Source organism: Haliaeetus leucocephalus, unplaced genomic scaffold (assembly GCF_000737465.1).
Source record: "Haliaeetus leucocephalus isolate CR32 unplaced genomic scaffold, Haliaeetus_leucocephalus-4.0 Scaffold495, whole genome shotgun sequence".
NCBI lineage: Eukaryota > Metazoa > Chordata > Aves > Accipitriformes > Accipitridae > Haliaeetus > Haliaeetus leucocephalus.
Window position 1 is genome coordinate 531,063 of NW_010972931.1, and position 144,179 is coordinate 675,241.

Sequence of the window (144,179 nt, forward strand, 5' to 3'; positions counted from 1 at the left end):
TAGTATTTAAATAGTAGGCTGTGATGATAATGAAACCATGCTGGTTTGGGAAGATCTGAGACTTAAAGGTAATGGTTTTTATAAAGCAGATAAGTAGCTATTAAGAACATTTAAACAGTACAGGTCACATTTCCCAAATGTTAATGTGAAACAGTGAGTGTATTCAGTTCATACAAAATATGTTGTCAAATTCACAATCATTTAGGTGATTCAGAATCATTAAAAATAGTATCAATACTTTTATGAAAGAATTTTGTATTAAAATAGGAGGTTTCTGTATTTCTCATTCACTGGGTTAGAGGCTTCCCTGACAAGACCAGCAAATACTACCAGAAAAACCTTGTAAATCTAAGACAAAAGAATTATAAATTAAAGATTAGAGAAGAATTATTTTATTGGCATTTATTGCTTTATTCACATTAACTAATCAATAAATGCAGGAACACACAGTATATGAAATTTACAGAATTCTTAGTACTTTGTCTAGCATTGGCTATTATTTGAAAAAAAATAATTTGAAATGGCTTAAAAGTTCTGGCATATGGATTTTAGATATGTTGAGATGTTGTAAGTGCAGGTTAAACTAATAATAAATGACTAATATATCAAAAGAGAATGAAGTGTCCTTTGGGTAGTTTCTGGATTAGTAGGAGGTGAAGCAGGCAACAGGTGGGTGGTGAGGGAACATTCATATATATTTAGTTGGTTTCAGACAGGGACAAAGCCTGACAGGAGCCTTGAAGTTTAGCCTGCAAAGCTTGACTACAGACGTGTGCCCTTGTCCAGGTTTGTTGTTGATTTGGCTTTGGTGAATTCAGACTTCAGGGAGAGAACACAAAAACTGTCCTACCTGAGGACAGATTTACCTAGCACACCACCAGTCCACCAGCAAGGGCCAACAGCAGATGCTTAAGAGCATTCATAGCCGGTTTCACTTTATCTCACAATTTTCTCCTCCCACCCAGCGACTTCAAAATACCATTGAAGGGGACACAGTGCAGAAACTGGCCAGTGGAGGAGAGCCACACAGTACCATCCAGAGACATCTGCATAGTTTCCAAAAGCTGTGCAGGTACATCGGCAGAGTACTGTGTTTAAGCCAAGCAGACTGTCTCTCAGTTCCAGTGGTGATGGTTGAAGCACTAGATCGCATGATCCAAACTGTGAATACGGTAGCGTAATACAGAATCATGCTAACTGATTAATTGGGGGTTTATAGGCTATGCTGACTTCCTCAGATAAAATAGAAACAAACTTTTCCAATCCCTGGAGCCAAATACAAACTTGGACTTAATAACTGAACATCTTTGGCTTATGGCTCACCATCCTACACAATACTATTCTTTCAGTGTCTTTTCTAGTGAGGAAACAACTGTCTGTCCCCCTCTGCAGACAAGTTTTCTCCCACACAAAATGCCTCCAAAGCTGTTTATTCTTGCTCTAAACCTTGTCCTCAAGACTGCTTATGCATTTTGCATTATACAGCCCGCTGCTAAAATGTACGTCAGGCTCTATCAAGTGAACGTCTTGAGATCTAACTGTACTTCTTCTGGCTTGCTCTGTCCCTTTCCCAGGGGCATGATGGGCACACCCTCAGTAACTGTGGTGGAGCATTTATGTACCTACGCCTTGTTCGCTGCTTCACGGTTAGGGCATCTCCCTAAGAAGCCAAAGGCAAAAGTCCTTTCTTCCAGTCCCTATCCCCTGGCCGCAGAGCTGTAAGAGGCAGGCACGACCAGCTAAGCTCCCCAGTGGGAGCAGCTGCTGTTCTTTCCACCAAAGCCATTTCACCTGGCATAGTTACTGTGATTCGGACCTCTCTGGTGATACAGGCAGGGGGTTGTGAATGAATTTCAGCCCGGCTTGCGCAGGACCCATTCAGCTGAGCTAATCCCTTAGGATGGCCACAAGAGCCAGACTTGAGACACAACTGCTGGCAAACGGAGCAGGTGCGGCGGGTGCGAAGGTAGCAGTCTGCACAAGTCTCTTAGCCCTGAGAGAGTAAATTCTGACCAACAGCTTACATCTAGGCTGTTGAATGCATCTGCCCCAGCACACGGTTGTACCTCTGAAAGGAGGGCTGCGGAGGCATGTACTGCCACGAGTGCAAGCGTGTCCTTTTGTGGAGCAGATTGCTGCGTTCTCGCTGCCCAGCGTGTGCCCTGGGTTGTCTCCTGTGCACTCTTGCTCCTAACACCCAGTGGTAGGAGCCTGAGGAAAACGTGAACAGAATCCAGCCGGGACTTTACTTGTGAGGGGAATGAGTTGGGTCTTTCCCGGACACAGACCACAGTGGGACTGGCATTTGTGCAGTGTGACGACCAAGCACCAGGGCATGGACTGAGCAGCTAAATTGCCTGATAACATAGACATGACCTCACATTAGGACTGTTTTTTCTTTGCTATGTCACGGCCATAAGCATTAGTGTTTAAAACCCAGATATTCGCAACACTTACTTAGGCAGGTGTCATTCCAGTAGGAAGTACCATAGCCTTTTCTGGATTAAATTTTATTGAGGTTGTCCAAAAGTGAGATGTTACCTACATGACATTCTGGTCACTCCCTTCAGCTGGGAAGGGTCAAAGTCCTCAAGGTCACTTTGAGAGCAACGTTGTCTCAACCACTTTTTTTGGCTGCTAAACAGAATGACTGCAAAAACTTCACAGAGGAAAAATGTCTTTGATATCAGATTGGTTTTAAGACAGATGTAACTACACTGACTTTTCTGGAATTTGTCCAGGGCTTCATCCTAGTCTGAGTTAAACCCAGTAACTCTGACATCATAAGTGGGTTTTTTTGGAAGAAGAGTCTAATCCTGGTTTTATTTACACTGGGGTCAACTGTGCAGATTCTACTCCAGAAGCTGTAAAAGACACTTAGTCCAATTACACAGTTTTTTAGATAGGAATTATTACTTTTGGATAATTTTCTTTTTTTAAAAAAATCTCTTTAGACAGGAGAGGTTTTTAAGGTTAGCATGAATTTGGCAAAGTTCTGCATCTATCTACACATTGCTTAGACATAACTGCACTGCACATTATAATTCTGGTGCAAAACTACCACAAGACAAAGCAGTGGGGTTGTGGTGTAGGTACTCTCCTATACAGTTAAAGGATTTCACCAAAGCTAATTTAGGGTGGGGCGATCAAACAGATCTAGTGTGTCTTCATCTGAAACAAAGCCAAGGTGTAGCTCTGGGCTGAAATATGGCAGTGTATAATTGATATTGTGCAATTACCTGTTTTCCTTGGTTTATCAGTAAAAAAAAGGTGTTGCCACCTTCTGATTTTCCAAATGCGTTCTGGGATGACTAAGTCAAATCTTGACATTTTGATCTTCCTATGTAATCACTCATAGAATTCCTATAGTGAAAATTTTAGTAAAACTCTTATACTGGAGTCTTTATTTGAGTCATAGAAGTTAGCTCCTGTAATACCAGATGTACAAGAAAATAGGTCCACTGAGTACAAAGGACTGTTCTAAGGCTTTAATTCAAAACAGAGCCAGCAGTAAAGGGGTTTTTAACTACAAGTTTTTAACTTTCACATACAAGCAGTAGAAATATGAAAGCTTGTTTGTTCTGTATTCTTCATCTACTCGCTCATATTACCAGACTATTTTTGCAATAGATACTGTAACTATAGCAACATTCTTTAATGGATAAATAGCATATTAGCAACTGGGCTGAGATGGCTTTTGCAGAAATAAGCTTAAGTAGAATAGTTTGTCAATTTACCATCTCCTTATATAAATATATATGCCTGTGTTGTAGTGGAAGAATTCAGGACTTGAAGTCATTATGTGTCATTTTATCTCCATAATAAGTACATTTTATTTGTTTTCAGTGTTCACAGCTATATTTCTCTGACATTATTAAAAAGCATATGGTCTACTACAAGGGAGGAAAAGAAGAAAAAAATTTGGTTTATTTATTGAGTCTTCATTTACAGAATGTTTTTGTCCTATATTTTGTCCTATTTGAAAGTCACTTTTTTACCAGCTTAAATAAATATGAACCAGTTTCACATGCACATTTTTATTAGCTACTTAAATATCACAGATAACAAGTGTTAAAATATTTACTTTCTGCAGATTATGCAAACTAAGTGGCTGCTTTTGTTGCCATTGAAGTTAATGGGAGTTTTGCCACAGACACCAGTGGGAACAGGATCTGGCCTTCAGGAACTTGAAAATGTAATCAAAGTAAATATGTGTTCTTCTTTTTCAAATAAAACTGTGATTAAGCTGTGGTTGTTTCTGTGCTGATAGGAGTCTTCAAAGGAAGTCAGAGCAGCAATTTTTCAAGTGATTGGTGTTACTTGACTCTAAAAGCATCTGAGGTGCAAATTCTGCAGCAGTTTTTAAATGCTGGATGAACTGAGACCACAACAGCAAAGGATTTCACTGAACGGCCACAGGACAGGAGTCTCAGATCAACCTGCTGCAGAATCTAAAAGAAGGAAGAGAACATGACTTTTCAGGAATCACAGACATCACATCACTTCTAACTGTAGCTAGATCCAAGACAATTAGCACAGAATAGTCTGCTTTAGTACTAAATTACTATTTCCTTGGGGAGGCATCCAAGTTACGAGGAGTTTAGTCTTTGTCACATCACCCATAGTTAGCTTTAGGAAATTGTCTTAATTAGGAAATGGTGCCTCTGGCAATCAGTGGTATGGCAGTAAATAAAATAATGGGTGAACCCATCCCTGATATCCTGACCTGGATAGTGGAAAGTGCATAAGTAGTATTTTGTCAAAACTTTTAAAAATATATTTTTATTTTCACTTAACTTCACCATCAGTGAAAATGGCATGCCAGATACTGAATCTAACCCACACGTTGCCATTTTCCAGTGGAGTTATTTTCAGATGTTACATGGGAAAACATGCCTGTGGACTTTTGGCTGTTATAAGATGTAAATATCAAAATCTTTGTTTTCAGCTAAAGGGATGTGATTTGGTTACAATGGAAAGCTTTCTTAATAAATATTGTATCCCACAGTTGTCAATGTGTTTTATGACCATCAAGTCTCCATGGAAGATGGATGAGGCTGCCCTGAAAGTGCCCATGTTTAATCCGGCTGGCTGTGACAAATTGTCTCTCAGATTTTTTTGCAGACATGTTACATATAGCATGAGTAAATATGAGCCAATTTCTGTCACTGTAGGCTGTGCCACAAACCCTCTAATTAGGAAATGCAGTGCTAACAGCTTTTAACTCAGTCCAGGAGGGAAGGAGTGGAGGAGTGGCTAGATGAGGATCATAGGCCAGGCAAGAAGTGAGAAGTGGCATGAGGTCGTGCTGAGTCAGTATATTCCCACAGCAAATTAAAACAGACGTTTTCCCTTTTCTCTTAGGGAGGTTCTGAGTCACAAAGAACCTACTCATCTATTTCATCTATTGTGTATCATATTGCTTGGAGGAGGATGAAAAGAAAAGAGGAAGATGAGAGGTAATTTGGAAGAGAGGAACCATATCAAAATATTTCCTCCACAAGCTTAACATCTAACCCATCTTTTTGTGCTACTCTAATTGACTTAATTTCTTACAAGATGTTAAGATAGAAGAAAATGTTCTTGTGCAGAACTACTTACTGGCAGTAGAGGTGGCAGGAGGCTGGTGTGGCAATCCTATAGCTCAAAAAACTCCATTTAGATCCGGAGTTGAGTTACCCATCCATCAACCTTACAGAGAGGGATTTGTCTTCAAGTATCCATGGTAGATATTGTGAAGAAGGAAAAAAAAAATCTGTTCTTTGTGTGTGTATGTTTGGGGAAAATCCTAAAATTAAAAGTCAAAGTTAGTATATGTGGTATTCATCACCATATGATATGCCTGTTATTGACAAGATATGATTCATTGACAGTTTAACTGGTACAGATAGATAACTGAATGGGCATAATATAATTTCTCTCTAGTTTCTCGTGAGTTCGACTTAGTTTGACTTAGTATTACACAATATTCTGATTAAAAATTAGCACTTCATAAAATATGTATGTATGAAATTAATTAAAAACCAGCTGAGACATCACAGAACATAGGGAGAAAATATTAATGAGCAGAATTGCTTATCTCTTGCTGGTCAAGTTTCAGCCTAGTTTCTCTTTTAATATTTTTGTGAATGACTTGGAATCAGACATTAAATTGCATCCCGTGAAAAAAAATGCAGGTGGAATAATGGTGGATTACATACTAATTGACATGAGGTTACAGTTACAGAACAACCTGGTTTGCCTATAAGGTGGAGACAAACAAACAGTGAGGACACTCGTCAAAGACTGCAGAACAACAGAGGGGCTAATACCTTCCTCCTTCTTTGCACTTACATTCGTAAAGTTAGAAGGAACTCCAAGGAAACATCCAGTCATTATTCCCAATCCCAACACTAGGAAAATATCCAGTCATTATTCCCAGTCCCTTGGTGGGAAGAATGATACATGTAGGTACCCTGCAGGTGTAGTGGAGCAACAGAGTCTTCCCTAGGCTCCTGCCCAGCTCCCAGGGCCCCCGGAGTTGCGCCCCCTCTAGTCTCTTCCCCAGCCTTTATCATTTCAGGAGACTTGTCCTTCCCAGGGGCACAACCTGTCCTTGCTGAATTGCACAAGGGCCCTGTTGGTCCATCCTTCCAGTCTGTCTAGGTCCCTCTGGATGGCAGCCCTACCATTGGGCATATTGAACAGTCACCTCCATTTCATGTAATCTGCAGACTTAACGAGGGTGCCCTTTGTCACCGCCTTCGGGTCATTGATAATGATGTTAAGCAGCACAGGTCCAAGGGCAGACCCCTGTGGTACCTACCCTGTTGCATCCTCCAGGCAGAGCACGACCCGGCAGCCGTAACCCTCTGTGCCCAGACCATTACTGCTGGGGGTTTTCCTGCCAGCGGAGCGGTCTTGGTGCCGGGTCAGAGAACCTGCAGAGCCAGCCTGAGTGAGGGCACGTTGGAATGCAGCCGGGATGGAGGAGAAGGGGAGCCCAGGCTCTGTGAGCCAGCCGGCCCTGTCAGCTTAACAGTGTGAATCTGCCCTTATGCAGCATAACAGTGTGTTACATTGACTACGACATTCGGCTTCCGAGCATCAATTTGACTGGTTTTTCGAAAGGCTTCCCATTTTGCCTCCCTGCTGAAGGTGATGGAGGTGGGATAAATATTGAGATAATCGGCTCAGCTGGAGCAACTCACTGCACATGGCGCAAAGAAACCAAATGAAGCAGGAGGTGCAATCTGAAATGTCATGAAGGGCCAAATTCAGAGAGTTGCCAAGTATCATTGTATATCCAGGGAAGCTAACAGTGGGTTAAGGTATCAATCACAAAAAATGAAAAGCCTTTATATATAAATGTCTATATAAACTTCTATCTGTGCATGTATAGATGCATCTCTGTATGAATGCATATAAATTTGTATGCATGTATTTAGCATATATATTATTTAGTAGGATTACTTTCTCAGGTTGGTTTGGTTTGCCAAGCATTTTGGTACTCTTCTTTCTGCAAAGCTTTTATTGTGATTGTATATGTAGGGTAATAATGGTTAGTGAGTCTTAAAGATTATAGAAGGTGAAAGCTTTTAAAGACTAAGAAACCCATCATAAAGATGTTTTAAACTATTGTTGATCACAGGAAATTTAAGCTGATCTCTTTGTTTACATTAACCAAAAGTGAGAATACAGTGCTCTATAAAATGTGGAATAAAATAATAAAGGAGAGAACACTGTTGGGATGACAGGAAAATCATGAATAGCAGAGTGTGAGGGGGTGCAGAGAAACAGGGGAATAGTGACTGTTTTCCAGACTGGAATACCACTAAAATAATCCAAATTAGAATTAAGGAGCCAATTCTTATATACATGATTTTTCATGATGATAAAAAATCTCTTTCCCTTGTTGAAAAAATGATGTGCTTTTTCAGGGGACGTGATACGAGGGTGGTTACTAGCCATTCCTATTCCCCTTCAGCATGCAGATATATACATTGATTATTCCCGCTGGTTTTACTAGCAGTGATGTGCATAAAACCCCATACATCACCCTGCAACGCTATCCTGAAAAATGTTTTTATTACTGACACACTGGAGAATATTCAGTGAATTTACTTACACCTGCTGTCTTTGGTGTTGTCCTCATTTATATGAATTCTAAAATCTGTTAAAATGAATTCTTTGGTCAAAGAAGCAGAAGTGCAATTGTGGTCTTCATAAACAGTATGGAGAAACAGTTACAAAAGGCCTGAAAAAAGAGAAAGGCACTCAGAGACACAGTCAGACAGGGAACCTTGCACATGCTCAGTGAATTTATTTACATATTTATTTAGCAAAAGATTTTGAACATTCTCTAAAGCAAAATAATAAACAACATTTTTATCACTTTACAAAATAACTTGGGAAAAAGACTGATTTGCTGCCTCATCTTTTTTACTCATGATGCATTCTGAAGTTTTGAAATACTGCCTTATGTAGTCCTAACTCTTCTTTATCTTTTTTCTTTTCTTCTTTCTTTGTCTTTTCTTTCTCTCTTTTTCTTCTTCCTCTCTCTTTTCTCTCTTTCTCTGTCTTTTCTCTCTTTCTCCCTTTCTTCCTTCAGGACCGGCAAGCAAAGCCAATCTGTATCACGCTAATTGTCACGCGGGCACTACAGTTGTTTCCCTGGTTTTGCTCCCCGTCCCTGCCATTGCTTGGTACTCCCAGCAGTCCTGTGCCACATGAATAGCTTGGCCTACGGGGACCTTTCTGTCTGGGACAGTACCATTCCATCCAGACAGGGAGAGACAGGGTTTTTTTGTTCTTTAGGAAAAAAGGGAAGGAAAAAAATAAGACAGACCTTGCTGCAGCCCTTTGCTTAGGATTCCTCCTCAGGAATTCTAATTCCAGCTGCACGCTCCAAAGGGGCTCATGGCAGCGATTATTCCAGGCATAAATCATCATTCAATAGCTTTGTGTTCACACACCAGTTCTGCAGGGATTTTTCTTTTTTTTTTTTTTACTTTCATGTATGGTACTGTACTGTTTGCTTGCAAATCATAATCTAACACAGCAATTGTGAGGGGAGATCAGAATTAGTAAATACTTTGTTTTAAAATAGTTGCTGATTTGTGAAGTACCTTTGAGAAATTATGAACAGCACAGCTGTCAGTAATAGCAATTATTTATATATTGAATGAATGCATTTGTGTTTTACCTATATAGAAGGGCATTTTATTTACTTACCTACTCTTCCACTTCTCCAGGAACATTCCCATCTGCAGTTTTACAGGTATGTTGGGACCATTTCTGTAAGAACAATTTTGTTTTACAAGAAGCTTGTTTCTTAAAAATAATTGTCAAAATATGTCCCCTAATTTCTGAAAGGCAAGACCAAAAGGTGGGCTAGAACTCATTGGCTTGCCTGATAAGAGGTTAACATAGAGCATGCCCTAAACTCTCTGCTTTGTTGCAGGGCTGGATCCAGATTTCTCAGCTCAGAGTCTTCACAGTTACTATTTCTTAAGCACCTACACTTTGTTCCATCTATATAAAATGGACACCAAGAGCTTCATCATGGAGATGTTTTGCCTAATCAGAATGTTAAAGATGCATTTTTTTGTAACCAAAGATTATTTTCTTGAATTAAAATCTTTCATCTCCATATTATCATACATATGTCCTTGATGTACTTCATGGTCTTAATTTGCCTATAATCAAATAACCATAAAACTAAAAATAAAATCCTGTGCTAAGCACTTCTGCCAACTGTGTTTCACAGATAAAAACCCAAAGAGCAGATATTCTTGTGTTGCTGTTTATTAAACTGAAAAAGATCATCGCACATTGAAGAGTCCACTGGTGTGTATGTATATATATTGTAACAGAAGCAGTAGGTATTTCTGAACAGCAATGCAATGTACCACATGTCTGACAGAAGAATGTGACCAATAAACCTAGTTAGCTCACTATAAACTAAGAGCATGCTCAGGAAGGCAAATATTTTTCTCATCCTCATGTGGACAATTTTTTAAAGCCTATTAAACTGCTCTAGGCATTCCCGGAGAAGGAAGCGGATGCGGTCTATCCCCTGTGCCTCTCCCCCTCTCCTCCCCATTACCACTGCCCGCTTTGCGTTCTGCACTCCAGCAGAGCTGCCCCACAGTCCATCCCTGCCCGTCCCTCCTGCTCAAGGCTGCACCAGCTCTGTATTAAAGTGCTGCCTCTTTAGACAGTGACAGACAACCTCTGCTTCCCTATTGACTGGCCAAGATCTTTTATTAGAGCTAAGACTACACATGCAAGCTGCCAGGCTTCCAAAATACCAACTCTGTTTACCTGATGGGCCAGCCAGAACTGGAGTTCAGTGAAGGTAAAGTGTATAAAAAACTTGGAGGGTTTTGGCCTTACATGACACACCACAGGTCACAGAGGCAGTCTGTGGCAGAACAAGTATGGGCATGTAGATCTCCAAAGTGCGGGGCTCCCTAATTACTGGGGCGTCCTGCTTCCTACAGGGGATAGTAAGTTTATTTTACCCAAAAGTCTGATGGCTTTTTGCACCAAAGAAAGAGGATTGTCTGCACAAGTGCCTCATTACAGTCTGTCCTTTCTTCACTCTTTGTCACAGCAGATACCGTTATGCCTTTGAGTTGTTTTTACAACTTGTGTACAGGAAACCATGAGCCTTGGGAGCCCGACTTTGAGAGAAAGTCCCCAGGCACGAGGTATTCCCTGGGGAGTCCTCTGGCTAGTCTACGGTCACTTACCTGGCTTATGCATTGCTTTATGCAGCAGAAGAAAAGCTTCACAGACCAGAGAAACCTGCAGTCTAGTTTTATTTCTAGTACAACAACGTGTGTGTAAAAATAAAATATTGCCTAGGAGAAGGCAGCATTGGGAAAGCAACCAAAGATCTGGGTGTACAGTACCTGACACCTGCTGCTGACAATGCCAGCATTCACTGGTTGATAATACTAGTTTACATCGCTACTTACTTTTCCACTTGACAGACAATTATAATGACTTTTTCAGGTAGTAGCTACCCTTTCTAGGAGAGCACTTATGTCTCCAGGTGCCTATTACAGTTCCTTAAAATTTTGTGTGCTAACAATAGCTTTCCAGATTCCAAAGTGAGATATTACAGTATAGTAATCCCAGAGAATTGCAGACATCATTATTTTAGCTGTTTTTCCATACACAGAAATGCCAGGAGAAAAAAAAAATCCTAGCATGCCCTTCTAACACTCCAATCCATTCCCCACACTCTGGCTAGATCATTATTTATACTTCAGACAGGGGCATAGGCCCAAACTTGTCATGCAGTGATGCTATTTGGTGGCAAACCCAACCAGGTCTTGAGGCAATGTTCAGGTCATCCCAGCTAAGGAATCTCAGGACTTTGTTGCCTTTAAGGATGAACCTACTTGGCACATGGACCAGCAGGACCTTCCAGTGCTTTCCTAGTATTCCTCCATGCTCCTCCTGCTTTTGGGAGCTGTCACAATTTCAGAGTCTGTTGGACAATGCAGGTCTCTGGCACTGCATCTGGGAGCATGCTGAACTCAAATTGGTTTTCTAGCCCCGCAGCCTATTAGCTGTAAGTGGAAGTGACATGGTAACTGTCTCTGGTATTTCTATTTTCCATACTTTATAGAGAGACAAAACATGAGAAAAAGGAAGGTGATTGCTGCTGCTCTTGACCACCTCTCCCCACCAACTACCGACTCCATGCACACTCACTATGGTCTGCAATGGACTGTGTCACACACCGGTGCCAGCTATGAGGTGAAGTCCTCACCCACACTGCCACAGTTCTATTAATGAGATGACCAGTAAACAGAGTGGCTCATTTTTTCCATGTCTGCATTCAAAGAGAGTGATGTGGTATGCAGAGAGTGAAATTTAGGATGGACAGGCAGCATGCAGTCCAGCAGCTCCCCATGGGAAGAGAGTGGAAAAATAAGGCAGGGTTTAGAAAAGAAAGCATGCGCGCTACTACATACACAAATGATACCTCAGAAATATAAAGCTGGTAATAGCATCGGAAAAAGTGTCCTGTTACTCACCTCTATCCCCTCTTTCCTGAGTAAATCCAGCCTTTGAGTGATTCTTGTAACTTCCGAGTTTCATGAAGACAGTCAGTTGATGGGATGCTGACCACGATCCCCATAGGCATAAAGAAAACCAGCTGAAGCAGCTGAGTTAGGAAGAGCTCTTGGCTGATTCAGTAAGACAATCACAGAATCACAGAATGGTTGATGCTGGAAGGGACCTCTTGAGGTCATCTTGTCCAACCCCCCTGCTCAGGCAGGGCCACCTAGAGCCTCTTGCCCAGGACCATGTCCACACCGGTTCTGATTATCTCAAAGCATGGAGACTTCACAACCTCTCTGGGCAACCTGTGCCAGTGCTTGGTCACCTTCACAGTGAAAAAGTGTTTCCTGATGTTCAGAGGGAACGTCCTGAATTTCAGGTGATGCCCATCGCCTCTGGTCCTGTCACTGGGCACCACTGGAAAGAGCCTGGCTCCGTCCTCTTTGCATTTGTGTACATTGATAAGCTTCCCCTGAGCCTTCTCTTCTCCAGGCTGAACAGTCCCAGCTCTCTCAGCCTTTCCTCATAGGAGAGATGCTCGTCCCTTAATCATCTTCATGGCCCTTCATTGGACTGTCTCCAGTATGTTTGAGTCTCTCTTGTACTGGGGAGCCCAGCACTGGACACAGCACTCCAGGTGTGGCCTCACCAGTGCTGAGCAGAAGGGGAGGATCACTGTCCTCCACCTGCTGACAGTATTTTGTCTAATGCAGCCCATGAGACCATTTGCCTTCTTTGCAGCAAGGGCACATTGCTGGTTCAAGTTTAACCTGATGTCCGCTGGGACCCCCAGGGCCTTTTCTGCCAAGCTGCTTTACAGCTGGGTGGGCCCCAGCATGTGCTGGTGCCTGGGGTTGTTCCTCCCCAGGTGCAGGACTTTGCCCCTCCCCTTGTTGAACTTCATGAGGTATCCGTCAGCCCATTTCTCCAGCCTGTCAAGGTCCCTCTGGATGTCAGCATGAGCCTCTGGCATATCAGCCACTCCTCCCATTTTTGTGCAATCTGCAAACTTGCTGAGGGTGCACTCTGCCCCATCATCCAGATAATTAATGGAGATATTAAACAGGACAAGACCCAGTATTGACCACTGGAGTACATTGCTAGTTACCGGTCTCCAGATATCGCTGTTGTGAGTGCACTGTTGACTCCTGACCTATACACTCTGCAACAGTTGTGCAAATTCCTATGTGAACAGAGTCCACCTGAATTCTGAAGAACTCCACGCACACCACCACGGTGTACACAGTTGTGAGGATGCGGTGCAAAATGGACCTAAAGTTCACTATGCTCCAGACCCCTCCCATTCCCTTATCCCCCTTTCCACAACAAGCCCAGGCACCCTCACTTTATGTTGGGAGTTGGCTACAATGAATTCCAGCTGGCCGTTTTCCTTCTGTGCCTCTGGCACTGGGCCCCCCCTGCCCCCCCTTCCCTTTCTTTCTCTAATAGGAGGTCTTTCACCCAGCCCTGCAAAGCAGCTAGACTTTTTTCTGTCATTTCCTGCCCTATCCTCTTCTGGCTGGAGAAAACAGCACAAAACTAATTAAAAAAGGTTGGCGGTAAGAAAAGATCACATAGATCTTTGCAAGTAGTTGAAAGGGAATGAAAATCTTCGAGGAAATGGCCTGGATGCTGGTTTGTCCTCTTTTTTTCTTTTCCTTCTACTGGCTCAGGAAAAATGCACCAGTGAAGATGACAATAACAATAAAAGCAATAATAACAAGAATAACCTACCTTTTACCTACAAGAGAGTATTCTTTGCATATTTGTCAAATTACTATCTGTAACCCTTTCCCCAGTCAGGTCTACTATTTCTTGTGTTGTTCATGGTTACAGTAACATTCTGCTGGTACAAATGTAAAGTTGGTTTTCAGAAATAGCCAGAAAGGATAATAAATTTCATGGCCAGCATTAGGAACTTCTTTTTCTCAGGCTGCTAAACCTGTCTGGATCATACTTTTCCCATGAGAGCTCCTAGAAATTCTAAACAAGGGAAATTCAGCATGTTGTTCTAATTGCATATTGAATAACTGTCCTAGGTCTAATAATTGCAAGTTTCTTTTGGCATCCTGAAAATTCATTTATCATCTGTCTTTTAAAAGAAAAAGTAAATAACCATGATCTGTGAGGAAGGTGTGAGTTCAGAGCAATTCTGGGTCAACTCTTTTGAAATCAACACGTCTTGTTTCAATTTTGCTTTAAATGACAAGTTTAAAAACTCATTTTACAGCAGCTACAAATGGATATTTTATTACAAGTCTGTTTGTAAACTAGCCCTGAGCCATGAATTCTCATACAGAGCTGCAATGCAGACCCAGTAACTGTTTTGCATTCAAAAGTCCTATCTACTGGAGTAGAGGTATTCACGCCTGTAAGCTTTGTTGTCAACTGCAGCAGCTCTTCATAATGTCTGTCAAAAATGACCAGTAACACAAGAGGTTACTGACTAGTCCTACTGCATTCTGCAAAGTATTCTTTGATGGCCATAGGCCAGTTTCAGTGCAAGGCATGCAGATGTTGCGTTGCTTCCCCACTGTAATGCACTCATCTAATACTGCTGCATGGCAGTTTGAAGACTCTCAAAGTCTTGAATTTTAGCTGACATACCCCCATCCACTGGAGTCACATAGTGTCACAACAGTGTTTTCTTCCAGCAAATAAAAATGCCTGTTACATGCCTGCTTCCAGCTGAAGTTATCCAGTATTTAACAATGAATTATGGAACAGTATTTAAGAGCTTAAGCGGCATTCCAATCATGTGTTCACAAAGGAGAATCCACCTTTCTATTTATTGCTGTGAAATAAACTCCCAAATCTAGACATTTCAACCACGAGTGTCAAAATACTTGCAATAAATAATGGAGGAAAATAGCAAATTGTAATAAAACACAGAACAACATTCCTACTACCCTGTAATTCCATAAAGGTGTTGCTAATCACATTTATTACTGTAACCTTCTTGCTAGAAATTAGAGCCTGATCACTACAGCTATGTAAATCTTTATTTTATTTTGATAAACACAATACTGGGCTGGTACAATATGAGAAATTATCATTCTTGGGTTTTATTTTGATATAAGGAAAGATCTTAATAATACCACTTCAGTTTTTCCTGTGGGAAGCAAAATGTTAAAGCTAAAGAAGCCATGGACATGATGGACTGCTTTAAGAAGAGGGCAGTTTTCTGGTTTTAATTAAAAAAAGAAATGTCTTTTACCCTACCCCAAGGAAATCTGCATATTAAAAAGCTACATGAGGTTTATATTTATTCTTTACAGCTATGAGGTGGAGGAGAGGGCAGTTATTGTTCAGCATTGACATCAGCCTTAAAACTGCAGACTGCAGACCTTTACAATAGAATTAGACTTTCGTGTTGCATAATGAGATTCATTATAATTGACATGCATAATTCCAATCATGTTCTGTGTTGATTCAGCCTTTTGTTGTCAAGACAGCCTGTTATTACATACTGAATTAACCTTACTCACATAAAACGATTAAAACAAAACATCTTCAAAGGTTGTTGGTTTGGGGTTTTCTTTTTCTTAGATGAATGCAAGGTACCCCTTCTCTCCCCACACTTACCTCCCCTGCAGCATTTTCTCAGTGAAGCCAGAAAATCCAATGTGTAGCACAGAACAGTCTTTCCTCAGCGAGAAAAACTATTCTCAAAAGATGATCCCACAGGACAGTTTCGTGAATGTTCTCTCTACATTATAGTGTAGGAAACAACACTATAATAAATATATAAATTAATAAAGGTGGAAATGGGTCTCCAGTATTCCCAGAGTTGAGAGGCATGGCAATTAGTAAAGACTATCAAGGCTGTTATTGTTCATAAAGTGCCAATCAAGGTCACTCGGGTACTAATTCACTAAAATATGGCAAGATCAGAAGGCTTGACCTTTTCAGCTGCCCTGCTTTTTTTTTTTTTTGAGGGGAAATAATGAAAAGTTGGCCACACAATAACACAAAACTTTGCTACTAATTTATTTGAAATTATATTGGTGGTTTTACATTAGTTTTTCTTGGACAGTTTCTCACCAGTAGAACTGAGAACAATTGATACTAGATTTACAAAGGGAACTGAGATGCCTAAGCAAACAGTTCACAGAATCACAGAATGGTTGATGTTGGAAGGGACCTCCTGACGTCATCTTGTCCAACTCCCTGCTCAAGGAAAGCCACCTAGAGCCCATTGCCCAGGACCATGTCCAGATGGCTTTTCAATATTTCCAAGGATGGACACTCCACAACCTCCCTGGGCAACCTGTGCCAGTGCTTGGTCACCCTCACAGTGAAAAAGTGTTTCCTGATGTTCAGAGGGAACGTCCTGAATTCCAGGTGGAGCCCATTGCCTCTTGTCCTGTCCCATATTTCAGTACCTACCAGGACACTCACAAAAAACTCACTCACCTCACCTGTAAAACCAGTGGAGGGGGCATTCATCTGGCCAAAGACATCTGTGATGGAGACATCAACATCTGAGTTGGTCAGCACCCTTCACTGTTAGTAGAGAAAAATAGGTATTTCTAGGGAGCCACTCATCTCATTTTAAAAAAGACATCTAAAATAAGTCAGATGAATCACATCTGCAGAACGCCCATTAGCTCCACTGACTTTCAGGGAAGTCTAAACTGACTTCTAGCTGTAGACATCTGTATGGGAGCACCGTCTAGTGTTCTTTCAAGACCATATGTACACCGGCAAGGTCATGGGGACACATGAACAACGAGGGATGTTCAAATATTGCAAGACAAGTGACCTAATTTTCCCTTGTATTTAGCAAATTAGATGTTCCCTCATTTGTCCCATGTCCTACATATGCAGACTGCTCTGGTCATAGCAAAGCACACACCTTGGAATTACAGTCTGTCTCAAAAGCATAAATGTCCACATAACTGTCACTGTGCCTGTCACTTAGGAGACACTAATGAAGGGAAATAAGGCTGGAAGCAGAAGGGTAATGTGCCAGTACTTACTTTTCCCACAAAACAGTTGAAACAATTTCCTTTTGCTGAGCTACAAATGAAAATTGGCTTGAAGGGAAATGCCAGTGTCGCATAAAGTTCAATCAGCAGCTCTGGAGAGGCATACTAGAGAGATTTCAGTGAGACCCATATTGACCATTACTACGAAATGAAAATGTAGCTGCCAGTAAGGCAGTCCATTTGATTGCCAGTTAAGCAAATTAATCACCTGCCGCTTACCCCTGCTGTGGATGAACTACCAAGAAATAATCTCCAGGTATGAGGGAACAGCTGTGAGGAGGCAGATCAGGGGCAAGGCTTTCAGCTCAAAGCCCAGGTGAGACTTGCTTCCATAAGGAGGAGGAGAAGGATGAAGTGAAGGCAAGCCTTCATCAACCTTTAGCAAAAGGCAGAGGATGGCACTTGCTAGTGGCCAGTTCAACTTAAGTGAGGCAGACGGCCTCCTGCACAGCTCCGGTGCTTGCTGAAGTGACTTCTCAAGAGTTGCTAAAAGACCAACCCCTTAGCTGTTTGCTAGGGGTTGGGGCCATCTGCCGAAGGGTAAATTCAAACGGAAAGTCCTAGCCCAGAATAATGTCATTGCCCCATACATGTTGATTGCTCTGACTGAATAGTCTGAACATGCAGTTTATCCAGTGAGTTTGGGGGAAATTTCAAAACTAAGGCTCAAATAAATAAAGCCTGAAGACAGGGTGATGGCCAAGACTATAAAGAAGTCTGCTCGTGGTGCCTAACCACCAATGTACTCTTTGCCTTCTTATTTTGCTCCCATTTTATTTATTTAAAAAGGGGTCACTTGGGGGATGCTGTGGCTTTCTGCAGTGGCTTTGCTCTGGCTCCAGAATCTTGGATTTCATGAGAGAAGCTGCTTGGTGAGCTCTGGGATTGGCAAATCCCAGCATCCTCTGCACAGGGGCCTCGCTGTTGGTTGAGAACTTTTATGGGCACTTTCTTCAGAGTTGGGACATTTATAATACTTCTTTTAGTCATGGATTTCAAAGCCTATGAAATTACATTGCAGCTTTCCTTCAGCCAAGAAGCCAAATGAAAGGGAACAGGACCAGCAGACAGGATTTACAGGACCTACAGCCTTCTAGAGCAGCAGTGAGGAGACAGTATCTACAAGGGCACTGACAGGAGGTAACTGAATCCCCCACTTGGGCTGGGATTTAGTACAAATTCAGACAGTCAGACTTAGCCATCTAAGTGCCCACTATAGTCAGTGGAGATCCAGAGCTTGATTTAGTTGCCCTTTGTAATTCATAAGGTATTTGAACCATCCTTGTGGTATGATAAGGGCCTTGTGCATGGTCTTCTGAAGTGGCAGCTGGAGGCTAGGAGAAATACATTAGGGCATCTCATGTGGCACTAGATGCCTATATTTAGATAGGTGACTACCACTTCAGATTGTCATTGACTGTAGTCTGAGATGGTGACTGGTGGACAAACACAAAACATATATTGCAAGCTCCTAAATGAAGGTGTCTGCAATTAATCTGAACTCACATTTAGGGCACGTATCTTCAGATTGTCTTTTCTTGTTTTTTAATGAGACTTCTAGAAAAACATTTCTCTTTGAGATCTTCATTTCTGTGCCAAATCTGATAAATTCAGCCAATGGATGCTAAAGTTAACACAGCGTGAATAGGGCATTTCCCTGGTATTACAGTAACTCCCCACAGAGAGCACACAGGTTGTAATCATCTAGTTTTCAATCTTTCCACAAAGTTCAAGATGTCCTGCCCCTTTCTGACTATGGCAGACTGTTCAAAAAGCTGGAAACCCATGTAACTTGTGACCGACTCTGTCTGAGTAATGCCACACATAAAAATTACTGTCTCAAGAACACAGCTACTGCTGCCACAAAGATGTTTGGAAGCCTGGAAGAAAATAAATAGCAAGAGAAATAATAAAAATAACTGTAAATTCATGGTCAGCACTGAAAAAAGGAAAAAATATTTTCATGAGCTTGACAATCCATTGGCGATCAAACGATGTCATCCAATTATTAGATACCACGACCAACCATATTAATTTGTGGAGCTCTAGGATTAGGGAAGGTTGTGTTACTACAGGTAAACAAGGAGGTCCTTCTTCTAGTTTTGTCTGACACAAGATTTCCTGTGTAGCAAAGAAGGTAGTCCAGATAGTCACTTTTCTTCACAAACAGCACCACTCACTTCTGCATCAGACTAGATAAAACTTCTTGGCTACCATTTAAGATATATAAAAATGTTTCCCTTTAAGCTTTCTCGTATATACATGTGTGTGTCAAATGAGACACGTAAGTACAATTTTTCATTGTCACTTACTTTAAAAAAAGGAAAAACTTTCCCCCCCCAGTATACAAATTAATCAAAAACTGACGTGAATAAGAAACATTAAAGGGGTTAAAATTGCTGTGATAATTTCACCTTCAGTAAATTAGCCATACCTCAGAGACACCCAGATTTGTAATATGAAGTGCTACATACAGAAAATTCATATGCCTCTGAAGGTTTATAGAAAAAGAAATGAGTAAAAAGGTAGTCTTATTTAGAACAAAGCCATCAGAAAATTCACTGTCATTAGGTAAGTTTGATAAGACTAGAGAAATTTACTTGGGGAAAAAAAAAGATAAAGGCAACTAATATTACCTAGACTCTGTATTAGCAAACAGCTGCAAGTATTTACATCTATATTTTTATCTATTAGATTAACAACTCAAGGTTTTAAGCACCTTTGTTGATCGATTATTTTTCAGTTTCAACTCTGAGTAAAACAATTTTAAACCTCCATGTTCAACTTGTCATCACAAATCCATCCCTGTGTTTATATTTTTTGCTTTAATACAGATCTTGAAATTCACAGTTTGCTTCCTTATTCTAATTAGATCTTCTCAAATGCTAGAGAAGAGTTTGAGCTAACGTGAAAACCTGCTAGCAGATTAATAGCAGAAAAGTGTGAACAAATGCCTTGATTGATGAAAGTCGTTTTCTTCTGCTGACTATGATGTATATCTGTGTGCATATGTGTGAGTAGTGTTCTCTATTGACAATGTTTTCTCCCTTGCTTCCAGTGCTACTCCTATCAATCAATGGCAGTTCTTCAGAGAGAATCCAAGTTAGACTCATTAGCTGAATTATACATATAATCATGCATATGCAATAAAGCTTTCTAAATCATTCTCATAAGCTTACATTTCCAGTATACTGGTGAATTCTTATGCTATGGAGTCCCCTGTTACAGTAGAATAAATGCTGTGAGACACACTGAAACAAGCAAGAGTCCCTTACATAGTGAAGTATTGAAAAAATGCTGTGTGGGTTTTGGTTTTTTTTTTCTATTTGGTTTTGAGATATCAGAGCTTTCCACAGGGACAGCTCACATTAATAAATGAGTCCTGCACCGTATTTTTGTTTGAGGACTCCTTTACACCAGCTTGTCAGTGCAACAAAATCTTCCAGTGGGAGTAAAGTACAGGTACATTCACTTTAAGACCTCTCTGTATTCCTAGATGGGACAATTCCGAATCTGGCTTTCAGTGAACAAACACCTCAGTTCTGCAAGGTTATGGATACCTTTAAAAGGTGGTAATGGAAACTGAGGCCATATAGTACCTTACAGGTTTTGTCTTCATTTAAATGCATGCCATTTATGAAGATGTAGTTTAGGAACCCAACAAATTTTGTCTGGCTGACAAGGAGCTTTCTGCAAGAGGTAGTATGCATGACTTTGAGTCTTCAAACCAAACATGTCTGTCTATGAACACATAAAACCATATAAACACAAAAAAAAGTACTATACATTCCTTTTCTGCTGAACACACAAATGGGTTTTAAGGCCTTAGGATTGTCCTTTCCCTAATGACTCTCTAAAATATGAACAGCATTCATTGCTGCTTGATGATAATAGTGACCTTATAATAGTTTCCATGGAAAGAATTCTGAGATCATAAACAGTGACAAAGTGAGTTTGTTAGTTACCAAACATACACATTCCAAAGGTACATGACATTTAATTCTAATCTATTTTTAGAAATCGTAGGAAAATGAAGACAAATTAACTTTTTCCAGCAGAAGCACTTACATTGCATTTCCAAATACAATTACAGAGGAGAACTTCTAATTGACTATTATTAGAAATCAAGTCATTTCTATTACACACTCTAAGCTCTTCTCCAAAACAGGGTGTTTAAAAGGCAGCATTTATGATGGATTCAGTGAACTGAGTGTCTGAGTCAGATGACCTAAATTCCTTTAAGCTCCTGTGCCTAATATTTTGTGTTAAGATGACACTAGGCTGATACTTGTTCAGCACCTTACTTAGGCTTTCTGAACTCCATATTACAGTGCAATGTGTCCTCATGTACAGAGGCCAGAAAGCATAGCACTGAGTCTGGGACTCTCATCTTTGACATTAAAGGGATATTTACCATTTATTGCAGGGTCTCTGATCCCTATATTGTGACCTTGTAGAGCAGTCTGCTCTGCTCCACAGAAAGTACCTGGAGCAAAAGAACTGCTTCTATTTAAGATGAAACCTTGGCACAAGCGAGAACAATTTTTTTTCATGCACCTGTCCTTACAGGCAGTGGGAACATATTGAATACAAGTGTGATTCTCCCCTTTCCCTTCACCATGCAGTTCTCCAGCTATTTCTCCAGGAAATTCTCACATCTCCCAAGATCCTGTCAGTAGCATCTGATAAAAGCTGACAGCAACAACTGAACTGATCCAGTGCTTTTCTTTAGAACACAAAGCAAATACCTTTTGTATCCAAAGAAACAGTCCTCTGTTTTGTCATGCCCTTTCTTTACATCCACAGACAAATCTCTCTGACTTACTTTGTTGTTTGTACACTTAGCAGTTTTGCCAGTTTAATTCTCCTGGTTAGAAGCATGGGGTGAAAAAACCAGTCCTTTACTGACATGGCCATAGGGTGAAATACTCTTATACAGAAGCAATTACAGCAGCAAAATTTCCTTTAGCAAAGACAGGTTATTCCATTTGGAGGGGACTGTTAAAACTACCTCTGCAGAAGAATCCTTTTGCCTCTGTGAACAGTTTCCTCTGGGAGTGGGAGAGGAAGGTAATGGTTAGGAGAGTTATGTCATGTAAACCTTAGGAAGTACTGACAAGCCTGCCATGGCTTCCCTGCTGGGTGGAAGGTAATAATTTTCAGCCTGATAGGCTGTTGTAAGGCTAAATAAAAATAAGGGGAACACGTTAAATAATGAGACACTCATAAACCACAGTGAAAAGGGCCATATAAGTATCTAGAGAGCAGGAACTATCATGGAGAGGAATATTTAGTGGGTAAAAGCTAAAAACAGCTTTTATGGAGACAAAACTGCATGGGGTACGTATGTATTTCAATAACAGTATACAATCTGCAGCCGCTATGTAATGCACAAAAGCACTGACAATCCAGCAAAACCAGTACTTGTTTTGAATCACAAAGAGTAAGTTTAAGAGGGAAGGCACATCCCCCGTGAATTCTAGAATTGTGCACAGCTGGGGAAACTACCAAAATTTACATTATGATACAGTGGCAGAGAATCAAGAGCTGCTAAGTAAGGTCAGAACAGTGGTAGAGGAAAAGAAAGACACAGGGTTTGAACCTCCCCTGAGAGAAAGCTGGAGACCTTCTCTGCCACCTTTCCTTTGCTTCCACCTGTATGTGGGATATGGAAACTCCTCCCGCATCCTCCCAGTGGTTCCCAGGAATACTGTGTACGTCTCCCCCAACACACTCAGAAAATTCGACCTGTGCTACTGAATCCAGGCACTGCTTCTTTCAGGCTCAAATCCTACTTCAGACAATGTTTAGTGGTGGAGACTTCACAGGAAAGCTCTAGCACTCCATTAATGGAAAGATGGGAATAAAGTGCTTCCTCCTAGTTTTTGCCAGATAGAGGCTGGTTTCTGTAGATTAGTGTTTTGGTGTAGTCATATTTGTATAAAGGACAATGAAGACAGATGTCTTTGTGTTTCAGAGGGTATTCAGCTCACACAATGACAGCTATTGTAGTGTAACCTAAAATGCTTTATGGTAGGATGACACACTATGATTGCAGAATGTTTTGTTGCTAGTATTAATAAACACATCATATTGAATTTCCAAAACAAACACTGTAAATCAGCTGTTTGAATTGACTCCTGGATTTTTCCAAGAGTGGGATTATTCGTCATCTGTGGATGCCTCTTTTACTATGATGTTCTTGATACCTTCAAATGAGCTTAAAGTGCACAGCGGAAGAGCTCATAAAAGGAAGGAAAGTTGTTTTTTTGAAGCAGTGGAAGCCCTACAATGTTTGGCTGTTAGCTTGTTTTATAAATAGTGCAGTAAACCCTGATGCTCACTCTTCTCTGAAACATCTATAATTAAAGGGTGATGGGCCAGATCATGAATGCCTTATTCAAAGTGAGACTGCTCGTGGTACAAAGTACTCTCCAGAGTGAGTAAGTGCATCATAATTCGGGCTGCTGTTGTCAGACTTTAGTAATAGACTGCTGTATAAATAGGTCCTTGGAAAGTACCAAAGTGTTCAAGCCATTGTAATTGCATTAATATAGCTGACAGTAATCAGTGGGGAATATTCTGGTGTCTTCTGGTAAATTCTGATTGTAGCTACTCCAAGGTAACTCTTGTAAGTCTGTGTTGGCATTGAGAAATGTGTGTGGCATGCATTAGTGTTTCTACTCAGAGGCAGTCGTGCAGATACAAAAAGCCCTTTGTACTGCTCACAAGCCTGAGGATCCAAAGTCTTAATTTATTGACATCCTTCTGATGAAGAGGAGGGACAGTGACTTTTAGAGCCTGTTGTTGCTGTTGGACTTCTTTGTTGCATTTATGTTTACTAGGCATCTCATTTTCAACGTATTTATACTCCTCAGGATGTAGAGAGATGCCTTACAAGATTTTCAATAGACTTTATTTCTATTGAATCTGTGGGATTTGATCTAAACAGAAACTGAAAATTATGTCTTTCTGTGTAAATCTTGAGAATTTGACTCTACAAAGCTCTTTATCTCGAATAGGTTTATCTCTTCTAGCTTAATTTCCTCATTAAACAAAAAAAGAATATTGATACTTTCTTTGCACATTGCAAATATTTGCAATATTTCAAGGTTATTGCAATAAATGATAGACCTTCATAATAAAAAATTAACTTTCAAAAAATCCTAATAAAAGTATGATCCATTGGATACATTCATGCTAAATCTCTGTCCTTCTCTGCCTTTGAATTATGTGCTCTGAAGCCTCCTTTGGCTGCACATCTCTCCGATCCATCAGTCTCTCTGGCACGTATTCTGGTACTCTTTCTTTTTTTTAGCCTTTCACATAAATGGAATGCCACAGCACAGTTGCCCTAGATCATCACAATAGTTTTGAGTGGCTGATTTACAAGTAGCTTAAGCCCATCCACTCCCATACCTGGGGGATCCTGTAAGATCAGGATCATGTGGCAGCAGATGCAGACAGTCGTTAAATATGCAAAGATCCCAAAATCTACCTTTAGCTAAGTCTTTACTTAAGCTAGTACAAGAAATACACAATGCAGTAAATACTTGCATGCATTTGCTTATCCCAGTTTCGTCAGTATTCTTAAAAATAATTTACACAAATTCTGTGCTCAGCCAGGAATTTATAATCCCTCTTCCTTTCTGTGACTCCTTTCCTTAATTATGGTGTGTATCTGCCTCCACTTTGCAATCTGTTTCCTTCCTCCTTAGCTAGTGTAAAAAGTTTCCCCCTGATACAAACATATCCCTTCCATTTTTATGAATCTTTTCTTCACTTCTCTACTCCTGATCTTTCTTGCTCTCAGTCCGTCAGGTGGCTATTTTGTATGTCCCAGTGCTAGTATCTTGCATGTTTGTTCTTCTGGCTGAACTGTCCACGTCGCTAAATCACAGAGCTCTTGTCTGTAGAGCCAAGGCTAACTGAAATGGACAGGCTCACTTCTCTACTGGTTATGATTATCTCATCCAGAGAGAATGGCCACATCTTCAGTGTATGGCTTATCCCATGGACTGCTTTTGCCCCTCTGACCTGCCATACAATTGTTATCTTTTGCCATAAGAGGGAGTAGGTTCTGTTCAAGCTCACTAAAATAATGTGAGGTCTATGCTGTAGACCACTGGAACAGTGTTTTTATAGCATGAAACCAAGAGTATGTGCTCCAGCTTTGGGTTGCATGAGAACATGTGAGAAGACACAAAGCCCAACAGTGTTAGAAGATGATGTAAGGTCAGGAAGACAAACCTGTGGCAGTAGTGTCCACACTCATTTGTAGGAGCAGTCTTGCAAATCAAGGGAGCTGAAGACCATGTCCATGATCTGAGCAGCTGGTTGGAGCCATTGGGAGCAGAGCAGAGCTAGGGAAAAAGCCAACAGATTGACCATGTGGAAGATTAGTGGTCCAATACTTGCATTCACCCTCAGACATTTTGTTTAGTGACATAAGTGTACCCAAACAACCTAAATCCTCACATCCTGCTTTCACAATTGTGTAACTTCATTAGCTTCAAACGAGGCATTCTTCGTTTAAATTCACATAGAGATTAAGATATAGAGGTTTCAGTCATAAGAGTTTAATATTTATGTATTATTTTAGCAGTAATAGTTGTCAAATGACCATCCACCCAGTAGCCAAAATAAAAAAAATTCCTTTCTACGTACTGTATTGGATAAACTAAATTGCACTTAGTGAAGTTTTATATGCTCAAGTGTAACTAATAGCTGAATTTCACTTCTGTCAGTAGCAGTGACTATTTTTGTTTTTTTCTTTTAAGGAAAGTTTTCTGAGATCCCACCTCTGAGTTCTTAATACTATGCAGCAGAGCAACCCCATGGCTTACGTCTCTACTAGTACATTTAGCATGCCTAACAACGACCAAACTGCCTCCTGGTAATTGTTCCAGGCCCAAACTAACACCCAGGTGTTCCCAGAAACTTTTTGGAAGAATATTAGTTGGCTTACACAAAAACAATGCCAAGGGCTGTTCAAGCAATTTAACACTATAGGGGATTGCATTTCAGTGCCCGGCAAAATTTGCTGATACTGTTTAATTTCTTGGTATAGATGTAGTTGTGGTGGAACTGGATGAGTGAGATGCAGTTGTATTACATGTACACATTAAAAAAAAAATTTAGAATTACAAGTGTAAAAAAGACTTTTCAAATCCATAAAGCTTCTATACTATACAAATAGTGTATGAACAATGCTATCTACCTGTGGACTCTGAATACCTGATTGTATAGAGTGTCTCCTGGCCCCCCATTAGTTGATGGATATTATTAATGCAAAGGAGCTGCCTGCTACCTAACTAGCTTATCTCCCATAATGAAAAAGACATCCATGCTGCTTGTATTTAGGTTTTCATAATTATTTCCATTCTAATCCCCCATTATAAACTATTTCTATCACTCCAGAAGTTATGTCTTTTGGAAGCTGTGTCTTCCAGGCTTGTTGTCTCCTTGAGGATCACTTCACTTTAATTTATCTTTCAAGAAAGAAAAAGAGTTTGCATATTGTGCAGGTAAGAAAGAAGTGTGGTCTATTCTAATTAAACAAATAAAATCAAGCAAATCTACAAAATAAAAGGCTATGGAGCATTTTGAGTTCAAGCTTTTCATACTGAAGACTTTTGATGAATCGGTCTTTTTAATGTTATAAGAAATTGATTAAGTAGATTCTGAAAATAACATACCTGGCATGCACAGTAGGGTCTCCATTTTGTCTCACTCAGTTGCAATTGTACCAGAAGCCTCTTCTTGGGCATTTCCTGACTTTTGACTGCACAAAAGTGTAGCCATCCCATCCCCATCTCAAGAGCCTTCTTGAGATTCCAGGAAGGTCTAATGGGTTGCATAACTCAGCAGCCTCTTCAGTGTGTTAATTATGCGCTCTGCTATGAATACAGACATATATTCAGCCTATAACATATATTCATGACATACAACTACATCATTTGGTAAATGGGAATTGTTCAACACATGATCCATTTCAAAGTGGAACAGTGGCATTTGTGTCAGTTCTTGTATAAAATAGTGCTGGGTGGCTTGTGAAATGAAAAACACACAAGCAAAAAGGACTAAACATTCCTCTAGGGGTTTATAGTTTTCCTTTCCTTCCTTCTTTCCTTCCTTCCTTTTGTTCTTTCCAATTTTCACTTGAAAGCTGTAAAGATGACACTTAAAATAACCAATAGCAGACGTCTGATGAATCATCATTGTAGAAAGTCCGTATTTGATTTTCTTCCAGACATAGCTTCTAAGCTAGTCATGTAAGCCTGTACAAACATAAAATAAAATTGGACCATTTTTATGTGGATTACATGTTAATTACCATCTCCACTAACACAAGGTCTTTTTTTGCCTGTTTTGAAAGATGAGTTGATATTGGATTACTACTTAAAACATCCTACATCCAGTGAGGCAAACCTATTCCAAAATAAAAATAGCTGGGAGAAAATCTTGCCCTCTTTTCAGGCTTGCTAAAATTGCAATAAGCTTGGTTCATGCTTTGACTAGCTGGCAAACATAGGTTATGAATTAGTAGGAGGACATGTGTATGCACTGTTCAATGATAATGAGAACAGCTGAGAAACTCTTTCACTGTGAATCCATGAATGAATGTAGAAATTCAAAGCTCCGGCAGTAGCTAGCTCAGTTATTCTGGTCATCAAGCTATTAAAAAGTTTTAGCAAGTGGGGTTCAGCCCTTATTATATCACTTTTATTCTGTTACCTCTTTGCATTATTTGAAACAAGTCAGAGATGCAGGAGAGAAAAGAAAAACAGCTTACTGGAGAAACTGTAAAAAAACATGGGTACAGAGTCCTCTGAGAAAAAAAGTCTCTGTTCTTACAGGTGGGTTTTCTGTTGAGATAAAGACTGAATTAGCACAAAAATGAACTCCTCTTACAAGTGGTGAACAGATCCCTACTGTCTGCAGATCAGAAGCAAACTGGAACAGTGAGGAAGTCAGAACCATTGCTGCAAAGAACAACTTTCCCACCGGGGTTTTGATTGTTGTTGGGTTTGGGTTTTTGGTTTTTTTTTCAGATTTTCAGGAAAGAGTGATGAATTTGTCAGCCTGTTCATTATGCTGCAGTAATTAAAAACAAACAAACAAAAAGCCAAGAAAACCTTTAAACTAAACTGCTTTTTTTTAGCATCTAGGTCACAGTCCTTTTTCCTTTTTTTTTCCAGGACCTGATTTCATGGGCCACTTTTATATCTTGGTGTGATTATATATGAATGAAGTCCCTGTCACATAGAAGGGACAAGGTCAATACAGATGAAAAATAGACACAACAATAATCTTTTTAGAAAGGAATAATGGCATTCATATTCATAATGGTAATTTTTAATCAAATAGCATAAAAAGGTCCAGGAATACAAAGGCTAGATAGCTAGTGGAGAACTCCTTACTCAGTTATTCTTGGTAATAATAATGACAGCATTCATCAGTTGATTTTAAATGTCAGAATGAAACAAGTTCACACAACCATTTTCACGGAAAAAAAAAAAAAAAGAAATGCAGAGTTTCATTTGAGGCCCTTAAAAACTGGAGGGGGAAGAAGGGAAGGGGACAAAGCCCTTTGGAAAGAGACAAGTCAGAGAATAGGAATGCATTGCCATGAAAAACGTTCTTAGGGACATTTGGAGTGAAAGTCTGACATCCCCTGAAATACGCTGCATGTTTTGCAATGGTGAAAGCCTCTGTTACATCCACGTGGTGTCACTGGGTTTTCAGGTGGTTGCATGGTGAAAAGCAAAAGCAGATTTTAACCATCATGTAGCAGACTGCATTTCTTAACATTCATTTTCTCTGGGGCTAGTGTTCTTTCCCATAGTATTTATAGTGACCAGAAGAGAGTTTCAATGCGAGCTGAGCTTTTACTATTGTTTTGGTTTTAGCTGCCAGGAAAAAACTGACCTCCTACAGCTTTCAGCAAGTCTGGCTTGTGTTTAGATGATCAACTACATTTCAATTTAAGTGAAAATAGCTTTATGCAGAAATAAGTTGAGGGCCAGGGTCCTGGACATACAGGGAAGGAAGAACTAAACAGTCCCTTCTTCATCCTATTACATGGTCAGCATAAAAGGGGATACCAAGAACAGTCCTTGCCTTCAAGAGAGGAAAGGTTGTTTCCCCTGTGGAGTGCCTCACCAGAAAATGGTGTGGGGAGGGAGTGCAATAGGAAAAGCAATTGCACTTTTGCTTCTGCCTCTCAGCAGGCACTGTGCCTGGTTTGCTGAGGAGGGGAGTTTCACTAGGAAACTGTAGGAAAGAAATGCCCAGCACATACGGGATATCTGAAGGGGCATTGTGCTTCCCTCATGAGCAACATCTCCTGATGATCCCTCAAGGATCCATTCTGCACCTCCTAACCAGGTGGCATCCTCCTGAAAGGCAGCTGAGTTTGTTGTGAAGTGCTAAATACATAAAACAACACATAAACTCAAGGTAATTTTATATAAGCCTGGGCAGAAGACTTGATTTGCCTTTCTTAATGCATGTTGCCTATTAATTTACTATAAGAGACGCAAGTGTCTGTGCAAGAAACAAACCAAAAATGACAAAATATTTCACAGACAACCTGGAAAAGAAAAATAAATATACCCTGTCAATACATTAGCTCAGACTGAGATATAAGGAAATGTTAGGAGACAAAGGAATGAAGTGTATTCTCTTCAAAAATGAAAGAGAATATTAAACCAATACACTGACAGATTGCTATTAGTATTCTGGAGTGTCTAATCAGAGCACTTGCCCAGGGCATAACAGTCCCATCCACAGTTGAAACATCTTTGGCGTAGCCTGTTAGCTCATGATCACATTTTTGTGGACAACAAGGTACACCTGAATGTAAGACAGTGTGGTGAATACATTCATGCACAAACATATGAGCAGTGCTGAGACACAGGAAAATTATTTCCATAACTGCATGTCAACTAGTCTCACAAACTCTTTCATGAGGAACCAAAACGGATTCTTCAGGCAGGCAAATTTTCTTGCAAACAATCATCTCATTTCTCTTAAGACATTTGAAAGCAAAATGGTGCTACAGGCTTGCAGGGTTAAAATCTAAGAAAACCTCTTGGTTCAGATTCAAACAAAGGAGAAAATGGAAAAATAAAATAAGAACTCACCAAAACCCACTGTTTATTTTGTTGCAGCTTTAAACTTAACAAATAGTCACACATTATTTTTTTGTATTTTGCAAAAAACAAAGAACAAGTGAATGCTCACCAAGGCCATGTGCTTTGCTGCCAAGCTTTAGTCTCCAGTCAAACTTTATGGCAAATTTATAAGCCATGTAGTGTGTTAGGTTTTAGCAGCTCTGCTGACACAGCCTTTTGCTACGGTGCTCACAACAGCAATAAATAATCCCTGCACTTTTGATTTATGGTAGCATAAGAGCTTGATCTACATTCGATCAAACTCAATGGGAGTCTTTCCATTGAATTCAATGGAAGCTGAATCAGGCATATAAATAAGATGGGAGACAGTCCTGGAGACCTTAATTCAGAGCTGAGACCAACAAGGATACAAATAGATGGGAAAGTGTTTTACTTATTCTTTCCCCTTCTCACCCTCCAACAGGTCATCTGTGAACTGAGAATGAAAATTTGACATAGGTTTGAGGCTCAGGTTTGTGTGCATGGTGCATGAATCAGCTCTGGCCTCTGCCTTTGTTCAGAAGTGCTTACCAGGATTTTTTAGGTGGGAAGCCATTCCATTGTAAAAACTGGCATCAAAGGATTCCTACCATCCTCTAAAGCATACAGCGACCAGGAAGGAAGGGTAAAATTGTGGCAGTTTAGGTCATGAATGAATCACAATTGCCAACACAGTCCTTCAGCAGCTCAGCTTCTCTGTGAAGTCTGGTTCAAGGCCAAGAAGGATGTCAAGATAATTGATGCCACTGTCATCACAGGATGTAGAGGAAAATAAGTAGAAACTGAGTCATCAAACAGCAGACTTCTCTTGTCATATTAGATGCTAAAACCCAACTGCCAGATGTGAAGGAGACCTGTTCTCATAGAAATAATGAAGAGGCCAAGAGGTACAAGTGGTTGACCAGCTACTTCCACGCAGCCAAATTCCGGTTGGGAATTTGTAAAGCTAAGGTTGCTGGTCACTGAAACTTCAAAACTGAGTTGACTGGTAAAAATCACAGAGTAAATTATTTCCTCCTTCTCCTAACTTTTACACCCCAAGCTAGACAAGCACAGTGGTTATATGATCGATGCCCTAGGGTAAAAGTATCACCCCTCTGTTAAGTTGACCAGGAACTTCAAAGCACTTCAAAAAGCCTATAAATTCTATACATTCTTCACACCAAATGTTACAATGGAATACGTTTATTACCTTTTGCAGTTAGGCTCTTACAGCTAGGTTTAATCTCATACTCTTTCTGTGTCATCAAATACAAGTTTCCTTGCTATTATTCACTATACTTTTGTCAGAGAACTCTGACATTCTCTTGCTGCATTTGATTTTAAAATTATTATGGTGGTTCAGGCTTTGTGGTTAAAAACCCACTTGGGCTAAAATTTGTATCATAAAGCTGCAGCCATTTAAAAGGTCATACAATGACTGTGACAGCATGGATTTCTTTACTTTCTGACAAATAGGTTTCCCATTAAATTCACATCAATGGCAGATGAGTTGTGCAAATGCAAAGTGATGGAATGCATGTGATAGGTGAGTAATTAAGATGGGCACAATGAAAGCCAATCCTGTATTTCATACCTAACTTCATAGAATCACAGAAAGGTTTGGGTTGGAAAGGACCTTCAAAGATCATCTAGTTCAACCACCCTGCCATGGGCAGGGACATCTTTCACCAAATTAAGTTGCTCAAAGCCCTGTCCATTTCAGCACAAGCAAATACTATGCAAAATTGGATCAGAATGGATCTAACCCTTCGACTGAAAAAAAAGGCTCATTTCCAACTCTCAAAGTCTATAACAAGGTCACTGGCTGTCTAGTTTTATTTGCCAAAGAAATTCACCTAAAATTACAACTGGGTGGAAGTCTGCCACAGAAGGGTCCATACAATAACTGAAAACAAAAGATGTCATGCTAGGAAAATAGTTGTTTAAAGATTTTACACAAATGGAATTTTTTTTTCCAAGGAAAACATCCACTTCAGTTTGCTAATTGCATAAATTTTTTTTGCATGCATTTGGAGGCTATGATTTTAACAGCTTTCCACTAATCTACCTTTTTTATGACCAGATGAAAGGTATGTTTTTTCTGTTCTATGAAACGAGCACCCAGTTGCTGGCCAAAAGCTACATATCTATTAAATTTAACTAATAACAGCATGTGCTTTGGTAGATAAAGTATCCTGGGAATAACTCCAGGAATGCAGAGCTTCACTCTCACCTTTTTTTTTCTTTTGAAGCAACTGTATTTACTTGTAAGATTCTCACAGGAATGCAAATGACTGTTCCATCACTTTGCCTCCACTATTACTTTTCTTCAATCTGATGAATGCCTAATAAAATATTAACTTAGTTTGTGCCTAGGGTAAAATATACAACAGGGACATGACAGTGATCTGTGTAATCAACCTAAGGTTCCTATTCTTATGCCAAGAAGAGTGCAGACAGCAATTCTTTAGGCTTTTCTTCAGCTGACTAGTGAAGAACCATCTTTCCTTTTAATTCAGTCATGAATGTTGTCCACTACTATTGGTATTGGATTGTTTTCAAATACAAAGAAAAGCAAAAAAGTACATGCCATCTTAATCCAGATTACAATTAGATATCCATATTTCCATGATTAATATTAAGAAGCTATTTCTTTATATGTTTGACTGATTTCCAGTTGTGTTCAACAACCCAATCTCCTGCTGGAGAGAACAGAAGCTGAGAGTTCTCTGCACCTCTGGAAATATTAAGCCACTTTTGCTTGAGAGTCTGAAAGTGCGTGTATTTAACTGCCTCCTTGAAAAAATGTGAACACCATGCCTAGCAACTACAAGAAGCTTTCCAGTTGCAAAGCACCTATGTATTTTTACTAATCAATACCTTTGACTACCCTTTCCCACACTCATTACCTTGTGGCAAAACCAAGATGCTCTCAGGCATTTGGTAGATACCATAGGTGGCAAAAATAGAACTAGAATTTGGGCATCCTTGGTTTCTGGTCCTGCACTGAGACTAGTAGGAAATATCTTTCTAGAGGAGAAGAATATCAACTGTAGACTTTCGAACTCAGTTAGAAGGCTATTCTGAATTAAGGTACAGATGTCTTCACTTCCATCACTTGATCACATTCTGCAGGTAGGCATCTACTCAGAACTAACTCAGAATTTGCTGTTATTGTTGGTTTCACTCCCATCCATACACAAAATTCCCTCAACTTCCAGGACACTTCTATTCCAATTTTCATTGTGTGTTCAGTATATGAATCAAAGCTGGGGTATGGCTTTCACTCAGCCCAATCAGTCCCTGTCCCTCTAACCCTTACAGTCCTCTCATGCTTCTTATAGCTTCATTCACACCCTTAGGGAGACAGTGAGATCCACAGGCAAAAGACCACAGGGAGGGTGAGTGTATGCCCAGAAGTCCAGCAAGATGTGACCTCCACTGTCCCAGGGGACCACTGCACCAATGAGACAGCAACAACTTCACAGGTACTCCTTCCCCTGGGCTGGGCTCAAGTAGGTGCCACTCTTCAGCTGCCTCTGAAGGACACGCTGCTGCCCAGGGGTCTAAACCTCATTCCTTCCTTGTTCTGATTCTGCCAGAGCCTTCAAGAACCGACTTGCTGTCTTCTCCCTCAGGTCTTCATGCTGTGATGACACTTTCTATCATCTACAGCTTTATGTGGACTATTGGAGAAAGGAGGGCATTTTCATTTACCTGTACAGGACAAGATGGCACGTAACTATGAACCTATCTATATTTATGTCTGAGAAGAAATTAATATAGAAGGCTGCAAAAGAGCCTTGGAATTTGGCCATATGTTCATCCATACAATTTTTGGCCCAGACTCAAATTCATCTCTTGCAGAGATGAAAACCAGTAGCTGCAGAGCAGTACCCAGGAACTCACTCCAACAGTTCAGTCCAGAAGTGTAGACAATTATCTCAAGTTATAACTGCAGAGGACATTTGAAGTAGCAATATATAATAATCTATTTGAATAGCTCTGAACTATAATTTGGCCATGATTAACAGGTCCTACTTCTGCAAAAGTATGAGTAGATCATGCAGCCAAGCCCTCAACTTTACATCACCTATCAAATATTGTTAACAGCGCTTTTTATCACATTTGGATTCTTTTCATACAAACCCGCCACCACTCTCTTCTGAATCTTTAGTAAGGCAATCAGCAGACTAGGTTTCTTTAGCTGCGAAAAACTTGTTAATATAAGCAATACTTTCTTTTTAATGAAGACAGACATGTTAATTTCCAATGACATGACTGTGTCATGGAACAAATTAAGTAAATGACTGAATTCAGATTTGCCCCCAAAAGAAGACGTCAGCTTTTGTCTAGGCAGAGGAGGAATGTGCCAGTCAGTCCCTCTAGGCCAGTAGTGAACTCTTTACTGTAATCATTGAGCAATTGTTCACCTTAGTAATCCTATTACTAAATAATCATTTAGTCCACCCACATCCGGACCACAGCAGTGGTCTTCTTAGGTGAAAAATTGTTCATGGGTGTGAGCAGGATTGTCACACTCTGGTCCTTTGACATCTATATTTCATGTATGGGGAAGGAATCTTTCCTGTTAAGCAGCCCACACATCTACCAGTGCCCAAGCATGCAAAGCCCATGGGTGAGTCAATCGCAGCTGCCATTAAAGTACAGTCATCATCTATTTCATGCAATTACCTTTCTTATGGATCATAAGACACCAAATATTTAGTTTAAAATGCTACAGCACAGTAGAAACCCTCAGTATTTCCTACCACCTACATTTTTAGATTTCTGGATGACTGTCAGAAACCTTATGGACAGAATATACCACTGAGTATATATTTAAATAGCCAGCAACAAAATTGACTGATCCTGTTTCCACCTGCATGCATTGCTAATATGTGTGTTGCTGGAAAGACAGATGCATAGAGTAATGACCAAGGGTGGAGTGGAGAGTGAGTCTTATATAGTTTTGTGTGGATCATCCACACCTGAAAATGTTTTCCATCTGTAAATATTACAACTATTCTTTTATTTATGAAACTTTCTGCCTACACAGTTCTGTTTTACACATGCATATGTCTGTGTTTATATGCAGAGCTGTAAGGAGATGTTATCGTGTTGGGTCTGTGCCCGTTGCCCCGTTCCTGATGTGGCCAGCTCCAATGCTTTCCTCCTCCACTCTCGGTATGGGTGTCCCCTTGCTGGGCCCATTTCAGCTGCTCCTCCACTATTTCCAGCTTATTTTGATACTGTGTCCCTTGCCACAGTCTCGCATGATCCTAGCTGAGCATTGTCACAACTGTGTGTGTGTAAGAAACAGAGATTTGGAGCTGCATACATCAACAGTAAGAGGATAACTTAGCTGGTGGTCGGGATCGGTGCTAGACCTCTGCAAAGGAGTGGCATTTTTCCACACAGATGTGCGGGGTTTGGTAACACTCCAAGTTTACCCAGGGAGTAATCCCAGCATGGATAAAAATGTTTATGGTTGTCCTTGGAAACAATTCCTTATAAAATAATGTTTCATATTATCTGTTTCATTGGTTTCATACTATCATTTCAGAAATTGTAAGTTCTTGAAGAAACAGAAAACAAAGAAACCGTGATAAAAGTAATAGACACATAAAGAATTGTTTTTGAAAATATACTGGTACATAATGGTGCTCGGCAGTGCTATTATTATTACCAGTTGCTCAGAGTTTCCACTCAGAATCACTTTTTACAGAATGCAATGTCCTGGACATTTCAAAACATAGTTTGGTCAGACTTGATATACAAGGCACTTACAATCTCAGCAAGGCACTTTTAATATATCTTATCTGCTTACACCCAAAACTTTTTTGACCCCAAGACCCTTTGTAAAGCAAAATACTCTTCTCACTGAAGAGAAGAGAGACCTGACACAAACAGGCACAGAGAAAATAAAGGCTTGGGGTTTTTTTCAGCTTTTACATTGATAGGTTTGCTTACCAGCGATGAAGAACAATTCACCGGGAGCTGCAGAAGCGGCAGTGAAAGGTTTGGGATCTGAAAGGCACTACTCAATATAATCAAATGGTTACTGTGTTGGAGGAGCTGCACCCTCCTACCAAGAAACAAGCAGCACCAGATCATTAGTCTGCCTGAAGGAGGTGTGTGGAAAGAATTAAGTAAAGCTGTTTGATTTTTGGCTGGTGGGAGGTTTGGGGTGGATTGCAGAATGAAGTAAATGAGACACATGAAGCTTTAGAAACCCACTCCGTAGAGGGAGACTGCAAGCCACATACTAATTGCCTGCCCACACAGCACTGGTGGCAAAGCAGAAACGTGGGTGCTGCAGGTGGTGGTGGCTGTGAATACTGAAAGATGCGAGATCTTCCCCAGGCTCTGCACACTGGCAAGAAGTGGTCAAAGCTGAGATGGTTTTTGGGACGGGTGAAAAGAATAGCCTGTGCTTAACATATTCTTTAATCATGAAGGCGTCCCATGAAAAGAGGTTCTGTGGCTTAATACACCAGTGCTAAAAAGGATCTCTATGGATTTAACCAAACAATATATGGTAAGCGGTAGTGCTCTTCATCTTTGCTTTACATACTGTGGATGATGCAGAAGCACTCTGTAATTCTACAGTCCTTTGCCATGAAATCTGTACTTAAAAAACATCATCATCTCAGCATGAGGTACAGGAACTGAGGAACCATAATAGGATCTCTGGATTTTAATCTAGGAATGTTTATTTTCAAGTGGCGTAAGATAAAAGAACAAGTTGAAGGAAACAATGCTGCAATCGGTGGCCCTTGAACCCTTGCATTAAGTTTTGGACTGATGGCCAAGATCCTGACATGTCTCAAGATTTCATTTAAAACATCATCTGGGCTTTCTGCTTCTCTAAGTTGTACAATTGCTTGTATTCTGCATCGTATCACTTTGCTGTCTTCTAAGAATCAGCATTATAAAGGAGTAGATTTTTTTCCCTGCAGCATTATTTTCAAGGTGGCAGAAGGGCAACTTGTGAGTGCACTGTTTTATCCACCACTGTCATAATTTCTGTTATTTAGGACTGGCCCACTGATGAACTTAAAGTCTTTATTTTTTGTCTTTTGAATTTTAGGTATCAGCAAACAATCTGACCTATTTTTGGCAAGATCTTTTGAACCTTGTGTATTCTCCACTACAGCAGAATTGAAGTAGTTCATAATCATTCTTGATTTTCATCCTCAAAAAATCTCTATCATGGTAATATAAAACCCCTCTGATTGACATATAGGGAACGGAGATACAACTAGATTAAACATAACATAATATCACATAGAAAGATGACAATAAATCCAGCTTTTTGGCTAACACCCTGGGACACCCCTCCAATTATGCAATTGTCTAGAATTCTCCTTTTCAGGACACACACATATTGAAACAAGCAATTATTTTTATCCTGCTTTGAGATGCACAACTGGTTTACTTAGCCATGCAAGAACACTTCAACAAAAAGCATCATATAGCAGTGATCTGAGCTTCTTTCTCATATCTTGATTATGATTTCTTCAGAGTGTGACAACTAGGGTTGTAGGCCACATCAGACGTCCTTGGTATCTTATGTCTACTAAAGAAAATATTTTCTGGAGAGCTGATCCTCCTTGTATTCAATGTTATTTCAGTAATGGTACTAGTATCCCCCATTTTGCTGAAGGCTGTTCTGAGCATTTGATGCCCTTGAGGGCTGGAGGAAAATTCTCATGTTTTTCCCTCAGATATTTGGGGCCTCATCCAAGTCCATTGCATCACACCCCAATCCACACTTTTGTGTATTCTCATAGAAAGCTTTTATCTGTTAATTGCTGCCACATCTGTCTCTCTTTAAAATTTATTGTAATAGTTGTTGAGTCCCTAATAAAATAAAGCACATATTGTATTTGTTTCTTTTTTTATTCAGCTCAAATGACTTACATATTGACAATTTTTTTGTTTTCTTTTGGGAATTTTGTTGGTTTGTTGGTTTTTCTTTAATTTCTACAGGAAATCCATCTCTTTGGAAAGGCATATGAAAAATCATCACATATTGAGTTGTTTGAATCTTTACAGCCACTTATACATCTTAAATATTAAAATCTGAATCCATAATGACCTCCTCCAGCTTTTGGCCAGGTTGACAGTGTCTGCTCCCCTCAGCTCTGTGTGAGACTGTTTCCTTTTTTTTTAGCTTTAGTTTTTGTATTACATTTACCTAGTGGGATTAGCCTGAGGGCTTTGCTTTTGGGTGCTTCAAAGTGTCATGGGGAAGGGAGTTCAATACTTTTTTCTTTTTAACTAACCTAAAATAGACCATGTTCTGCTAGCTACAGAGGTATTATCACTTCTGTAACTACCAGAGAGAGACTCTTTAAAAGTCTTGTTCACTATTTACAATCTATGGTTGTGACTTCACTCAAGAAGATGAAGACTCTTCTCTACAGTCAAATCTTCTTGGCACCAGAAGCTAAATCAATTCATTTTTAGACTCTTGTCTTTTGACAGACACTTATTCCTGTGGCATTCTTCTTATGAACTCCCTTGGAAATGTGCCCAGGATTATTTTTGTTTATTCCTTCCAAATTCCATTCCACCCGCACTAAGACAGAATTTTAATCCTTCCCTGCTGGTGGTGAGGGGGTTTGTTACAATACTGGAGAAATATGTTAAAGAAACCTTTTTTTTCATCCCACCCTCCAAATTCCTGGTCTGTGCCAGTAGTTTGAAGGGACATTGTCTTCACGACTCATTCCAAGCTGACCAAGACTGACATCGATCTGCTTCCCTTGAAGCTCAAGTCCAGAGAGAGTGGAAGAGTGTAGGTGTCCCCTCCCCCTTGATGCAGGCCAGCTCCAAAGCACAAGGAGAACTTGAGCTGTGCAGCGCCCGCTTTCTGGTTAACATGCACGCATGGCTGGGATGTTTCTAACTCTTTGCAATCAAAGCTTGGTTGTTTAGCTAATCTAATTCAGGTTGGCATTCATAACAGTTTCTTGAGGACGGGTTCTCAGCACCACATGTAAGAACTTGGGCACTTTGTGCCTTCCACTCCCTCACTTGTTTATGCCTTGGATTACATCTGGGCCAAATAGTGCCAAGCCCTTCTGTAAACAAACACAGCTATTACAAGGCGCTTGCGCAAAGATGGGAACCTGACATTTTGTCTGAATGGTGGCAAACTGCAAATGTGGCTTGAGCTCTGGGATTAAGCGGTGCCACACCAGAGGGTGCTGTGCCATGTTGGCAGAGAGCTTCCCCTGGGGGCTCGCTCAGCTGCAGCATCCCCATTAATCCCAGCTGCCTTGAGGGGCACAGGAAAGGATTCGTTAAAGTTTTAGAACCAACATCTTGAAGCAATTTTGAGCTACCAGCAGGAGCCAAGAAAAGGAGCAGAGCTCTGGTGCGATGCTCTGTCTACCATTTAATCCTTTTAGGAGGCAAGCTGCTGCAGGCTGAACCAGTTACTGCTTTCATGTGGCTTTCCACTTCACCTCCCATAAAAGCCAATTATATTGGGGTTTGATTCTTCACCTGGCCTTACCTGGCACCTCTCTTGCATCTACCCTTTTTGATGATGAAACATCTGTTACTCAGATGCCTCACTGCATTATTATTATTATGCTAGGTAGACTTATCCCCCTCCCCCATCCCAAATAATGGTAAAAGTGCAAGACACTAAGTTCATCAGATGAAAAATCTGGTCCTTATTGCTAAGATTAAGCTATTCATGATGTATTGCACAAATAGATGTATTAGGCTTCTATACAGTTCTTTGGCAGTGCTGCCCATCCCCTGGTCTGTAGCAAGGAAAGTCCCTATCAGTATGCAGAAAGGTGCAGAAGGGATCTAGGTGTTACAGTTTGCCCCACGTAGGTTTTTGATTTGCTTATTTAACTAAGGTAATGTTGATACTTGCTGATGATCTTTCCATTTACAGAGATTTACTGGATGTCTTTCTCTTTAGCATTATCAGTCTTATCTTGTGTCTTTAAGACAAACTTACACTTACTTTTTGTGTTATTGATCTAAAGAGATGTGCAGGCACTTTCTCACTAGTGATATTGAATTCTGGCCCTTCTCCTAATGTATTCCAGGAAGCATGCATTCCTCACCATCAGAAATGTTCAACAAACATGATTCCTGCCACCTTCACTCACAGAGGAAGCATTGGGTAGAAATGTTTGCCTTTTATAACATGAGATTTTATTTTTCCATCAGCAAGCACAGCTTGTACTCCTGGAAACTTCAATGTATTAAGGAAACTCACCCCTTTTAAGGATCAGGATTATGCATAATATTCTTAGTCTGCTAGAGAATGGGCCTGGATAACAATATTAGCATTTTCATCCACTAAGTGGAACAAAATATAGAAACTGAGTTTAGCTGTGTCTTGATTTGGTGTACAATATGACAAAGGACAAATAGTGTTTGTCTTCACAGTAACTGTTTATCAGATCACTTTCTTGTTGTTTTCGCTTTTACTTTAGTGTTGAAAGAATGTAATCTGCCTTGAAGAGCCTTACAAAACCTATGGCATTTACAAAACCTTAGTGATCCTGCCTAAAAATTCATAATATGGAGGGCAGGAGGGTTTTATTCAGTGTCCTGGTTCACCAGCTTTATGCCTCAGGTCAGACTCATTAGCTACCAAAATCAACTGCCTGGAGAACCTATATCCTTATTACTCAATGGATAATAAGCAGGATTCCTTGCAATGGCAGTCTTAGAGAACCTGGAAGCCTTATTTTGTAGGTTGTGCTAGAAATCAGATTCTACGTAAAACTGATGTGGAATTTCATAAATTATGTGTAAGATGAAAAGATGCAGTTGGGTTCTGAGATTGACTGCTTTTTGATTTTCAGAGTATATTTACTTTTGTTCCTCATGGTTTATTGCTGCTCTTTTTTGGCTCAAAATAATTATGTGGTTTAGAGCTGTGGAATGGATAACCATGATCCTGAACTACTTCACTTCTTGTCTGTGATTTTCTTCTAGTTAGGTTGTTGCTTGATTAAGGGATGTGCTTTTTTAAAATGGAATTAACCCTAAATTTGTTGAGTCTGTAATGCTGCTTGCTACTGTTGTCAAATACCAGTGTCCTTTTTTGGGCAATAGTTTCATTTAATATAGCCATATAGTGCCATTGTTTTTTCAGGCAACCCTGCAACTTGCTCAATATCTACTTATTGCTCTGGTTGTGCTGGGTTTTGTACTCTACTTACAATGCAGATACACTTTCCAGCTGTAGAGAAGGATATAAGATATCTCAAGTGAAAAGAGTTTTTTTCCAGGAATGAGATAGGTCAGACTGTGAGCAGCAGTGCAGATCATTGCTTGCTTTTTTTTGACTATTTCTCTCTCCCATAAGCCTGGAGTAAAGGATTTGTACATAAAAAATTATCTTCATTCCAGTATCACTTCTTCATGAAATGGTGCATAACTGTGTCCTGCAAAGAGAAGGGCATCAAGCTCCCCCGACTGAGATGCTTCACTCTCACCTCCTTTTGAAGTGACTCATGATACACACACCCCTCCAGGAGGAAGTGTCAGTTTATTTCAGTGGAGGTACCTTGAACTGCATCCAGAGGGACATCTTATTCACATAATGCAAGTGTGTATCTCACCTTAAGTAGATATCTTTCTCTAGCTCTCACCTTTGACTTTTGGTTTTAATTGATCCTTTAAATAAAGGCACCTTTCTATCACTACGAACAGCATTGTGAACTTTGGCACTTCCTTCAGGCACGGTTTTACCAGACAACTAAGCTAAGCACATCCAGATCTGGTCCTCCCCAGAAGGACTCCTATGAAACTAGGATTTCTTTGCATTTAGTTTAAGTTTTGTGAATAGGCTTCTTGAAAAAATAAACCCCATTTATTTCTGTGAAAACATAACAGTTATTCATCTGGTCATCAGTAACAATGTAGAAAGTATTGCCCGGGACACAAACACCCCCTCAGTTTGCTTACAATTAACACAGGCAAGCAAATAATTTCCAAAGTTTTTCCAGCTTTTAGCTGGGGATTAATTTCTTCTCTCTTTTTTTTCTGTTTTGTTTCAATAATGATATGCTAATTATTGACTACAGGCTGTATCAAGTTTTAAAAGAATGAATAGAAGGTAGCAGTACAGTATGTTAAGGCAAGTGTTTGCAGGGTGACGGGGGAAGAGAAAGAAAAAAAAAAGGACTACAGTAGAAGGCACGAAAAGGAGTCTAATGAAAGAAAAGAAACAGAATGTTGTTAGTAGACTGAAAGAGATAATGGAAGAGTGGTTGGAAGTGAAGAAATAGCACATTTGACCCAGAAAGAAACACAGAACCCTACAACAATATTTGACCATTCAGATTGGAACTTGCTACCTTTGAACTATGACTTTCTATCCAGTAAATGAGACCTTATTATAAAATGTATGAACACAAAGGCTTTCTATTATTCCTATGAGATGCTCCTTAAAGCTGGTAATCACAGTTAATTAATTAAGTAATCAGAAGTAATTAATTATAAAATATATGAATCAAATATCTTTATTTTATAGCAAGCTAAAGAGGCATAAAAATTGCAGGAATATCAGATTAATTTTACTGTGTTCTTTATTTAGCTGTCAAAATAACAGGAAAAATTCACTATTGATTTATTTAAAGATGACTTTGAATAGAAGTTGTATCCCTGAGGTATGTTCTTCTTCCACAGAAATGCAGGAATAAATAATGTTGTTAAATGACTAGTTCAAACGCAGTCCCATGTAGAGTACTTTCTCAGCTTCATTTGAAAATCACTACCATGAGTCTTAATAATATAATATTATAACAAATCTGATATTAAAAGTATGATTTGAGACTTAGTTGCTCTTCAAATTATTTAGCTAAAAGCCACATGCCACCCTCACTCCTTAAAAATGTTCCCTAGTAGGAATATTTGCTCCCTGATCCAACCTTTTATTATCTCTCTAAAAATGCAGCAGGAAGGCCTATAAGCCCCCAAACTCCCTTGATTAATCTGTTGCGGGAAAGGAAGAGCCATGAATCAAAAGGGATGAATTTGGGGGGAGCCGGGGAGTGATGATGGTGCATCTATGCACACATGTCCTCACTCCTGTGAGAGCACACTCACTCCACAAGCAATTTAACAGTGTGCACAATCAGTGCACAGCCTGAAAGTCTATGCTTTCTCATTGAAAAAAGTGCATATTAAAACCATATTTGAATACTGTATCAGAAATGATATTCTATCGTGATAGAGATGTTGTAGTACAGAGAGAGAGGTAATAGGTTGTTTGGAAAATATCTGTAAAGCAAACTAGTATGAAGCAAAGACAACAAATAATACTGACTAAAATCCTGTTTCTGTAATACCAATTAACTTCTCCTGCAGTTGGTGATGCCTCTTTCACGGAAACATAGATTTTGGAGTATTTTAAAATATAGACATCTGGCTCTGTCTTATGACACACCAGACATGCTGATCTGATCCAGCAAAGCACTCCCATGCATTCCTAGGCTTCACTAGGTTTTCTTTTGTACTTAAGTTACACTCTTCAACACTTGTTTGTTTTGTACCAGAGCTTTCAGCACCTACAAGGGCAAACCTTGAGTGAACTTAAAATGGCTCCTCCTACAGCTATTAGAACACAGAACAATAGCTAGTTTTGAAATCTTCATACTGATTTGACCATATTTCAAGTAATGGCATCACAATAGACATGCGATCTACCATTTGGAAACACAGAATTGATGGCTGGCAGATATTTCCCTCCTGGCTATCCTCCCTGTCCATTTTGCGATCCCGTAATATGGGAGATGTAGATGAAAACTTGGCCTTCGCTGTCATCTCTTAACAGCAGAGCAGTCCCCTGCCATCCAGATCACTGACCCCTTTCTGTTCTTATGCCTGGCTTTGCTCCCAGTGAAAACAATGGCAAAGAAAGGATGAGGATAATGCACTAGGCATTTTTGTCAGGATATACCCAGAAGACGTACAGGACTCCAGAACTATAAGGGACTCTTGGTTTCCATTTTTTAGCAATAGACATAAAATCAACATAATTTTTAATAGAAGTCAAGATTTCACTCTGTTTCATTTGTACGTGACTAAACAGGGAATGGTTACAGCTAACTTTGAAAACTGCAGAGCTGAAGCAAATTTGGTTTGTCCTGTTATGAAATCTGAAATAGTTAGTAGGCTCAGAGTGGTAATGATACCTTAAAAAAACCTGAATGAAAACATCCTGCTAGACTAGTAGGATAGAGAAGAGGGGGGAAGCAGGCAAAGTCTCAAAATGCTAAAAAGCTATTTAGGGCTATAGCAGGAAGCGTGGTGGCAGGGCTGGCCTCGGCAGCACAGGGAGGATGCCTAGCCAAGGATCGAGCATCGGAGGAAGGTGGAGGGCAGGACAGGCAGAGGAAATCCATCAGACTCAGGCTGTGGCGGGGACTCCCCCGTGGGTAGAAGGGTCTCCTCCACCTCCTCCCGCCCCACCTCATCAGCCCCAGGACTGCCCCAACTCTGTGGGCAGTTCCCCTCAGGTCGAAGGGACGACGTGCCCTTGCGAATGGAGAGGGGGAAGCGCAGAGTCACCATTCAGGGCCCGGCTGAGGGATGGGGCATGCTGTGGGCTGCAGTCACCTGAAGGACCACGACTCTGACTGTGAAGCCCGCAGCCAGGTGGAACTACCTGTAGTTTTCACACTGACGTGAAGTGACAAAGCAGCAACATGGAAGCACTCTGAAAGATGTGGACTGGTTTTTAACAAAACCTTACAAACACTTTCAGCATAATGCCTGGAATATTTTACAGCGACTCCACAGTTAATCTGGAGTATTTTTGATGAAGTTAAAGTATTCATGCTGATGTAACTAACAGCAAAATTTGGTTCCCTGTGGACATGTCTCCCATCCATTCACCCTGTTTGCTACTGCTCCGCCCCATCTCCTCTGAAATGATGGATTTCAATTTCAAATTGAAAACATCTCCTCTCCTCATGGTGTCATCACAAGCACCATAATGTGTGTGTGTTGTATTGCCAAGCATTGCTTAGCAACGGGACCCTGTGTTCTGCCAACTTTCTTTTCACGCTGTCAATCTGAATTTAACTGAACTTGCTGTGTTGTGTTTCAGAGGACTGACTACATGTCAGTAACGTGACTGATGAATGCTCCAAATATACAAACAAAAACTGGCGCTGACCCCCTCTATTTATTAGAGTGTGTGAATTTCAAGAAGTCACTTCACATTCACATTATTGAAAGACAAATTGTTTACAATCATGATAATTAATCTCGATAAATCCTCATAAAACCCTAACCAATTGGAAAGTATAATTAGACACTTTCAGTTTTGAAAGTACATTCAGTAGGACTTTATGGCCCAGCCCTCTGTGGCATCGACTAGTCAAGCACCACTGTTGTACTAAAAATCACCAGTCATTTATCACTTAGTCAAATAAAGTGTTGAAATTTCTGCAGGTTTGCCTTTGCAAAATCACCTAATTGCTGATAATATTGTCCATTAAGCTATATGGACTTTGAATGGCTCTGGAGAAACTGATGATGGCTTCTCACGGCACCATGAGCACAAAACTTCTCCTGGCAATGCTCAGAGCACTGTAAAATTGGATGGAGAGGCAGATATCCTGGTTGTTAGGATGCCAGCTTTGCAAAATTGAGTCCACTGCTCATTGCTGCAATCTGGTTGAACAGCTCCAGTTCTAGCTCACTACCTTTCAAGTTCAACATATTTGAGAAACCAAAGTTGCTCTTGGTTTAAAATCATATGGTTGGATCTTCTGCTGGTAAATTGACCTGGTTCAACCCATTCTCAGCCTCTCAGCCACATTTCATTAGCTGGAGATGTGAATATTTGATTGTGAAAGGTTTCATCAGAGACATTGAATTACCATTTATATATTTCCATTTTTACACCACTTAGATTTTTCAGTTGATCCAATGCAGAATGTCTCTCAAATTCTTTTTTAGGAGGAAAAATGGAAATACAAGACATGTTATGTAAGACAGGTTTCATTGCAGTCTGGGCCACAAAAGAGAAAAAAAAGGAAGTGTTAATAGCATTGCTTCTACTCTAATAATTGAATGTTTCTGGATTTTTATTTCATATGCTACCACTGAAAAAAGACATAGCTGCCACAAAAGGAGAAGGGCATTCAGTACAAAGATAACTAGCAGCATACTCATATTTAGGTGTCATCTGTCAATTCAGTCAGCTAAACATTGAGGCTGTGACATCTGAAATGCACTACAGTATGCAAAACACCCATATGGGGCTGCAAGTATGACAAAAGGCCCAGATGAATCTTGTGCTTTTCTGAAGAGGCACTGGAGCTCAGACAGGATTCCAGAAAGCAGGTGTTTAGGCTAAAATGAAGGATCCCTAGATAGCTACAATGAGGATATATACAATACACCTACACAATTAAGATTCAGCACTATATTCAGACTCCTGTTATTGTCTATACACATTTCCCTATACATGGTTATCTATATGCAATCCAAAACCTTCCTATAGTACTAAAGGAACATCTAGAGTGAGGCTTAATTGCCCAGAGGTAGGTGCCTATGGTTATCTTGGTATCTACTTTTGAAGGATGTGAATCTTCCTCATATCCTGTATCATCCAGCTCCCTACAACTGTCTTGGATATCCACAGATGACACAAATGGCACTATGTACCTGTGTTTTGGCAACTGAATCCTGATACCTTCTGTATCTCAAATGTATTAGCCCATAACGTTTGCCTGCCTGCAGGCTTTTCTGTCAGTCAGCAAGTTTACCCTATTAGAAACACATCTGTGTGAGGTAATAGCTTTTTATGCCACTCCTATGCCTCCTAAGAAAGTGAAAAAGAGAGCAATATTGATGTTTTGCTAGGCTTTGGAAAGGTTAGGCCAAAGGTTTGGGTAAATCATGAATGGGAATGTTTCTGACATATTTTGAAAACCCTTGTGCTGCTGTTCGTTTCCTGTAGGAGAGGCTCCTCAGAGATAATTATTCAACTATCTAATTTCACGAATCTACTGTAACACTGGTATTACTGAGAGCTCCAGAGGAGACAATTCTAGAATCCCAATATTGCTGCTGGTGCTGCTTCCAAAATCAGATCAATCTGAAAGGATTAATACAGAAATCCTTCAAAGAATCATGAGCTTGATGGGAAGATTTTGAGCATATAAGGAGGTTGCTCTTGCCAAGTAGAAAATTTCTCCTAAAACATGTTCCCAGGGCCTGTATTACCCAAGATTAAAATACAGATGACCACTGTCACATGCCAAGCTAATTTGTTTTTTCTTGGGAACGTATCTAGACACAGAATAGGAATATGGATAAAGAGAAAGAGAGAGAATGGCTAGAAACCATCTACTAGGTCTATTCTTAACCTATCCCTCCAATAACTTCATAGCTACTTAGAGGCTGGAGAAGTTGTTTGGGCAGGCGGGAACCAGTCCGCAAGCAACAGGTTAGTCACCTGTGCTATAAACCATGAAAAATAAGATGGAGCTTTGGTAAATTCACTGGTATGCTAAAATGTTCCTATATTGCCCATTGTTTCAAAATGTGGTAATTTGTTATTTTAATAAGCAGATCTTTGTTCTCCAACATCCCTTGCTCACTCTTGCCTTCCTGGAGCTTCTTCTGCAAATATTACTACTGATAGGGTTTTCCCTTTTCCCAGTTACCTTTTATTTCTCCAGAAGTAATATTTTTGTGGGTTTTATTTCACTGGAACAAGTTACTGTGCTCTCAGTTGTAGTAATGATAATGATAGTTGTGTAACTGAAGAAAGTTTCTCTGTACATGGAACATATGAGTTGCAATACTTATGTGCTGAGGTACAGGCTGTTCAGAGGCAGAAGTGATGATCTAACTGAATTCCTGAGTTCTTGTCCAGCCTCACAGCTTTCTGGGAATCCAGTATGATATAAACACATACCTGTATCTCTTCAAAGACCTATATTAGACACTTAACATATGTAACTTCGCACAAGCCAACCAGCAGTAAGGTAGGAATTGTTTCCTCTTCTGTAAGAAGCAGTTGCTTGGAATGCTTGTTGAGTTTTTTTTAACCCTTAGCTGCAAAACTTTGGACTATATCCACTGAATGTACATTAGATTTCCACCTGAGAGCAACTTGAGTTCAGGACTTACTGTTAGCTCCTCCTATGCTGCCACCTCACTCTAGTTGTGCTCACACATCTAATCATGTAGGTTTTTAGTAGAAAAAAATCTCTAGGCAACTGAATGCTCTAAATTGCTTAATGTATGTAGCTAGGCATCTCTTGGCACTTTAAACAAGGGAGAATATTTATTTCACACAAAGAGTGTAGGAAATGTTCTAGGAAGCATCCAGCATTCACAACATTTGTAGGTATATGCTTATTTCTGAGATGTCTACCACTCTTTCCAGATTGATTGCAATTGGCCAATTCGTTCAGAATTTATTAGGAATGGACTGACAGGTAGTGTGATCACATAAGCTCTATTTCCTTAGAAAACCAGATTAGATATTTAATAATTCTAGATGTGAACCTGAACAGAACCCCCATATCTTGGGGTTGAACATTCCTGGAACTTGGTAAAATTTGGATCCATATCAGAGATTCACAGCCAGCTCACAGCTTTATAACAAGCTGAACGAAAACTCAGAGTTTGAATATTTCCTAATTTGGGGAACATTTTTGCTTATGCCAAATGTGTGACTCAGAGCCATTTCTAGTTAATTCTGGGAGTGGAGAATGTTATCATTTCTTTCATGAGGTCATGTGGTGTCCAGATAGAAGCACAGAGCCTCTGCTTTTCCTGTAATTGATACATACAGAAATACTTTATTTTTAAAGCCCCAAAGAAATATAAATGGAATCTAAAGAATAGATAAAGCTAGATCAATATTCTTAAATGTTGCTTACTACTGCTGACCTAAACATATGCCAGCAGGATAACAAACCACTTGCTAATCCGTCAAAAGCTGAATTAAAGAAACATTTCGACTGCATGGCAAAGAGTCAAAAAATTAAGAAACGAGAAAAAACAGCTAGTCTGTGAAAACTTCACCCTTTCCTCTGGTATGAATATATCACACAGCAAAGGGTGCCTTATTTCAACAATCCCTTACTCACATACATGCAAACATCCCTTGTTCACTCTAGTAACTTATTAACTCTAATTTGAAGTGACACCCCAAAACACACCTACGCTGCAGCCCCTGCTGTGACTGAAGCACTATCTCAGCTAGCTCCAACAAACTAGCTTGCGTACCTACATCCATCTTCTTGCAGTTACCATTGGGCTTTGAACAAGCTAATTTACTCTGTTTTTCAACAACAAAGACAGCAGCTTAGGCTCCAGAAGTAAGACTGACTGGGATTTAAAACCACTGCCAAGACCTTGGGAGCCCCAGCTGGAGCCAGGGGCTGCAGTGCTACAACTTCAGTCATCTCCCTTGAGGACATAGACTCAGCAGACGTCTTGGAGCAGGCCTGCTAGAACCATATGCGCATCAGACCTTCTCCCTACACGGCCCTGGCAGATACTTTCTCTTGCACTTTCTGCTTGATCCCCACAGTTATCGGAGTACCCATTTTTCCTGTCACTGCTGCCTCATCAGATGTGTTCTGAGAGAAGAGGAAGACTTGAGCTTGAACTTTGAAAGAAACTCTATGGATGGGGTCCTCTGATCTCAGAAACACAGGCAGAGAACATTGGAGAGGCAAGATTCAAAACTCATTTCTGAGCTACTGGGAGGTGCTTACAGAGCTTTCTAAGCATAGGCTGCCCTTAGCTCCCCAGGTCTCCACAAATTCTCCCTGAAATGTTCTCCAGGGATTAGACAACACTTCTTTTATGCCAAAACTTGAAGATCTTTAAACCTTTATTGGATCTTTCCCTAAAATCTTTTTCTAGCCTGAAAAGCTATTGACTTTATAAGAATCTTTTTGGACCCCCAATGCATCCATTTGTGTGATAAATTGGAGTGAATCATTTCGCTTTTAAAGCACAAGCTAGTTGGCACAGGAGTTCTCCTTTACTCTCCTGATTGCATTAGTTCAGTCTGTAGGATGGTAGTGGCAGGAGCTAGATAGAGGATTTTTGTCCTGGGGAATGGCTATATTTGAATAGGAATAAACTAAGTATTTTCTGTGTAAAAACACAATTCATATTTTACGCTGTTCATCTTCCCATAAATGGCATTCAGATATATGCATATAATAGCTTACTGGCAAACCAATAGCATCAACCATCCCTAAACAGATGAACATTTGGTGAACTTAACAAACAGCTCAAACAGCCATCATACACACCCTTGACTGTGTCAGCTTATAAAGAAAAAAACACATAATGTGATCACATAAGAACATTTTGACTTGACTGGGTTTATACAATCCATGGGAGAGGCACTGTTTGAACTTTTCTTCTTCACACATAAAAATTTTACTAAGTGTTTAAAATAAAGTTGTTGGGGAGAAAAAATACTACTACTTAAGAACATCCATATAAGCTGATTTGGTGTTTGTAGACTTTGCCACACAGCTATAATAAAGCACGAATTTACCTGAAACATGGAATATAGCCAACCTTTTAAGAGAATACACAGTTAAGTAATTGATTTTGACTGTAAATGGACTCAGAGGACTGGAATAGCTCCTTTTGCAACTCTTAGAGAAGTTAGTAGCTTTGCAAACATTTCTCCAATAATTAGACTGCTTCAGCAATTTATATCTTGTTCATGTGATAAATTTTTCAGCGTCCTACTTTACCTGATCCTAACTTCTATCACTGGTTGTCCTGACAGCTAAAGGATTTATGTATTTTCCATGCCTTTTCACATTAATGTGCTTTTTAACTTCTGAGGGAAGTGTAGTGTTCACTTTAAGCAGTTACCTGTTCAAAGCACTTTTTTTTTTTCCAATTTCTACTCTGAAATTCCCAAAGCTCCATGGGTAACCATAGGCATCTAGCAGAAACCCCTGATTCAGAGCATAGCTCTCTCATCATGCAGCAGAAAGAGGCACCTGTCTCGGATGAGACAGACGATAAAAGTCTACCGACTTAATCAGAAAAAATATGGCCTTATTATGTAACCGGCTCTTTCTGTTTTCTCTCTTGTGGACAAGAGGTGCATTTATTGTTAGTGCAAGGTCAACTGAAGTTGTACCAAAATGTAGAAAATAAAATGTACAAATCTTTCCTATTGGAGATTTCAAAATAAAAATAGGATATAAGATTTCAGCAAGCACTTGTAGTATCCCTATGGATAGCATCACATGGATGCTGTTCTGTAGCTTTTTATAGTATGAAGTGTAGGAGTTATGGAATATGTATGCTTTTAGTAGCCTGTTCCCAGGAAGAGGCACTGTACAATAGAGCTTGGAATTAACCAGAATAAAATTGCTTCAAGAATTCATGCTTTAAAAAATATTTAGAATAGAACCATAGAATTGTTTCACTTGGAAAAGACCTTTAAGATCATCAAGTCCAGCCATTAACCCAACACTGCCAAGTCCACTACTAAAACATGTCCCTAAGCGCCATGTCTACATGTCTTTTAAATACTTCCAGGGATGGTGACTCCACCACTTCCCTGGGCAGCCTGTTCCAATGCTTGACAACCCTTTTGGTGAAGAAATTTTTCCTAATATCCAATCTAAACCTCCCCTGGTGCAACTTGAGGCCATTTCCTCTTGTCCTATCACTTGTTATTTGGGAGAAGAGATTGACCCCCACCTCGCTACAACCTCCTTTCAGGTAGTTGCAGAGAGCAGTAAGGTCTCCCCTCAGCCTCCTTTTCTCCAGACTAAACAACCCCAGTTACCTCAGCCGCTGCTTGTAAGACTTGTTCTCTAGACCCTTCACCAGCTCTGTTGCTCTTCTCTGGACACGCTCCAGCACCTCAATGTCTCTGAGGGGCCCAAAACTGAAGACAGTATTTGAGGTGCGGCCTCACCAGTGCCGAGTACAGGGGGACGATCCCTTCCCTAGTCCTGCTGGCCACACTATTTCTGACACAAGCCAGGATGCCGTTGGCCTTCTTGGCCACCGGGGCACACTGCCAGCTCATATTCAGCCGGCTGTTGACCAACACCCCCAGGTCCTTTTCCACCAGGCAGCTTTCCAGCCACTCTTCCCCAGGCCTGTAGCGTTGCCTGGGGTTGTTGTGACCCAAGTGCAGGACCTGGCATTGAGCCTTGTTGAACCTCATACAATTGGCCTCGGCCCATCGATCCAGCCTGTCCAGATCCCTCTGTAGAGCCTTCCTACCCTCCAGCAGATCAACACTCCTGCCCAACTTGGTGTCATCTGCAAACTTAGTATGTCATTACTCTCTCCAAAATGCTCATGCATTGACTCATAGTATAAATACAATTAGCTATATGAACATATAAGTGTAGCATAAAAACCAAGGGTGCAAGTTTACCATTTTACCAACTGATGTCTTTTGCGCTGGTGTAATAAACTAGACCTCACAGAAATGTATTTTCAGTTAGCATTTCTGAAAAAAAATGAGCTTCTTTTTTTTTTCTTTGAGAGCAAGAGTGACTTTACCTAGTGTAATAAAATGTAAAGTAAGCATTTGATATACACAAGGACCATTCCAGTCTGAGCTATTGAGACTGTTCCATACATAAACTATTAGCTAAATTAAAGGTGTCTAAGTTCCTGAAATCAGTATAGCAAAAAACCCATCCTATTTTTAAAATATTTTCAAAGATGGAATAGCCACAATAGTTTGTGCTAAATCCACTGAATCAGCCCCACCTTTTCATTGCTTTCTCCTGGTCTAATCTTCTAACTGCTTGTCTCTTTTTGTACGAGCTTGGATCACTTCTCTTTAAGGCAGCGACCGGTGGTTATTTCTGACCTCACTGACATTGGAATAGCTCAGTTTTCTTCAGCAAGTTACTTTTGATTCACAGAACTCTGAGCTCAGCCTTTTATATATTCTAGAAAGGACTCACAAACCTGCACTGACTGACAGAATATTTTTATAACCACATTCAGTTTTTTAAGGCAAGGTGTTTTTTTTTAACCTGTGCTCTCCTATGCTAAACTTCAGCACAGATCACATGGTTAGGGCCATTTTATAATCCACTGATCAGTAACCGGATTGCTATTGGCACATGTTGATGCTGTCTGAAAAGGATCTGGTAGCAGATGCTCTGACCGTGTCTGAATTCTGCTCACGGTCAGGAGCTCAGCATCACTGTGAGCACCTATCACACCCCAGCCAATAACAAAGCTCCTGTAAATATGGAGATTGAGCAAGGAGCAAGAGCCGTGCTTGAGAAAGAGGGCTTTCTTCTCCGGATAAGCAGCACCAGCAACACTGAATGACAAAATTAACTCAGAAGGGATGAAGCACCGTATGGATGGATGATTGTGTCTCAGGAAGGAGTCAGGAGCGCTGCGTCAGCTTCTGTATGTAGGTGTCGTAGGTGTTGTTACGGAGAGAGAAGTGAGGTCAGAGACAGCTCTGTCGTAGCAGAGGATGACTCAGGTGAGTAGGGGAGGAGCTCCCCGTTACAGATGGCTCAGCAGGGAACGAGGACAGCAAGTTTTGACAGTTCTGTGGGGTGTTGCATCTTCTGCAAAAGAAAAAGCCTAGCAACTCCTCACAGAAGTCTATAGGAAATGAATGGAGGGAGGTATGTTTGGCGTGTGGGAGGTTATGTGAGGAGCTGTGGGGGAACAAGGAGAAAGTAGTCTGAGGCAGGCAACGTGAGTCACAGCACCCACCATGAAGAACGTGAAAAGGCAGTAAGCAAGCCTAAGACTACACATGAATATTCACAGGGAGGAGGTGGGAGAAAGAAGCTGAATGACTAAACTACAAGTGGTTAAGATTTGCCAAATACAGTGTGCCGTGCCTCAGCCTAAGGATTTTATTTTTTGTCATGAGTTTCAACATCCAGTATCTTAATCTGCCAGCAACTTGCACAGCTGCATGATATTCACATAGGGCTGTCTAGAGTATGCTCGTGGAAGCATTTCCCCATTTTATTCAATGCACGGCTCCTTTTGAGTGTTCTCCAGCATTATTCCCATCTGGTGTGTCTGGAAACAGGCTCGCTTACAGCAGAGATGCAGCGGTTGGATGGCAAAGCAACCACGTGAGAAAATGCATCTCTGTTTGTAAAATGGTGAGGGGGCTGTGCCTACCGGGTTTGTCCTCACTCACCCAGCAAGAGGCCCTTAGTGGGCCAAACAGCTTAGAGGATCAAAAGTGGTTCTTAAAGTTTTGGGGTCTTTCACCTTCCTAGTTGCTTATTCATCCAACCAGATGGATGGAAGGTGAAAGCTGTTACAATCTGAATGTTACTGTTCAAGAGGGTTTTGTGAAAAGAGCTGGGGCATTCAGCCAAGCTCCAAGTGAAAATGTGTCAGCAGTGCAATTGACACCTGAGCTGTTAATCTTAGTTGCCAGTGACTGCAGTGAGTTTTGCTTCATGGTGTTCTTTTTGCTGTAAAAAAACTGCTGCAGCACAAAAGATCTGTCTACAGAAATCTAGTTTTCACTGACTCTCGATTCTCTGTTCAAAATCAGAACTTAAAATAATAACCATCTCTACAGGAATTGTATTTCTTGCAATATGTAGAACAGAACCTCAATGTACTATTTGTTTTTACCAGCAAATAGAGAGAACCATGCCTCCATATCAGGTAACTTTACTGAAGTATGCAACCATTATTCTCAAATCACTTATTTAAAGCCTGGCACTCTAATCTTTAACAGAACTGGTGTAATGCTACAGTCCCAGCTGGAATCAGGAAGGAAGTTGGATGCTTTTCTTTGTACAGGGCTCAGATATACTCTACTTGAGTTTCCTATGTGAAATGCCACTTAGAATAGGAACGTGTCACAAGTAATTTGACAGGTACCATCCAGGACCTAAACTCTGATGTAAATGAAGAATCAGGCCAAATATTTCTGGACAGACCGATTTTGCATGATTATTTTGAAATCTTGAGAAAGACAAAGAAAATGTTTGGAGCCAAAAATTGATAGGAGTGAATGCAAGAGATGTTAGAACACCCAATTCCGTTCATTAAGCTTAAACGCTTCTGTGGGATTATATATCCTGTGTTCTACGTTGACATCATTTTGGCCATTTTTTAAGTGTGTTACCCTGGTCAATCATAATTTAAGGATTTTCTCAAAACTATAAGGTGTCCATATTTACTTCATGTTATTTGTCAAGACCATTGTCAATGGGAATCGATATATAAAAATCACATATCTGTAATAAATGTAATTAGTATACAATGGAAATGTTGTAATCAAGCCAGTCAGCAGTAGAACACTCCTTTATTGATAACTTGCTATTAATAACTCTGCTAACAACTCTAGCTGACAGAGAGATTGAGGTTTTCATAAAGTGAATCCATTTGCAGAAAGTTAGCAGCATTTTTCTGAAATGCTGTTAAATTGGATCGAGGCTGCAGAGCAGGTGGGCCCACACCTCAGTTCTCCTTTTCCTTCTGACTGTGCTTCTTGTCTCCTTTGCTGCCTGATGCCAGGGCTTCCCTCACATGGAAGCCAGAGCACTAGAGGGACTGACATGCACTCAAATCCTACCCTGACAGGAATTTAGGATGCAGCCAAAGTGACCTCGGAGCTGGGACTCATTCCCAGGTCCCTCAGTACAGGCACAGTCCCTGTTAGCTCTCACTTGGATTCTTTGGTTTCATCTTATTTTCCTCATTCTTCCACATGCTTTGGTGGTTCATTAAGACATTTCCCCAAATTGTTTCCGGCATATTCATTGTCCCTTGTGATAATCTGCTCTAACACTTTATTTGTTCAACAGTTGAGACTTGACTGCACGTTGCCATTTGATATGAGGGCATATAGATGGGTTCTTCCTCCTGTGTGCATGAGCCTAACAGATGTTCTTTCATGTGGATTCCTCTGAGATTTGCTCTGCTTTTTCAAGAGTAAGTCACACTCTCTGCATAATGATCATAGCTGTCTATTTGGAGTATTTCAGCACGATTGCAAAATATGCATGTTGTACGTTGCTGAGTTCTCAGTCCTGCCATTCTGTTCCTTACCCTTCTTTCCCTAACTCCAAGTGTCCCTCCCTGCCTGGAGCCATCCCATTTTTTCACGTCCTCATTACAGAATTTTCTAAACCCTTATCAGAAGAGGACATCTGTGAGCTGAGAATGTCTTACTCTGTACCATGTACAAAATACACACTGTGGTTTGTTCACCAAGGGAATTAATTCAGAAAGTCAGTGTGAGCTTGCTACCAGGATGGATCTTGGAACAGTATTTTCTTCTCAGTAATAATCTCATCAATGCATATTTCAGTAAAACCTTAGCCAATCGGTTTATGTTTACTATAAATCTTAGCTAGGTTCTTTTTTATTATCGGTAAAACCTATGTCAATATGATTTTCACATTCTCAAAAAAATGTATTGCAGGAATATGTAAAGTAGAAGTTAGGCAACATATTGCCCAGTGCAATTTGCAAGGCACAAACATTGTAATTACACACCCCCCCATGTAGATGTACACACACACACAGAGGCACACTGCCTAAAACTAATTACCAAGCAGCGTTATTGAGTCCATGAACTCCAGGCTGAGAATAGTTGACACAGAAGGGAATGAGACATAAAATGTTATCTCGTAGGACTTCAGTATTGCAAACAGAGCTACTGCTGTCTCCTCTTTGATTCACAAAAAGGTGGCTGCATTCTTCCAGATTATTTTAATTAATAGCAACAGCACACACCTTGCTGGATTGATTTTAGGCATTAGCTTGCTATATTGTCACAGAGGTTACTCTCAAACATCAGGACTCCCTGAGGAAGTCTATTGCCTGGTTTCATCAGGACTCCCTCTACAGCTTCACCTCTTTAAGGAGGACACTATTTTACAGACACATGGTCACAAGGTCTCAGACCCCACTGGAAGAAATGAGATGCAGCAGCAAATGACTAGTAACTCTGATATTCTGGTAGCAAACTCAGATTGCAGTGTGAAGACGTAAGGAATACAAGATGAATGACTGGTGGGTAAGACCCTACCATCTTCAGGGTCTTCCAAGACTAGGAGACTCTGAAGACATGCCTGAACTCTCAAATGAAGATCTTATGTTTGCTAACATGAAAACAGTCCAAATAAGAATAAATTTCTGTTGATTTTCCTGTCTTACAGGACCTGTACTTAAAATGTTCAGTTCAACCAAAACACCAGAGTCAGCCTTTGTCTAATACCTGTAACATGAGAGTTAAAAGAAAAAATAGAAAAGGAAACATTTGTGGAATTTGTAAAGACTTCTGCAAAACATGACCGGGTGACTCAGGGGTAAAAAACTTCCCAACCCAAGAATTAACAGAAAGAGATTTTCAATGAAAGATAGGGCAAATAAAAAGAAATATGAAAATGAACTGCCAGCACATGAAGAAAAAAAAATAGACAGCAAGTGCTGTCTTGGATTTGTCACTCCTTTCCTGCTTCCTCCAATAGCATTTTACATTTGCTTCAGCAAACGCAAGATTCACCAGCTCTGTCTTATACACGTTGGAGAAATCACCTGGCTAGAGCAAAATGTTTTCCAATAAGACCCTTGGGACAGCACTTAGGACCCTCCAGACCTCAGTGCTGACACTGTGTTTTACCATCCTGGTTTTCAAGTAGCCTAACAGGAGGAAATATGTTTGTTTGCTGCAGCTCTGAACCATTTCTTGGCTACAAACTATTGAGTTAAATCTCCCTCATCCTTTAATTTAAACTCCTATTGTTTGCAGTTCTCAGTGTTCTAAACGTTCTCAGTGTTTGCAGTTTTGGCACTGTTTGTACTGATTTCACTTTAAGGACAATAAAGTCATGTTTTGTGAAATTACAGAGCACTCTGATTTTTGCCTATCAACTAAAGCCCTGCTGTGGTATCCACAAACCACGCACAGCAAATACCCACCCAATGGCAGACAAACCATTCAGTCCTGCAGTCCCAGGTGCTGAAATTGTCTGTGCCTTTCAGTCTAAAGCTCTACAACATTTAGAATTCCTGAGAGCCCACAGACCATGTACAATGCCTCCTATAGACTGATACCCCCTTCTCCAGCCAAAAATATCCTCAGAGCTCAGCAGAAAAACCCAAATTCTCACCCTTCCTCAAAGCAGGTGAAAAAGATGTTCTTTGTGCTGTGTCCTGGCAACAAAAACAGTGCTCAGGATGTCTTGATAACTTCTATTTCCCTGCCTGCAAATCTTTGGCAGCCTTTCCTTCCCTTATTCTCACAGCTGTTGTGTAGAAAACAAACAGTAATCATTTGAAGCTGGTGTTATTCAGCTATCTCAAGGCTAATGTCTGCCATCTACTTCTGAATTTCTCAAAGGTACACTCCAGTCTCATGCCACCTATGCCTAGACTGCAGATGGAAGCAATTCCTTCCTAAGAAAAACAACCTCAGTAACAAGTCCTTCACCTACAGTTGTAGATGGTAAAGAGGGTTTCCAAGATAAAGAATGAAAAGAATGATGATGTCAGTTATGTTCACATCTTTAACCACACAAGGCAAATAGTCCTGTTCTCACTGGATTCCTAGAAAGTCCACTATCCTACTATTAGGAAGTTTTCCTGTGCATCCTGTCTTCATGTTGATAAGTCTACTAAGGCATCTGGTCTTACAGAACAACAGGGAAGAAATCCTTTTTTCTGCACTCCGTGGAAAGCAAAAATTAAGTCCTTGCATTTCCTTTCACACAGTGAGAAACACTAGTCATGCAAAGCCATCAAGAATTCCCTGAGGACTTGTAAACTTTAGAGCCTTTTTAATAATGCTGCACATGCTCACCTGAACAGGCTCTTGATTAGCATCTAGGGCCGCAAGTTTCCACATGGAGAATTCATGTCTCAATAGTGAATGGAGATGCTGGAGTTCCTCAGCATACCTGGTGACAAAGTGGAGAATGCAGACAGTTTACTCATGAATGCTGATTGTCTAGGGATATTAAAAAAAAAAAAAAAGGTTCCAAAAAGAAGTGGATCATGAGAGTAAGAGAGAAGAATTATGGAACTCTCTAAAGGGTTTTACTATCTTCTTTTTGGGTAATTTCCCCTAGCTGTTATACTGTGTACCTTGGGAACAATTCCACAGGACTGAGGGTGAGAATTATAGAATATATCCACTCCTAATGCTGAATTCATACTTTGGAAGAATTAATACTATGAGGAAGCAATGGCCTATAGTGAATGAGAGCCAGGTACTTCTTTAACGCAACTGTTTCATGACAGTTTGTTCAAAATTGTTACTTCAAAGAATCTCTTTAAGACATAAATCTTTTTGTGCTGTCAATTTTGAGAATAGAGTCTGAATTACATTTGCAAGTAAATCTACATAGTTTTCAGAGAGTACCCACAGTGGACCTGATTTTGCACCTCTTTGTACCTCGTGTAGACTGCTAGAGCTTGTTTCGGTGGTCTAAACACAAGCATGTAGTGGCACTTAACATAGTCCTGCCTAGCCTCCTGCATGGTCTGTCAGATCAGATTGAGATGGGACTTCCATAGGCCCTGTATCTTCCAGGCCCATGCAGATAGCTCAGAGCAAAGGGCACTATGTCCTATGTTTAGGCAATTGAGTCAGACTCCTAGGTTTAGAAAAAGAATGTATATAACACCAAAAAGTCAGATCTTTTTATTTAGTCTGCTATTTGTAATTTAAATGCAAATAGCTACATAAGGAAATAGCTACGTAAGAAACACGTTCAGAATCTGTATCGTATTTAATTTTTCAGAAAGCACTACTATACTTCCTGCTTACTATTAAATAAAGAGCCAATAACAACAGAAATGATGATGCCAATAAAGTATCATTAAGCATGAAGACTACTTCTGCTGCTACTAAAGTGTCAAGAACTACCTTTGCCCTGAAAGGCCACCTGCTTTCAGTTTTTGATTATTTTAACCCTTCTAGAACATACCAGAGTAGTGCTCACTGAGAATAAAACATTTGCTTCATTTCAGCCTAAAGGAGAGGTTAAAATCATTTGTTTTTAAACCTCATGCTGTCATCTATAATTAATGGTATGACCCTGACTACAGAGCTTGAAAGAAGTATATACATTTTCAGCTGCAGTTCTGGTTTTTTTTTGTTTGGCAACTAGTCAGTTCCTTAAGCTTTTATCTTTGAACACAAAAGGTTATTTCTAGAGATTGAGTGCTTGGTTTATTTTCAATGTTTTTATTGTTTTCATCTGCTAGGATCAGCACTGAATGGACTTTTGCTATTTCAAGCTGTTTGTTAAGCCAGTGTCTCCCAGATCAGAATGGGGAGATTAATTTTCCTTCAACAAGAATATATGCCAGCAGCTCTTCTACCACCTTACAATTTTTCTTTTAAATAGTTGGTCTGGCAAAGCATTGCCATTTGGCCAGAAAAGCAAAGGGCCATTTCTCTCATGGTAGATGTAGCGGCACACCAAAACAATAGCCTTGTTGCTTTGAAAGTCACAGATCTAAAGGAAACTAAGGCCTTGTAGCATACAGCAAATATGAGCTATGCAATTAAAGTAACACTTGGTGGTTGGAAGGAATTACACTGCAATTAGATTATTGTAATATGTGTTTGAACATGACGAACTGAGTTGAGAAAAAAGCACATGGGCCACAAGCTTATGCTCATGGAAGTCACTGGAAGTTTTGCTACCCACTTCCCTGGAAGACAGAATTGATCCTGACTTTATAAGTCTTACAAGTATGAACTTGCCTACGTAATACTGCACACATTTCTCAACGTATCATTCTCACAAGTGGAACAGGACTCTTCAATACTCCCAGGTGGTAAGCTATTAACACAAGAAACTATTTTTCATGTATGGCTTGTTCTTCTCCCTCCATAAACCTGGATGTCACGAAGGTGAAAGCCATTGACTTGTGTTTTTCAGAACTGCGTGTGGTGGTGTTCTCTGTGCCCAGCTAGTAGACCAGTGACTTAAAAGAGCAGGAATGAGTTCAGACAACAGTTACCTGGCTGAAGCAACAGCACACACGATCAGGATCACATTGCCCCGAGCACGCTCTTTATCCCAGCTCCAGAACAATGGCACCACCGGCTACAGCTGCGCTGGAAACAAGACAAAAGTTATGGGCAAAACGAATTTGTTGTATTTGTTTTCAGCTGGAAAACTCCACTAAAATTTTGAGGTACAATTAATCAATTTCTAAGGAGTATAAATTTACTCAGGACACCAGAAAGGACCTTGTTTTCCCATGAGGAAGAACACATAGGAGATGCATGGTTTAAACTAGACGCCTCTATCAAAACCCTACAGTTGTAATTCCAGACAAAATGCTGAGGTCTTAATGAAAGACCTGCTTGGTTTTACACTTTAGACTTTAGACCGTATCTTGCATCTTGCATGTAATAAGATGAACCAGACTGCAGAGAGGAAGAAACAGTTTGGGTTTTTTAAGCTCTGCGCATGCCAATCACTGCATGTGTACAAGAAATCACACAGATCACAGTAAGATAGCAGAGGCACTTTCGCAGACGCCCTGACTTGCCATGTTGGCTTTTCTTCCAAAGGTCCTTCCAAACCAGCAATTTCCCTTTTCCTTCTGGAAACAGAGAGCAATGGGCCAACCGTTTCCTTCCATAAAGAAGCTGAATGTGATTGCTGTCCTGTCTTCACCTACCAGTAAGGAAGGTCTTATCCCTATTACAACAAAAATTCAACTAAGAATCATAAGCTTTCACAGCTGTATCCCAGGAGATATATGACACTAGTATAAACTTTTTTAATATATTTCATGAGGGAGGAAAAACTAAGACCTCATTTATTAAAATAAAGATACAGTGAGGGTGATCTTAAATGTCATGCTTGGGTTTTTTCAAATGTTCTTAATTTGACAGAAATAAATTAATGTAATTCTCTAATTTTCATGTAGCCCAAGGGCCTTTCAACTCTCAACAAAGCTTGAAAAAATATACCAAAAAATTGCTATTATTATCTCAGTTGCCCTAGGGAAAAGAAATTAAAGGGGAGGTAATTAGTTATTATACATATGTGCATGTAATTAGATATTTAGTGTGATATGTAAACTCTGTCTGCTAATTATATTGGAAAACAAAACAGTACTGAAAGATGAACATGTAAGGCCAGAAGTTACACACATTTTCTTTTTCACTTAGAGATCAAAGTTTTGAAGAGTTTTGAAGGTAAAGACTCAATAAATTTTCCTACTGTTTTATACAAGATTACTCCAAAACATCACTAAGTATCAACATAATCATATTTTCACAGGCTTGTTAGGGATTTGCTCATGGAATCACTGTCTTGTTATGATCAGTAAGACAGTAAGATAGGAAAGAAATCAAATGTTTTGGTCTATGAAACAGAAAACACATTATGTGGAATGTATTTTGTCCCTCTCACATGGAAAAAGCTTTCTACTTTGAACACCAACACCTACATAGGTCAAGCATGAAGCATGAGCCAAACAATAGCATTGTTCAGTTACTTATAAAGTTATTTAAATCCAAAAGTTCAGATAGGGCTTTTTTCAATTATACATTGGGGACAAAATATCAGGTAAGGTTGAAACTCATATCTGAAGAAGAAGATAGAAAGAAAACAAAATATGTCACCAATGCCTATTTTGTATTTCAAAACACCAGGATTTAGATGTCTGTTCATTAAATTGCTGTTACACATTCGTTTCCAGGTGTTCTTACAACATGTTCATTATTTGTATGTGCAGAAGACAGACTTAATGATTTCCCAGATCTGTACAAATTGTTTTAGAGAGGAACATCTAGTCAATGAAACCAGTGTATTTTGCCAAGTATTCGGTAGTCAACTTTGAAAATAAAATGCTTAGTTTGACCTCAGTAAATGATGCTCAACTTTGTAAGAGAGCATCATCTGCTGGACCCACTCTTCAACTGGGGCATGCTTTGGTGGTCAAATCTTCAGCTTAACTTTCCTGTGCTCTTCAATGCATTAGATTTGCCAGTTGCTAGTGTTAATTAAACCCTTTTTTTTTCAAAACAGAAAAGAGAGTAATACACAGTGTTATGGAAACAGAGGTCCTGTCTGCCTTTCCAAGAACTGATGCTTCTGCTTTCAAAGTCAATAGGAACATTCTGCAGGCCTCAACAGCAGAGATTCAAGCCCAGGGTCATTCTATTCAGAAAATCCCTAATCTGCTCATGCTCTTCCAGGACATTCTCTTGCTCTTTCTACGGATGTTGTGAAGGGGGAACAAATGGGCAAGAGAAAAAGCTGTACATGAAAGAGAAAGGGCATCACAGGAGAATGAGGGAAGACAAAAAGATAAGGGAGGAGGTTAGAGAAACAAAGAAGAAAATAGCACAAATTTAAAGTAATATGTGTGGTTTTCATTTGGCTAATTGTACATTGACTTATTGCTGTCAACTAAATAAGCAATTGGCAGAATATATATATTTCCTTCTAAAAAATTTAAAACTCTTGAAATTGTTTCTGACACACCCTAGTTGGATTTCCTCTTTTTTTTCCTAATCAGGCTGAAAGTGCTTGGATGGGGGAGGGGGTTTAGGTAAGCAGGTTGTAATTACTCCACTAGATTAATTTTCTTATAGATTGAGTCTTTTCTCAGCAGAATGAAATATAGTCATGCTATCTCATCACAGTCTGTATCCATATCACAATGAACAATCTCATTATACACTGTACCCAATTTCCTTTCATGACAGATCCTCAGCTTATGCCAGTTGGTCTAATTCTGTTGAAGGATCAGACCTATGTCTATATTAGATTTGTAAATGTCCTACAGAAGCACTAGCTATAGATTTATAGCATCCTGAAATAGGTATTACAAATTTAAAACATTAAAAAATGTATCACATTTAATTGTAATCTCGCATATATCACAGCACTGTAACTTCTATGACTCCATGTAAGTAATTTTTTATTAACACCAATACAAATTAAATGAAAATCAGACCAACACATGATCAGCGCTTGCAGATATGTGGGACTTCAGCTGTATTGGCCATTTTTCTGCCATGCTCAAACTTACGCTTTGCACACATAGCATGTAGTACATTTAAACTTGAAGATCTCAGTGCGCTTTATGAAGACTAATGGATAATACCTCACAACAAGTCTATCGAGTAAGGATTACTGCTACTGTTATTTGTCATCTATTGAAGGTTACAGCAGATTTGGGTTTATTGATTGATGTGATATATTGCTTTCTCTCTTAGGCTCAGAAACGGAATGGGTGCGTTTGTTGCCAGTTGATGTGGTTTAAGGAGCAGTAAAAAGGCATTCTGTATTTTCATGTTTCTCTTTTCTATACTTAAACAACAAACACTGGTGATGTGCTCCCTTACTATGCACATGAAAATACCACACATGAATAGATGAGAAGCAGCCCCAAAGAACTACAGTCTAGGAATTGTTTTTAATGTCTTTCTTTTAGGCCTAACTTCCACCAGCCCTATCCACGACATCGGCATTCTTCCCTTATTTTTCTGTTACCTCCCACATGATATCCACAGCATCCCAAGACTCCTGAGCAGCAGCACATGGCTGTGACCTCCCTCTGGCTACCAATGGCATCATTCACATAAGAGTCACAGTCCTTGTCAGCCTGAAGACATGAAGACAGAGTAATTTTCTAACCATGCTCACCTATGGATTTTGTGCAGGTTTGCCACTGAGATATTAAACTTAGTAACATGTCTATATTAAATGGACAGTGACAGAAGTGCAGCTGCAAAGCTTGCACTAACGCTAGTTGTGGAAACGTCATCTGTCAGCTACGAGCACAATCCCCAGTTTCTCCTTTAGCACGATGATTTCAGCTGGCCTGGTGCACATGTCAAAGCCAGCAGCTTCTGAAAATGCGACACTATTTCCTTCACAGCTCTTTACTTTGTAAATTAATAGATTCACCATGTCATAAAGAGCTACTGCTTCAACAAGGGATGGGATGACAAGTCAGTTCAGCTTGTGTCATTGCTATAGCCCACGTATTATCCTGGCCCTCTGCTCAGAGCCATCTTAAGGCACCAGCCAACACCCAAGCCCACCCACTGTGACTGATGATGTAACATGTGCGTGGTACGATCAGACCCCGCGTGGTGATTCCTTGCAATGGAGAATCACTCTCCATATATGCATGGAGCTTGTAAGAAACCTAGCACCCTATGTGTTTGCAAATGCAAAACTGCCACAGAAATAAGTAGGCGATTTCTCTCCATGCAGGATCAAGATTATTTTTAAACTCTGCAGTGAGTTGACCACAGCTGGCAGCTAAGCCCCACACAAATAGAGGAAAGAATCAAAAATGACAACTAAGGGAGCTGTGAGTTTGAGTTCAGAACTGGATCTGATAATAAGAGTTGTGGAGTTGTAGCTCTGAAATTCTGCCTCCTTTAACATGCTTTCCACTTCGTTGACAGAGATTCAGCACATACACTACAGACTGAACTGAAAGATGGATGTTAAATCTTTAACAGTGGTCTACTGAGAGAGAAATAACTGGGAAAGGAAGCTCTTTCCTCAAAGTGTTGAAATGAGGATATTTAAGAGATCCACTGAGCTAGACAAAAACTAAAGCAAAGTTCAAAACTGCTCAGGACAGAAAGAGTAATGGGCAGATTTTTCTAACAAAAACAACCGGATTTAACTGAAGTACCATTTAAGGTTACAGGGGGCAAGTTAGTCCACAAGGAATTCACAAGCAAACAAAATCAAGGGGTGATAAGAAACCATGGCCATACTTTTATTTTAAGTATCTTTAGAGCAGACTCGTGTCAACAGCTGAATGGTGAGAACATGTGTGCTTAAAACACTTAAGAGAGGCACTATTTGAACTGTATGTCTCGTCACAGGGGATTACCTGAGGGCAACACCTAGCTTCTGATAGATTTTAAAGTCATCTCCCAGTTTGGAGAATGAAACTAGCGGTCTAAGGAACATGCAAGATGGGGAATCCAATGAAGGTACCGCTTCTTTGAATGAAGTTTAATTTGGTAAGCATATCGTAAAAACACCATCTGCCTCATGTCCTAGAGGCAACACAGGGAGGAGAATGCTTAATTTGGCGATCCACCTATGGCTCAAGTGTCAGGCAGGTTTGTGAACTCTTGTAAGAGCTCCCTTCATACACACAGAAACCACTGAGTACTTCTTCCCAGAGCATTCCTTTTTAATTCAGATAGAAAATATCAAGAAAGAAAAAAAAATCCTCAAAATTTTCCTCAAAAAATCCTAAAGTTCAAACATGACAACACAACATATGCACCAATTTGTTGATGTCCTGTTTCCTACTCTCAGCTTCTGTATGAAAAGAAGATTACCCTTGAAACCAGGTGTTAAGGTTTGTGTGGCGGGGTTTTTTGGCAGCAGGGGAGGGGGCCGCAGGGCCGGCTCCTGTGAGAAGCTGCTCGAAGCTTCCCGGGCTCCAAGGCGCACCCGCCTCTGGCCCAGGCCGAGCCCCTCAGGGACAGTGGAAACACCTGTGGGAGAACAGATTTAAGAGGGGAACCTGCAGCGAGTAGGGGATTGGAATGTGAGAGGAACTTCTCTGCGGCTACTGAGGTCAGTGAAGGAGGAGGGGGTGCCCCTGCAGCCCGCGGTGAGGCGGCAGGCTGTCCCCCCCCCAGCCCATGGGGGGGAGCGGATGCCCACTTGCTGGCTGTGGAGAAGCCCGCGCCGGAGCAGGAGGATGCCCCCGAAAATGGCCGTGACTCCATGGGAAAGCCCGCGCTGGAGCAGGCTGTGCCTGAAGATCGGCCCGCGCGAAGGACCCATGCCAGGGAGGTTTGTGAGGCACCGCAACCCGCGGAAAGGACTCACGCTGGAGAAGTTCCTGAAGGACTGTCTCCCGCGGGAGGGACCCCACGCCGGAGCCGGGGAAGAGCGAGGAGTTCTCCCCCTGAGGAGGAAGGCGCGGCAGAGACCAGGTGGGATGAGCGGACCCCGACCCCCATTCCCGTCACCCTGCGCCGCTGTGGGGAGGAGGGAGAGAAAACCGGGAGTGGAGTCGAGGCGGGGGGAGGGGGGAGGTGTTCTAAGGTCTGGTTTTACTTCTCAGTATCCTTGTTTTGATTTGATTTGTAGTAAGTTAAATTGATTTTGTTTCTTCCCCAAGTTGAGCCTGTCTTTTGCCCGTGCCCATAAGTGGGGAGTGATCCCTCCCTGTCCTTGTCTTGACCCACGAGCCTGCCTTTGTATTTTCTCCTCATCCCACTGTGGCGGGGGGAAGTGAGGGCGGGAGGGAGCTGCTGCCTGGTGCTTTGTTACCGGCTGGGCTGACACCAGGACACCGGGCCACACACACTGAACAATTAAAATTACTTCACTTATTTCAGTTACGAAATGTAAAAAGTGGCCCATTCTCCAGAAGCACTTGCAAGCATCAAGTACCTCTTGGATGGAACCAGAATCCTTCAGACACATACCACGCCCTAACCTTTGGAAAAGCTGAGGACAGTAAAACATTAATGCAGTTAATGGCATTTCCATTCTATCGTTTACTGTTAGCATTTGTTCAATGTTTTGGCTGTGAACAAGCAATGCCTTTAAAAATTTTGACCATGTTACAGATATTCATAAGCTTCTGCATATGGTGGTTTGGGACATAATACCAGGTACAATTTACCAGATGGTCCAACCAAGTTCCCCACCACCTCAAACTATTTTATCTGTACTATCCCAAATGTGCCTTTCCCAGGAGAAGGGAAGTAAGGGGCCTGTGGTCCCCCATGAACATTCTCATGTTACAGACATGCTCTAAAATAGCTTGATTTGTTTGCTAGTCAGGCTTCTCTCATTCAGAACAGCTTCTGATTGCCTTGGTTCCAAAGCTGTGTCTACACTTAGCCTCTCATTGACTTTCAGAACAAATGGCGTCAATTGTTTTTCTATTGTTGTAGGCATCCCTGGTGTACAGGAACCAGAAATAAGCACAGAAAAAAAGCCAGCACTTTTATCAGTAAAAATTGCTTCTGTTTGTTGTTGCCAATGTCTGGACTTTTTAGATTAAGGACTTCTTGAATATGGTAACTCACATCCTCTTTCCTATCTTCTAGTGATGATATTTGCAAGTCAAGCTTGATGCATGGTAAGATAGAAGCACTGAAAATTTGACTTACTTCTCCAGAGTATTAGTTTGTCTTCAGATAAATAGGAAATTAAATTCCATAGAGCTGTCAAGTTGGTAAATTCTACCAATAAAATAACTGAATGTTTCCTGAATCCACTTAAGTTTGAATATGATTGATTAACTCTTTTTCTGAGTCCTTCTGTTTGCCGTTTCCTTAGTTTTGTGGGAGTTGGAGGAGAAAAAAAAATGCTGCTCTTGCAATTCTATTAACCTTTTCTGTATATTCCCTCAAAAGGGATGCCCTTTGTGAATTCGCCAGAGGCTTCATGACCCCAGGGAAGGAGGGATAGTGCCTGACTTATGGAAGTCTAGAGGATTCATGTCTGGGATTTTGCACATTAGTCAATGCCATTTTCCCGAGTTCTAACTCAAATGCTCCTTTTTACAATGTGAGAAGTTCAGAGGACTGCCAAGCACCAGAAGACTTCTAAAAGGTTATGTTCTCAAGGGCAAGAGACAATCTCAGGGACCAGGCACTAGCATAATTCTTTGTGCCAAGAACTCTAATGTTCACACACTCAACACCAATGGAAAGCAATGAGATTTGAGGCAAGGAACTGCTTGTTTGAAAGTGGAAGCTGGCATCTGGATTGTCATCACCATCCTCAGAAGAGTATGACATTCCAGGAAAGGGTGTTTATTAGTGCTTCCCATACCTAGAGAACATGTCTTATGACAGTGACTTTTGTTTAAATGTATGTTTATTTCTATTTACCTTAAATCAAGCCTTTACAAGCTAATAGAGACTGGTTTCTTCTCAACAGTTCCAGGTTTTATTGCTGTGACTTAATTTGTACAATGGAGTTACAGTCCAACCAATGGTGCTCTGGGGATGTAGCTAAGTTCTGGAAATCTCATTAAAAAATTCGGTATTTTGACTTTCAGACCATTTGAAAGGCTAAAGTGATTCTTGTGCTTAAATATGGGTGAGGATCCATGTTTGAATCATTTGAGTAAGATTCTTACATAACCAAGTAGTCTAGTGTACTTTCTAACTCTCCTATTGACTATTATGGGATTTTTGTGACCATAAACAATTCAGCTTAGGAAGCCACATGGAAAGAACTTTTTCTTGCTTTTTTTAGGGGCATGGTTTCATCATAGTTTTCACATGTAGGGAATCTAGGTTGGGGCCACTTAGAGAAGAGTGATGGATTTTGGGTGGAATTTTCCAAGGAGGCTAACTCCCAGGATATTTTATTGCAAGGTTCACAGTAAATGACATTTTTTTCCAAAGTCCCAGCTGCTGGAATGGAGAATTATAGGAATGCATAAGAATCTCACCTTTCATTTTAAATAAGTGACTTCCTAGAAATCATGATTACAGAAAAATTTTGAAACTGGAACCATGTTACTTCTCAGGACTTAACAAAAACCGAAGGAAGTGCAAAGACTAAGGCATTCATTTGTTTAAATATTAAGATATTTAATCTTCCTTATTACTTTTGCAAGAGTGACTCATGATTTTTAACTTACACAATTAGTTACACTCACTTTCAGAACCAGAGTTTTGAATATCAGAAGTTACTTAGGCACTGCTTTTACACACATTCAGTCTCAACTGTTTTTTTGTCTCTGGGTTACCTTGGCAAAATTCCTCCTTTTGCTATTAATTTACATGAGAGATTTGTATCTAGATTTTTCCAGACTAGCCTGAAAACACTGAAGCCTTAGGACACTCCTGTGCTGTTCTGTCACTTTATTTGCTTTTAACCCCTCAATCCTCCATCCAAGTAGTTACCTATGGGAAGAGTCACAGATCAAAGGGTCATTGTACTCTGAGAAAACTGACACCCTTTGATCACTTGAGAGCTGTTTTTCTCAGGCAGTGCTGGCCATCCTCCCCCTCTCCCACATTCCCCCTCACACACATGCAGTTCATTCCAAGCAGATGTTAGCTAGTGCATCTGCCACTCTCCTTCTCAAATGACTTGCAGAACCACATCTGCTCAGTATGAGCTAGCCACCTCTGAGTCTCTCTGCCTGTCCACTTCTTCCTACTGTATGTTTTCATCCTTGTCCACTTCCTATATCCCACACATGCCTCTGTCTCTTCCATTTGCTTCCCTTCTTCATCTTCCTGTCCTCTGTATCTGTTCGAAGCTGTCTTTTTTTTTTTTCCACTCCCTATTTATTCTCATTTTAAAAAATGCTGAGCAAGAAGGCGGCTTAATGTTTGGTAATTGTAGATAAGGACAGAGAGATTAAGTGATTTGCCCAAGGCCACACAGAAATTCTGTGGCAGAAAGGTGAATTGATTTTAGGTATCTATGACTCAACAGACTCACAGAGGAAGTTTTATTTGAAGAATATATTTTAAACATCAAATCAAAGTTTGATTCCAAATGAAAACAGCTCCAATTACAGGGCTGCTTTTATCTGCTAGTTTCATCTTAGCACTATTAGGCACATGGGCTGTGTCTAGACTTACCAGGTGGGGCATGCCGCAGTGCTTGTTTGACTCATAGGCCTGGCTTTTCTTTCCTTTGGTGTCCTTTACAACATGGCTGAGGCACACACCCAGGCCTGTGAGCTGAGGGGTGTAATACAGATGTAAACATGTAGGGTAGGGATGAATGTCAAAACTCAAGTTGTCTAAGCACTGTCTCTGAAAAGTACAAAGTTCTCAAGGACTTGGTCTATGTCAATCTAATCATTGAAATATAACCAAAACTCCTTTTTTTTTTTTTTTTACAAATTATTTTTTGAAACATAATAGTTCATTTTTGTTAAGACAAACCAGTGGTTTACCTGAGGTTTCATTGGTATGGCTTTCAGGTAGAGTGTAGGTGTTTGCTGATATCAAATTTCTTAATGTAGTGATAAACAAAGCTGTTTACTTATGCCCCTCAAAAAAAAGAGTCTAATGCAGCTTTCTGCTATACTGCCAGCCATAAGGTCATTATTCTTGGCACAGAGCTACTAGAAAATTTTGTCAGCATGCCCACAAAAATTAGCTCTGCAATACCATTGAATTCTAGGGGCTGAGCCAGTGCTTTGGCCTGACACAGGGTATCTCTGTTCTTGCAGCCACCAGAGAAAGTTCTCTTAGAAAAACAACGACAACAACAATACAAGTTTATGATTCACTTTCAGACTTTGTTCACCTAAATGACTTGTTTGTGCACTATGGAAGGAAAACAAGAGATTCCAGAAACTCACGCACGCAGCATGTCCTTGTTTATGCCTTTTAACTATATAATAAGTGCACACATAAATATGTAAGGGCAGGGCCAGGCAATCTTTCAGTGAGGCTTTTCAAGTTAACCGTCTCCTATGCTGAAGAAGTACAGTCTGTTATAAATGAAGGTTTAGTATCTGAATTTAATATTAAACTGGGCAACAAAGGGGAAGTGTTATGGGGTTTTTGAGTTTTGTCTTTTTTTTTTTTAAGTCCTGAAACCTGATCTGAACTGAAAGCATGACTACAACTTTGAGTTCATACTGGGAAAAGAATAAGAAGGGCCAGGAATTCAAGACATTCTTTTTTTCCTCAGAGTTTAAGGAGACTATACAGCTTACCGAAGTTTCAAAAGAAGTTTAAACATCTGTTTATCTCCAGTTTCCTACCTACGATGTAAAGAAAGCCTCAGGTTTGCATCAAGGTGCCCTGTAAATCTGTATACCCTTCTTTAATTCAGATTAGTCCTTTGTTGTATTCATTCTCCCTCTGCCACGTCTCTGGGTCTATGTTTTCTTCCCTGCCATGTGACATTTTAGTGAGCAATATCCACTCAAAGAGTCTGGGTACAGGAAAAGATAGTTGAGTATGTGCAGAAGACTGAAATCCAGACTAGGAAATCAGAGAGGTTGAACCCTGCCAAATTGCAAATTCCTTACGATACTTCTGCTGAAGTTGAAGGAATCTTGATTGGAAAAAAACCAATTGATTTCTCTTGGCAAAAATTCAGGTAGAGATGGGTAAACTTCACAAGGTGGTTGTTTATATTATGGTACCATCCAGAAATTCCAAATCACAAAGGGGATTGTTTCCTGTCCTAAAAGACTGATAATCTGAGATGAAGTAAAGTCGCATAACATGCTGTTAAAGATGCATTAAGAGCTCTTTGAGGACTTTTACAGAAAAAATGTAAGTGAAAAAGAAGATATGACTGAGAATCAGTATGAAGGAATAATAGAGGTATAAATATACAGTCTTTACGGAACTCCTTACTGAAGTTGAGGGCACAACAAGCAGCAGGAAATATAAGTGGCAAGGAAAAGAGTTCATTTAGAATCTTGAGTAGATAGAGGAACACATCACTTCATTAATGGAGCAAATAGGAGCTGATTTCATCCTTTATCACAGAAAAAGGGGAGATAGTAAACAAGTAATAAAAATATTTAATTTTAATGAAGGGATAGGAGCAGAGGCTGGAACAGAGAAATAACAAGCTACCAAATACACTGGATGTATTCATGTTGACAGAGCCTGATGAAATTCACTGAAGATGCTGAAGAAACCAGGCAAAGTGATCTCTGAACTGTTAGCAAAGCCCTTAAGAATTCACAGGGAGCAGAACACACTGCAAAGAAGTGAAGAAAGGCAGGCAGAGAATGAACTGCTGAGGAAAAGTGAGAGGAATTTAGAGGCAAATGAGTCAGTTAAATTGCTTTAACACTTCTGAAATATCAAAACACATTATCAGTCAATTTATCTGTAAGGATGGAAAATTATCAAGTGATAAACCAATATCGATTTGTCAGTACAAACTGTAACACACTAGTCTAATTTTCTGCTTTACTAGGACAACTAGCATATTGGATAAGGAATTAATTCAGAATTAATTAGAGAAGCCATTTTATGTGATTTATCTGTCTTTAATTTCAAACTACCCTACATGAAGAAAACTGGGAAATACGGCTTTGATTAAACCCATGTCAAAAGATTGGTGCACACCGCTTGGGGAGAAAACAGACTTTCAGGTAGTTACAAATTGCTTCCTAGTCAACCAATTGTCTGGAGGACATTGAAATGGTGCCCTCCTTTATATGTTCTGAGTCTAGTTTCATTCAGTATTTTCAGGTACTGCTTTGGGCCAGTGCCCAAGTTTCTTGTGTCATCGTTTTTACCATCTAGTAAAGTAGTTCTAATGTATACGCTGTCTCCCCAGAGGAAAAAAAAAAAGTCAGCTGCTTGAAAGGTCTCAAGAACAAGACCTTGGCCAGTTAGGCACAGATGATCTTCTTCCAGATACTTTCAAAGGCAGCTATTTTTCATCATTGGCTAGTGGAAGTATAGGCCCTTATTTTAGGAGGACAACTTAACTAAGCATCTAAATTGCAGATGTTTAAATCGGGAAAGCTGGAGTCAATCCCTTGATAATGAAATTGATCACACTTCTAGGTTTCTTAGATATTTTTGAAAGTGAGAGTTACAAAGCAGTTGGAGGAATAGAAGTTGAATGATCTAAATTAATTACAGAAATTACTTCAAATCACTAGATGAAATTCAATAAACAGAAGTGTACAGATTACTCTGAGGAAACATACCTCCATTCTACAAATACAAAATAAGAAATACGTTTAATCACCATGCTGCAAAAAGAAAAAAAGTGATTCATAGATCAAAATTATGATTCTTACAGAAAAGACAGCTCTTATTCTGATTTTAATGACTAGGTAGACAAACATCTTTCAGGGACTGTTTGGGTATTTGCTGCTCCTAAGGGGGATGCTAAAAGACTTTTTAAGATCATTTTGACTTCTGTACTCCTTTGATACAGCAAATACACTAGGAGAAATAAAGGGTATGAATCAAAAGCTTTACTGTTCACATTTGATAGATGGCAAATCAAGCTATATAAACGGAAAGTAACCTGCATGTGGCCAGGTAGAAAGTCTATGGCAATGAGCCAGGGATGCGATGCAAATCTGTTAAGTCATAGTCTGGAATTTAACCACAAAATCATCTTTTCTCTGGCCTTTGTATTCAGTTATGTATTCAAACATCTGGATGTTTATCCAAAGCCTGTCAGGAGTGATCTTCCCTGTCAGATGACATCCCTTTGCACAACAGGCCTTGCTCCCCTTCCTGAGGGAAGAGCTAGCAAGTCCTGTCTCCTCTCACACCCACAACCTCCTTTTAGATATTCAGTGAAGAGTCTCATTGCCCCCTTTTAAACCTGCTGGGCCTGACTGTCTCACAAGTTCCTGCGTGAGAATAGAGAAAACCCTTTGCATTTTGGACCCCGTTAGCCCCAAGGTGCATTTCAGGTTAGTTGGGAGGGTTAAGGGGACAGCTCGGGGCACTGGCATGGGCAGGCGCGGACCCCGGTGTTTGGAACATGCTCTGCTCATGTTACAAGAAGGCTCTGTGAGATTTAAAAATCTGTGTCTGTCAGAAACTTCCTGTTCAGACAAAAGCTAACCCAGTTATGTAAGAAGGTGTTAAATGTACATGGAAAAATTATGCTTTTCTAAGAAGCCAGGCAGTGATTACATTTGCTAAATCTGCAGTCATTCTCCAGTAACAAATAAATAATCAAAGACAGCACATTCTGTGAAAAAATAATAATGTTGAACTAAAGGAGGCAATTGCCATTTCAAATCAATAAAATGTAGTTCCTTGTATTTTCATGTTAAATAAAAACAAAGATTTGCCCAAAGAAAGCAACAGCTAAGCTGTTTGTTTTTATATTCACTTGGATCCTCAGATCTCTTCCAGACAGACTTGTGGATAAACAGGTTTGTTTATGAAAAATCTGCTCATTACTGCATCAGCTATATCTATGGCATTTTGGTTTCAGATGAAGTTGCCTTTCAGACATTTGTTTGTTTAAAATTAGGCAGTGCGCAGCCTAATGGATAAAAGCGGGGTTTAGAGTGACATAAGTGGGGTTCTCAAGTAATTCTTTCAAGTCTGTAGGCTCATCTTGAAGCAATTCATCTTAAAAACCGACCCAACAAAAAAGTCAATAAACATTAAATATGTAAACCCATTTTGTCTTTCTGCTTCCTGTTGTGTTTGACAATATTCCAAATGAAGGTTGCTAATATTGTTTACGCAGGGTTCCTGAGAACGGGTGAAGACTACCTCTAAATAGCACCCTACTTCCCACCTGTTTTCAAAAAACTTCATTTGTTTCAGGGCACACAATTCCTCTGTAACACTGGTCTTCCTCTGTGTCAGGTTTGTGTGAGACAGTGCATAATTTAACTATTTGGATTAGTTTCTAGGACTGCCAAAGTCCATCTTTGAGAACATCCTGCCCCTATACTTCCAGGTAAATACTACAACATGTTTTGCATAATGATTTTGTATTTTTATTTCCATCTTCTCAATAAGGGAGTTAATTGGGTGGGAGGGGGGAGAGTTGGCAGACAATAGTACACAGCCATCTACACCCCACTGACAACTGTGTTAATCGGCTTTTTAAAAAACGTGTTACACGTCACTGACTTGACATAGAACAGCTGTGTCCAGACAGAGGACACTAAAAAATACCACCTGGCAAATGATATATTCTTTATGGATAATAACTAGTCTTTGGAAGACCAGAGATGTCACTTTTTCTGCTTTGTTGAAGATTGATGGCCACCTATTGAATGAGAATGTACTTTTAAATTGGAAAGCATCTTATTCAACTAATGAATACCCTTATCCTCATGGATGGCATAGGTGGAATTAAAAGTCAGAGGATCTTCTTCAGTTACAGTTCTCTGCATAACCAGTATAGTTTGGGGGGATTGTTTGGGTTTTTTTTTCTCAGTGGGAGGCTTTTTACCTCACCTGATAAGGTAAAGTTTCCTTCTTGCAAATGGATTAATGCAAATTACCCTTTTTCCATGTGGTATTTCTCATCAGTTATAGTGACAAGGGAGAAAATGATCAAAATACTGCTGAAAGGGAATGTGAGGTTGGCCTGAAAAGCAAAGGTCCTGATGATTTCCGATGAATGTCCTCTCCTCATGATGGGAGGCCTACAGGTTTTAATTCAGGACAAGTTGCTTTTGCGGACTGCAGTAACAACCTCGGTGGAAAAAGAGGTTAAGCTGAAATCTGTCTTATGAAATCTGCAGTCATGCGCTGACACTGAGCAGCAGCTAATCACGACCAAATGTCCTTAGGTTGTGCAGCCTACATAAAATCCTCTTTTCTTATGCATAATAAAGATCCTATTATTATTTCCCCCTTTCCTCTTGCATTCTTATTTCCCTAGGCTAGGGGAGCACTATTATTATTTCCCCTTTTGCCATTGTCTGTACAGTTTCTATTGTATTGACTGCCTGGAGTGTCTTTCTTCCTTTCCTTCAACATGGGCTACAAAGCAGTGCACTGCTTTGACTTTCTTTTCATTACTCATTTATAACTTTGTGTGTTTCGTAGTACAAACTTTAATTAGAAAGCACTGTCCTCTTTTTTAAATAGCAAGGGTGAAAGATAATCCCTTTTCAGTGCACTAGCTCACTGCTTTTTAGAACAGCGAGTGTTTATCTAGTGACACCACATAGTCCATTAAGCAGCATGTAAATGTTCTCCCATTTTGCTGCTTATTCTCGGAAGGGAGCAAGGAAAGAGTACTCAGAAGAATAATTTCTTTTCCTAGAACATTAGGATTTGCCAGTTCCCCTAGGGCTGCTTTTTTCTCTCAGGAATAAATGTATTGCATGTTATAGGGCCCAGATCCTTAATAACTATAATTAGCAATTCTTTTCATTAATTTTAAAGTAAAATCATATTTATAAATATCCAGCTTGTATAGGACAAAGCTGATGCTGAACTTACACTAGAGTCATACTGTTAACTAGTCTAACATTACAATGACGTCAGAACAGGCATTGAGAGTGTATTTCTATGTTTGCATGTGAACAGAACATCCAAATAGAACTCCTGTAAGATTTAAGGTTGCAAAAACACTCATTCCAGCATTTGTACTAACTTTGTTTTGCTAGTAAAATAATGTGGCCTTCTCTTACGATGCACTGCGTTTTCTGGTCTACGCTAAAAGGGGCTTTTTGTCTGTTTGCTGATTAAAAGAACTGTACTTTAAACTGTGGGGTTTATATTTTGTATGTTATACTTCCCAATAATGTAAAATCATTATAAATTGATATTGCCACTGCAGTTCAACTACAAAAAAACCCCTAAACCAGCAACAACAAACCCACAATATAAATAAAAGTTAAATAGAATAGTATAAATAGAAGAAGACTTGAGAATGCTGTGTTTTAGTTAAGAAAAAAAATCACTTTTTGACAATTAAAATGAAGTATGGCATTCTTACTAGTTTTTCATTTAAAAGAGGAGGAGGCTTGGACCAAAACACAGGTATTAAGTTCAAACATCTGCATGCTGAGTTTTCTATTCACACATACATATACTGCAAATGTGCACACAGTAAGACTGAAGGAAACATTCTGAAGTGCAACCTCTGCATAAAGGCTCCAGCTAGGAAACACAGGCTTGCTTTTCAAGGCAATCACATTGGTTTAGACCTAATAAAGACAAGTCCAAGAGTGACGAGGCTTTATATCTTACCTATGTTTTGCTAGAAAACTGTAAAAAAAGTGTGGAAAATGTGGTTTTAAATGGGAAAAGTGGGCATACCCATAGGTAATGGGATAATTCTCCATCTGGAGACAAAAATTTTCTTTTGTTATAAATTAAGAACAAACAAAGCAAAACATTATTGTTACCATATGTTGATGAGGTTAACTACAATGACCACCTTTACTGTGACAGGCATGATCAAGTTGTCATCATACATTAATGAGTTCAAAAAAAAGACTGGGAACCTTTGTAAATTATTTCTGTCTCTGGGCCTGAAGAAACTAAGGAATAAGAGGATTAGAAAAAACAAGGGGGGTGTTGGTAGCAGAGCAGGGTGAGGGCACTGACTTTTGGCTCTGGTGTCCTAATGGAAGGATACACAAGGACAGAGATCACTCATTAGAAATTATTATTGATCCTTCATATTTGTGTAGTTGTCTTAATCTACAAGTTTACTAAAAGATACCCTCATAAATATATGTATAAGATAACAAAGGAAGAATATCACTTTTACTATAGTGGGTAGTAATATGCTGGCAAAAAAAAATTTTTTTTGATTAGTCCCTGTACTTTGGTGGTAGTAATTTTTTTGTGTGTGGTATTGGTGTATCTGGCTTATACAGACAGGAGAGGTGTCATTCTTCTGGAGAGTTATAGCTTTAACAAACTCTCAAGACCAGAGCTCTTTGTGTTCCTTAAGGGCACATGAGGAGCCCTTACCAGCTTGAATTTAGCTACTGAAACAAGCAGGTCTCATGCAGACACCATTTCTTTGGGGGATCAGCAAACAGCAACAACAAAAAAGAAAACCAGTCTATGGCTGAGGTGGGCATTAAGCAGGAGGCCAGAACATACGATTTTGCTCTTTCTTTAAGCCTTAACTAATGTGGATGTGAATGCAGTAGGATCATTTTGACCAAGGGCATTAGAGCAAACCTCTAGTTCAGACATACTTGGCTGTATGTATACCACTGGAGTAAGCAGTGTCAGCTGTCATTTCTGCATGTGGGGGGAGCTGCTTCGAGACCTGGGTCTGTCTGGAAACTTTTGGTGCCAGATACACAGATGTGCGCACAGGATCTCACCTGTGCCAAGGTAAGCAGCTCTGTATCTGCATGGTAGGGATTTGGAGAAGAGGCAGTAGCAATGTCTTCTTGCTGAATACAATAGAGGTCTTAGCTCCTGTGTTTGCTCCCCAGTGCGTGGTTGAGCCAAGGCCACTCCAGGCTCTGGCACCATCTCAGTATTCAGAAATGGGGCAAAAAAGGGAAAGGAATGGAGTACTGGAGGATAAGGGAGCTTATCAGGTATTTAAATAAACGGTGCTGAGGTGCTAGTTCTTATGACCAGTATGGAGTTCATTACTAGGAGGGTGAGGTTTTAGTTGTAGAGGTGGGCAGGTACAGAGGAGGCAGATGACCCAAGGCAAAGATCTGGTTGTGGGTAAGAGTCTATAAAATAGAGGGATCATTATCAGAAACTTGGTGGAAGCCTAGGTGTGCACACAGCCTGTGCGAAGAGATGAGGCTGCTACAGTGATCAGATGCCTTCCCCCAGCTACTACCCCCCATCTCCTAGGAGCACATTCTCCAGCAGCCATTCCCAACAACAGCACCTGCCCCACCGCCACTGCTCGTGATGGTAGCTGATCCTGCCAGCACGCCAGTCATGAGGCTTGCCCAGACCATGGTTGCCAGGACTGCGTCATACGATGTTTGGAAATTTCTCTTCCAGTTTATTGACAGTAATCTGGGATCTCTGATGTCTACTCTAGTCCACCAATACATGTGTGTATAACAGTTGAGGTACACCATCTTTCAACTATAATTATTTCCCTTTCAAGACTTAAAAAATCATGATCTTTTGTGACTCTTGAACCTCAGCACAGCTCACTGAAGGTGGTCTCCAAATGGCATTGCTGCAATTGCCTACTGTGATTTGCCATGGCTCAGTGTCCTGCTCAGCTCTGCTCCCTAGTGAAAGGACTTGATGCGATACAGGTTGCCTGTCCGCCATGGGCCACACCTCTGGACTCGGCCATTTCTCTCTCGTCTGTACCGGGAGGGTGGTTACCAGGCATACTCGGAAGCGTAGATTGTTCTTTCTGTGCAAACAAACCTGCAGAAGTAAACACCATATCCTTGGCTCATGGTGCTTGTGAGTCACTCTTTGTTGATGGGTGGTGGTTTCAAGTGTGGGATTGTAGCAAGGAAACTGCTTTGTTTCTGCTTTGCTTTTATTCCATGAAAAGACTATAACTACCATACTTAGCATTCTCAAAGCTCTGTACAAGCTAATCCTTGCAACATTCCCATGAGGTAGGCAAGTATAATTAACCCTATTTCAAAAGATGTGGAAGCCAGGACATAAAAGGATAAGTCATTTGCCCAGGTCCTAAAGGTAAGTCAGGATCTGAATCCAGAAGAAGTATCTTATGCCAGACAAATTGGTAATAGACTAGACAAACTGCTTCTTAAGCCCTTTCTCAATTACCCAGTTAAAAACAAGTAGGACAGTTAAAATAGCAGGAATAGGACAGGGTGTGGGTCCGATTGAAGCTCCAAATGCAAAAGCAATGCCTGCCCTCACATTAGGAGATGTTTGGGTCCAGAGCATAGAGCACAGTGGAGCTCAGCTTTATGCCTTGCTCTGCATTTATGGGAAGATGCTGTTAAAATTTAGCAAGGACCTAATGTAAGGAAACTGCATCAAACAGCTTACAATTTTTTCATTCTGCCCCTGCAGCAGTTGTCACCCTGGTTCCCACCCACCACCATCATCATCCTTCACTGCTTTCCCCAGGTCTCCTATATCCTCGTTCCCTGTTATTCACTCCACCCTTAAAATCTCTCAGCTACTTACCTTTTTGCTTCCCCAAGAAACTCTTTCTCAACATCACCCACCACCTTTAAGCCACTTAGCTGACCTCACAGGTGCCTATTTTCTCCTCTCACCCTCTCCCCACTCTGCAAACATCTAGCTGTGATGCATGAGGCATCACAGACCTCTGCAAGCACCTGGCAGTACACAGGCATGCTCTGCTGACCCCAGGGTCCGGGTGCTCCTTCTGCTCATTTGTCTGCCTGCTTGTTGGCATGTCTTTCCACTTGTATTCCTACAAATAAGGTCAGATCATGGGGAAAGAAGGGGAAAGGGACCGTTAATTTTGTCTGAAATTGTTACAAAAGCATGAGAGGTAGTTGGGAAATGCAAAGCAGATCATACTGCATCCTAGGAAAAACTGGGGTGCTTTGATTTGCCAGGGAAAAGACAAGAGAGGTCGGCCAAAAGTAAAACTTAGCTATCTTGACCCATTTTTAATTAAAACTGATAATATCTTTCTCTGCAGCATGACTCTGCATATGCATGTCATTTTGTTTTAGAACCAGAGGAGATCATTTTGTCCTTACAACTACTTTGTGCAAGTTTGTTTATGTATCTAATGCCAAAGCAGATTCATTTAAATTTACTATTTACCTGCACACTAAACTTGACAAATTGTAATACATAGGAGGCATAAGAAAACACCAAGCAAAGCCACATTAAGATTACAGAGTTTCATTGAATGTTTTGGAGTTTTTCACTTTTGTTATACACTTAAGAATGACCACTTCATTTTTTAGAGGGCCAAAATGTGTAATATATGAGCTGTCTTTACAAAAACACGTACGTATGTGTGTGCATGCATGATTGTCCATCTGCACCTATATGTGTGTATTTCTCTGTGTGTATGTGTGTAGAGATAGATTTAGATAGACCTGACATCTGTGGAAATTACCCTGTTTTCAAAGTCCGCATTGTTTGTATTGCATAATTCATTCTAGAAACCTCTCCTTCACAAAAAGTGAAGTAATTTATCTTTCAGTAGAGTCTTTTCAGCTTTGTCACTTAATTATGAAACTGAAACCTCTCTCTTTCCAGATACTATCCTGGCAAGGAATATCTATTCACTAGTTCCCAGCAAACACCCTATGCCTGAATCAACAAACAGGTTTGGAAGGGGTGATTGCTAAGGAAAGGTCGATGTATCCTTTGACAGCTGGGTTACTGGTTTATACCTAGCTGAGTTTGTTAGCCACTGAATGACATACCGTATTGCCAAAGCAGCAGTTTTCATTGGCACTAAATTTAATTGTTTTGAAACATTGTTAAGGAAAAACAAGACTCTGAACTCTGTCATGTTTTATAGTATTTCAAGGAAACAGTTCTAATGATCTGAGCTTTTATTCTTTTCCATGTTTTCTCTCTCTTCCAGTAATCTCTTAATTAATGGTTTATTTGGCCTAGCTTTGCAAGGCCTTTGCAAATGGAAAACCAAACAGGTTAAAAGAAATACTTCTGAGAAGTTATAATTCAGCAGAAACTAATTTCACAACTCCCATCTGTGAACGGCTTCTCAGGAAAGAAACAAGCTGACATTCTGAATGTGCAAAATCCCAAACTTCAGATACTTGCTCCTGAACCTAAATTAATGAGAACTGCTCTAGGAAGAGACCTTGCTATGGCTAGGAGTATGTCACTGGGAACCTCTTTAACACATCAGTCAAAACAAGGAAACACACAGCTGAGCTGCAGAATCCCTTTCACTGAAATGGTTATAAACACCACGTTAGGGACTGGAGGGTGTCCGAGCTTAGGGTACCTGCAGCGGCAGGAACAGACAATATGCAACAGACAAAAGCAGAAAGATCAGGGGACTATGGAGATGAGCTGGCCATGAGAGCATGGAAGGGAGCTGGGAATAAGGGTGACTGCTTTTATTTAAGTAATTAAAACTTGGAAAGGTTAAAAAAAAAAAGAAGTGAATGGCCAAGTTTCAAGGAATTATTTTAAGTCCACTATCAGATTGAGGTGATTCAAATAATTCAAAGTTTCTTGCTCTGCCTCCCAGATTGCTCCCTGGAACTGTAGGCTGATCCGTTCAGAGGGCTGGTTTTTATTCTCCAGATATCAAATTTGTAGTAAACAGAAAAACCTTTTGCATAGTAAGGGCTATTTAATTGCAACGTGTCAGTAACAGATAAGCACCTACACAGAGATTACAATGCTCAAAACACTGTGGAAGCATTAACTAATTATGTTAAGTATGGAGGCAATACCTCCATTTTGCACATGAGGACACGGGGCAGAGAGAGGGAATACCACACCCAAGATGACAAAGTTCAAAGGGTTCATAAGCCTTTTGACCATACTACCTCTGTGTTTTACAGATCTGTTTACTAAAAATACGGAACATTTTTGTTTATGAAAGATGAGGATTAATAATTTACCTGGGACATTAGGCCCTTTGTACCTGCTGTACAGTAGCATGCGTTCTAAGTGTTTGAACTTTTTACAGAGAACTGACAAAGTTTAAATTGGCAGGCGATGCCTCAGGCCACGCCGGAGTCATGCATGACCTCCAACTGGTAAATGCACGTACGTGTTGAGGGTACTTGCAGGGGGACGTTGAAGACAGAGAGAAAACTCCAGTTGGAGTGTGTTTCCTGTCCCGTGCAGTAACGGTGATCGCATGCTAAGTCACTCGGTGATCTGTACTGTGTGAGCTTTAGCTGTACCTGTCTTGTGGGTAAAGAGGATTATGAGTTTAAACATGCAGCATCCTTCTGCTTTCTTCTTCTGTCTTTTTACTGAAATACATGCAGATACCAGTAACAGTATCTATTCCTAGTTATCTGTGTTAAAAGTGCACTTGCATTGTGCATCAACTATATTGAAACAAACTGCTGTATTTCATTACCAGAGGCTTTTCCGTCAATAAATTGTAGCTTAGATCAAAAGCACAGGGTTGCCTTCTGTTTTCTAATTCATCTACTTTGTTCAGGCGTTTGCTTTCCTGAACTCTTAAAGGACTTCAGTAGGGTAAATGATTTGTATATTATTCATTCTTCAAGATGCCAATATGTTCTAGTCAAACAAGGACTTTATATGCGTGTGTATATATTTGTGTGTGCATATATATTCCAAATAATATTTTTTTGGTTACTGTCTAACAAGTGATTCCAAAGAGAACATTTTTATTATGGAAAGAAAAACTCAAGTATTTTCTCCATCATCTGTTTTCCTCATCATATTAAAAGCCTGGTTTCTCTAAATATTTAGCTGCTTCTCCTCAGAAATTCCAGTTTCCTACTCGAAATTCCTCGAATCTGCCACTTCACCTGAAAGCTACTCCAAATCTGTCTGTTTGAAGTCACTCTTAAGTCTTAGGTGCTTTCCAAAATCAGTAGCTTTTAATAGACATTCTTGCATATTTTAGGCTATGTTCCTTGACCTCTAAAAACCAAAGAACAGGTGCTACAGACATTTATTATTATATTGCATGTGGGCATTTTCATCAGGCTCACTCTTTCTCTATCCTCTATGTAATTATTTTATTCTCTCTCTCTTTTTTTTTTAAGAGTTAGAAAGATAGAGATGAATGCTGACCTCCTCTATTCTAGCTGTTAGTAAACCAGCACTGGCAGGTTGCTGGATCTATTTTGTGATGAGTCCAATAGTGTGATGGTGATATTTTATCAATAATATCATTCACGTCATTATTTATGCATCACAAAATGCTATTCCAAGGACCTTTTTTAACATCATAGACCTTAGCCGTACAACTTAGGTCATGAAATTTCTGAAAACAAACCCATGTTTAATCTGTAAAGAAGGAGCAGCCCCACATGAATCATGGCATCTTGACCACCACCTTGTGTTTTGTATACACACACACACATTTATACACATGTATATATAAAAAAGCTTCTTGACAGCATATGTTCTTCTCAAAGTCTCGGTTCCTGGAATCAAAGGAATTTGATAATCACAGGCATTTCAGTTTTCATTTCTGACACAAAGCTGTAAAGGTAGATGCCGTGACCAAAATATTTCCTATGACTTTTAGAATCCTTAAGAGAACACAAAACAAAATCAAATAGCATCTCTGAGTTCTTTCCTTTCTTAGTCACCCAGTGCATGAGCCAGTCACATGATTTAGAGACCTGACTTAAGACTATGGCCTGTTTAGGGCTAGGTATACAGCGGTGGAACTACTGCTGTGCCTGAAGTGTATGCTTTAGTTATTTTTTAGGTTTACATCTCTACACTTATCTGTACATGGTACACTGTACTTGGGAATGAGCAGCTGCGCTGCACTCTGGCTATCCTCAGGGAAATAACTTCATTTTCTCTTCTACGTCTATTTTTCACACACAGCCAGCCAGCTGCAATGTGCCTGTATACTGGAGGGAAAGCTTGGTTTTTCTTACCGTCACAGGGATGAAAAGCCAGAGGAAATCCTTGAAAAGCAAGGCTTTTTTCCACTAATCATGTTGGGAAGAGGGAAGGAGTGCTAGTGATGCTGCTGACAGCCACCCCATACAGCAGCAACTACTGTGCTGCACATCCTATTCACAGTCTCAGCAGCAGCAAAAGGAGAAGACTCTCAGATGGGCAGAGGAGGGGGATGAGCAGTTAAGGGTAAAACAAATGAGTAGGCAGGCTTGAACACACTTGGAATTTGCTTTCCTGAACAAGTGTACGCCTCTGGCAGAAGCGCAGATGGGGAGTGAGGAATTTTTTTCATTACCTGCTGCTTTTTACAGGGACAGCCCAGATGTGACCAGCTAAGACATGGGTAGAGGAGTATGTGACACATCAGTGCTGATACTAAGGGTGTTAGAGGAAAGCAAGGCATCTAGGCTTATTGGATTTCCTCAGTAAATCTGGGCTTGTGATTTAACACCTCTGTTAATGATTGCATTGGGTGGGGAACTTTAGACATCTGCATTGTCAACATCTGTACCTGAGATAGACAATGTAGGCTCCCCTTCTGTGCAATGAAATGCAGCGAATTGGGTGGGCATCCCTAGGCCACAGTCCCTCTCACCAGATACTGATGTCTAGCTCTGGAGATGAGTTGCACCCAAAACGCCCTTTTACTGCCTAGTGCTTATTTAGAGAAGGTGCCTCAAAGCTGAGAGACAATGTATAGGCACAGAAGCTCAAGACAGATGGCAGGTGGGGTGAAAAGGGTCCCTCACTGGAGAGGGAACCAAATCAAAAGGTGATGCTGGCGTCCCATCCCACCCTCCTGTCAGTCACCAGGCTCTGTGTGCCTGGACCATGAAGCTACCTAGGAGTCCTCGGCTGCACACTGGGAAGAGGTCCTAGGGTGTGGTGTAAGAAAATGGGTGGGAAGAAAAGCCAACATCTCCCAGTCTCTACAATGTCTCAGCTATGACCTTGAAGATGCACACGAGGTCGTACCTAACCTTTAGTAATGGCCTATCTGCAGCAGTACTTGTCTGACGGGTCTCATTATTTTATCCCACAGAGTAAATAGTGAGTTTGTGACTACAACCTACCAGCACGTTGTAACCTGCAGCGGGATGCTGGAGCTGAGAGCAGACCAGCCTCAGATGGAAGTGAAGTTCATACCGTGCATTAGGAAATGGTAGGCGCTGGCTGGTAGAAAGGAGGTTAGGAGGCTGATTCCCATGGGAGGCTTTCAGTCCTTGCATGCCTGCACACCCACACAAAGGGCCTCTCTCACTATAACATCAGACTATTACGGATTACAAACCTGGGACTCACAAGTGGAACTGGCTGAACACTGAAGTAAATGTGTGTTCGCAGTTTGTGATCAGATGAAAAAAGAGTACAAAATCGCTACCTGAATCTTGATAAAAAAGTCAAATAACATCTACAAGAAGATAGTTGTGGTACATGACTGGCTCAGATGATAAACTGGTGCAGTTGCCTGAACTTTTTAGTTTTACAGTTAATTTCAGTGGAAATAATGGAAGTGTATTCAAGTTCATAATACTTTTCCACTATAGTTGATTTTTTAAATCTAAATCTAATTCATAGTGGGAGGAAATATGCCTAATAAAATGGAAAAGCATGTAATTAATCTCTTGCTTATTATAAAGTAAAATTCATTGAAGTAATGCTATTTTTTCGATCAGATACCCCTAATTACTTAATGCTCTGTATTACAAAAATGATATCCACCCCCTTTACCAGGTTTCTGCTGGTGATATGCAGGTAAATATGAAAATAAGTAAACCTCAACTGTTCAGTGTATATGAGAAGTGAGTAAACTCTATAATACCCAGACTTAGAAGTCACTCACTTTTTAATGAGCTGTGTACATGATGGAAGGATGCTGTCTGAAAACAATGACATTCTTAAGCCTTGGCAACAGCATATTGATGTTCTGTATGAGCTACACATGCTGGGTGTTGTAAATGACAGTCTCCTCTCACCCTGGAAGCAAGTGGTCTTGAATCCAGGGAATTTATATGGAAAAGGGAAAACACGTTAGCTTTTAGTTTTTCCATCGACACATGTAGATATTTTAGTGGACTCACATTGATCTTTGTGCAAATGTTTGCCTTCCACAAGCAGCTGTAGACTGAGTAACCTTAGCTCAAGAAACTGATCTGAGCGTAATAAAGGGAAATAAGGTGTTATAGAATAGCATTAATGGAGCTGTGTCAAAAGTAAGCATGAATGGATCAATGCCAAAAGACGACTTGGATCCTAAGTTTGTTTTCAGCTCAAGCAGATTGGGTGAAAGTTCATTTTAGGTCTTTCCAAAAAAAGTCAGTATTTTCTTGAAATACTTGAAACATCTCAAATATACTATAATTTCCGTCCTACACCTCAGCAAAACACTTCGTTTTTTACAAAAATTGTTTTCTGTTCTCAAGTAAGGTGGTTCAGGAGGAGATGTGAAAACAGAAATGAATCAAGATTTAGATGAATTTATTGAATGCCAGTGTCCTTGCACATGAACATAAAAAATGGAGAAATGCAATGAATAAACCATATTATGAGTCTCTCTGAATGGTGCACACACTGCAATTACAGCTAGATTTTTTTCACCTGAATTATTAATATAATATAGCTTATTTGAATTAGTCAATTTTCATGCAAAGATTATCAATGTTGAATGTCCTTTTCATTTCAGTCAGGTTTGGTCCAGACAAGTCTGCCCAAATATAAAATCGGGTTTTCAATACTAAGCCATCCATTATTGAATTGGCTATTTTTTAGAGAACGAGTTCTGTTCCAGCACTTACGCAGGTTTAAAACATAAAACGAGAACCTTTCCTTCAAGACTTTTCAATGTATATTTCAGATTCCCAACCTCTTGTGTAGCAGAGGAGCTCAAGTGAGAAAAAGGCTAGAAACAAATGCAATTAGCATTTGCTATTCAGATGGAAGTGTAGTTAAGTGAATGCAGCTTGTGGATGCTGAATTCCTGAGGAGCAGCAGAGAGAGCACAGGCCTCTTTGAGGCCACAGAAGGAAATGAATTCATCTGCTTTATTTGAGGGTACTTGCAAATGAGAGACAAAAATTCCACAAAGCAGGCCACCACAGCCCAGCAAAACAAGGCATACTAAGTATAGTACGAGGGTCCAGATAAATACCAGCCCTAAGAAATGGAGCATTACTGAAAAATATGCAAGATGTATTGTCCTGCTGCAGGTATTCTCCTGTTCCCACATGTCTGCTGCATACCATAGCTACAAAATATGTGTCTCTATTTCCATGAACCCACTCATAAAGGTTTTTGCTTGGCTGATTTTTCAAGTTAATGATAGTCAAGGCACTTGGGAGAAAGATTTATGTCAGTGATACACAGGTTCAGCAAATTGTCAAAGAGTACTGCTGTGCAATTAATCATCTTTTCTCCATTACAATTTGTAAGTGCCAAGCATATACACAGAACCATTTTTATAATATAGATATCACAGGTATGTAAGTACTATATGAATCAGCTATAAAAAAAAAAATACAAAGAGTGCTTGCTACCACACAGATTTGTAAATCTTTCTCTGCGTAAGACACCCCTCCAAAAGTTGTGGAGGCTGTCGCATTTAACTGTCATCATTTTCATGACAGTACTTTATAGAGATCTGAATCTCAGTTATAGCTGTTGCTCCCCAAGCTGCTTCATCTAAAATTATGTACATTAGGTTTTTGGTTTTTTTCCAGAGGGAAGCCATTCCTAGTGAAGAAAAACTGCCACGAGAAAGGGGATCACCTAAGAGTACTGGCTTGTTGCTGTCATTTTTGTTTGACTTTTTTTATAAAAGCAGGATTGAGGAAAGAGTCTACATAGATTGAGAGATTGATAGTGCCTATTAGGCCACTAACAGCAGCTCCACTCAATCTTCTCCAGCTCACCCAGCCAACGTGCTATCTCCCAGGGTCAAGCAAGGAGGCAGGAGGTTGTCTTCTTTTCTCAGTGCTAGAGCTGCTGCATTATGAGCAGCAGCCCTGAAAGATGCCTTGATTCAGAAGGAGCTGAGGGTCACCTTTTTCAGTGGTTTCTGTGAGATACTTTGGCAACTCAGACTTGTTCATTGAGAACCAAAAGATTTCCTCCTTTTCAGGGAGAGGTAGTCTTATGGTCCAAGCCCCCGGACTAGACTTCTGAGTGATGTAGATGTAAATTCCTAGGTCAGCCTAAGCCACCTGCCTGCCTCAGCCCCCCCCCCCCTTTAAAATATCTTTAAAGTTGAGCTCCTTATTGCTCTACATCAATATAGGCTCAGAACGCAGCTTCTTATGAAGTGTATTAATAAGTAAGTAAAACTGCAGACTGGATGCCCTGACAGTCGTGGAGGAATGAAAGGGAAGCAGGCTCATCTCCAGAGGTGACAGTGTGGGGACCGCTCATGTCTTCCTCCCTCCCATCTTTTTCCCTCTTCAGGGGATTCTGTGCGAATTACGATAATTTTAAAAGTCACACCCTCAATAACCTATGGCAACTCTTCTGCGCAATTTCTTTTTGGAACTCAAGAATACAAAATATCCAGATTATTAGTGTTTAGTACCCCAATAACTTTTGGAAGTCAGTTTTATAACCTGTATACTACAGCATTCCACACAGATCAAAGCAGACAAACTGCTCTAATTGGGTTTTGAGATCAAATACGCCAAGCTTTACATTCACTGAGCTACATGTGGCTTAAATTATCTATATTGTACAATCCTGGACTGCATATTTTGTGCTGTACAGTAAAAGGAGCACATGTGGTTTGGAATGTGTCTACTGTATGCGTTAGTCCTCATACTAACCAACAGGGTCACCTAATGCACTGTCAAGAGCCTAATAAAAGCTGATTGTGATATCCAGATTCAGACCTGATGTGGACAGACACCAATTCATTGATTACAGTGGGGTCTGCTGGTGCTAAAATTGATGTTGAGCCTTTTATGTGAGGCTTCAAACACACGTAGGCAAAGAATCAACACAGCACAAAGCAAATTCTTGCCTCTCATTAATGTATTGAATTACTCTGGATTTACATGAGCAGAACTGGTATCAGAATATGTGCATGCATCAATATTTAGATTGCAGAATTCTAGCCCTTTTTGCTTTAGCCTTTTTTTGCACAAGAAATGCAGTGTTCACATCTAGGTATGAGTGGGTTTTTATGTTAATGCCAATAAAATAAACATATTCAAGCCCCACTTCTAAAGACTATGAAAATTTTCGTTGATTCCAATGGATAAATAGAGACCAAAAATTATTTTATTGTGTTTCACTGACATTTTAAAAACATATTTCAGGAAGATACAAAGAGATCACTTTGAGGGAACTTGGGTACCAAAAGGTATTTAAACTACCTAAATAAATTAACATTCCTATTTTGATATTTTTTGTAGCTATTTGTGTTCTTCCAGAAACCTATCAATTTGCCCACAAAGTTGCAAAGTCATTTTCAAATACTCAAAATGAGTAATATTTCAAATATTACAGGAAATATTGTTGATTACTAAAGTGCAGCAGAATGTAAAGCCTGGCATAGCCAGAATATATGAGTGCATTTAACCAGTTTTCTCACTTTCCAGCACATTTGGCATCAATAAACCTGAAGGCACACTTGCTAGAGAGCTGTCACTAACTTGTCTCACAGTAACAACCTTCACAGCTGACTATAGTGAAATCTTTGTCAAAGCTTCTACTGATGCATGTTTCTTGATGCTGCACTGTTTGGAAAGAAGTGTAACAGCAACAGAAAGGCTTGGGATGTTTTTGAAGAGGGAATACAGAGGGGATACACAGCTGTAACTGGACATCTGCTAGTGCAGCAGGGCAACATGAATGTAAGAGATGAATTCCTCATTTTACCATAGTGCATTATGCAGGAATTAACTGTACAACCAGCAATGATAAAGGACAAAATAATATTCTAGGTCAAGCTATAAACCATTCTGCTACCATTAAAATTAAAAAAAAAAAGCCAGAAAAATGGTGAAATCTTTCCTTGAAAGAGCGTATTTTTCATATGTTCTTATTTCTGAGCTAGGAAAAAAACTGGCAAATACTGATTTTCCAGTACTTTCTGCAATTTGAGATGGAGGAGGATATTGTGTAGGAGGTTGGTGTCTCTGAAAGAAGTGCAGATATGCTCACCAGCAAGCAGGCTTGATTTTTCAGTCAAGGTGATCACTCCCAATATCTACTGATTTCAGCAGAGATGGAGGTGAAATATCTGAATATCCTACAAACAGGTGAACCTTTTTGTGCCCTTGGACCTGAACCAAGGGAGCACATCAGCATTGCAGCAGAGCCTAAGGGGTGTGCCTGGAGAGAATGGCTTTAAGCACCTGACCACCTCAACCACTTGCATGAATTAGGGCTGTGCTATGTGGCTGCAGTGCTCGTTTCACTTAATATAACCTGCTGATTGCTTCTCCCCTCTACTGACAAGACTCAGATAAATCATCCTTTCAAACCATGTGGACGTGGAAGAGTCAGTAATAGACTTCAGGCTGGAAAAAAGGAAATGGCAGTCATCTTCTGTGGCTATGTCCATGCTGCCAAGTGAAAGACGGAGAAATCCACAGCCCTAAAATCAAATGGCATGGGCTGACTCCTGCCCTCACTGTGCAAGGCTCTCTCTGGGTGTCAGACTGACTGCCTCCAGACAGCACGGTAATTGGCCCAGCATCCCTTCTGGCTCCCGAGTGGTGTCCCTGGGACCTGAAGGCAGGAACATTATTCTAAATGTGTCTATTAAGTCCAAGGTTTCTAAAATGACATTAGGGCTGTGTTGCAGCCCGCCAGGGTGAGTGACACTCAGGGCGGGTGTTGCAGGATCAATTCTGGGATGGTGCTGAGGGTTGGACTGATCAACAATGCTTTTTTTGAGCAACCCTTGGAGCGCAGTATGACTGCTGTCTTGGGAGAGCCAGCTGGAGTGGTCCAAACCAGAGCCAGAGGGTGAGCTGACCATTAAGCTGGATGCTCGGAAGCCCTGTGCTCCGGCACACTGCTTAGCTCTGCTTTTATTCAGTAAATTTACTTTACTCAGTAAAGAGCTATAGGTAGTAGGGAACTATATACCAAATATCATTTAATGACTACAGTGCTAAATGAGGAGGTCAGAAGGGCTCTTCAGTGGCAGGCAGGTGGAAGCGTTTGGAATCCACGTCCCAAGAATGCAGGCAGAAAGTTATGGCTAAATGAGGTAGCCTTTTTTCTGCTGCTTGCTCACCAGGGATTTATTCTGTCTCTGGAAACACTTATGTTAATGCATTCTTCTGTAATTCATTTTTTAATATATTTTCCGTATTTTCTCCCCTATTTTATTTTGTTACCAAAGGTTACTTACATGGAAACAGAAGTATTTTGAGGGTTTCTATTTAAATTTTTCTGCTCTTCCTATGTCAGGTTTTTTGCTTAAACTCAAACTCTTTGGCTATCCAAGCTGGATTGCTTCTGTGACAAGAGCATTCCTCACAGACAACTGTCCAACAAAGAACAGGATGGCTGAGCTGTGACAGGGACATTTACAGAAGAGAAGCTGTACGCTAGGGAACAGCAACATCAATCCCCGTATCAGCTTGGCTTTCCCCGCATGTGTCTGAAGCCTTAGAGCTCAAAAGGCACTTGAAATTGAGGAGAATTTGTCCGAGCAATTTCAGCAGATAAGGACTTACCAAGCAGTGTGGACAAGTTTGGGGGTCCCTTGTTTCTGCTCCCTTCTGCTGCAGCTGGAGAGAGGCCAAAGCAATATGCAGTCAGGTGGGGGACGTGGTGGGACAGAGAGAAGGGGAGAGAGAGGATCTGCATGTCTGTCTGTGTGCAACTGGTTCTGTTCTCCACGGAGTTAATTTTGTATCCCAGTAGCAGGCTTTTCCAGCTTCATTCCCCTGCTCAGGTAGAATTGCATCTGCCCTTCATCTCTCCTGTCCCTTAGTAAAAGGCAAGGGAAATGGTGATGTTCTTTTCCTGATACCTGCCTCTTCACTTGTATTGTATTACAACTCTGTCTCAATATATGTATTTAGTTTTCTTTGCTCTTTTCTAAAGTGAAGGTTGAAAGCAGTAAGTGTATTAGGTCAAACGCAGTTGGGAGCAAACAGCAGTGCAGATAGGGGTGGTGTCCGGAAAAGCTGCAGGAGTTGTACTCAGACCACCTACCTACCTTATGCGTCAAGACTGCTGCAGCATATAAATTCAAGACAGCAGCGAGCAGTTCCTACAGCCTGCTATCCAGAGCTGCCTACTGTAGGTCGCTCTTGCATATAATTCTAGGCTAGGTTTAATACAGCTAGGTTTCATACAGACCTCTGAATTTTTACTGGTGTTGAATTTGTCTTCAATTCTATACAAGGTAAGACACACTAAGCCTCCAGCTTGCTCCAGTTTATCTTTTCACTTTATTGCTTTATTTCTTCTGACAGTGAAGAAATGAAAAACACCCCTTAGCTTGCTTTGTTGCAAAGAAAACTAAGAGATAATAATTTTTCTTTTTTCTTTTTTTTTTCTGTTAGCTAAAGTTTAAGCTTAAGTGCCTCTTTAACTTTTTTAATAGTAATTTTTTTATTAAACCACTTGTTTTTTATTTGAAGAGGTTTTCTGGTTCAGTTTTAGAAGTGTGACCATGTCTACCAGTAGTTTATTTTAGGAACTCTAAAGCATAGGTCTCTTCAGTGAATCCTGCTACCTTTATAGTCAAATGGCTTAAAAAGCTTAATTTTAGCCCTCTAAAAACTAGGCATTTAATCTAAGCTAGTTGAATCAACCTCCTTTACAGTCAATGAAAATAAATAAATAAATAAAATAAAAATTACAGTCTCTGCTAGACTATAAACCAAATTTTTAGCTGGCTAGAAGAGATCCATCACTTTATAAAAATCAGCTAGTGCAGTCATTTTGAGAACAAATATTAGGAAAAAGGAGGTTGTTTTCTGAAGAAAGGCTTTGATTTAAAACAGTTGCACAGGATCTGACTGCAGTATTACTACTCATGCATATACATTTCATTAGAAATAAGTGATTTTGTAGGAAGAGAGAGTTTCAGGAAAGAGATATGTGCAAAAGTCCCATGAAGCTCTCTTGTATTCCTGAGATATTTGACTACACACAGGGTAGTTTCTCCTGAAACATGTCCCTCATCTTCCATTTCCTCTCACAGTACAAGATAGCAGTCCTAAAGGGGATCATGGCAGCTTGGAAGGTAGCAAGATTGACATGGGATGTTTCATCCAACGGTTACCGTGGGATTTGGAGGTCATGCTAGATGATCAGTTTTCTGTGTGCTTCCTACCAGAAACATTTCAGAATTGCTGAGGCAGTTCATTACCCCCATGAGCAGTACAATCAGACTGAGAGAGACTTTTCGCAGAGCAAAAGGCTGTGGAGCAATTGCAGGAGTTTGTTTACTGTTATTACTTCCTTGTTTTCCATCTGGTTCTGACCCTACCTTCCTTCACGCCCTTCCCTCTCCAGTCTTGCCATAGATACTGGGTCCCTGACTGTAAAACATTTGTGCCTGGCCCTTGAGTACCGTGGTGAGAAGATCCCTCCATGCCACCTTCTAGCCGTTCCCATCTCTGTGCTGTCTGCACTGCATCTTTCATTGTGCAGAGAACTGTGAAGCAGAAATGACAAACGATGCTTCAGGAAAAACTCGGCACCCAAAAACCTGCCTATTTATTTATACTTAGCTCAGGGTTAATTCTTGGACTATTCTTGCCTACCCCACCACTCATGTCTTCTGACCCCAGAAGCCCTAGACATACTGAAGCATTATTAATCTTTCTTAAACCCAGATCCACACAATAGCAGCATAATCTGTTCCAGAAGTGCTATGGGATGCACCTCATTCACAATACTTTGCTCCACATAGCATGTTAAGCATAAATAAGGGGACAGTGTCCTTAAATACCAGATAGTGAACGTCCTACAGTCAAGTAAACAGAAATTGCCAAAAGAAATCATATAAATGGCACATGCTTTTGTATTTGAATGTTAATGATTTCATTTCCAGTAGAGGAATTGATTCTGCAGATCTGATTTATTGTTAGCTCAGCTCAATAGCATTGATTGAGATATCGAGCATGATACGTGCCACTGCGGTTATTGTTTCCCTGAAATAATTTGTTTTGATACATATACATTGATTAAATTTTTACTATTTTAATAGTACCAGTTATTATGGTACTGGCATGACACGTGCAAGCACAATATACTGATCTTTATTTCCTGAGCTAGTGATATGACATGGGTCAGGGTTACCAGATGCTGTGCTTTTTACTGTTCTGTATCATGGCAGTCAGCATTCAGCACCCACTGCTACACTGACTTCTTATTTTTGAAAAATCAAATGGAAATCACACATTCATTACCACCTGATACAGCCAGTTAATACAACCTGATAGAGCAGGGAAGACAAAAAGGAAAGCGTTCTCTCTCTCTTGTAGGACACATCAGGTAACTAACACTTCAAAATCCCAGGTCTCCTCTGGTCTTCTTCCGAAAATGTCCCCCTCTCCAGCCTGACTGCTGCCAGGGGATCCATCCCCGGGATCTGCACGTGTTGTTTGTTCGTGTCCCTTTGCCTTCTCGGGGACTGGGAGGGGGAGTGTGTGTGTGTGTGAGACTTTCCCAGGCACTTGCATAGCGTTCTGGACAGTACCAAGAAACAAACTCTCAACTTTGGTATCTTTTCATTGTCTTCTCATTATCCTATCTATGAAAGGAGAATACACAGCAGTTATACACGCATTTTTGGTACGTTGGAGAGAGGTATTATCTTAATAATTATCTTAATAGATTGCCAATTACTCTGTCTTTGAAAACTAGTATTGTGTCTCGGTGATCTAGAACTATTAATTCTAGCATGAAGGGCAACCAGCTTGTCCAGATATTCCTCGAACTTATGATTTCCTCACATCACCAGCTTTTGCAGTCACTTTCCTCACAGGGTGGGGAATCGTCAGATACTTTCTCTTCTCAGACAAGTCTCTGAACTGATGATCTTTGTGGTATTCTGTGTATGGATCTCTGGTAAGTTGCTATGTCTTTTCCTTTTTTAAATTAAGAGTCTGCAGGGTTTGCTTGGGATTTGCTGGGTTTTACTTTGCAAAATTTCAGGTTTTATTCAAAATGGAATCACTTCTCCTTGACGGTGTTGTGCACCTGCCCTCACATTTGCTGCAAGCATTTGCCCTTGTTATCTGACTCTGTGCGTGTAGTTTTCATTAGCTGCACCTTAACTGTTCTTCAGCAGTTTTGCTTTAAAGAATACAATCTTCACTTCTACCTGTTCTGAGCAACATCGTGTCCATTTCTCACAGGGAATGCTTTGCTTTGATCTTGTTGCCAGTTCTAATGCTTTTAATTTGATCTCTAATTATTCCCTATAATAACTGTTTCAGTTCATGTGTCTCAGCTTTAATATAAGGGTGATTAAGCGCTCAGTGATCCTGCTTGGCAGCCACATTCTAGTAAAGAAACATACCATTCCCTGACAACATTCCTACAGGAGTCCAAGTGCTCTTAAATTTTATAATGATTTTAGGAATATATATCCTTCTTCATGTTCCCAGGGTCTAAGGTATAGCTCACCACTGTGCTGAGCCCGCCATAAATACCCGTGTGAAATACTTCTGGGCTTTATAATTGCATTTGCTTTGCAGTGCAACCACTTTTTCTTGATCTGCCTTTCTGAGTTGTTTTTGAACATTAAGGGATGATTGCGTAACACATAGAGTGCTCGTTTAGACAGAACTTTATATCCTGTTTTTCCCAACCTTCGATGGACCAAGATTGCAAAAGGTTATGGCCCTCTCACATGGCATGAAAAACTCTACTGACTATCGTAACACTATGAAACGTTCAGCTACATACATTGTTATAGATGGGAATACCATAATGAATTGAATTAATTATAGCTTGCTAACTTTGTCAGTGCATGTTTCTAGAGCTGTAGCTAATACTTTATTTTTGACATAGAATAAACAATTGTAAGTTACAGATGGGAATTGAATTTATGCAGCTGTTAGAAGGCACAGAGCTGTAATTTAGAGACAAAACTGACTCTCCTTTTTCTTTCCTTTTTGTCTGGGAAAGTGGTTTCATCTTTCAAAAACAGAGAGAGAATTTCACCTTAAGGATGTTTTCCCTTGCAAGATTTAAGAAAATATAAAATTCTTTTACTTTAAATTATAAATTAAAAACACACATCAATCAAATATGCTTATGCAAATCAGAGGTACTTTTGTGCAGAGATATGCAAAAGATATAGATAAGGGTATTGATATACATACATATTTTTTAAGAAATAATTTTGTCTTTATAACCATTCTAAGGCAGATGTCACTGGATTCATATTGACTCTATACCCTTTACAAAGAAATAATTTTCCCAAAAGCTGCAAATCTATTCGTAAACATTTTCAAACACCATCAAAGGAAAAAGTTATGCATTCTAACTTTGATAGATTCTTTTTTTGTTTGTTTTTCCAGCTCAGCTGCAGCTTTTAATTCCCTTTGTTGATAAACCCTTTTGTCAAACATATCCAATGGGAATTTAAAACAGACACTTATTTCAATACAGGTTTATGAGGATGTGATAGGTCAAGGCAAATAGATTATAAGAAGAAATAATATTGCATTAATGGCACCTGTTCTCATAGATGAATTCCATGTTTGCCTCTCAGGGATCAAGAGAAATTAATCACCTCTTTTACATTCTAGACATTTCTACTTGTTCTTTTCAAGGGAAGACAAGAGTCAACATTTGTCGATATCTAATTGTTTCGTTGGTGCTGGATATTTCCCTCTGCGAAGGCTGTACAGTAGGACAGTTGTAAGTACAGCAACAAGCACTTGCACCTGCTGCTTTACCAAAACCCTTTACTACCTTTATTCTTGGACCCGTGGACAACAGACGCTGTGCCCTTGTCGGGCTTCTGCCTGTCACCCCTCTCCATAGCCGGATGACCTTCTCGTAAGGTAATGCACCTTTTCCCACACACCGCCGCGCTCAGGAGATCAGTCAGAAGTGTTGGAGTTGGGTACGTGCTCTTGACTCAAAGGCATGGGGTGCTTCACAGGTTGCAGCAAATCCCAACCCTCTTTTCCAAGCCTCTGTCAGAAGGGAGCTACATCCCAAAGAACAAATACAGCTTTCAGTCTCTTGTCAAGGAAAGCAAAACACTGAAACTCAGAATTACAGCCCAGTTCAGCAATTGGTGAAATGCTGGAACGCATACGTGCTTTTAAGAGGCATTTAGATTATAACTGCTGTGCTACAAGGACCATCTCTTTGTTCTGTGTTCGTATGGCTCTCAGCACCGCAAAGTCCTGGCCCATAACAGGAGCCTGGAGATGTACAGTCTGTTGCAATAGACAGGTAATTATTGTCTTAACGACAAGTGCTTGAATTGTCCCATTGACCTTCCTCAGAGCAAATACACAGCTAATATGCTGCTCCAGCATTTCAGAAGGGATGGTGTCCAGGGTAGTCAGCTCTTGAGAAGGAAGTCGAAAACTAGTCCAAGAGGAAAAAGAAGTGCGTAAAAGGAGATGCACAGGCAAATTGAAAGAGTAGGTAAAGATCATATTTTGGCCTTGGTTTTTAGAAGACCATTCTATATGTAAGAGCAGGTATGATGACCACAGAGTTAGCACAGTTCCATAAAAGAGTGGTACACATGTAAATGTTTCCAGAGAAGAGGTCACAGACCTGGCAATGGCTGCTGCTTAAAGGAATCCTCAGTTAATCTTTAAATTTCACTTTTGCAGTTGCTGTAGCTGACTGGAAATGTTCTCATATCCATTTCTTTGGTGAATATCTGGATTTACAAGAGCAAACTTTTCCACTTTCTTGGGAACTTCCTGGTTGGGCAGGAAACTTTCAGACCCATTATGTTGGGATATGTCTATTATTTTTACTAGTTTTTCTCTTTGTGATAATCTCTCTCCCATTCTTCTGCCTTCAGCTCTTTATAAAGCATATCTTCTCTCCAATGGAAAAGAAAGGAATTTCAGTTGTCTCTCCCAACTTTGTGCTTCTGCAATCATTTTGTCCCAGACTCTTGCACTTCACCTTCCCATTTATGTCCTGTTGCTAGAGTCATAGAGGAGCTTATTCGCCTATTTTCTATACTAATGTGCAGGTTGCTTTCCCAATCTTTTTATAACCTTCCTTCTTTCCACATCAGATTTAGGTTCCTTGCTTCTGTTTTGAGGTCATATCATTCTCTCCTGTGGCAAGCCTGGTTTTACTTTTTTTCTCCCTTTCCCACTATTTCACTTTCTTAGTCTCCTTCCCATCTGCTTTTCAGCTTGTCCATGTTATTTTCTCATGTGTTACAATTTAAAATAAATTCAGCTGGACAGGAATTTTATCTTCCTGTGATTGTAAACTGCTCTTTACAGATGGAGATATAAGCAGTGTAAATATTTATTAATACTAGCTGTTACTTATTCATCACCTGCATGACCGAAGTCTTCTGCATTAGCAATACCAGTAGGTCCTGTTCCTCTTACAAGCTGCAAATAAAACTAGCTCATGATCAAAACTTTTGTTCTCCAAGTCTTGAAAATTTTAATTTCTGATTTCATCCTAAAATGGCACCTTACCTTCTGATACCAGCTTGCAAAGTTCAAACCACAATTGCATTCATATGCAACCTGGCTCAAGTTTCACTTGTCATGAATATTCTTGTGTTCTAAATCCATCCAAAGAACATGGCTTTTCAGAGCAACCCAGCGACAGCTATCTTCAAAGTGATCCTAATTGCTGTTTGAGTAAAAATTCCCAAATACTTTTTTACAGTATCAGTCTAATGTCAATGGATTAGATTTAAAGGGGAGATAGGTATGAGAAACAGCTACATTATTTAAAAAGACAGTAATTTGTTTGTTTACAATGGCTGGTTTTTGAAAAGGAATTTTCCCCAAGTCTGCACCAGTCTGGCAGAGAAAAATGAATATGTAGACATCTTCTGGTTAATAATACTTGTTTACCTTTGTATATATATGTACAAACAGACATGTCTGGGATAAGCTTACAGTGTGCCTGCAAGGCTCATTCCGAAATGTATGAACCCACTCTGGGATTGCCTAATAGCAAGAGGAATAGTCTTGCAGCTAATATGACATCTCTAGCATTTTGCTAGCTATCTTTCTAAATCTATATTTGGTTGATACCTATGCCCTCTTGAAACTGGCAGAGAGTTTTTTGAGTGGGCGTAGTGCCACCCCAACAGATGGTCATAGGCGAAGGCATGCCAGAGAACCAGTATGTGCATCACGTTTGAGTATTAAGCAATGGATTTCCATCCAAGAATGTCAAAACAGCAGTCAGTGCAGAACATCTGAGCCTATGGTTAAGGGGATATGCTAACTATTCCCTGTCAGAGCTGTATTAACTTTCAAAATTATTTAAAAAAAAAAAAAAAGAGACAAAACTTTCTCCAGTGGTGAGATTTTGGCTCTAACAAACCAAGAATAGAAGGAAAGAGAAGTATTTAATGAAATACCCACCTTTAACAGCTCCCTACACATCAGGCACCTGATATCTCTCCAAGTAAATAAAAATAGGCTTCCGTGGCATGGCTCAATTTTCTGGTGAATAGTCTGACTGACGGCAGAAATTACACCTGCAGATTACACATCATGGTGGCCCATGTCTGCTTTCTGTTAAACACAGCCCAGTCCTGTTCAGGGTATGTCACACACCATGTCAATTCAAACTGGCACACACTGGTGAATAATACTATGTTCATGCCAAGGAGGTTTAGTGCATATATAACTGACAACGCTCTTTGCACTGGGAAAATTAAAATTACTAGTGCAAAAAGGGTAATTCTAAAATGCACATTCTACATCTTTCTGTTCATTTCTTACACTGATCTATAGTAGAATTAAAGGCCTGAAAGAAAAGAAAGGAATGTATTGAGTAATTTCAGTTGGGTCAGGGTTAACATTTATTTTCAGAAAATATAAGACATTGCTAATAAACAAGTTGTACGGTTCTAAGGATTGTATTATGAAGGTAAAAGCTGATGCTGTTTGGGGAGAGAAATATTAAGAAAGCTTGCATATTCTTCTTCCAGGACTTGAAAATGAAATTATTTTTGGAATTTATTTTGAAGTCAAATCAAATTTGTGGATCAGAGAAGAAGGTGAGGACCAGGATGAGAAGAAGCTGCCATTAACTACTGTCGAGGCCTAGAGCCACTGGAGAAGGGCTACTACTGTGCATCCTCTCAGGCTACCAACCCTGCATCTTGCCTGGCATCTCTGACATTTTAGGCTATATCTACACAGGAATATCATGCTGATCTATTTATTTCAATCTAGGTGTGGCAGCTCAACTCTCTCATAAACTGTTCATTTCACTTTGCTACCTAGCAATCTAATTTCTTTGGTAATCACAGTGTCAATGAAGCTTTGTGATTATGCTGCTTAATTGCAAGGCCTTTACTAAAAAAACACCAGTGAAACTATTTGGTTGTGCCAAAAATCACTGTTCTGATTTTACTTGCCATTAGCCATAGCATGGGTACCTAAAAATATGCAAAATCTGAGGGAGAAAGTTAGGCTAACAAACTGCCTGATTGCCGTTATTTTTGCCAGTATCATTTCTGAACTACTAAAGAGTAGTGGAAACAACACTCTGCTGAATGTCATCATCAGCATAATCATTGTTAAGAACTGGATAAGCATTTAGGTCTGCTGAGAGCAGATTTTTTTGCTAACAAAAAGCAGAGGTAAAGTATTGCTTTCCCAATGCTAACCTAAACAATTAAACAACAACAGGATTCAAGGTTTAAAGCGTAGGAGGACTGGGGGGGGCGGGGAGAAGGAAGACTTACAAACTCCTGTATATCCTATATCTTTTCCATCATCCACAGGGTTAATGTTTGGGGTTCGTACTAAAATAGACATCCTATAGGACAATTCTATAAGGTGTGATCTCTGTACCATGCAGGTTAAGGGAAAATTAACATCAGGTTTTGTCCATGCAAGAAAAGGTGCTCCAAACCAACTGTCTACATAAGTCTCTTCTGCCTCCAGAGTGATGCAGGCATTTTTCACCTTTTCCAAATTCACGGGAAAAGTACCCCTTCACAACTCTGCTTCCACAGTTGTCTGCCAACATGGCCACCTAAGTTCCTAAAACAGCTCTTCAGCTGCTTTTCTTCCACCCCTCCTTCTCTCCCCTACAGTTCATGATGTTTTAGATGCTCTCTACATGATGACTGGCTGAGGAATGGCAAGTAAAATGGCAAGGAAATTAGAAAACCAAGTACCCATTCTAACTGCTGTTCCTAGGGAACATTTGCCTTACAGTTTAAAGATGCATTTACAGATACACATGGAAGTAGTTAACACAGGTACCAATTTCATTGAAACACTTCATCCCAGCAGTTCATCCCAGCAGTGGCTGTAGAAAGGAGACTGACTTGTAGCCAGGGTGCAGATGAGAATTTCAGCTGAGCTGTGTCCTGCCGCACAGCGTACTGCTAGCTGTGCCTGCGTTAGCTAGGTTACACGAGCTGCTCCAGCGCAGACAGCTCCTTCATCTTTTTGCTGTGATGACAGTTTTCATTTCTACAGATTTGGAATGCTATTTCCTACGACTCCAGATGTGATAATTTCCATATTAATTCTCCCAGGATAGGTTAAACATTTGGGAAATTCTGTTGATTTCAGGTAGATGAGATAGTCGGGAAGCAGCTAGACAGTAATTGCATACATAAACATGTAAGCCGTCTTTCTGCAGGGAGATATTTATTACCCAGAAAACATAAAAAGATTCAAACAAGGCTTTCAACTCTCCCCAAAACAGTCTGAATGCTTAACAGAAGTAGTTTTCCTTGCAGTTATACTGTGAAATAGCACATAAATAATGTTCAAAGTTTTCCTTTGCGGCATTTTCTACAGAATTTTGAATTTTCATATTCACATTATATGAAAACCAGGGGCCAGGTAGCATTTGTCCAGTGGCCTACTGTTGAAGAGAAGGGCAAGAACTGCTGTGTTATAAATGTCTTCTAGAAGAAGAGAATGAAAGAAGCGAGACAAATACGAAGCCATGGGAACTGAGCTGCAAGGAGAAGGAGAACTCTACTCTGGGTTGAGTGCGATTGCCTGTATGCAACATTTCTGTACTATCCAGAGTTGCTTGGGATGTAGTTTTTGATTGCCCTGACAAATTCTCTCCTGTTAGATCCCCATATGGAATAAACAACGCTGAGAAATCTCTGGGCAGCTTGTTGAAGGCAGGCATTTTGCATGGGGTGCTGACTACAGTCTCTGTGTCCCTGTCACAGCACTCTGCTTTGCAGATGGCAGCGTTTCCTAAAGAAAGGTCTCCAGTTCCTCGTAACAGGCATGTTATCAGAGCTCCTTTTCTGCCCTCTTCTTTCCTAATACTCTTTTAGCCTTTCCTTGCTCTCCTTTCAAGCAGTGCCTAGCTCCAGGGGTGCTTCTGCATCTAGATTTGCTTTGATATACCAGCATCCACATCCTGCTGACTCTGGCCTAGATAGGACTGAATGAACAATTCTCAGAAGCCCAGGACTTCCAAAATAGCCTAGGTCAAAGCACATGGGAATTCATTAACACACTATATCAAAAAAGGGGTTTCTGGGAAGCAGTTGGCAGTTGTACACTGTTATCTGTGAGTCCTTCTGAGTTCTTTTCGTTTTCACCAGTTGCTACATTGTGCATTTTTTTCTTATCTTTACTCAAAACTGAGCACCCTGAAGTAAGAACACACTTGAAAAAGCAAACTTTGAAGGTTCAAGAGCTGGTATTAGCCTTCTGAAGCTCTTCCCAGAGGTCTGACTTTTGATAAGGACATTGTCCTCAAAAGAGGTACCACTCATCATTTGTCCAGTGCCCTAATGCTGAAAAGAGCTACTCCAGAGAAGTGCCTCTTTCTGGAGGAAAAGACTGAAAGAAGAAAAATGAACATGAAAGAGAGTGCACTGAGCTGCAAAAGGGTGATTTCAGGATGTGTGTTTATATTCTCGAGGAGCTCAGAAAACTGGGGAAAGGAGTAATTGAGTAAATGTAACTGCTCTTTTACTTGGAATAATGGTGGTTCATTTTTTCCATAAAGAATAAAAAGATCTAATATAATGGAAGCACACATCTGTTTATCTTACTTTCATGGGTTAGATAGAAAATGAACCTGACTCCCTGCTGCAGAGCTCCGGTTTTATAATAATATACCTCCACTGATTTTTCAAGCAGTTGGTAACACCCTTGAGTAAAACGGTTGTGGAACAGAACCAGATTATGTATTATTTATTATCCATAGGGGACTGTAAATGGCAGCATATATATCCTTTAAAAGAGTGGGTCTCTGTAAAGATTTGAATAGTTTTCATAACATTTTCCCAGTTTTGTTTCTCACCTTTCAGGATTTTTGTATTTCAGCAAACATTCACAAAACAGTAAACTGCCTGCAAATCCCTGCAAAGTCAAAAAGAACAGTTATAATGATTTTTTAACTTGAGAGCTGACACACCTCTGCTGGAAATGATCCACTTTTAAGATGAAAACTATGCAAAAGTGGAATTCATTTGCAATTTGCAACAAATGCCAGTATTACCTACATTTGAGGGTTTTGAAACCGAATCTGAGCAAGGAGTTTTCAGCAAAATATGCATGTTTACTGATCAAACTGTTTACATTATTTCCCTACTCCTTCCTTGCACCTACTAACACTTTTTTTTTACTAAAAAAATAAGAAAAAAACATTGTATCTGTGCTTTATTTACAGAAATAAATAATATAAAAGCAGGTGTGAATCTCTACCTACTACTTCCCCCCCAAGACTTTTTGGGTGCTAGTTTCTGAGCCAGTTATAGTGTGACCTATTGACAGCACAGAATCATAATATCTAAATCCTGATATGTGAAAAAAAATTCACTTCTGAAGGCTTAAAGCACCAGCATGCCTGAGGGTGAGGAAAACAGTATGGGTCCAGTGATTTAAGGGATAAGAAAGGTTTTTCTGGATTAATATGTAGTGTATGTTTTTTCTTCCAGCATTATATGCCACTTGCCAGAACTGTTTGATGCTGTGAATTAGTCGGGATTTTTAATTTCATAAATAATTCACAACTCACTGCAGTGATTCCAGAAAGTCATAACACCTTATCATACATTCATATCAGTGCTCAACACTGAAGGGAATATTGTTTTGTTTCTAGAAAGTGTTGTGATATCTTGGAGAGTAAGTGTAGTTCAGCTAGACATTAATAAAAATTCTTGTGTGCTTACATACATTTTCTTCCTTCTATTCTTCTGTATAACCCACAGGTAAACATCTTTTTTAACCACAGCACCCAATCCAAAGCTACTCCATGGTCTGCACCCAGGATTTCATCACCTGTTGTGCATTTCAATGGCATCTCATCCATTTTCTTGAGTTATCAGAATTTTGCTTTCAGGGCACCAAATAGTCAGGTACTGTAGTATCTAAAGTAGATTTTGCAGATCCCATCTGAAACTAAATTGAATTTCAAAAAATATTGCTGTCACCTTTCTTTGCAGACATCTACAGAGAACAAGAGACCCAAGTAAGAAGGCAGCATAAATCGGGAGAGAAAATGGTTCTGAAATGGAAGTTTTACCACTGAGAGGGCCAACATTTTATCTCTGATAATGATGGTTTGAGCTAGTAGGGAACAGATCTTCAAATACTTGAACAACGTTTCTAAGCCTTCCTTTGTGAGGTACAGAAAATCCATCCTGCTCCAGGGGAGATCAGATTCATGCAGGACAGGACAGGAAGCATCATCACAGGGCACATGCAAAATGAAAACTTAATAAATGTAGTTACGGACCAAAGAGAGAACCCTAGAAATGTGCAGCCTCACAATTCTTATTTATCCAATATCTTGGACAACTCCCAGAGTAGGGAAGCAGAAACGTACTAACTTAGAACAACTCCAAACTGATGGCTTCAGGGAGCACAGATGGGGCTTATCCTCATGTGTTGTGACAGATCAGTTCCCCACCACAGATGACTTGCTAAGTTCACAGTAGGTCTCAGAAGTCTGAAAGTGAGAAAGTCAGCTTTCAGCATTCAAAGAAAGACTTGTTTTCAACTGCACACAGAGGAAGAAACATGTATCTGTCCTTCTGCCACAGTACCTGCAAATCAGGGTCAATGGGAAAAGTACAGAGGCCAGATTATCTGCATTTTGCTGAATCATGTACAACACAGCGAAAGGAGGGTAAAATGCAACTAAATTGGAATGGCAGCATTTCATGCTCTTTTTGCACTGGTGCCAAAACAAAGTACAAAGAAATAAAGGTTTTAGTCTAAGATATCTAGCTAAAGACCTGAAATCATTAGTACAGAGTCTCAGAACTTCTTAGTTATTCTTAACTTACTGTCATGAATAGCCTTTTGACTGCTTTCCATAAAGTCCCCTGTGTTCAGGGGTCTTTCAGCAGTTAAAATACTTTTAATATGGTATGCTGTTAACACAGTAAAATAAGGAAAGTTAATGGAATTATTTGCCATTGATGACTATGAATAAATTAGGTGCTATTTGGAGTAATAAATATCCATACTGGTGGGTAAATGGTGGTGATTTTCAGGGTCCATGTAAATTATTCGATGAATAATTAGGAGTTAGATCACACTTTTAGTCAAAGCAGACACAGGTTTGCTTAAGAAATTCAGAAATGCTAGGAGAAATCTACCTATAGCACTGCAAAACTGTTCATAGGAGCTAATAAGATTGACTCAAACCAACAGACAATTGAACTATTATTCCTTTGAAAATAAAGGCTTAGAAACGTGTGCACCCAGATGTGGGTTTGGATGAAACAAAGACAGAATTTGGTTTGATAAACAGGGAAGGGAGTGACTCTCTGTTCCTGACTCTAAGAAGTTAAATAAGCTCCTAGAAGAGCATTCACGGCAGGTTTTCTGTGTCTAAGACAGTGATAACGATGAGAATAATACATTTCCCTGGTAGGGTTCCACTTAGAACACAGTGTTCTGTTCTTGTCAATTCAGATTAAACAAGATATTGCAGGATTTGAAAAGTATAGAGGGAAAGTGCAGTGAACTATAAAGACGGAAATGTACAAAAACAAGTAAACGTGTGTCTTCTTAGAGGTTCAGGGAAAGCTAAACAGATAACATCTTGAACATGTGTACAATAAATCTGACAGGTGTGACGATACAGCTCCTGTAACCATGTGTGAATGTACCCGTCCATAACAGTGTCCTATAAATATTATAGATGGAAACTGAATACAAATTATGTTTAAGGCTGCCCAAATACCCATTACAAGATAATGTTTTCAGTGAATTACTACATGAGCCATTCAGCTATACAGTTTTATGTTTTTTATTTTTCAGATACACATTATACACTTGCCCCATTAAAGTGTTGGGGCACATTTCTGCTAAGGGTTTGACAGTTTCCAAGAACAATGTCATGGAAATACACATTTTTCCCTATTTAGAAAATAATTTAAAAGTCATTTTACTGTCAATCTCTAGTCTTTTTCTTGTACTTCAGAGTGAAGGCTTGAAATGCATTTGAGTTGTTCTGCTGTCTTTTGCTGTCCTCAAGAAAACTTTGTGTCATAAAAGAATCTGTGAAATTTTGATCTTATGAGGACTGCACTGAGTTGACGAGGATTGCAATGGGGTTCAGCAGCTTTGGGTGGACTGAAGAGTCCATTTTCATCAGAGGTCCTCCACGTGGCCAAACTGTGTTTGCACTTCTTCGCAGAGCAATGTAACCTCTGGCATCACTACTAGACCTTCACCTGCAAGGAGGGCTGCTGCAGTCAGCTGCAAGAGGCAGTCCCTGCTACAGAGCGACTCCTGTTCTTTCTTCTCTTGGTGGCCCCAAGTGTGGGGGGAGATGGTGCCACAGGAGGGGCAGACGAGCAGCAAGTGGGAGTCACAGACCAGAAGAAGATCTGCATCTGGAGATGTGAGCTGGGGCTGGGAAACAGAGCTGGGGAGAGAGGCAGGGAGGAAGAGTGGAAGAAGGTGGCAAAAGGTGGGCCAACGGGCAGTCTGATTTGGAGAGAAGGAAACTGAGGTGGAGAACAGGAGCAGTGTTGAGCGACCACTGGGTAGGCAGAGAACAGGGATGGAGACATGCTGTTTGCATAGGGAGGATTGCCTACAGCGTGCTCTTTTTCAGAACTAGAAACTGAGCCCAGAGGACATCTGTGCGGTGTGTGGCAAAATACATTGTCCTATCCCATGCTAGTCTAATCAGCCTAAATGCCTAAACAGCCATTAAGGGCTCACAGTTGCCACCGGCTTTTTCATTAGATGATACAACAGAAACCTAGGGAGCCAGGAGTCTGAACCCTGCTTAGTAAATCCCAGATCAGAACCCAGTATTATTCTGTCTGATTAGATATCTATGGGAAAGGGGCTGCTTTTTCCTGTGGGTGTTTTATCTACATATTTTTAGGTTAAAAAAACCCTTATGCCTTTTAAAGAATATTAAGCTTGCAAATGCAATTCAAAGGTTCAGAAAGACCAGAACTAACATTGCTTGTGCAGTCTGATTTTTACAATATCTTTAATTACAGGGTCACATATTATCTTCTACAGAGCCCTTGTCTCAGTCAGGATGGACATGATATGTGGATGAACTGGGATGTGTGGAGATTGAGTTACGGTGCCTTTAGTGCCTGCGTGTGGATTCAGGCCACCCTGATTGCAAAGCAAAGTACATGCATTTAAGACACTTGCTCTGGAAGCTTAAAGATACTCAGTGATGAAGGTTAAAGGGTGAAGATTAAGCCAGCAATGTATAGTAAATACCTTTACTTAACAGCAAATATTCCCATATTTGAATTAAATTAATGGTATATGTTTCAGTTTTATCTACAGGCTGCCTTCCTAACTGTCATTTCCAGAGTCAGGCCAGCAATTGTTCCTGTGGAGAACTTTTAAGAGGATATCCCACTATACGCAATAGCAAATGTCCATTAAGTCACTAATTGAGAAGACCTCTATCCAAATTGCTCATTTCTCTTGAATGAACTGTTTTACCTAACAGATCCAGAAATCTTTACCCAAGACCTGCATGTATAAAATGCATTTTCTTTTCATTTGAAAGGGAATACTAAACTGCAGGAGCTGAGTTCAGCTTCCAGCTATCTTTTTTAAATTAAAAGAAATCACAAATTAAAGAGAGACCCAGAAAGAACATAGAAACTAATTTCTGTTTTCCGTCCCTTTCTATCCACCCAGCTGTATTCACAACTCCAGCTGGTACAGAGCCCAAATAGATGTTGCTACAGAGAAATGTATCCATTTTAGTGGAGTAGCTTGTGTGATTTCTCATAAACGCTTTACAATAATGACAGCCACAGCTCGGAAGCTATCATGGTCTTTTTCCCTGGAGAGCAATATGTGAACCATACTTAGTGTTTAACCTTTTCTGAGAGGGCAAATGAAGCAGGAGTCAGGCATAATCAAGAACTAGAGGGGGGAAACCATATAATCAAACATGTTTTTCAATAATGTCATGCGGATAGTTTGTTCTGGTTTGTTTCAGTGTGTCCTTTGCTTGGATATGGGGGGGGGGCAGGGAGACTGAAGAGAGGGGTGCTAGTTGTAAACACACTTCATGACGGAGCTGAAAAAATAAAGCTTTTCCACATGAATTTCCATATTGACCAGACAGTTACCTCACTCGACTGAATCAGGGACCTCCCCTTGGAAGGTCTTTTCCCCACACGGGGCAAAGTGGGAATACCGGTATTGTACAGGCACATGCCCTCCACCCGCACGTGTCCGCAGTGCTACCGCACGCTGGGGGTCTGCTCGTGCCTTCGGCCTTGCAACGCTGAAACCTTCAGTAGCTCTTGCAGCTGAGTTCAGTGCGTGTAAGATGAAACCACTCACAAGTATGCAAAATACCCATGGACATCCCTCAACTGGAAAGAGCGAGCTCAGCCCCTAATAAGTGGTCCTAGATTCATTTGCAGTATACTGTAGTATACTGTGTTAATGGCAGTCTGTCTTTAATGCTAGAGAGCACATACGAGTCTCTAATCTGAATACAGATCCTTTATTAACTCACTACTGAGCATGAGCCTTTGTGTCTGGAACAAAGTGCTGCTGCGGCAGCCAGCTATATATGAAAGACCTGTAATGGCCACTGCTAGTGTGTTTTACCCTCTCAAAAATCAGAACTATTGCTATATATTTAGCACGTTACAAACACATATCTCACATCTAATTTGACATTAAAATTGTTGTAGTCGTTGTACTGGGGGGGGGATTTTTTGTTTGGTTTTTTTTTTTTTTTTCCTTAAGTGCTAGGGAGGTAAATGAGAACATAATTACATTGTCAAAGTCAATAATAGCAAGCAGCCTCTGTCAGGTCTTGCTGTGCTCAGCACTGTTTCACAGGAACTGCTGGGGAGCTCTTCCGCCACCAATCCATTTGGCTCCATTTAAGAACTGAGTACAGGAAGGTAGTTATTGTACAAGATTAGTTTCCTGTATGCTGCAAATTGGCAGTAGCAGAAAAATACAGGATGAATTTATTAGCTTGCAAGGTCAGCTAATAAAAAGAAAACTATGTAACTCAGACTGTTGTTTACTTTAAGTCCGATTGCTTATTAGACTTCATGCAAAATCTAAACTAGTTAACTCCTGCATTTCCAGCCTGCAAAATCATGACAGAAGAAAAGCAGAAAAGGCTTTAACACAAAACCTAGTCTGGATGTTCATATTCAAGGAATTTAGCAGGGTTAGAATGCCCTGCTCTTTAAAAAAAAATGCTCAATATACAGACCTTGAGATCCACAGGCAACTGTATAAGCTGTGTTTTGTCGCTACAGCAGAAAGAATATGATGATAAAGATGATCTTGTAATACTTCATTTGTGCAATGAGCACTAGTATCAAGTTTTGGGAGAGATCGCTGTTGCTAATGAGATTGAGATGTTGGCCTAAAATAATTTTTTACTTGAAGTTCAAGGGAAAAAAAACCTATAATTTTTGGACAAAAGATAGTATTTGAAGATGATAGTAACATCGTGATTTTTCCTGGGGAACAATATACAATGTAAATTTGATTTAGCAGTGCCTTTTCTTGCCACAGACTGAAAATGGACCGATAAAACACTACCACCATTTCAGAAAAAAAGTAACTCTATGCTTCAAACAGCAGATAATTGGGGTCAGTTCAGCTTGAGCTTTCTCCAGAATCTGAACACACACATATGCACTCACTCCCACAAGTGGAAACCTGGATAAAAAGAAGGATTTTTTGAACTCTGTTGTAATACCTGTACAATAAACTTACTCCAGATTAGCAGTCAGAAATTCCAAGTACTTAAATTGTTTAATTTTTCTTAAAGCTCCTAAATATGTTAGGTAGTCATAGCAGTTAAGTGCCCAACTTACTTTGAAGCACTTTGAAGTATATGAGACACCCATTCCCATCACTCATTTCCTAGGGGAAAGATTCAGGCTGAAGCCTTTAGGCTCACTAATGTGGGCACTTTTCAGCAGCCCAGTGCACCTGACCTGTGCTCCTCACCCAGGCGTAGTTTCACCTGCTCTGGGGGCAGGAGGACCCCAGGACTTAAACTTTCCATACAGCCAATGGAGCATCAGCAAGTGCTTCTGAAGAGCACCAAAGGGAGATACAATCCGCCAATGTTAACCACTGGCTTCTTGCTGCTGGTTATAAGGTGCAACAATGGGACACGTTACCTGCCTCCCTTTACGGAGTCCTTCCCTCCCTTATCCGGGGATCAGCACTCAGATCTGTCCCTTTTAAATAAGTAGGTCAGTGTCTCTGCCTCCTCCGCCTAGTACAGGCATATATCCCTCTGCCTGTCATGGATGCATCCCTGGAAAGTGCAGTGGTTAGAGTTTTGACAGATAGCAAACCATTAATATTTTTAAAATAAGAATTAATGTAATACAGAGGATGCATGCAGAAACTTAATACACAGTTTAAATGTGATGGAGAGGCAGGATCAGGATCATCAAGACTGTCAACTGCCAACTCAACATCTGATAACAACACAAGAGTTCTTAGAGGACAAGAACCCAGCCCCTCCCTTCTCCCAGAGGAGCACCTTCGTGGCTACAGTCTCGGATGCCTTGTTTATTAATCTCCCCCTTTGGCTCTTACAGTCCCTGGCTGGCTCAGCCCTGAAGCCCCAGCCATGCCTCATGCACTTTGTGTGCCCACCCTGTATGATTTAGACCTGAAGACTTGGCCAGGCAGTTTCATATTTGCTGATCTCCTGCAGCAAATGAATCAGAGCCAGAGCGGAATGCAAATCTGTCGAAATAAACCACCGAAAATGCAGTTTTTTGAAAGTCACAAGCCACCTCTAAAAAAGGCAGGGAAGACGAATGCAAACTCTTTTGAGAGTAAGGAGTGTAGTGTACAGCATCAGACAGGGGGGCTAGAGCAATTTGCAGCACGTAAGAGTTCAGTGCTGAGCCTCTATTATCTGTAGTCAGCAGAGGCAAATGCTGTGCCCTTAGCACTATCATGCTGTGAAACTAGAGATTAAATGTAATGGTGTCAGAACCAAACACTGACCCAGGGTGTCAAACTGTTCAGCAGACCAGAAGCACCAGCCACCCAGGGTTTCTCATGGGGAATCAGCAACTATCTTAATTCAGGATCCAAAGATTACAGTCTTTAGCAAAATGCAGCTTTTCTTTGTCCAAGTCATCTCTAGGAAAGGAAAAATAAAGAGGGAAATACTGTTTGGTGTCACACAGTTACTACAGATCAGATGCAAAATCACTGACGTAATAAGATTATTCACCAATGCTAGCTCATGCTACCTGATGATCTGGACCGGGTTCCTGGAATGTCCAATGCCTTCTGGAAGATCTTGAGTGAGTCACAATGGGTCAAGAAGATTTAATCGAAAGGGATTTGGGGGGTTACATTTTTAATGTAAACTAAGCAGATTTAGGGGCTTTGTCAAGTGAGGGCAGTCAAGAAATCAGAGATAACTTTCATTTTCATGTGCGTCACACTGGGAAGAATATTGAAGAGTGTTTTGCAAATGCTGGTCCTGAGCCAGAAAGCTTTTACTTACATACAGAGCCCTGCTCACTGAGGTGCCCCACCAAAATAAAGGAAAATGCTCATTTGAGAGTTACCTCTCAGAACGAGGGGTGCCCACAGCCTGCTGTCTGCCGGAGCCACATGGCTGTACCCTGGAACGTGGGAGGGCAGGTGCCTCTCCCTGCTCCTCTCCAACCCGCAGAGTGGGAGCCTTGGAGCAGGGTGGGAGCCAGGGAGTGTGCCATTCCTTCCCCAGTCTCTCCCAGAGGGAAGCGAGATGGTATCTTGAAACCCTGTCGTAGTGACCCACTAAGGCATATAGGATTTTAACCTGTAATTTAATCTGGGTAAGGCTTAACAATGTAGCCGAGCTGGTCTAGGGCAGGAAGTAGCGTTAAGTCTTCCTTGAGCCATGGTGCGCAACAAAGCGATTCCCTGTTCGGGTGAGAGGAGTTGTTATAGGTCTGCCTCTGTCGGAGAGGACAGTCACAAAAGAAGTGGTCTTGCCTGGTCTCCGGGATGGTCAAGTAGTTGTGAGCAAGCCATGACATGATGCTGAGCAAGTCAGATAAGCAGGAAAGTGTTTGTGTTCACCTGAATGACGATTGCACAAAGCTTCCTTTCTACCGTTTAGTTATCTGGGTCCTTACAACTAAGGGAAGTGAAAATGCAAGCTCTGAGGGAGCAAGAATTTGATTCAGTTTTTAATCCTAACACAACCTGCCTTTTAAATTACAATCTAAATCCAAGTTTTATCAATCTCTGCTCCACAGTCTTGCTGAGATTTTTCACATTCCTTTGTCAGCCAGTTTAATTAGAATTGTAAGGCTTTCATGTTCAAAGTGTCCACTTTGAACTGATGGGGTCAGCAGAGTTCAAAGCAAAGGATGAAAAACTCCAAAGTCTGAAACAGAAACAAGCCCCAAGCCTTATCCCAGCTTCACAAATGCTGAGGAAGTTTGGATCTGGAGGCAGAGATTGCAGTTTGAGTTTGCAGGCAGAAGGGAAAGTTATGGTTTTTGCACCACGGGGCATCACACGTTGTGAAGCTGATCAACCTTTCCACAAATCCTGAGCCAACAGGGCTGCTCCAGAGACACTTAGTCTGGAAAAGAGAATATAGCCACTTCTCTTGCTTGCTTGGTCCACCACTAGGCTGAAGATTAACACCTTGAGAATTTTTTTAGCTCTACTGAGATACACATATTTATGAGGGGGTGCTTGAATATAGAGGGTCATGCCAGGCATCTATATGTGAGAAATATAAGCGCTATCTTATTGTTTGTAATTATGACTTGTCACGTTTCCCACAAAAATTGAAAGATAACATAAAACAGTATAAGAAATCATTAAAAAACAGAATATAAATACAAAAATCAGCTTTTACAATGTAATGCACGTTCAGTGACCTGTTTGCACATACATACCCAAATTGTTACACGCCGCATGTCTGGTTTTGAAATTCCTTATGTTTATAGAGTAATAAGGGACATGATAAACTCGAATGACAGCATTTCTAGTAGTATTCAAAGAATACAATATAAAGATTTATTCCTACCCACTAGTGCAGAAACACAGAGCTAAATGAATAAAAGAATGAATACACACACTGTAAAAAACACTCTTCCCTCCAGGCGAGATTAGATGTCTGGTTAAACTGTTCTGCATGAAGTCCATCATGCATAGCCATGCACGCTTTGCATACAAAGAAAACATTCTCCCCATCCCAGCAAAGAGGGGGCTGAACCACACCAAGAGGGTCAGAGTCACCACTCAAGACAGTCAGGTTTGGGAGTTTTTTTACCCATTCCCAATTTACAATTCCCTGCCAGCTAGAAGTGGATATACCTCCTGTTTACCCTGAACCAAAGTACATGAAGCAAAGTACAAAGTGCCATTGGTACATAAAGGCCAATGTGTTACATCAGCATACACTTTCTGTAAACACTGCTGTAGTAGCCAATGTTACAGTGGAATAGTAGGGCTACATCCCACAGCTGGGGTCAGAGCAAGTTTAGCCAGGATCACTGCGTGTGTACAGAGGCTTTTCAGCTTTTCCTGGCAGAGCTGTGTCCGTCAGATACAATACTTGTTGCTGCCACAGGTGTTTGTCTGGCTGGGGTCCATAGTGTTACCTGGCTTAAGAACAGAACAGCCCCAGTAAGGTCATCTATCTGGAGACGGAGAACACCCAGAAAGTTCCTGTACGATTACTGTCATCCCAGTTGTCCTGATCAAAGCACACATAAGTTCTCCCAGCTTGTGAGAAGGAGGACACTCAGAGGAATGCATCTTGTGGCCCCAAAAACGTACACAGCAGCCAAAGCCCAAGAAAAGGAATCGAAAGGATAAGGAAAGATGTTGATTGAAAGAGCTATTGAGGAGTATTTGGAGCAGACGAAGACTAGTAGAAGGGGAAGTGGAAAAAACTCTTGTCACAGTCCGGACTAGTCACATAAGACCAGCAAAAGGGTTGAGGGAAAGATGTAAATGGTATGGGGGAAAGGGATATAGTTTTCTCCCTTTGGATCTATTATTCTTCTCTTCCTTCCTGTGTCCCTTTTTTTTGTCTTTTTTTTCCCAATAGATTGTTCTACGGATGTAATGTCACAGATGTAAATTTAAATAAAAAGCCAAATCAAACCAAGGTTTCAGTAACCGTAAAGCTGGTACATCCTGCTCTGGTGATAACACTACAGCAAGCTGGCCCCTAAAAATACTACAGAGAGCTGTGACTCATGCTCACAAGCATTGGCTGATCAATGGAAACTTTGAGGAGTCTTTTGTAGGTATTTGTGTATGAGAACATGCACATAAGCGAGACAAAGAGCAGGAATGTGTTGCTATTAGATACCTCACTGTGTCCTGATGAATCCGATGTGTGAAGGTAGCACTTACTCTGCACTCCAGAAGGCATGCTGTGTTATTCCTCTGGTACAATTGTTTTGGTCCTCTTATCAGAGCATATGTTAATAGCTTTATGCTACTTACACTGAGAGCTGGAAATTGCTAAGAATTTCAAAGCTCCATCAGGGAGGAAGTAAGAATGGTAGATGCCCCAGAAGCACCCTACAGAGAGATTTAGCTCCTAGCTGCATTTTTACCTTTAGAGTGTTTTTAGGCACTTACTATTTTTCCTCAACCTGCAGAGACACCTATTTTCAGTAACATCTCCCAGTGCAGGAAAAAAAGGCTATCCATATTCACTTATATTAATTAACTGAGAGTAAAATCTGCTTCTGAAATAACATCAACTTAGTAGAGCAGAATAGCATATTAGCTTGAACACATCGAAGTGCTGAATGAAGCTGCTCAGGATCTGTAGTAAAGCAACTTATATGCTGGCTTTGTAAATCACAATAAAGAAAAAAGTGATTTGTACAGTATTTTCGGCAGCTTTTGTGTTTTCTGTCATATATGTCACCTCTTTGTTCCTGCCACAGAACACTGTATTTATATTATTAAAGCCTTTAGAATAATGAAATATCAGGAAATAACAGTAAATACAATTAAACACTACATAGTTGCATTAGAGCACATTCTCAGAGAATTAATGAAATAATGTGATCTGCAATGGCATATTTCTTTCTGCCTTTTCTTTTCAGCATTTCATGCTTCTTGATCAGCCACCGCAAAAATCATCGTCAGGAGGAAAAGAAAAAATAAAAAGCTTATTCAAAAAGTGATTAACTTGTGAGACATAACCTCTCTTGAGAGATTTCACGGTCGTGTGTTTAGAAACACAGCACAGGCTAACAACATCAGCTGATGTGATATGGAGAAAAATAGTTAATGATCCCAATTCTGTCAAGTTTTAGGAAAAACTGGGAGGATTGTGAATGCTGTGCAAGAGCATTATCTGTGACTGTGGCGGACAGAACAACCTCCCGTGCAGCTTCCTTGCATGGATTACTTCTTCTCAGTGCAGAGCAGACTCTGTTAGATCAGGAAAACAGTTATCTTCTCAGGTAGCCCTTATCTCTGTTCCCTTGGCTACCCTTCACAGTCTCCTGGTTTGGCTTTGGTTTTGAGGGCATGGCAGGAAAGGGGGGAAATCCACCCTCCTGAAAGGCAAAAACTGGGGTGAGTTGCCATCTCTGCTGAGGTTGTGTTATTTTGCCAAGAAATCTTCTTTGACCAGGGTCAGCAGCAGGAGCAATTGCTCTGTTAGGAAATGCCTACATAAACTATCAAATGAACCCTACTGGGGCCAGGTTCCGACAGTTGTGGCTTTGCTTCACCGTCTGTATTATTTGATGCAAGAAAGCAAATGCCACATCAGGAAGCACTACAGCAGAGGGATGGGTAATAAGTGAAAAGAAATGGGTTGCAGACATGCCCTCAGGTAAATCTGCACCTGATAATTGATTTTGGAAGCTCCATGCAATTCCAGGCCATCCCCTGAGAAAGGATAAGTTGGCCCAGGAAAGGCTCGCAGAGGGGAGACAGGGACTGGCAGGGTGTGGAAGGGTGGCTCTGTGGGAGGGAATTAAGTTGCCTGTGACCTCTCAGCCTGGGAAGGAGGCAGAAGACTATGACAGGAGTCTAAGGAGACAGGAATGTCATAGAGCATCGAAGAGGGAACCTTATAGTACAAAAGGTACTGTTTCTTCAAAACAAGTGAGGTTTGTGGTTTTTTTTTTTTAATGTGGCATGTAATTAAACTATGGGACTTTTGGCTGCTGCAGGACGGTAGAAAGCCAAAAATATACATAGCTTTAAAACTAGCTTTGCAGACTCACAGAAGGAAAATCTATTGTGAGCTACTAAGAGGCAAGAAATCACCTTTGTGCCAGGTGGACTCTAGCCCACTGCTGCTGAAAGTCATAGCTAAGGAGCATTCATTATACTCTGCTTATTCTTATACCCTCCCCTCATCATCAGTTACTGGACTGTGTCAGAGAGAGGATAGGGAGCCTGTCGAACCCCCATGATCTGTCTCAGTACAGCTCCTTCCTTACAGCCTTACATAAACTATATTTACAATGCAGGAGCTCTGTTCCAGCCAGCTCCTGTATCAGTAAAGACTGACTGTTGCTTGCACAGTGAATGACCAGCAGGCATGGTTATACCCAAAAAGCCGGTTCTTTGGCTCCCATAGCATCAGAAATTTCTGATACTGAGAAATATCTGTATATATACCACATATATTCAGTATATATCTATATACCAGTTACACCTTCGACTCAGAGCAGCCAATCAGTGTGTATGTAGCTCCAGGCCAAGCACTGATGCCTCCAGTCCATCCAGCAGCAAGCTAGACCATGTAAGTGAGCACTGAAAATGAGAAGATGGTAGGTGATGTAGTCACAGCAAAGCAAGGGAAAGGGTATGGTGTAGGAGCTATGGAACTGCATTTTGAGGAAGGCAGGTGTTTGATGAGAGTCTGAGGATTTGTGGGAGAAGGAGCTACACCTCAGAGCTTGTAAATCATTTCATTAACTAATCCCTTTTTGTGAGTTGGAGAGTTCAGTTTGTTGAATTAGTATATTTTCAATCAGTATTGATATTACTATCTCTAAGAAAACAGGACCAAATCCTAAGAACATGGAATTTATCACCAAAACATTGACTAATTTAAGTCCATTTGACATCTATCTTCATCAATTACTCCATCTGCAAAACCAAAACAATTATTATACCTCACTGTGGTATCATCCTGCTCAGCTCCTGTTTTAAATAATTTTGAGATTTATTGTGTTTATCAGCATTGAAAGAAGCAAGTGTAAAATAACTAAGAAAGAAGATAGTTCAGGACTTTAGAAAAGAGTATGTACTTTATTTTGTCCAAATAAATACTTTGATAGATTTCACATAAAAAAGTAGCTTAGTAATTTCCCTGTTCAGCTCAATTTTCTCTGAAATTAAAAAGCACCAGAATACAGCTGAGAAAATAAGCTCTGGCTAGCTGTACTTTGTTTACATTTTATTTATGTGGATCAGCTGCAAAACAGACTGTTGATGCTATCCATCTTTAATGAACCTTTGTACTAAGGACAGGGAGTTTATGAGGACTAAACCCTGCGAATAATATTGGACTTCATAACTAAGTCAGCACAGTAGAACTAAAATGCTTTATTGGATCTTGCTCACAAAAGGTTTATCCTATATCGCTGATATCTTCCATTTCACTTAATCACTTTTATGAACATGAGCCAAGCCCCTACTGCAAATTGCCACCAGAGAGCTTAGAAGTCTAAATGATACTTCACTGAAGCTTCAGAAAGTCTCTTTGTTCTGGAGAAAACATACTAAATCACAGCAACCTAACTCTCTTGGTTTCTTATTTGCTTCAGAAGGTATTTGTCTCCACTCTTTCTTGGTGGGATCATATGCATGAACAGAGACATTATTGAAATGTATCTGTCATTCATCTGTATTGCCACAGCCTACATTGTCTTTAGGTAACTCAGTAAGCGCAAGGTCATTTATTTGCATTTCCTCAGGGCAAGAAGTTTAGTAATGAGGTTTTGTAACCTGGGTGCCTTTATATCAGTAATATTATTACATTACTTTTATATTCTATAGACACCATTATGGCACTTGTCATTGTCATGTGTCGATAGTTATCTCCCAATTTATGACAATAGTTGGACCTTTAAAGTAGTTTTTATGTACCCAAGCACTCCTTTACATCAGTAGCAACATGTGGGCAAGGGTGTGAGGGATTCAACAGGACGCCACGTCTGTACTAGGGAATTAAACATGCCATGAGCTGTACTCTGGCATTGAGACCTACAACTGATTGTGTTCACACACCTGAATGCTCTTGGCCTCCAGAAGAGCTTGCTTACACCCAGACTGCCTATGGGAAGCGAGCCCAGCCCCATAAAGCTCCCAAGCTGTTCCCAGAGACTGGGAGAGCGCCAGTTGATTTAGGCCAGAACCAGGGCAGGAAGCACCCTAGCAATTCCCCAGGACAAGCAGGCTCCAGACTGCTCATATAGACATGGACTTTGGTTGCTCAGAGCTTGTGCCTCAGCTCTGTCATGGATCGTGGTACTTCACTGGAACATTTTGAATGTCCAGATAATGAAGATCATAAGGTGCTTGTATGCAATAGTAATGAGAAGAGGCAGCAGGGGCACAGACATACCAAAAAACTAAGACGCTCTTTCCATACTGACAATAGACACGCTATGCCTTGTAAAAGTAATTGAGAATAGCAATACTGTCAGCTTAGAGCTTCTTGGTGGTACACTGAAAAGCATCAGCACGCTTTAACTAGCATGAGGATGCAGGAATGCATCTCTAAGGAGCTACAGTGCATTCAGATCACAAAGGGAATACCCCATGCAGTGCACCACTAAAGAGATTTCATTCCCTGTTGAAGGGCAAGGAGAAAAAAATGTGTACACTATCATGAAGAGAACCTTCTTCACAGAAGTATTCATTTTAATTGGCTTTTCCTCTTCAAACAACACTGAAAGTGTCTTCTGACAGTAGCAAAACTGCTCCTGCATTTATTAATTGATGAGAGTATAAAAGAAAGTAATTAAAAATTCCATGAAGCCATTCATTCTGACTGTCCCATGTGTAGCAAGACATTCTTTCCCACTGTGCTAAAATTAACTGTTTCAGAGAAATGTATAAAAAACGTGAACTACAATCAATAACATCCTCATCTGCCAGCAGCATTGCCAAGTGACAGCCGATCTAGCCAGTGCTGGGATTGACTGCTCCGATTACTTTCAGCAGATCGGGTCCTGGTGATCAATACCAAATATTTAACACTTGTACCTCCTGCTTTACTCGAGCACTACGAGGAAAGACTGAAACCAGTTTTCTGTATGGTGCTCTTTCATCACTGGATTTATTTGGTCACAAGCACACATTATTGGTTCCCAAGAACTTCCCAGGTTTGATCACCACATTCCACAGATTTTACAGGGAAATAGCTAGTGAAATCTCTAAAAAAACCAATTTTTATTATTATTATCTTATATTCCCAAAGCCTGACATCTGCTTTTGCAGGCACTGTGACTAGCCTGCTCTTTTTATTTATTTATTTTTTGATAGTAATCCCATTACCTTTTCTACTGATCAGGGCAGTCTGAGTCTGCCCAGCTGATTAGCTATTATTATGTCAAAATACTTTGTAATCCTCTTTGATCTCTTCTTAGCAGCGATGCCAGGGCAGTGATACTCTCGTTTGAATATGCTCACACACGCAATTATAGGAAATATGCGGCATGCTTACCAGTTTTCTATTTTGATTTCTTTATGTCCAGAATCACAGGCCAGTCTAGAAAATAGTATTTGCTGGTTCTGACTTTCCACAGGTGCAAGACAGACTGGGAGGCTACTCCAGAGCTACCTGGGGCAGGGGGAGAGGGGACTCAGAGCTCCTCAAGTCACTGGTCCTCAGCTGCCCACGCGTTCCCTTTCTGTGGCTAACAACGTATGGGAGATGCTACTCATTCATGTCATCCCTTGGTGCGAAGCTGGGATCCTGCTCTTGGATCTGGGATGCGGGAGGCAAGCTCTGATTCCCTAATCCTCAGCGCTTACATTTCTTGTGTCTCTGTGCCTTAGAATAAGTAAATCAGCAGCTGTCCTGCCTGGAAGTTACTGTTGGGTAGCAGCATCCCGGGTCTTAACTCGGCCACAACAGACAAAAGATGTAACACAAGGAGAAGAAAACAAACAAAAATTAATATTAAATCTAGGAAGACAAAAACACTGCAGTGCCACATTCTCCTTTGGTAAATCAGCACAGATTCATTGTTGTTTACATCAGCTAAGCAGAAGAATGGAAACTGCTGACAGAATGGGAGCTCAGAGGCACGTGAGTCACCACTCATTGAATTTCCATACTCTCGTGACCTAGTAATGTTGTTGGGGCATTCAGCAGAAGATGCTGCTTAAGATGTTTTTTCTTCCCAGTAAATGAATTTTTGCATTCAGAGTGTGTACAGGAGGTTTCCAGAAAGCTTTCTAATAGTGAAGAAACAATTCAGACTATCAGCTTGAAATCAGTCAGCCTGCATCTCAGGCAAAAACTACTCGCCAGGGAGATCTGCTGGGGTAAAACAGTCTCCTAAGGGAAGCAGTGGAGATTACGTATCTTGACACATCACAAGCTACCCTGGATAAAGCACTAGTACATGCATAAGAAGAAACAATCTTGCTTTTCACAGGGAGATAAGTTCAAACATTGAGCTTCTGAGATACTTCGGAGACAAGTGTGATGTGAGGTCTAAAATAAACAGAGCACTTCATTCCACTATCAGTAATGAACTGTAGAGAACTATCCTGGTTGTTGTACTCTGACAGTAGGGCTCTATCCTGTAAAATACTGAACTCTGTAAATTCTCCTTAGAGAGAACACACAGTATTTTCCAGGGGAAAGGAAGAAATATTTCTGCAATTAAAAACCCCCTACAAACAAAAATAATCACTTAATAATCACACTTTTGAAAAATAACTAAAGAGCAAACACATGAATTGAAAATCCACCAGCAAAACAGTGTGTTATTTTAAGCCACTCTTCTCTTTAGTGTACATTTCAGTTGCCTTCATATATACAATTCAATTACCCTTAGTTTCAGCATGTTAGTTCACATGGGATTTATGGTCAGTATGAATACAATTCAATACCTCACTTTAACTGATCAATGAAAATTCTTTCAATGTGCAAAAAGTTTGCTCCAATTTGGGCACAGCATCCACCATTTTTAGTAGGTCTGACTATAAGTACCTCAAAAAAATTTTCTCTGCTGCAAAAGAAGTTGGAATAAACATTCCAGCTGTTTTAAAAAATTAATTGAGTAGAATTTGAAGGTAGACTATTGGACTGACTCCTGAAGTACTTACACATAGTTTGCGGAATTTCTCAATATAAAACATGTATCCTAAAATCCAGAAATCCATACCAAGTCCTCTTATTTTCTAATCCTTCAGGAATGCTTATGGTTGTCTGAAAAGCCTTTCAAGGAACATGGGCGAGACAGAATAACATAATTTTTGCTGTAATTAAATGTGAAATCAGGAACTTAAGAGCTAATATACACACAGGAGAGAAATCCCTTCCCATTTGTTCTGCTTTGTCGTAATTTTTCTTCAGATGAGAGCAACATTTCCTAGCAAATGATTTATCAACGATTCTTTACTTAAACGTATACTTCCTGTCACAGACTTTGGCACATACAAAGCATATTGTTCCAACTTAAAGTTATAACATAATAACTTTGAGCATTTTGTGAAATAAATAGAAGTAGCAGTTAGAATTCTCCTTTACATCATTCATAAAGAATAGAGAACTTGGCAGTTCTCTGCTAAGGAACAAGAGACTGAAATGGAAAATATTTCTGAGATCCTTTCAGCTGCAGCATATATGGGTACAAGCCTTAAAATTTCTATGCAGTCACAACAACAAATTGAAATAGCCCCTGAAATCTTTCATCTTTGCTAAAATTGGCTTAAGCAGTTCCTGCCTTCCCTGTCCCAGACCATAGTTCCCAGCCTTGCACTAAAGCTCATTAAGCCCCTGGTTGTGTCTACACGACTGTTCCTGTGATGACATGGTACTGCAGTTGTGTCAGTAGCATAAGGACAAGAACTATCAGTAATCTATCAGTAACAGTTGTGTATTTCCATGGCTTGAGGCATTCATGGCCACAGGAAAAAAATATTCCTTCAAGTAAATCTTTAATTGTTTTTTGTTTTTAATTGAAAGAACACTTATATCACGTTTGCAATACATAAAGCCTCATCCCCAAAAGGTGTATCATTCTAGCTATACATGAAGCTGGGAAGCTAGTGCTTATTTCCCATCACAATCAAATGATCTATTGGCATGACAGTGGATGAAAATATTTTTGTTGCCTTTGCAGCAAAAAAATGGTATTTACTGTATTTTCACATTTCTTACTATAAATTTTTTCTTGGAGTCACATTAAACTTACTTTAATCATCTGCTCCATTTGTATGCAGGCCTCCATCTGACAGTCTGCTCTAACCAACAGAGACACTTCTGTATATACCGTGATATGTCCTACGGTAGTCACTGCTATCTGATCCATGCAAAATCATTTCTCTGCGCCTTCCACAAAGTGACAGCTTCTGCCTGTTAGCGGGTATACCCCGGTGTTGTGGTTTAACCCCAGCCAGCAACTAAGCAGCACGCAGCCGCTCACTCACTCCCCCCTCACAGTGGGATGGGGGAGAAAATCGGGAAAAGAAGTAAAACTCCTGGGTTTAGATAAGAACGGTTTAATAGAACAGAAAAGAAGAAACTAATAATGATAATGATAACACTAATAAAATGACAACAGCAATAATAAAAGGATTGGAATGTACAAATGATGTGCAGGGCAATTGCTTGCCACCCGCTGATCGACACCCAGCCAGTCCCCGAGCGGCGATCCCCTGCCCCGACTCTCCCCAGTTTATATACTGGGCATGGCATCACATGGTATGGAATACCCCGTTGGCACACTAACACTGCATATCGACTTAGTAAGGTATTCCCTTTAATGCTACTGTTCATGTAATTTACAGTTAAACAATTCGGGTTTGTCTGCCTGTGGAGTTTCTTTCATCCAGGTGATGAATCAGATGTACACTATGAAGTGTTTCGAAGAACTGAGAGCCTCCCATATGCCCACCTCTGTACAGGCACACAGAATCACAGAATTGCACACGTAGGAAGGGGTTTCTGCAGGGCATCCAGTCCAAACCCCTGAGGTCTGAGTACCTCCCAGGACAGATTTTCCAGTCATCAGGAACCTCCCCCAGCTGCCATGATCTCTCAAAGATGACAGAGAGGGACCTCACAATGACAACAAACAGCTCCACGAGCACCCCTGGGTGCTTCCCGTCTGGTCCCATGGACTTGTGTACGTTCAGTTGGCTTAAAGGCTCCCTGTCTGTATCGTCCTTTGTGTTTCACAGACTCTGCAGGGAAAGGAAACAAATGTTTCTTCACTATTCCTTTTAACATAAATTTGGGAGGACAGAGCTGTGAATGGGTTCAAAAAGCAATTAAACAAAGTCACGGAATAAAAATCCATCAGGACTGTTCCATGCTGAGATGCTGATACCCCGCCTGATACCAATCTTTATTCCAAAGATTGCCAGACAGTCAGATGCCAAACACAGGAAACCTCACAATATGGTAACCACACTGCTTTGCTTTTCCTTGTGTATCTGTGCCCGGTCACCATTCTTGTTGGCTTACACTGAAAAAGAATAGATCTGAAAGACTTCCACACCACCAGACAAGGTCCTGGATGAAAGGACTTTTGGTCCAACCCAGTAAATTCTTACTCGGTATGTTTAATGCTTTTTTCTCTGCAATTTAAAGCATAAGTTTTAAAGATTCCGCTTCTGGTGAAGAGTAGTATATTACAATACTCCAGTGATACAGGCCTAGATGTGAATGCCTGGTCACTCAAATAAGCAATGCTGTTCAAAAATGCTTTTATTGCTGTAGCTATTCACCAACACAAGCTACATGCTAACTAGACTGTAGCAGCAGAGAACTGAAAACATTTTGAAAGTAGCTTTTAAACAGCCAACATAAACTCCATTCACAGCACCTACAAACCCTGAAGCTGATTGCGGTCAGCTGTAGCCCCTTCTTCCACTTTCTCCTACCCTAGCAAGGCTTCTCAAGTTAAGTGTTACCAGCCATTTGAGTACTAGGTAATCACAGAGGGATCTAGAGTCTTTAAAGCTATTTGTTGATTCCTGACCTCAGCAAAACCACACCAGATTGAAATCCATCTCCACTTCAAAATATTGTCATACCCTCAAGCAACAAGTGGGGAACTCTTATCATCTCAAAGCTAGTGGTTTATGAGGAAGGCAGAAAGTGGAATATGAGGTTGTGGTTCCTACAAATAATTATCTGAAGTCGTAGTGACCTTTATTGAAAGTTGCACTGAAGAATAAAGAAGCATTATATAAACTGTGCATCCTTACGAGAAGGCAAAGGTACATAATAGCATCAAAGTCCATTAATTCCTAATAGATCCTGTCACAAAGGGGACCTTTGCTATTAAGTGACTAATTCAGTCCACTGAGTTATTTTTATCTCTAAAACTCTACCTTGGCTGTCATTTTCATACAAAAAGACCTATTACTTCTCAGTTTCAGGATTTTTTTAATGTGTCTATTTTAAATCTCATTAATATTCTAAGGGCTTCACATGCGGAGGTCAGCAGGGGCCTGTACCAGCACTGCCCTCTTTAATATGTACATTAGCCACTGGTGGTTGGGGAGATTGCTAAGTGTACAGCATAAGCAATTTGCCAAAGCCACAACTCTCTGCTTCCCTGCCATCGAATGTCGATGAAACATGGTTTTTCTTTGCCCTGCAAAACAGAGTCTCTCTGAGACTGGAAGTCAATCCAGCTAAGAACAGGTATTAGAAAGCTGCAAAGAAAATGAGAGTGAAAGAAGTACAATGAAAAATAGAAAAAGAGTATTAGTGTTAGTCAGATAGCTATATGTTATTTATTCTCTTCAGTATAGGTTTCATTGCAACATTGACGGAATACAAATTGACACAAAATTCATGTAAATTTATGTAAATGCATATATAAATGAATTGCAGCCCTCAGGCTCCTGGCAAGTTGCCACAGTGGCTCTGAGCAGAGCAGAGACTTTGCACCACTCTAGTACTCTGAGAGGTGTTATTGTGAATTAGAGTGTGGTTTTCTGAGAAACGTTAGTAGCTTTATCAGTTTCTACGTGGAGTTTGCCAGGGGCGAAAGAAATACCACTTTGTGAACTTTTGGCTTCTTATCTGAGTCAGTAATAGCACTGAGCCTAGAAATAGCTCATGTGTGACCATTACAAACTCTTTCACTTTCTCAGCAGAGTTTATAGTTACTGTAAGACAGAAACATGCAGCTCATGAACATGATAAATTTCACTGGCATTTCTCTGGAATCTGTAATAGCCATGAACTCAGAAATAGCTGGTTCATGACCATTATAAACTCCTTTGGCTTCTCAGTGGAGACTTTCTAATAGCCGTGAGCACAGAAATAGCTGGTTCACAACCATTAAGATCTTTGTCAACATGTCCATTGGGAATATAATGGTTGTAAGCCCAGGAACAGCTAGTTCACAATTTGTACACATTTTTTTACTTCTCCATACTGAAACACAGCCACGTAGCCAATAATTTGCCAGTAACAAATAATGCCATCATACAGGCTTGCTTAGCCATTCAGGGATAATGCAACAGAATAAAATATAATACATTAAGGTAAATGGCAGGACTAGATTTGGGTAGCTTTCCAAAGCTTGTGGCTTATAACTCATGATTTTCTACCTCTGTCACGGTATTTAGCCCCAGGGGATTGGCATTCACGGAATCCAGTCCCATCTCCATTCACAAGGGGAAGGCACAGCTCCCAGGAGGTGTCACAGACAATAACAACAGCAAGGATGGGGAACTGGCCTGGAAGTGTGGTGGGCTGTGCAGGGGGCACAGCTGTGCATGGGCTGTGCTTATTTTTCCATGGAAAGGATCTCAAGATGAATGTGACACCTCTACAGCCTGTCTACAGAAATACCTGTCGCCATGTCTATAGAGGTACTTGCTGGATTTTTCTAACTGAAGATACGTTGATTCTAGCTGGTTGTCTGTTGACCATATAGCCAGATGAAGATAGCTGACATGGTAGCTGAAGGTCTGCATACAGACCCCCACCTTGGCCCTTAACACCCCCCCATGCAGAGCCTATGCTCAGCCATGGCATGACAGGAGGGAAATCTGCTCACAGCCCTCCTGAATCTCTGCAAAACGTCTGGTCTTTGCAAAAGAACCTCCTCCCCTTCAGAAGTCTGCTAGAGCAAGTGTGGGAGGCCATCGGGGTCCTCACAGGTCCTTTGCTAGAAACGCTGTATATTTACAGGTGTCTGCATGACAGCTGAGCATCATCTGCAGGCTTTACCAAAGGAACAAAAAGATGACAAGCCCTAACTTCCAATGCTCAAAATAGAAAGGAAGCATGGAAGCACTTTTCCCGTGACCCTCCCCGCAGCCCCTGGCTCCGCACCTTTCCCTTCAAATTGCCCTAGAGCCCTCTCCTGTGTGACCCCCTTGTCACTGACCTCCCAGGGCTCCCATCTGAAAACACCTCTCTTATCAGAGGGAGAAGGTTTTCTGGGGGTGGAAAGTCTCTCCTTTTCCCAGCTCACCATAAAAACGACTGAGTAGGGGCAACAAAGCATAAAGGTACCAGTGGCACAGGGGGAAGCATTTAAGTGTTTATATGCTCTTCTCCCTACTGCTTTGGGGAATGTATTATTTCTTGTAATAAGAAGTGTTTGTGTACATCAGCCCCTCTGGGGCCATGCGGTTGTAGTCCTGGGACCTAATTCTGTTCTCACTGAAGTCAGTGGCTGAATCTCTGTCGATTTCAAATGAAGCAGCCCTGGTCTCTTTGGTGTTTTCTCTATATTTCCCACTAAGAAATTATTTTCTTTAAAGCTCTGACATCACATGATGCAACCCGCTGTAAAAATGATGCTGTTGGTGCGTATAGATGTACAGAAACAGAGGAGTGATTTTTCAGTGATAATGATAATTCTCTGTGGCACAGCGAGCATGGGAGCTGAATCATTGCAGGATAGAAAGCCTCTGGAGAAAGCATGTACTAACACATCAGGCTTCAGAGAAGAGATCATGTTCCAGCAATTAAACATAAGAGGAATCAACCATTTTAATTAATTTTACTGAGTTTTCACTGTTTAAAAATCCCCAGCCTTCGGGAAGGAAAAGGACAGATGGGGCTTTCAAGGAAGTTAAGGGATGAAATAAAAGATTGAATGGGCAAACTGGCAGGAAAACAATAAGAGAAAGAGATGCCAACGAGTGTTGTTATGGTGGTGCTGGGAAAGGACAGTAGTCCCAAAAGAGGAGAGGAGGCGATCAAGGGCCTGATCCTACAAATCTTTATTTGCTTATGTGAATGATCTCATTGATCTTAGCTGGACTCTGTGCCTGGGAAACTATTTGTGGAATCAGATCACAGAGCATTAGAGAGCAAATGCTACCTCATTCATTGCCTAACCTGCAAACATTTAGCCAGAGGGACAGATCGGGGGTGGAGGGAGGAGGAGGGGGTGTCAGAGTAAGAAGAGAAAGTAATGCAGCAGGAGAGATTTTGCTCTGGTGTCATTGATGCCACCTTGTCACCCCTTGATCTAAAAGAAAGGGGAGATCCAGGTACTTAAGAATGTATTTTAAAAATTATATGCAGTTCCTGGGTTGAGGTTTACTTCACCCAAGGCTTAGCTCAAGGAAAGCTTTGAAAATAAAGTTATGAACCCCCCCAAAAATAAGAAACGTTGATACAAACATATCTAGTCTGGTGTAAAAGCCCTATCCTACTAATAGATCATACTAGGCTATGATGTATGATGAAGGTGCTAAAAAAGAAATATCTACTGAAGAAATAGACCTGTCAAAGTAAAAATTTTGTGTTAAATATTCATTTATTGCATTTGCCTTGTACTTGTTACAGTACCTGCACAGTCCCAAATTCTAAAAATGTATTTGAATGCCTGATTCCTACTGAAACCAGTAGGAGTTAAGCACTTAAATGTCTTTGAGGGCTTGAGTTCTGGTTCACTAATATCATAAATTTAACAGTGCTCTACCTATTTTCTCCTAATGATGCTTCATCTAGTTCCTGATTGTTTATTTTGTTTCACAGCACTGCTAGCACATTAATAATAGATATTCACATACAGGAGCTATCAAGAATGTTTTCCAGTGAAAAAGATTTTCACTTCCAAAAGCTTTGGACTGCGTAATAAGTTACATACACATTAGTTACTGCAAAAAATGGTATTTATGGCAACTGTATTTTCTCTAGGGCTGCAGATCTATATTTGTTATTAGGTGCTAAGGTGCTCCTGTCCTTGATGACATAAAAGGTTACTTTACCAGCCCTTAGAGAAAAAGCAAAACGGTGGATGCAATGTCTTCTATTCTATTGCATAACCCGCTGCTAATCACAGAGCAGCTTAATTGCCACAGTGAGAAAGCTGATGCTTTTAGCTCTAGCATTATAGACACTGATGTTTTTCAGAAAAGGTTAGGGAAAGGATTTCTAGAAATTTAAAACAAGAATAAAATTATACAGAGGTTTTTCTTAACAAAAAAAAGTGAAAGTTGCTTAATTTGACTATAGGATCTACTGTGCAAAAATATATCTATGCTGGAACAATTGCAGTCACTTGCTAATGTACAATCAGAAGAAAGGCAGACAGAACAAAACTGTGTGTTCTATTTGTAAGTCTGGGAAATAAGGAATATTCACTTCTAATCCTTTCCATGTTGTAGGCAGGTAGGAAGGTGGACAGAAAAACAGGAAAACACGGGTAGATGACAATAATTTTTTTTTTAAGGCCCTGAGCAGTATAAAAATAGATATTTTTTTTCCCACATATAAGTTCAGTTTCAGAGAGAAATAGCTCAATAATGACATCATGCCAGAGAAGTCTGTCCTTTCACCACTTGAAGCATAGTTTAATCTGTCTAAGGCCATAAGGATCAGTTCTATTTTTAGTAAACATAATGCTAAATAACTTTCTTTGCTTTAATTGAGCTCATTGGACTAATCACTAAAGATAGGAGATCAAGGCACAGTTCCTTAAGAACTATGACTGTAGTAAATAATGACAGTATTGGCAATCTTTTCTAAAATAGACAAGTTTAGTATTATTGATTCTGATGTCTCCCTGGTTTTGCATGAATGTACATGTACATGTGGCCTCACTAGAGTTTCTCCACATTTACCCCAGCATCAGTAAGATCAGAGACTCGTTTATTCACCATTCTGAGGAAAATATCTGGCTTTTCATAATGGCAGACTTTTTTTTTTAACCGATATTTTTGTGACCAATTTTCTTTCATGAAATATTTAGGGTCATACCAGGATGTACAAAGTGAAACCCTGAGACACAGTCCTCACTAAGTTCCCAGAGCTAGAATCATATATAAGAATCATGTAATTTCCTGTTACTAATATGAATAAATACTTGGATTTTCTTTTCTGTTATAAGGTTTTGACTATTCAGACTCAAGATTGTCTAAATGCATGAAGCCTGAAAAAAGCATGAATCAAATTTTGACACATTTCCTTCCCCTTATCAAAAATTCTTGTCATGAGGTGGTTTTTTCTTAAGCTGTATTTTGGAGGTTTCCCCACCTCAGCTATCTATCCTCCCTTTACTCTTGTCAATAAGTAAAATACTTTCCAAAGGCTCTATAGGGCACTTGCTCACAAGTCCTCCAATTTATCAAAGGGTGCCCATCACATAACTATAGGACAACAAGTACTTGCAAAAGATGCTCTCAGAGTAGTAAGCAGGAGTGGGTACAGGGTTAAAGGGATGGTAAGAGGTGAGGTAGAGCCACTGTAACAGAGCAGCTTGCTGTTCAGTTTCTGTGAAGGTGTATCCCGGCATTCAAAGGGAGTCGCGGCTTTGGGAGCCCTCGCCATGGTCGCTATCAACACCACCTTCAGCACCAGCTGGTGGCACAGAGCCGAGCTCCACATTATTGCCACCAGAAGCAGGCACACCAGTAGCACCTCTTTCTTTTCTGTTGCATAAAAGGCAGGACACAGGATGACAAAATCAGTGAGCTTTGCATGTGCAGAAGACTTGCCTGTTGCCAGTCATGTTGCAGGTGAGGTGAAGTACGAAATTGCAAATTAGGCCTAAAAAGCAAGTAAGAAAATTGTGCTTTGATGGTCAATATAGTGACCCACTGTGCACCTAAGACAAGTGCTGAGAACACCCACGTTTGCTGGTAAAAGCTTATTCAGATATCTGCAATGTTGCTGTTGCATATGTCTAGAGGGGCCAGCGCTGCGGCGGTGACTGGCACCCTCTCAAGGACTCTTTGGAGGTCACTTGACCAAGCACCAAGGTCTTCTCTGGCACCCAGGCCAACCCGTGCCTGCATATCCCTCCTTGACTACTCAGAGGAAGAAAGGATGGTCCCCATGTGTGTTTTCTTTTTAATAGCCAAGCAGTTAGACCATTCAGCCTTGTGGTACGAGATTTGGTATTCTCAGACCCTGCTTAATCAATACAGTTTTTCGTACTTATTAAAAGAAGCTCATTGTGACTAAATGACAGAGAAAGGCTTAGGATGAGCAAGAGTCTCCACCTCAAATTAAAAATGTCTCATTCTCTCTGTGTGCTGTATAAATCTGGCGTGTATTTTGGAAATACCTAGCACGTGTCAGTTCCAGCTGAAGCTTATAATGTAAATAGGCATAAGAACATTTGGCAGATAACCGAAATTACAGCTTTGCCACTGCAATTTCATTAGAAAACAGATATATTAGAAAACTAATCTGGTAGGAGGTGTGGAACAAACTGACACTTGCCTTTAAGCTCTTACAATGCCTGAATTATAGAATTTATTATTATTATTATCTTAACATATTTAAAGTCAATCAAGTATGTATCTGAACTCTAGAATGAATTATTATCACTGTGTCACTGCCTTGAAATCTGTTAATTATCTAGGAAGGAACCATTTGGAGACTTGCTGCACAGATAGATATATGTATCATATGCCTGATCTGAAGACTTTCACCTGTCATTTAAAATAAGATTAATCTCTTGAATATCAATACATGAGAGCAGGGTCATGAATCTGAATGAAATGATTCTAAGGCAAGCTCATAATAAAATTAAATTCCAGTTTCTTTTTCTGGAGGCTAAAATGATAAATAGACTTTGCTGTCAGGTCTGATGTTTGATTTAATCAGTAATATATAAACAGCCCCTACCACAAGAAGGCTGCTAGCTCAGTCTCTGCATCAGTCTAACACCTGTGTGCAGAGTACACCTATTTTCAAAGTAGTTTTCAAAGAAAGTAGTTTATAAGACATGTGACAAAGAGGGATAGGGAATTAAAGTCTTGCGGGGATCTACAAGATCTGGGGACATTAGCCACTAGAGAAAGACTGGAAAGCATCTGCTCTATAGTGGAATTTAGGACATTCAATAGGCTAAATGGTCAAGGTGAAATCCTGACTCCAGTCAAGTCAGCAGTAAAGCTCCCTTAGACTTTTAAAGGCCAAGATTTTCCCTTATCTCATTACAAGTATCTTGAGCCCAGCTTTGTGAGATGATGAGCACCCAGAAGTAATGACTATTCACAGTGACTGCCAGAGTTACGACTTGATTTCAGTTCAGGCATATCTGATACATTTCTTCATACCTTATAGGAGAGGAGATGCTCTGTACATGTGGGAACAGGTCCTTCACAAACTAGCAGTAAAGCCTGTCTTCCTTATCAGGGTATTGTTTAGGTATCCAGAGAGAAGAACAAAGCCTCAAAGGAAGGAAAATCCCCTGCACTCATTTCTTCCATCCACCCTCCTCTACCCAGGAGCAATGAAAGAAGTTCTTTTTGTTACCTGCACAAAGCAATTTTCCGAAGAACCTATATTTTGAATTTTCCTTTGACTAAGTGGAAAAGGAACCAACAAAACAATTTACGTTGTTGGTTACTTTTGTCTCCTAATTAAAAAAAAAAAAAAAAAAGGACAGCAGCACAGTAAGGAACAAGGAAATAAAGCAGCCCTGCAAGGAAAACAAGCAATAAAACATTCCTATTGATTTCGTAAAACAGTCCCAATTGTTCTTGGAACCTGATTCAGGGTAGATTGTGAGTTATGGGAAAGGGAAAAAGGACAAAGTCCTAGTAACAGATAGAAAACTGTCTCAAATATGGTCTTTAGACCCTGGAAGGAAAACAAAAAAAGTAAAGGATATTATGCAAGCTGAGAAATCATGCTTTTTATTTAAAAGAGAAATATGATGGATCAGTTTCATTCATTGTTTACATCCCTGGATTAAGCCAGCAGGATTCTATAGCTATTAATTCAAACCCAGACAGAACTCAGTTTCAAAATCCATTAATTTTTTTGACTGGTTTAAAAAATTTCCTAATAATATTGTAATTTTCTGCTAACTCTCTCCTGAACAACTTCTTCAAGAAGATGTCCAAACAGGGTACATTTTTTCTGCGTTCCTACTCTCACATCTTCATCTGCTCTTATTTCCTGAATGTTCAATCTTATCTCTATTTGTTAAACCTTTTTATCCCTATCTCATCTGGGGATTTATATTCACCAACACAAAAGCTTTCACTTATAACAAGGTGTCTAATGTGGAATACTTATAAACATAGGAAGATCTCAGCTAGAACAAACCAGAAAGCAGTCGTAGAACCTGTTTCGACCAGTCGTCAGCAAAACATCTCTCCCAGTCACCACTAAAACAGCTTTCTAGCACCTCCCCCCCTACAAAATTACCTCCAATTACAGACCATGCTAAAATCCTATAGTACACTAGGTACCACCCAAAGTAACCAGGCAATATCCATGTGTCCCCACATGGTTAATATCCCACTTGCCTTACAACAAAATGTTGACTCTATTACATTTCTGCACAGGGTTGGCTAATGTGACCTGGTAATTCTGTAGTAAGAACACACGTCGCTGTCAGCAGTGACAGCCTCAGTGTTTTATGCTGTTTCCCATCACGGCAGCATCTGAGCACTCTCCTTGTCAGATCAGTCACATTAGGAAAATAAATCTCCTGTGAACCACGCAGTTGCAGCCACTTTTTTTTCTCCTTGCTTTGAAGTTTTGATAGCACATGCTTTATATCTTTGCTAGCTTTTGGTGATGACTTGCATGTTTCTTGGGGCTTGAAAAATAAGTCTTCATAGCCCAAGAATGCCTACAATAGTTCAAAGCGGCAGACCATACACATCTTTGGAAATAGCCGAAGAAATTCTTCCAAGAATTTCTAAGATAGATGAAATAACCTTGCAGACACTGTTTTTTTCTGAATTCTGCCTAGATAACAGTGATCCTAAAGCATTAGGGTGTGTATCTTTGATCTTTTTTAGCCTTTACAATGTCACTACCATGGTTCTATTATTCATAAAAATTACAAACCTTATTATGACTCCTTGGAAGCTCTTGGATTCTACAAGGAAGAGCTAGACAGACCAGTTCAAACAGAAAGAAAATGAATTCCAACCTCCACAGAAACTTTCCAAAAGGATTTTGCTAAGGTTCAGGTACAGATCAAAAATTTAATCTTAGCTCTTTTAATAGACCTTAGTATATGGAATAGTGTAAGATAGCATTAGAAATAGTCTGAGATAACAATATCAGTACCAGCTTAGCAAAGCATGAGTAGCGATTGTAAACAGTGTGTGCCTAGCTTAGCTTTAGTCATGGTAACAAGAAGTAAGATGTTTGGAAAGCATCAGTAGTGAAAACATTCAGATTTTTAAAGCTGAATGAGAGCTTTCAATAGGTGAAGGTCAGAAAGCAGCTCTGATTGTAAACAAAAGAGAGTTCTGTCCCCTCTGGCACTGAACCTGTATTCCTGATTAGATACCCATCTGCACAGGCCCTAAAACCTTCTTGAAACTCACATGCTGAACTGAGGTTAAGTTACGTAGAATAAGCCCTAGACGTCATTCACCTGCAGCAATTTCTAGAATAAATATTATTCCTTTTTCTTTATTATTCACAGAATTACAGATCTAATATGTTCCATGTTACTGTTATATATGCTAATAACAACTAGCCTGTACTGCATTGCTCTTTATTTGCTTATTTAATCATGCATTTGAGATTTTAAACAAATTTATTTTAATCTCTTACTATGAGAATATGGTTCATCTACGGCCAGTTCTTTGAAGCATCTTTGTTTCCAGTTATATCTAGGGTTCAGCACAAGCACTCTCTTGTATCAGTGCAAGACTTTGAGACTGTGGCTAACACTGCTTATTGAAAGAGATTTTATTTGCAGTGATGCTCTATATTTCAAATTATTTTAATACATTAGAGAAGGAACACTAACGCTTCAGTCCTCCAAAACATGTTCACTGCGGCGATGGCACAGAACTGTGATAAAGAGCCCAAGATTTAAGGGTCACCGCATCCAGAGGAAAAAAAATGCCTTGAGTTACCCTCAAATCAACTTTATCCCAAGACAGACATTATGAAATCAGTACAGAAGCAGATGTAGAAACAGTTATGGAAAACAACTATTTACTGTTGTTCAAATAGTTATAGGCTGATTATTTTGTTTAAATTCAAATTTAAAGAAATAAAAGGGAGTAATGATTATATATGTCTGCACTTTAGATCCACTCAAAGATATTTTTCTTCTTTGCTTCAAATACTGCTAAGATGCTCCCATGCACACTATTCTTAGGATGAAACTCTTATCTTTCAGAAGAAAATCTTGTTGAAGGCAAAGACCCCTGCTGAGGTCATATTCAAACTCAGACTTTTACCTGGTCACAGACACCTGTGATCTGCAGTTTAATCAGAATTAAAATTTTGGCACTTCTCCTGAAGGGTTATTGGCCCTCCCCATCTAACTTTGAGACTTATTAACATCCCTTTCAGGTGGAGTCATCTCCGCATAAACAGAAACTTGCCAGGGACTATTTCTGTATTTAATATAAACAAGCCATTAACCCCCTGGGGAGACAATGTTCCCTCCTGCCTGGTGTTCAATGAATTCAGCTCTCAGTGTATACCTTCTTTACAAACAAAAATCTGTCTCTCATGCAAACATCTAAGCTGACAACTGTATTTTATACAAGCATATAAATTACACCATGAGGTGGCTCACTACGTGTTCTTGATCGAGGGTGGACATAACACTGACAAGGATCTATGAGGAGACAGTAGGTTTGAAGGTTTCCTTAATCTGGATTTTGCAGAATATCATACTGTACTTCACATTCTCCTATGCCAAGCAATCACGGCTATGATGATGAGCACCTCTTTCATTCCAAATGTATAAAATGGTCTTTGTTATATATTTTCTAAGTACAGGTCAGACAGGTGTAACAAATAAGGCCCACAAGCTCCCACAGCAAAATTGCTTCTTTGTTAGAGCTGGATCCCAGGACAGGCTGAACTGTTCCCAGCTGGCACCAGTTCTCAATTTATATGATCAAAGCTGAAAACACAGCTGTCACCTTGATGTCCTGAGCCTTTTGTTGTCACTGTAAAAATTTGTACTTACATCAGTGGTTAGAAGTTCTGCTTCATCTGTTGCTGAACATTACCCTGTTGTGCTCACTGCAGCCTTTCCTGAAAACAAAAACTAAATCCCGTTTTCTCTACCGGCAAAGCAGTGCGAAATAGTTTGTTGCTCCCCTGTCCCCAGACGCTTGGGTCCAGTCTTTGCAAACTCACCTGGTTCACAGCTGCAGCTTGGTGCCCTCCCGGCTGAAGGGGCTGTGTGGGGGCTGCTGGGGGCTGCGCTCTGATTGCAATCAGCAGGAGGATCAGAGGGACTTTTTAAAAAAAAACCACCTACTTTTGTAGAGGGATTTTTATCATTTTGAATGATCCCGTTTGCAACAGATCTATACAAATAGTTGTACCAGCACCGCTAAGAAAGTAGTAGGAGAAACATTGCAGAGAGTGGGAACAGGAACAATCAGAACCTGTTAAACTGGCTTTGCTGATGGGAAAAATGTTACTGGAAAAATGTTACTGGGATGAAGTTTTCGGGTTATGGCTTTGTTCAGCAAGACGAGCCCAACAACTGTTTGGCTGCAGGAAAAGAGAAAGCCTGCCCGCCCTCGCCAGGTCTGGACACCCAAATGGGTCGCTGAGCTTCTGCCAGCGGTGCTGTTTGTCTGGTAGCACGGAGGGACAACCAAGAATACTAGAATTCAGTGAAACAAAAAAAGTTGGGTTGTTGGGTGGGTTTTTCCCCCAGCTGAGGGAGTTAGCTTAAAGAGGAAGGGAATTATGCTTATGAGTGGAAAAAGAAACAAGAAGATGTGGGAAAGAGTCAGGGCAGGAAAAGAAATAAGTGTAGAGGGAAAAGGGTGAAATGCAGTCTGCCCCTTCAGGGGTAGCAGTTATTCATTTGGCTCAGCTGTGTCAGGAAAATTTGCCATTTGTCTCTGAAAAAATAGCAACACTAATAAGAAGATAACCATTGCAACCAATAAAAATTATTCACTCATAGTCAGGCTTCTTATCATAAAGACAGAAATGGAGTGTGGCTACTAAGCAGAACTCCTCTGGTGATGTTATTTTCAGAGATGTGTGTGTTCACGCTGCTGGTGCTTCAGCAGGCGGAGGTGAGGGGCTGGACCCCAACCCAGCCAGGCTGGACTTTGGAGCGGGGGAGGCAACAAAGCTGTAAATGCATCCATTGTCTAACATAATTTTAAAATGCATCTGAGAGGCAACTTTATGACATTGAGCCATCCTTCAGGGACTCATCTTCCTCCCAGAACTTCCCAGCATACAACCTGTATTGCCTTCAACTCTTTCTAACCCTCACTTAAACCAGCAGTATTTGTTGCACGTGGCTCTGAAGCAAGAGCAAATAGCCGGATGCCGTTGCCAGAAATCACTGCAATGCTGCTGTTCAGACAGGTTTTGTCTCCTTTGCATTACCTACATGATTCAAAATAAGGATAGACCAGGCTACTTCCTTTGCAATGGTAACAGCCTTGCATAGGAAAAAGGAGTAAGAAGCCTGAAATCACTGACGTCTCACTGATAAGATGATGTTATCATTGATAAGTTACTAAAATTCCTGTCTGATACTTACCTGCCATTATATGAAAACACAGTTCCTTCTGATTTTTGCCATTTTCATAGAAGAGGCTTTGTTTTTCACTGGCATGCTCCATTTTTGTACTCTCTTGCATTGGAGTTAACCCCAGGTGGAGCAAACAGTAGTCAAACACACAGTAATGTAGCATGGGATTAAGAAATCCAAAACAGGTGACAGAATCCAGGCAGCCTGAGAAATGAAACTGAAGCTTTGTTTCCACAAAGAAGCAAGGTAAACAGCAGCAGGGCCAGCAAATTACTGTGTCCTTTAGTATGACTGTGCAAAATAGCTTTACCTATTGCCAAAATTGTGCATGGGTCTGGAGTTCCTCGCCTACAGCTTATTAATGATAACTCCAGGAGCCATCCCCTAAAGCACTGCCTCACCCTGCCATTGGGAGCACCACCTAATTTTCTACTGACCTCTTTGAACTTAGGGTGCTCAGCACTTTTCCAAGCAGGGCCATAAGCTGGATAATAATGTTCAATGGTTTTACTGCAAAAAAGTCTGCCTTCTGGTGGATTATTATTATTATTAATCAGCCTGCATACTTTAAAAAGATTATTTTCTCCCTGGAAAAAGTAAACAAACCCCAATAATTTCCTCTGTTAGGAAAAATTTCTTCACTCTCTTTCTTTTGTCAGCACACACCTGACTGGCTGACACTGGTAGCCTTTGGTCTGTTTACTTTAAAGAATAAGCCACTGCTGTTTGATTTGGTTTTTCATTTTTAATGCGTAAGCCCTCTCTTGATCCTGCATTCCAGAGAAAAGGAACCAGAGTTCCTTTAACTATCATGCGGGGTGCCTCTGAAGCCAGAGCTGTAGATGTAAATCTCCCTAGCAAGTTTATAAAAATGAGATTTGGGGGGGGGGGACACCCCACAAACATGCGAGCACAAAGTTCCCCCGTCGGCTTTAACACGACAGGTGTACCTCAGCCCAGCCAGTCACTTTTCACTTAACCGTCAGTACACTTGTTTAACACTTCTAGCTGCATTGCACCAGTATAGCTTTTTATTCTAAAGGTCAGCCACCCACACCAAAGTTCAAAAAGACATGTAATGCAAACAAAAAATTAAATCAAAGGTGGCTTTCATCTGACCTGACTTGAACTAGCTAGGCAAGATGAGATTCATTAACACAAAGGTTCTAAATTTTAAAGAAAAAATTCTTGTCAGGGCCATATGAATTGCAAAATGCATAAGATATAAAGACCTATGTTCTTCCTTATGTTTGTATCTCTTTAAAGTACTCAGGCTATCAGAGTTACACAAGGAGGGATTTGTACATTTGTATATGGAAAGAAAAAACCACTGAAGAATGAGACTTAACATTTCATTCTTAAGGGAGAAATAAGGACCCTGACCTTCTCTCAGGAAAATCAGTGCAATTGATTAGGGTGGCCAGAAACTGGTTTTAAACTATCAATTATGAACCCCCAATCCCAGGTCCCTGATCTCGAAGGCGCTCTCCAAGTCATCGTACTGGAGGTGCCTAATGAAGCTGTGATGGCCGCTCCAGCATTTAATATCAAGAGAGTGATGGTCAATGTAGAGCTCTGCTATCAGAGTCTGCCAGACCCTTCCCCCATGTCACTGAAGAGGCAGAAGATGAGCCACAGTGGCTGAGTCAGATGCCAACAGAAGATGTCTCTATACAGCTCACATCCTTCAGACTCTGTGTGTGAAGACTTCCTAATGAATTCCTTGCATCAGAAACAGGTTGCTCATCTATTTCTAAGTGCCTTCATCTGATACAAATATTTACAGTTCTTCATTAGGCAGCTCCAGTCCTTGGGCCTCTTAACCAATTTTGTGATACCCTGCCCACATGGTGATCCTGGAAACACCTCTAGGGATGTACAGCAATCCCTGACACATATCTGACTACGCTAAGGTAAAAGGAACAGATTTTCAGGTGGGCTTTCCAGTACTTTAAAGATCATGCAGTCATTTACAGTTCCAGAAAGCAGGGATTGCAAACTGTCCTGCCAAAGAAGAGGACGGTCTGAACAAACCTGACTATCGAACTCAGCCACGCTGAACAAGGGAAATTGGACTCTGCCTCAGGAGTCACCATATCTAATCTTCAAACCTTTCAGGCTGGTTTATATACCACAAGGCAGGAAAAACAAACAAACAAAAACACAACAGATTATTTTTCTCTTCACTTTCATGTCATTTTTAGTTTAGACCTAGGGTCAATGGTCTTCTTTTTTTTTCCTTCCTAGGTAAAAAAAGAGTTCAGCTACAATCTGCTTAATTTTTCATGTTTTGTGACAATGAAAAAAAAAAAGATTCCAGTTGGAAGCCTGGCTTTGAGGAGTTTATTGTTTTTCTTCTTGTGGAATGTCAAATGATGTGAAATTTTGCTATCAATTGAAAAGCCATGTCAAGTGAAAAACAACTTTTAGTGTAAAAATGTAATCAGTTCCCTTTTGAATGCAAATCTTCAGAATGTTTATACAAAAATTCTGTGCATTTCAAGGTACATTCATACTTCTTCACCTCCTTCAATAAGGCTATGCAGAGGCTTAACTTTAAGTGTTTGTTCAAGTGTTTTGCTGCAGAGGAGCCTCTGAGACCTTGATGGCAGCAGGCATTGTTGTGGTGATTTCAGACCTCGAGGCAGGAAGGCAATTGCACATGTGGCGTCTTGCAAAGGACAGAAAATAACACTGGCTTTTTCGGAAAATATAAAAGCAGGCTTTTCCTTGGATTCAAATGGACAAATTAATGGTCATCAGCAAAGCCAAGGAGGGAACAAGAAAAATGATAAGAGAAAGCGAATAACAGAAGAACAGATGTCTTTCTTCTTACAGGCTTTACTGAAATGCTTTCAAACAATTGCCTTTGGATCAAGAAGAATTCCTGAATGATTTTGCAAAACAAAGTAGAACTGCAAATGAAAGCAACACTCTGACAACCAAAGGAGATGTTTCCCAACTCAAATATAGTAAAACAAAAGGTCGGGGTTGGGAGCGAGGGGGGGGAATGCGTGACTCTATAAAAGAAAAGAAATAGAAAGAGGTTTTTGGAGGGATGGAAATGGCTGTAAAGATGAGAAAGCACTTTTATTTCCTGATGTTTCAGTGGTACATCTATATTCTCAATGTTTCACAACCCTAACACTGGCTGGTGTGGTTTGTAAGGGAATTTATGTTTTCATCTTACAGCTGCTATTTTGCATATCAGTAGAAGTGTTTTCCTCCAACCTAAGATATCCATATGCTTGTCTTATTGAACAAAGCCAGAGGACAACCCCAGTCTCCTATTGCTGTACAGTCCACCTGGAGCTACCTACAGAAACCCAAGACCATTTGCAATGCCTTCAAACATATCCCCTCCATGAACCTGAGATGCCCGCACTTCAGCTGAGCTGCACCAGGCTACGCTCCTACCCATCGCTCAGGCTGTTTCTGTTGGGGGCTGTCTGCTGCCTATGCTACATGCTGTTGTGAACAGGGACACACTTCTTTCTGTGTTACTTTCTTCAGCCCTTACCCAGCCCGTAAAACCCATGGTCCATCCCTACATGTAGGGCATCTGGATTGTTTTTTTATTTGGGATTTCTGAGGGAGCAATTGTGCAATGTTTGGAAGACTTCCATTTTTGTGCTGCACTGCTCATATTCCCACGGAGGACCGGCCATCCCAGCCCTTGCCTCCTGCGCCATTACCTCACGCAGAGGCGTTGTGCAAACAGCTCTATTCTAACACTGTGGGGCAAAAGCTGTGCTTGCCCGCACATAACCACCACCAGTAAAGCCAGCGAGCATCTGAATCGCAACCGTCCAAGTACCGGACAAAACATCTTTTCCTGCAGACCCTCACGTTAACCCCACTTTCCTTTTGGTGTGGAAGACTGTGGGAAGACCCACTCAGAGAAGGGCAGCAGCCAGCGTGCCTCTCAGAAGGGCAGTCGTTTCTGCCGCTCTCCGCTTGTCTCCTGCTCACTACACGCACCCAAGCACACCATGCCGTGGGCTTTGTGCTGGGAAGTACCCAAGACCCCAGCAGAGACCACTGCAGGGCACTGTCAACTCACAGGGACAATGAAGGTTCCCAAAAATGTGCCAAAATGTATGTGGCAGTCCCTAATATCTCAGTTTGGGGTGCAAGAGAAGGGAGTGCAGCCTGACTCAGACTGGAAAAGACTTGCTGTAGTCAAGCATTATTATACAAACTTCCACAAAAACATAAAAGAGAAATATATTTATTGCCTGTATTCCAGGAACCTGACTGAATAAGCTGTGGATGTTGCTTACCGTAGGCCAGAGAAAATTCTCTGCCAGAATAAGATTTTATTCATGGTTTAACTATGTTAATTCAAGAGATCCAGACGTGGCACTCAGAGGCTGTAGTTCCACAAACACTTTGGTCCGCACTGAGGCCAAAAGAAGCAGTCTCATTCTCCCAGCGCCTTCATTTTTTCATGACTCAACATTGCCCTCTCCCTTGCTCTGGCATCAGAAGGTGCGTGTCGATGCAGTGGACCCGTGCAGGGAACAGGCCCCCCCGAGCCAGCCAAGCCCCTTTTCCTGGCATTGCTTTCTCCTGGATGGGTTTCCCTGCCCAGCGCACTGTGCAGCTGCACCAAACCCCGCGGTGGCACCAGGGATGGCACGGCATGGGGTCGAGGGGGAAATAGGCACAGGGGCAAGGAGAAAGCAGGACTGCTTTTTCCAGTGGCCGTGCTGTCTGCTAGCTTAACTTGGCTGGGAACGACTGTGGCATCAGAGTCATTCTTTCTTGCTGTAGACTCCAAATTCACTGACCTGTTTTGGAAGTGCATCCTCCCCAGTGCCGTGCTGTGAATGGGTAAGAGGATGTTACTTATACAGGATACTTATTAAAGTGACTGAATAGAGCTTACACAAAGAAACTATACAGAACATGTGGAGAGTATGCAGCATACATATATTACACAGGTTTATAAATGGTTTTAACTGTGTTAATGCTGAATATTCAAACGTGGAACTCAAAAGGCTGCATTTTACAAACACTGGCATAACAATGTGTGATCCAGAATGGGAAATGGACCTAGGTTAGGAATGATCATTCAATTCTCTCATAATCTATGGCTACCAATAGATACAGCAGAACTGCTGTTGAAAAAGACCTAGTGAAAAATACATGCCAAAATAATTAACCTGATTTTAATAACCAGTTTAAATAAAGAATATTTGTTTTCCTCAGCTAAGTTCTTTAATAGGTCTTTAATAAGGGGGGGCACGCAATATTTTTCTGGGACCAAAAAGCAGCAGTTTGGCTGCTGGCAAGAGTCCCTGTAGAGTATACAGAAGAAGAGTGAGGAATTAGGCTGTGCTATTTTAAAAGGCTGCTTTCATTGACTGGAACTTTATTCACTGGAGTGCAGCGCATTAACGCCAGGAGAGCATTTGACA